A 144,179-nucleotide genomic window follows, 5' to 3' on the forward strand; every position below is an offset into this window, starting at 1 on the left:
ACCAGGTTCTACAACATCAGGGCTGGTTAACACCAGGTTTTAGAACGTCAGGGCTGGTTAACACCAGGTTTTAGAACATCAGGGCTGGTTAACACCAGGTTTTAGAACATCAGGGCTGGTTAACACCAGGTTTTAGAACATCAGGGCTGGTTAACACCAGGTTTTACAACATCAGGGCTGGTTAACACCAGGTTTTAGAACATCAGGGCTGGTTAACACCAAGTTTTACAACATCAGGGCAGGTTAACACCAGTTTGCCCACACCTACTGAACCAGGATATCACATCTCTGAAGTCTCTACTGAACCAGGATACCACATCTCTGAAGTCTCTACTGAACCAGGATACCACATCTCAGAAGTCTCTACTGAACAAGAATACTGCATCTCTGAAGTCTCTCCTGAACCAGGATACCACATCTCTGAATGTCAGAGTCGTGTGTGTAGGTGGCAGGGAAGTCAGGCGCAGGAGAGTCAAACGGAGTGTAGAATTGAGTTTTTTAATGAAAGTCCAAATACATGCTCCATAACACTAATAAGAAACGAACAAACAAATATGGGTACGAAGACCCATCGCGCACCTATACACATAAAAACAATACTAACAAGAAACAATCTCTGACAAAGACATGAGGGGAAACAAAGGGTTAAATACACAAGAGAATAATGGATGGGATTGAAAACAGGTGTGTGGGAAGACAAGACAAAACCAACGGAAAATGAAAAATGGATCGATGATGGCTATAAGACCGGTGACGTCGACTGCCGAACACCGCCCAGACAAGGAGAGGCAACGACTTCGGCAGAAGTCGTGACACTGAAGTCTCTCCTGAATCAGGATACCACATCTCTGAAGTTTCTACTGAATCAGGATACCACATCTCTGAAGTCTCTCCTGAACCAGGATACCACATCTCTGAAGTCTCTACTGAACCAGGATACCACATCTCTGAAGGATACCACATCTCTGAAGTCTCTACTGAATCAGGATACCACATCTCTGAAGTCTCTACTGAACCAGGATACCACATCTCTGAAGTCTCTACTGAACCAGGATACAACATCTCTGAAGTCTCTACTGAACAAGAATACTGCATCCCTGTGCCGGAGACCCGATCCAGGCTGACCATTTGTGATCTGTCTCCCCCTCTATATTCTACTGTCTGAATATAAAAATGAAAGATTTTTTAATCTTCTCTGCTATTCAACAACAGTCCTGTCCTAAAGTAGTATGGTTCAGAACACAAAGTGTTGCCTTCTCGTGATTAATGCTGGAACAGCTGCTTCATAGCCATCTCACCGCGTACGTACAGCACTTTACATTGAACCGATCAATAGATGTGATTGATGTCTTACTAATGAGACGCCATACTGTCCTCAGAGGATTCCTGCATCCCAAACGGCATACTATTGCCTCTATAGTGCACTACGTTTGACCAGAGCTGGTCTGAAGTAGTGCACTATACTGTATAGTGAATAGGGTGCATTTTGGGGTTGAAGACCTGGTCAGCAAACAGCTGATCTGTTGCTCTGGTCTGACGTCTATCAATCAATTAATCAAATGTGTTTATAAAGCCCTTTTTACATCAGCCGATGTCACAAAGTGCTTGTACAGAAACCCAGCCTAAAACCACAATACAACAAGCAATGCAGATGTAGGAAATAACTATGTAGAAAGGCAGGAACCTAGGAAGAAACCTAGAGAGGAACCAAGCTCTGAGGGGTGGCCAGTCCTCCTCTGGCTGTGCCGGGTGGAGATTATAACAGTACACGATCTTCAAACGTTCATAGATGACCAGCAGGGTCAAATAATAATAATCACAGTGGTTGTCGGGGGTGCAACAGGTAAGCACCTTAGGAGTAAATGTCAGTTGGCTTTTTATAGCCCAGCATTCAGAGTTAGAGACAGTAGGTGCGGTAGAGAGCGAGAGTTGAAAACAGCAGGTCAGGGACAAGGTAGCACGTCCGGTGAACAGGTCATGGTTCCATAGCCACAGTTAGAACAGTTGAAACTGGAGCAGCAGCATGCCCAGTTGGACTGGGGACAGCAAGGAGTCATCAGGCCAGGTAGTCCTGAGGCATGGTCCTAGGGCTCAGGTCCTCCGGGAGGGGAGGGAGACAGAATTAAAGGGAGCATACTTAAATTCACACAGGACACAGGATAAGACAGGATAAATACTCCAGATATAACAGAATGACCCTAGCCCCCCGACACATAAAATATTACAGCATAAATACTCAAGGCTGAGAATAGGAGGGGTTGGGAGACACTGTGGTCCCGTCCGACGATGCCCCCGGACAGGGGCCAACCAGGTAGGATACCACCCCAACCAAAGCACAGCACCCACACCACTAGAGGGATATCTTCAAGCTTACTACCCTGAGACAAGGCTGAGTATAGCCCACGAAGAAATCCCCCACGGCACGAACCCGAGGGGGGCGCCAACCCGGACAGGAAGATCACGTCAGTGACTCAACCCACTCAAGTGACGCACCCCTCCTAGGGACGGGATGGAAGAGCACCAGTAAGCCAGTGACTCAGCCGCCGTAATAGAGTTAGAGGCAGAGAATCCCAGTGGAGAGAGGGGAACCGGCCAGGCAGAGACAGCAAGGGCGGTTCGTTGCTCCAGTGCCTTTCCGTTCACCTTCACAGCCCTGGGCCAGACAACACTCAATCATAGGACCTACTGAAGAGATGAGTCTTCAATAACTTCTGATGGACACCTGCTTTAAATGTTCCTCAGTCAGTTTCAAGATGGCGGTGACTATATATAAATCTCTATCAGAGCATGTGTCCATTTGTCTGAATGGGTAGACAGTTAGAACCTCTTGCAGGGCATTGAGGAGTGTACACTCTAAACATGTGTGGTTCAACAAGGGTTAATCTATGATCCTCAGAGTTCTTCGAAGAACCTTAGGTTTTTGGCCCTGAACATGGCACCCAAAAGGTTCTTCTAAGAACCCCATAGGAGGTGGGGTTCATCGAGGTGCCTCCTTAGTTGGTGGGGGGTTCATCGAGGTGCCTCCTTAGTTGGTGGGGGGTTCATCGAGGTGCCTCCTTAGTTGGTGGGGGGTTCATCGAGGTGCCACCTCAGTTGGTGGGGGATCTTGCAGGAACCTCCTTAGTTGGTGGGGGATCTTGCAAGAACCTCCTTAGTTGGTGGGGGATCTTGCAGGAACCTCCTTAGTTGGTGGGGGATCTTGCAGGAACCTCCTTAGTTGGTGGGGGATCTTGCAGGAACCTCCTTAGTTGGTGGGGGATCTTGCAGGAACCTCCTTAGTTGGTGGGGGATCTTGCAGGAACCTCCTTAGTTGGTGGGGGATCTTGCAGGAACCTCCTTAGTTGGTGGGGGATCTTGCAGGAACCTCCTTAGTTGGTGGGGGATCTTGCAGGAACCTCCTTAGTTGGTGGGGGATCTTGCAGGAACCTCCTTAGTTGGTGGGGGATCTTGCAGGAACCTCCTTAGTTGGTGGGGGATCTTACAGGAACCTCCTTAGTTGGTGGGGGATCTTGCAGGAACCTCCTTAGTTGGTGGGGGATCTTGCAGGAACCTCCTTAGTTGGTGGGGGATCTTGCAGGAACCTCCTTAGTTGGTGGGGGATCTTGCAGGAACCTAAGTGCCCAACTGAAACATTGTTACTTGAAAGGACAGCAGGTGCGAGCACTTAACTGAAACATGTAAAGAACTCCATAATCTAAGGTAACGTTTGTCCATTAAAAGATTTAAATGTATATTGATTTTATGATGATACCATCTGTCATTTTATATTTGTACAAATGTTTCTAAAACAGAAAATGGACACAATTCAATAGATATCAATCAACAAAGAGGTAAGATTATGTAGTCTATTAGAATATGTAGTCTATTAGAATATGTAGAATATGTAGTCTATTAGAATATGTAGAATATATAGTCTATATGAATATGTAGAATATATAGTCTATATGAATATGTAGTCTATTAGAATATATAGTCTATTAGAATATGTAGAATGTGTAGTCTATTAGAATATAGTCTATTAGAATATGTAGAATATATAGTCTATTAGAATATATGAATATATAGTATATTAGAATATGTAGAATATGTAGTATATTAGAATATGTAGAATATGTAGTCTATATGAATATGTAGAATATATAGTATATTAGAATATGTAGAATATATAGTCTATTAGAATATGTAGAATATATAGTCTATTAGAATATGTAGAATATATAGTATATTAGAATATGTAGAATATATAGTCTATTAGAATATGTAGTCTATATGAATATATAGTCTATTAGAATATGTAGTCTATTAGAATATATAGTCTATTAGAATATGTAGTATATTAGAATATGTAGTCTATTAGAATATGTAGTCTATATGAATATATAGTCTATTAGAATATGTAGTCTATATGAATATGTAGAATATGTAGTCTATTAGAATATGTAGAATATATAGTCTATTAGAATATATAGTATATTAGAATATGTAGAATATATAGTCTATTAGAATATGTAGTCTATATGAATATATAGTCTATTAGAATATGTAGTCTATTAGAATATATAGTCTATTAGAATATGTAGTATATTAGAATATGTAGTCTATTAGAATATGTAGTCTATATGAATATATAGTCTATTAGAATATGTAGTCTATATGAATATGTAGAATATGTAGTCTATTTGAATATGTAGTCTATTAGAATATGTAGTCTATTAGAATATATAGTCTATTAGAATATGTAGTCTATATGAATATGTAGAATATATAGTCTATTAGAATATGTAGTCTATATGAATATATAGTCTATTAGAATATGTAGTCTATTAGAATATATAGTCTATTAGAATATTTAGTCTATATGAATATGTAGAATATATAGTCTATTAGAATATGTAGTCTATTAGATTATGTAGTCTATATGAATATGTAGAATATATAGTCTATTAGAATATGTAGAATATATGAATATATAGTCTATTAGAATATGTAGTCTATTAGAATATGTAGTCTATTAGAATATGTAGAATATATGAATATATAGTCTATTAGAATATATAGTCTATTAGAATATGTAGTCTATTAGAATATGTAGTCTATTAGAATATGTAGTCTATATGAATATGTAGAATATGTAGTCTATTAGAATATGTAGTCTATTAGATTATGTAGAATATATGAATATATAGTCTATTAGAATATGTAGTCTATTAGAATATGTAGTCTATTAGATTATGTAGTCTATATGAATATGTAGAATATATAGTCTATTAGAATATGTAGTCTATTAGAATATGTAGAATATATGAATATATAGGCTATTAGAATATGTAGTCTATTAGAATATGTAGAATATATGAATATATAGTCTATATGAATATATAGTCTATTAGAATATGTAGTCTATATGAATATGTAGTCTATTAGAATATGTACTCTATTAGATTATGTAGTCTATATGAATATATAGTCTATTAGAATATGTAGACTATATGAATATGTAGAATATATGAATATGTCGTCTATATGAATATGTATGAAATATGAAACTCAATAAGAAATCACTTTATTATGAAGCCAAGATCAATAATATAAAGAATGATGGAAAAAAACTTTGTAGTATTTTAAAAGAAATTACTTAACTGAAACATGTAAAGAACTCCATAATCTAAGGTAACGTTTGTCCATTAAAAGATTTAAATGTATATTGATTTTATGATGATACCATCTGTCTTTTTATATTTGTACAAATCTTTCTAAAACAGAAAATGGACACAATTCAATAGATATCAATCAACAAAGAGGTAAGATTATGTAGTCTATTAGAATATGTAGTCTATTAGAATATGTAGAATATGTAGTCTATTAGAATATGTAGAATATATAGTCTATATGAATATGTAGTCTATTAGAATATGTAGAATATGTAGTCTATATGAATATGTAGAATATATAGTCTATATGAATATGTAGTCTATTAGAATATGTAGACTATGTAGTCTATATGAATATGTAGAATATATAGTATATTAGAATATGTAGAATATATAGTCTATTAGAATATGTAGAATATATAGTCTATTAGAATATGTAGAATATATGAATATATAGTATATTAGAATATGTAGAATATATGAATATATAGTCTATTAGAATATGTAGAATATATAGTCTATTAGAATATGTAGTCTATTAGAATATTTAGTCTATAAGAATATGAAGTCTATTAGAATATGTAGTCTATTATATTATGTAGTCTATATGAATATGTAGAATATATAGTCTATTAGATTATGTAGTCTATATGAATATGTAGAATATATAGTCTATTAGAATATGTAGTCTATTAGATTATGTAGTCTATATGAATATGTAGAATATATAGTCTATTAGAATATGTAGTCAATTAGATTATGTAGTCTATATGAATATGTAGACTATATAGTCTATTAGAATTGGTAGTCTATATGAATATGTAGAATATGTAGTCTATTAGAATATATAGTCTATTAGATTATGTAGTCTATATGAATATGTAGTCTATTAGAATATATAGTCTATATGATTATGTAGTCTATATGAATATATAGTCTATTAGAATATGTAGAATATATGAATATATAGTCTATTAGAATATGTAGACTATATGAATATGTAGAATATATGAATAAGTCGTCTATATGAATATGTATGAAATATGAAACTCAAGAAGAAATCACTTTATTGTGAAGCCAAGATCAATGATATAAAGAATGATGGGAAAAAACTTTGTAGTATTTTAAAATAAATGATGGTCAGAAAGACACATTCAACTCCATCTTTCATCAAATTAGATGGCTTATTCATCACAAAACCATTTGATGTTACCAATTATTTTTATGATTATTTCACTGGCAAAGTGGGCAAACTTAGGCAGGAAATGCCCACGACAAACAGTGAGCAGTTATATTCATGTATAAAAAAACTAATAATGAAAGAAAAGCAGTGCACGTTTGAATTTTGTTAAGTTAGTGTGGGAGAGGTGGAAAAATGAGTGTTAACAATCAATAATGACAAACCTCCTGGCATTGACAACTTCGATGGAAAGCCACTGAGGATGGTAGCTGACTCTATAGCCACTCCTATCTGTCATATGTTTAACCTGAGCCGAGAGAGAAGTCTTTGTCCTCAGGCCTGGAGGGAAGCCAATGTCATTCCGCTACCCAAGAGTGGTAAAGCGGCCTTTACTGGTTCAAATAGCAGACTTATCAGCTTGCTGCCAGCTCTTAGCAAACTGTTGGAAAAAATTGTGTTTGACCAAATACAATGACACAAATGACTGATGACTGGTTGAAAGAAATTGATAATAAGATTGTGGGAGATATACTGTTAGATTTCAATGCAGCCTTTGATATTACTGACCATAACCTGGCATTTTCAACCTCGCGTCCCACCTGGCCAACATCCGGTGAAATTGCAGAGCGCGAAATTCAAAAATACCAAATTCAAACATTTAACATTCTTGAAAATATATGTGTTAAACATCCAAATAAAGCTTAACAAAGAGCTGGAGTCAGTTTTGGAATGAGTGGCCAGTAATAAACTGGTCCTGAACATCTCTAACACTAAGAGCATTGTATTTGGTACAAATCATTCCTTAAGTGCTAGACCTCAGCTGAATATGGTAATGAATGGCATGGCTGCTGAACAAGTTGAGGTGACTGAATTACTTGGCGTTACCTGAGATTGTAAACTGTCATGGTCAAAACATATAGATTTAATGGTTGCAAAGATGGGGAGAGGTCTAGCTGTAATAAAGAGATGCACTGCTTTTTTGACACCACACTCCAAAAAGCAAGTTCTGCAGTCTCTAGTTTTGTCTAATCTTGATTACTGTCCAGTTGTGTGGTCCAGTGCTGCAAGGAAAGACCTAGTTAACCTGCAGCTGGCCCAGAACAGAGCGACACGTTTTGCTCTTAATTGTAATCAGAGGGCTAATATTAATACTATGCACGCCAGTCTCTCTTGGCTAAGAGTTGAGGAGAGATGGACTGCATCACTTCTTTTTATAAGAAACATTAATGTGTTTAAAATCACAAATTTTTGCATAGTCAACTTACACACATTTCTGACACACACACTTATCCCACCAGACATGCCACCAGGGGTCTTTTCATAGTCCCCAGATCCAGAAACAAATTCAAGAAAGTGAACAGTATTATATTGAGCTATTATTGCATTGAACTCCATTCCATCTCATATTGCTCAAATAAACAGCAAACCTGGTTTCAAAAAACAGATAAAGCAACACCTCATGGCTCTACTCTATTTGACCTGGACAGTTTATGCACCTACCCACACCACAGTTTTTATTGCGTTACTGGGAATCTTAGCAGAGGTAGACATGCTCAGGTTATTTTTATTAGTTTAGGGTGAGCTGCACACAGTGGACTTCCTCCTAGGGCACATCGGCCTCAGTGCTAACAGTATAACTTTGGTTCATTGGCACATGACTACTGCATACAATAGCCGTAAGATCAGCAGAGGCATTCAGGGCAGGCCTCCGTCTACTCCACTACGAGATGAGGATGAGGATGAGGAGGAGAAGCAGATGGAGATGACTTCCTCGGTAGGTAAGTCCCAGGTAACACAGACCATTAAAATACAGACAGATGAAGAGTCCCAGGTAACACAGACCATTAAAATACAGACAGATGAAGAGTCCCAGGTAGCACAGACCATTAAAACACAGACAGACGAAGAGTCCCAGGTAACACAGACCATTAAAATACAGACAGATGAAGAGTCCCAGGTAACACAGACCATTAAAATACAGACAGATGAAGAGTCCCAGGTAACACAGACCATTAAAATACAGACAGATGAAGAGTCCCAGGTAACACAGACCATTAAAACACAGACAGATGAAGAGTCCCAGGTAACACAGACCATTAAAACACAGACAGATGAAGAGTCCCAGGTAGCACAGACCATTAAAATACAGACAGATGAAGAGTCCCAGGTAGCGCAGACCATTAAAATACAGACAGATGAAGAGTCCCAGGTAACACAGACCATTAAAATACAGACAGATGAAGAGTCCCAGGTAGCACAGACCATTAAAATACAGACAGATGAAGAGTCCCAGGTAACACAGACCATTAAAATACAGACAGATGAAGAGTCCCAGGTAACACAGACCATTAAAACACAGACAGACGAAGAGTCCCAGGTAACACAGACCATTAAAATACAGACAGATGAAGAGTCCCAGGTAGCACAGACCATTAAAATACAGACAGATGAAGAGTCCCAGGTAGCACAGACCATTAAAATACAGACAGATGAAGAGTCCCAGGTAGCACAGACCATTAAAATACAGACAGATGAAGAGTCCCAGGTAACACAGACCATTAAAATACAGACAGATGAAGAGTCCCAGGTAACACAGACCATTAAAACACAGACAGATGAAGAGTCCCAGGTAGCACAGACCATTAAAATACAGACAGATGAAGAGTCCCAGGTAACACAGACCATTAAAACACAGACAGATGAAGAGTCCCAGGTAACACAGACCATTAAAACACAGACAGATGAAGAGTCCCAGGTAACACAGACCATTAAAATACAGACAGATGAAGAGTCCCAGGTAGCACAGACCATTAAAACACAGACAGATGAAGAGTCCCAGGTAACACAGACCATTAAAACACAGACAGATGAAGAGTCCCAGGTAACACAGACCATTAAAATACAGACAGATGAAGAGTCCCAGGTAACACAGACCATTAAAATACAGACAGATGAAGAGTCCCAGGTAGCACAGACCATTAAAATACAGACAGATGAAGAGTCCCAGGTAGCACAGACCATTAAAACACAGACAGATGAAGAGTCCCAGGTAACACAGACCATTAAAATACAGACAGATGAAGAGTCCCAGGTAACACAGACAGATGAAGAGTCCCAGGTAGAACAGGCCATTCGATTATGGGATACATCCATCAGGCCCAAGCAGCGTCCGGCAACAGGATTTTCACCCTCAACAGTTCCCTGTGTGTATCAAGAATGGTCCACCACCCAAAGGAAATCCAGACAACTGGACACAACTGTGGGAAGCATTGGAGTCGACATGGGCCAGCATGCCTGTTGAATGCTCATACAGATAATTGTATATGTGTGGGGTACAGAGATGAGGTAGTCATTCAGAAAATCATTATTATTGCACACAGAGTGAGTCCCAATGCAACTTATGTGACTTGTTAAGCAAAAATGTTAGACCTCAACTTATTTAGGCGTGCTGATGATTCATATTGAGATGTGATGATTCATATTGAGATGATTCATATTGAGATGTGATGATTCATATTGAGATGTGATGATTCATATTGAGATGCTGATGATTCATATTGAGATGCTGATGATTCATATTGAGATGTGATGATTCATATTGAGATGATTCATATTGTGTTGCTGATTTTAACCTGTATTCTACTGGGGGATGTGATGATTCATATTGAGATGTGATGATTCATATTGAGATGATTCATATTGTGTTGCTGATTTTAACCTGTATTCTACTGGGGGATGTGATGATTCATATTGAGATGTGATGATTCATATTGAGATGATTCATATTGTGTTGCTGATTTTAACCTGTATTCTACTGGGGGATGTGATGATTCACATTGAGATGCTGATGATTCATATTGAGATGATTCATATTGTGTTGCTGATTTTAATCTGTATTCTACTGGGGGATGTGATGATTCACATTGAGATGCTGATGATTCATATTGAGATGATTCATATTGTGTTGCTGATTTTAACCTGTATTCTACTGGGGGATGTGATGATTCATATTGAGATGCTGATGATTCATATTGAGATGATTCATAGTGTTGCTGATTTTAACCCTTGTATTCTACTGGGGGATGTGATGATTCATATTGAGATGTGATGATTCATATTGAGATGATTCATAGTGTTGCTGATTTTAACCCTTGTATTCTACTGGGGGATGTGATGATTCAAAGGGGTTGAATACTTATTGACTCAAGACATTTCAGATTTTCATTTGGAATTAGTTTGTAGAAATAAAAAAAACATACATTGTGTGTAGTAGGCCTGTGTCAAAAAAAAATCTTTATTAAATCCAGGTTGTGACAAAATGTGGTAAAAGTCAAGGGGTGTGAACACTTTCTGAAGCCTCTGTATGTTAATTGTTAATGACAGAAATTGGACATTTGCTAATGACAACATAAAATGGCAACACTCAAGTAAAGTTTCAACTACACTTTTAAAATGTGATGCAAGATGTTTTTTGTATGGTCACAAGACATTGACAAATAATTCACTGCAACAAAACGTGCAGTTTCAAAGTAACGTATATAAAACGTAAACAGGTACGTTAAACAAAAACAAAAAAAGTGACATGAAGTATCAGATGCTAAACCTGAACAGGATTATGGGTAAACTAAAAACATTTTTTTTAAAGGCTTCCATCCATTCACTGCGCAATAATAAAAATGGAAAAGCTTGTAAAAACATCGGACCTGGATTAAGTGCATCATGTGGATATAATCAGATGCCTACATCCAGAACATGACAACATTTCCTGCACTGTATAATTAATTGTACAAAACAAAAATTGTATTTAATTCCCAATAGAACTAATTCCTTGTTTCTCTCGAACATGACTTCAAGAACTGATTACATGATTTCATTGAGAAAAGTAACTTGATTTTAGTTCCAGTTCCTTCTTGGAAAAGTACAGTTTGTGATGAGATGGCAGGTAGAATATATTTGTAACTAATTCAAAAATGTAACAGGGAGTGTTGACCAGGACATCAGATGTAACGGGGAGTGTTGACCAGGACATCCGATGTAACAGTTCAGTGTTGACCAGGACATCAGATGTAACGGGGAGTTTTTGACCAGGACATCAGGTGTAACGGGCAGTGTTGACCAGGACATCAGGTGTAATAGGCAGTGTTGACCAGGACATCAGATGTAACAGTTCAGTGTTGACCAGGACATCAGATGTAACGGGGAGTGTTGACCAGGACATCAGGTGTAACGGGGAGTGTTGACCAGGACATCAGATGTAACGGGGAGTGTTGACCAGGACATCAGGTGTAACGGGCAGTGTTGACCAGGACATCAGGTGTAATAGGCAGTGTTGACCAGGACATCAGATGTAACAGTTCAGTGTTGACCAGGACATCAGATGTAACAGGCAGTGTTGACCAGGACATCAGATGTAACAGTTCAGTGTTGACCAGGACATCAGATGTAACAGTTCAGTGTTGACCAGGACATCAGATGTAACAGGCAGTGTTGACCAGGACATCAGATGTAACAGTTCAGTGTTGACCAGGACATCAGATGTAACGGGGAGTGTTGACCAGGACATCAGATGTAACAGTTCAGTGTTGACCAGGACATCAGATGTAACAGTTCAGTGTTGACCAGGACATCAGATGTAACAGGCAGTGTTGACCAGGACATCAGATGTAACAGTTCAGTGTTGACCAGGACATCAGATGTAACAGTTCAGTGTTGACCAGGACATCAGACGTAACAGGCAGTGTTGACCAGGACATCAGATGTAACAGTTCAGTGTTGACCAGGACATCAGATGTAACAGTTCAGTGTTGACCAGGACATCAGATGTAACGGGGAGTGTTGACCAGGACATCAGATGTAACAGTTCAGTGTTGACCAGGACATCAGATGTAACAGGCAGTGTTGACCAGGACATCAGATGTAACGGGGAGTGTTGACCAGGACATCAGATGTAACAGGCAGTGTTGACCAGGTCATCAGATGTAACAGTTCAGTGTTGACCAGGACATCAGACAATATTGACACAGAACTCAATGAATTGCAGATGGTGGGATTCTGTATAGTACTTAGAGAAGTATATTTGATTAGGATGGACCAGCCTCTGCTGATGTGTCTGTTTGTTCTGACTTCATCATAGAACATGGAAAGGGGGATACCTAGTCAGTTGTACAACTGAATGCATTCAACTGAAATGTGCCTTCTGCATTTAACCCAACCCCCTCTGAATCAGAGAGGTGCGGGGGGCTGCCTTAATCGACATCCAAGTCTTCGGCGCCCGGGGAACAGTGGGTTAACTGTTTTGTTCAGAGGCGATTTTTACCTTGTCAACTTGGGGATTCGATCCAGCAACCTTTCGGTTACTGGCCCATCGATACAATATATTAAAACACATGTAGGTAACACTTTTCTGTTCTACCTTTTTACACTCCTTCTGACATCAAAATAATAGTTATTTTCCCAATATACAATCTGGCACAGAGATACACACTGTAGAAATGATTTACAGACACACACATATATATAAAAACGTGTTTTTGGCTGTAAAAGTAGACCCGGCAATATGACATCATCCACAGTGGGGAGACTTCCTGCTTACAGACGTCAACAGTAATTCAAGACTGCCACGGTTGGGGTCCCCCCCCCCCCCAATAATCACCCCTGTTCCCTAGAGCCACGCAAAGGGAGGTAAGAGATCGGTTGATGCAAAGTAATGACTGCCTATGGTGGTGTGCCACGTCACGGGACTGTGCAGTTGGGCATCAGACGGCTATATCATATGACGTGGTGAGCTGATAGTACCTATTTCAGGTGTTGTGAGATCGTCTGTCGTCGGGAGCAACGTGACTTTTATCATGGCAGTCTTGGCCAACTCTGCTGTTGTTTTCTGTGTCCCCAGCTGTGTGTGACGACATCACGGTTCAGACAAAGTGGGCCTCACCGGGAGCGCTGGGTTTGGGCCGGGGTCTCAGTCTTTGGTGCGGTGGTTTGGCCTCAGTGGGGCTGAGGTCCTCTGGGCTGCTGGGGGGAGGGGACCGGGGAGGTGGAAGGTCAGCGGAGGTCTCAACCTCAGGGTCAACACTAACAGAGCTGTCCACTGAGTCCCGTGGACAGTGTATGGCGAGGTTTGAGGTCTGAAGGGTGGCGGTGGTAACCACAGGGGTAGAGGAGAAAGTAATGGTGGAGGAACGGGAGGAAGCGAGGAGGAGGAGAGCAGTAGGAGAAGTTGAGGAAGAGGTTTTAACAGTAGGAGAGGTCGGGGAAGAGGTTTTAACAGTAGGAGATGTCGGGGAAGAGGTTTTAACAGTAGGAGAGGTCGGAAAAGAGGTTTTAACAGTAGGAGAGGTCGGAGAAGAAATTTTAACATTAGGAGAGGTCGGAGAAGAGGTTTTAACAGTAGGAGAGGTCGGAGAGGTCGGGGAAGAGGTTTTAACAGTAGGAGAGGTCGGAGAGGTTGGGGAAGAGGTTTTAACAGTAGGAGAAGTCTGGGAAGAGGTTTTAACAGTAGGAGAGGTCGGGGAAGAGGTTTTAACAGTAGGCGAGGTCGGGGAAAAGGTTTTAACAGTAGGAGAGGTCGGAGAAGAGGTTTTAACAGTAGGAGAGGTCGGAGAAGAGGTTTTAACAGTAGGAGAGGTCGGAGAGGTCGGGTAAGAGGTTTTAACAGTAGGAGAGGTCGGAGAGATCGGGAAAGAGGTTTTAACAGTAGCAGAGGTCGGAGAAGAAATTTTAACATTAGGAGAGGTCGGGGAAGAGGTTTTAACAGTAGGAGAGGTCGGAGAGGTCGGGGAAGAGGTTTTAACAGTAGGAGAAGTCGGGGAAGAGGTTTTAACAGTAGGAGAGGTCGGGGAAGAGGTTTTAACAGTAGGAGAGGTCGGGGAAGAGGTTTTAACAGTAGGAGAGGTCGGGGAAGAGGTTTTAACAGTAGGAGAGGTCGGAGAAGAGGTTTTAACAGTAGGAGAGGTCGGAGAGGTCGGGTAAGAGGTTTTAACAGTAGGAGAGGTCGGGGAAGAGGTTTTAACAGTAGGAGAGTTCGGGGAAGATGTTTTAACAGTAGGAGAGGTCGGGGAAGAGGTTTTAACAGTAGGAGAGGTCGGGCAAGAGGTTTTAACAGTAGGAGAGGTCGGAGAGGTCAGAGAAGAGGTTTTAACAGTAGGAAAAGTCGGGGAAGAGGTTTTAACAGTAGAAGTTGGGGACATATTGATGGGGCTAGTGGTCCCAGAGGTACTTGATGATGGCCAGCCTCTCGTGCCTGAAGAACCAGGAGGCTTGTAGAAGGTTCCGGGCGGAGGCTGCAGATTCCTTGGTTGTCTGAACGCTATGGGGGAGTTGGTAGATGTTCTTGTCTCCCCATCACCTCCAGCAGCAGAGTTCGGCCTGTCCTTAGTCTCCTCTCTGTCTCTTCTGGACGTCTGGCCAGCCTTCACCGACACCGGGCTGCTGGGTAATATGGTGCCGACACTACCACTGGATGGGAGAGCAGAGCTAGTCGGCCCAGATACGGAAAGTTGTGTCGGCATCGTCGGCTGCTTCCCTGTCGGCTGTGTTCCGGGGCCAGTACCGGCAGGCGGTAAATTAGCCATGATCATGGCGGTGCGTGGCGTGACATCGTAGTGTTTATACTTCCTATCCCAGGTCCTACGCTGCACGACCTGGGGATTGAAGGGTGTGATAAAATAGGTACTGACCCTTGACCCCTCACCAATCCGAGGCTTTTCCTTCTCCGGTTCGGCCGACTCCATGATGGAGTCAGCGGTGGGATCCAACATGGCGGCGTCGTTGCTGTTCCTCTCAACGACCTGAGAGATGAGATTGTACTTTATTAATCCTCATGACGGGAAATACTGTCGGTGTATCATACTTACAGCCACAGAAATGAAAAAGAGCAATACTACACCACATTAAAAACCATCAGAAGACAATTCCAGTATATTGTCCTAAAAAAAAAAACTATTAAAGTGATGAGTGTTGACCTGGGAGGGGGTGGGGAGGGGCAGGCGCTCCAAGGGCATGCTGATTGGTCGGAACAGTATTCTAGAGCGCTGGGTGCGAAGTTGGACCCGAGGGGCCGTAGAGGAGGTAGAGGAGGAGAGATTGATGCTGGGACGACCAAACACAAGGGTAGACCTCTGTACCTATGGGACAAGACAGACAGAAATGAGCTTCGTTGCTGATTCCATAACTCTGACACTTTAGCAATGACATTGAACCTGTTGATGTTGCAATGATGATTAATATGCACTGTCCCTGTGAAATACATTTCAGAACTAACTAACTCTCTCACTCAGAAACAAACCTTGGGAGAAGCAGCAGAGCCGACGTCGTTGAGTCTCTCCAGGGCTGTTAACTCTCTCCTGTCTGGTCCGGTCCTTCCTGTCTTCACCTCATCCAGGATATGAGAGGATGGGATGACCGACGAGTGTCTCTTGTAGACTTCGGTGCTCTGCTTGGAAACAAGCCAAAAGGTTTAGGAACGACAAAGACCCACAACAAAGCCAAACAGTCAATTGATTCTTACCGAGGTGGTCAATCTTTAAATACGACCCTGTCCCCCCCCCCATACAACCTCGTCCGCCCCCATACAACCTCGTCTCCCCCCCCCCATACAACCTCGTCCACCCCCCCCCCCATACAACCTCGTCCGCCCCCCCCCCCATACAACCTCGTCCGCCCCGTACAACCTCGTCCGCCCCCCCTCATACAACCTCGTCTCCCCCCCCCATACAACCCCGTCCGCCCCCCCCCCCATACAACCTCGTCCGCCCCGTACAACCTCGTCCGCCCCCCCTCATACAACCTCGTCCGCCCCGTACAACCTCGTTCGCCCCGTACAACCTCGTCCGCCCCGTACAACCTCGTCTCCCCCCCCCCCCCCATACAACCTCGTCCGCCCCCCCCCCATACAACCTCGTCCGCCCCGTACAACCTCATCCGCCCCCCCCCATACAACCTCGTCCGCCCCCCCCCCCCATACAACCTCGTCCGCCCCGTACAACCTCGTCCGCCCCGTACAACCTCGTCCCCCCCCCCATACAACCTCGTCCGCCCCCCCCCCCATACAACCTCGTCCGCCCCGTACAACCTCGTCCGCCCCCCCCCCCATACAACCTTGTCCGCCCCGTACAACCTCGTCCGCCCCGTACAACCTCGTCCGCCCCGTACAACCTCGTGTCCCCCCCCCCATACAACCTCGTCCGCCCCGTACAACCTCGTCCGCCCCCCCCCCATACAACCTCGTCCGCCCCGTACAACCTCGTCCGCCCCCCCCCCATACAACCTCGTCCGCCCCGTACAACCTCGTCCGCCCTACACAATTGCCACCTTTGATTGATATAATAAATAACCCCTAAAAATGTGGGTTTCCTCAGACTCCAGTTCATCTCCTCTGCAATGGGTCGGATTTGCAGAAATGATTGAATCATTCAAGACACTTGGACCTCCTCACCTCCTTGATGTCGAGCAGGGAGGCGGAGCGACGGTTGAGTCTCTGCTCCTCCTGAAGGGTGAGTCGGGTGGAGGTCTGGTCCGCCGTGGAGGTGGAGGTCTGGTCCGCCGTGGAGGTGGGTGAGGAGGAAGAGGAGACGGTGCTGGCCACGTCAAAGATCATCTGGAAGTGACGTACCAGCAACTCCACCATCAGTGCCTGGGAGGATACAAGTCATCAGTGAATAAAGGAGCAAAAACTAAGGTGACCATTTTGATTTGTAAAAGTCACAGGCAACACTTTTCATAACAATACATTTCATTTACACAGCGCTTTTCATTACAAGAGTTATTGATTGGTCATAGACTGTATAACGAGTCCCCAGGTACACACCTGGTAGGGTTAGTCCCCAGGTACACACCTGGTAGGGTTAGTCCCCAGGTACACACCTGGTAAGGGTTAGTCCCCAGGTACACACCTGGTAAGGGTTAGTCCCCAGGTACACACCTGGTAAGGGTTAGTCCCCAGGTACACACCTGGTAAGGGTTAGTCTACAGGTACACACCTGGTAAGGGTTAGTCCCCAGGTACACACCTGGTAGGGTTAGTCTACAGGTACACACCTGGTAAGGGTTAGTCCCCAGGTACACACCTGGTAGGGTTAGTCCCCAGGTACACACCTGGTAGGGTTAGTCCCCAGGTACACACCTGGTAGGGTTAGTCCCCAGGTACACACCTGGTAGGGTTAGTCCCCAGGTACACACCTGGTAGGGTTAGTCTACAGGTACACACCTGGTAGGGTTAGTCCCCAGGTACACACCTGGTAGGGTTAGTCCCCAGGTACACACCTGGTAGGGTTAGTCCCCAGGTACACACCTGGTAGGGTTAGTCCCCAGGTACACACCTGGTAGGGTTAGTCCCCAGGTACACACCTGGTAGGGTTAGTCCCCAGGTACACACCTGGTAGGGTTAGTCCCCAGGTACACACCTGGTAGGGTTAGTCCCCAGGTACACACCTGGTAGGGTTAGTCCCCAGGTACACACCTGGTAGGGTTAGTCCCCAGGTACACACCTGGTAGGGTTAGTCCCCAGGTACACACCTGGTAGGGTTAGTCTACAGGGTACTCACCTGGTAAGGGTTAGTCTACAGGGTACTCACCTGGTAAGGGTTAGTCTACAGGGTACTCACCTGGTAAGGGTTAGTCTACAGGGTACTCACCTGGTAAGGGTTAGTCTACAGGTACTCACCTGGTAGGGTTAGTCCCCAGGTACACACCTGGTAAGGGTTAGTCTACAGGTACTCACCTGGTAAGGGTTAGTCTACAGGTACTCACCTGGTAAGGGTTAGTCCCCAGGTACTCACCTGGTAAGGGTTAGTCTACAGGTACTCACCTGGTAAGGGTTAGTCTACAGGTACTCACCTGGTAAGGGTTAGTCCCCAGGTACTCACCTGGTAAGGGTTAGTCCCCAGGTACACACCTGGTAAGGGTTAGTCCCCAGGTACACACCTGGTAAGGGTTAGTCCCCAGGTACTCACCTGGTAAGGGTTAGTCTACAGGTACTCACCTGGTAAGGGTTAGTCCCCAGGTACTCACCTGGTAAGGGTTAGTCCCCAGGTACTCACCTGGTAAGGGTTAGTCCCCAGGTACTCACCTGGTAAGGGTTAGTCCCCAGGTACTCACCTGGTAAGGGTTAGTCCCCAGGTACTCACCTGGTAAGGGTTAGTCCCCAGGTACTCACCTGGTAAGGGTTAGTCCCCAGATACACACCTGGTAAGGGTACATTTACAGGAACTCACCTGGTAGGGGTAGTCTACAGGTACTCACCTGGTAAGGGTAATCAACCAGAGAAGACAGGGAAACCTCTGCATCAGTCTGTCGTGGTTTGACCAGCGTAGGGCCGAAAATAATGCCCAGGTTACTGGCTGTCATCTTGTTTTCCTCCGCCTGCTCTGTCACTCTGAGAGGTACATATTAACACAATATTAACCGATTAAGAATAATATTAATAATGTAATATTTACAGGTGGAGGATATGATTTCCTAATATCTGTCTCTGGGGGAGGGGAGAGATTGGTGTCGACAACATACAGTCAGAAAGGGATACTGCTTGATGTATTCCACGTTACAGCCTTTTCCCCCTCACCCATCTACATACAATACCCCATAATGAAAGTGAAAACATTCAGATTTTCCCCCTCACATTTATTAAAATGAAAATAGAAAAACAGATCTCTCATTTACTTAAGTATTCACACCCCTGAGTTAATACTTGTTAGAATGACCTTTGGCAGCAATTACAGCTGTGAGGCTTTCTGGGTAAGTCTTTAAGAGCTTTGCACACCTGGATTGTACAATATTTGCACATTATTCTTTATAAAATTCTTTAAGCTCTGTCAAGTTGTATTGTTGATCATTTCTTGACAGCCATTTTCAGGTCTTGCCATAGATTTTCAAGCCGTTTTAGGTCAAAACTGTATCTAAGCCACCCGAGAAACATTCAACATCGTCTTGGTAAGCAACTCCAGTGTATATTTGGCCTTGTGTTTCAGGTTGTTGTCCTGCTGAAAAGGTGAATTCATCTCCCAGTGTCTGGTGGAAAGCAGACTGAACCAGGTTTTCCTCTAGGATTGTGCCTGTGTGTTTGAGTAAATTATAGCTCTACAAATGTATTGTATAAAATTGTTAGATTTGGTCCTTCCTGATGACAAGCATACCCATAACATGATGCAGCCGCCACCATGCTTGAAAAAATGAAGAGTGGTACTCAGTGTTATGTTGGATTCACCCTCAACACTTTGTAAAGTTAATTTCTTTGACACATTTTTTTGCAATTTCACTTTAGTGCCCGATTGCAAACAGGATGCATGTTTTGAAATATTTTCATTCTGTACAGGCTTCCTTCTTTTCACTCTGTCGTTTAGGTTAGCATTGTGGAGTAACTACAATGTTGTTGATCCATCCTCAGTTTTCTCCTATCACAGCAATTAAACTCTAACTGTTTTAAAGTCACCATTGGCCTCATGGTGAAATCTCTGAGTGGTTTCCTTCCTCACCTGTGTTGAATCTGTGTTTGAAATTCACTGCTCGACTGAGGGACCTTACAGATAATTGTATGTGTGGAGGTACAGAGATGAGGTAGTCATTCAGACATCATGTTAAACACTATTATTGAACACAGAGTCCAAGCAACTTATTATGTGACTTGTTAAGCAAATGTTTACTCCTGAACTTATTTAGGCTTGTCATAACAAAGGGGTTGAACACTTATTGATTCAAAACATTTCAGATTTTCATTTTTATTTTAAATTTGTAAACATTTCTAAAAACATAATTCCACTTTGACATTAGGGGCTGTTGTGTGTAGATCAGTGACACAACGTCTCAATTTAATCAATTTTAAATTCAAGATGTAACACAACAAACTGTTGAAAAAGTCAAGGGGTGTGAATACTTTCTGAAGGCACTGTATCTAGTCCAGACAGACTGGCTGCCTTCCACAATGTTCCAGCCATAGAGATGTATAGAGATCACAATGTGACACTGTTCCAGCCATAGAGATGTATAGAGATCACAATGTAACACTGTTCCAGCCATAGAGATGTATAGAGATCACAATGTAACACTGTTCCAGCCATAGAGATGTATAGAGATCACAATGTAACACTGTTCCAGCCATAGAGATGTATAGAGATCACAATGTGACACTGTTCCAGCCATAGAGATGTATAGAGATCACAATGTAACACTGTTCCAGCCATAGAGATGTATAGAGATCACAATGTAACACTGTTCCAGCCATAGAGATGTATAGAGATCACAACGTGACACTGTTCCAGCCATAGAGATGTATAGAGATCACATGACACTGTTCCAGCCATAGAGATGTATAGAGATCACATGACACTGTTCCAGCCATAGAGATGTATAGAGATCACAACGTGACACTGTTCCAGCCATAGAGATGTATAGAGATCACATGACACTGTTCCAGCCATAGAGATGTATAGAGATCACATAACACTGTTCCAGCCATAGAGATGTATAGAGATCACAACGTGACACTGTTCCAGCCATAGAGATGTATAGAGATCACAATGTGACACTGTTCCAGCCATAGAGATGTATAGAGATCACAATGTAACACTGTTCCAGACGTAGAGATGTATAGAGATCACAATGTAACACTGTTCCAGACGTAGAGCCTGGTAACAGTGTGGGACTGTTTGGGACTTGGGGGGGGGGGGGGGGGGGGGGGGGGGTTACTGAGAAATGATAATCAATTCAAATTCTGAGCGAATCCCAGTAGTTTAGAGTTTCTAAACCACTGAGGTAGCAGGAACACCTGGCCCCAGAGTTACTAAACCACTGAGGTAGCAGGAACACCTGGCCCCAGAGTTACTAAACTACCGAGGTAGCAGGAACACCTGGCCCCAGAGTTACTAAACTACCGAGGTAGCAGGAACACCTGGCCCCAGAGTTACTAAACCACTGAGGTAGCAGTAACACCTGGCCCCAGAGTTACTAAACCACTGAGGTAGCAGTAACACCTGGCCGCAGAGTTTCTAAACTACTGAGGTAGCAGGAACACCTGGCCCCAGAGTTACTAAACCACTGAGGTAGTAGGAACACCTGGCCCCAGAGTTTCTAAACTACTGAGGTAGCAGGAACACCTGGCCCCAGAGTTACTAAACTACCGAGGTAGCAGGAACACCTGGCCCCAGAGTTTCTAAACTACTGAGGTAGCAGGAACACCTGGCCCCAGAGATTCTAAACTACTGAGGTAGCAGGAACACCTGGCCCCAGAGTTTCTAAACTACTGAGGTAGCAGGAACACCTGGCCCCAGAGTTTCTAAACCACTGAGGTAGCAGGAACACCTGGCCCCAGAGTTACTAAACCACTGAGGTAGCAGGAACACCTGGCCCCAGAGTTTCTAAACTACTGAGGTAGCAGGAACACCTGGCCCCAGAGTTTCTAAACTACTGAGGTAGCAGGAACACCTGGCCCCAGAGTTACTAAACTACCGAGGTAGCAGGAACACCTGGCCCCAGAGTTACTAAACTACTGAGGTAGCAGGAACACCTGGCCCCAGAGTTTCTAAACTACTGAGGTAGCAGGAACACCTGGCCCCAGAGTTTCTAAACTACTGAGGTAGCAGGAACACCTGGCCCCAGAGTTTCTAAACTACTGAGGTAGCAGGAACACCTGGCCCCAGAGTTACTAAACTACCGAGGTAGCAGGAACACCTGGCCCCAGAGTTTCTAAACTACTGAGGTAGCAGGAACACCTGGCCCCAGAGTTTCTAAACTACTGAGGTAGCAGGAACACCTGGCCCCAGAGTTTCTAAACTACTGAACCGTCTTCGATATCACCGTTCATACTAATAGTTAGTCAGCGTAACTCTGCTAGTCGTCCTGTAACACGATGTACACCGTCTTCAAATAGAAAAAGGTAAGACATGCCAGCAAAGGCAGAATGATGTCATGGCTGTGCAGAACACTAATCTCAGTAAAAAGTGCAACCACTGTCTTTTCAGCCTGCAGTGCTGGAGTACTAAACCAAGTCTTGTGTCATTAATTTATTGTAGCCACTAGATGGCGGTGATACAGCTTAAAGACATTTACAAACTTGGCAAACCAATTTGAAGAAGACAACGTTCTCTGATCATTGGCTGATCACTCTCAACCCATAGGAAACCCCCACCCAGTTGACTACTTTCAAATGGTGGAAGCCCTCAATAGCAATGTCCATGCATAAATGGGTTATTTCCATATAATGATCTCTTATACATCTCTATGGAACATGGAAGCGAGTCACTGCCTTATCAGCTTGCTACCCTGGCGTCAACATCCCCGACACAAAGTAGTAGCAAAGTAGTAGCTAGCTAGCTATATGGAGAACACAGAAGTTATTTTTAAAGGAGTGCATTTTGCAAATGACTAGTTTACATCATCTACCTTCACTAAAACCACTGCAAAGGTTTTGCATCGGGAAATGTCCGAGAGAATCCGACATCCTGCCCAAAACACATAACTTACTCCGAGGCTCCCATGCAGAAGCTACTTTCTGTCTCTAACACAACAACTGAAATTAAATTATAGAAAAAAAAGAAATAGGAATGTTTTTATTAAACTAAAACTGAATAAAACCTAGAAAATCAAGTCAGAAAACTGAAACATTTTTATAAACGATTAGAAATACAAAACAAATATAAAACAGAAAACTACAATAACCTTGGTTTGGTGCATTTCTACCCATCTCTTACCTGTGTAGGTGAGCTATGAGGAAAGGGTTCTGTAGTGTAGGTGTATATACCCATCTCTTACCTGTGTAGGTGTGCGACGAGGAAGCGTAGGGTCTTGTAGTTTGCAGCAGGTAGCTGTCGTAACAGGTCTCTAATCTTAAAGATGACTCGATTGAGTTTGATACTGGGCTGGTCTCCTCCAGGCTGGCTGGTTCTCAGGGGAGACTGCTCTCCCTCTACCCCAGGCTGGGTGCCTCCTGGTCGGGGTTGTTCTCCCCCTGGCCGCCCCTGGTCCTGGAGGGCCCTGGCTGCAGCCTTCTCTTCGATGATCACCCTCTGGCTCTCCTTGGCCAATCCGATGAAGTCATTATAGTAACGGTACAGGATCAGCGGCTCTGGTAACTACAGAAGATACAAATCAATCGAAAAATCAATCAATATCTTTGGGAAACGGGTTGTTCATTATTATATTAGAACGATCTAGTGGTGTAAAACAAGGATGTTCTTTATCCCCATTGGAATTTAAAACTGTCCCACCTGTCTCAGGTAGAGTTTGAGCACGTTGCCGATGTCGTGGGGTGAGAGGTCTGAGAGCTCAACCAGGTCCTTGCCGTTCTCAAACGCCTGACACAGCTTCTCCACACGAGACTTAGACCCGTTCACGCGGTAGATTCCCTGGACAAGAACACACAATATACCAGATCACCAACATCACATATACCCTGGCCAAATACCATCACATATACCCTGGCCAAATACCATCACATATACCCTGGCCAAATACCATCACACACAGATACCCTGGCCAAATACCATCACACACAGATACCCTGGCCAGATACCATCACACACAGATACCCTGGCCAAATACCATCACACACAGATACCCTGGCCAAATACCATCACACACAGATACCCTGGCCAAATACCATCACACACAGATACCCTGGCCAAATACCATCACACACAGATACCCTGGCCAGATACCATCACATATACCCTGGCCAAATACCATCACATATACCCTGGCCAAATACCATCACAGATACCCTGGCCAGATACCATCACACACAGATACCCTGGCCAGATACCGTCACATATATACCCTGGCCAGATACCATCACACATATATACCCTGGCCAGATACCATCACACACAGATACCCTGGCCAGATACGGTCATACACTGCTCAAAAAAATAAAGGGAACACTTAAACAACACAATGTAACTCCAAGTCAATCACACTTCTGTGAAATCAAACTGTCCACTTAGGAAGCAACACTGATTGACAATAAATTTCACATGCTGTTGTGCAAATGGAATAGACAAAAGGTGGAAATTATAGGCAATTAGTAAGACACCCCCAAAAAAGGAATGATTCTGCAGGTGGTGACCACAGACCACTTCTCAGTTCCTATGCTTCCTGGCTGATGTTTTGGTCACTTTTGAATGCTGGCGGTGCTTTCACTCTAGTGGTAGCATGAGACGGAGTCTACAACCCACACAAGTGGCTCAGGTAGTGCAGTTCATCCAGGATGGCACATCAATGCGAGCTGTGGCAAAAAGGTTTGCTGTGTCTGTCAGCGTAGTGTCCAGAGCATGGAGGCGCTACCAGGCCAGTACATCAGGAGACGTGGAGGAGGCCGTAGGAGGGCAACAACCCAGCAGCAGGACCGCTACCTCCGCCTTTGTGCAAGGAGGTGCACTGCCAGAGTCCTGCAAAATGACCTCCAGCAGGCCACAATACCCACAATACCGTCACAGATACCCTGGCCAGGTACCGTCACAGATACCCTGGCCAGGTACCGTCACAGATACCCTGGCCAGGTACCGTCACAGATACCCTGGCCAGGTACCGTCACAGATACCCTGGCCAGGTACCGTCACAGATACCCTGGCCAGGTACCGTCACAGATACCCTGGCCAGGTACCGTCACAGATACCCTGGCCAGGTACCGTCACAGATACCCTGGCCAGGTACCGTCACAGATACCCTGGCCAGGTACCGTCACAGATACCCTGGCCAGGTACCGTCACAGATACCCTGGCCAGGTACCGTCACAGATACCCTGGCCAGGTACCGTCACAGATACCCTGGCCAGGTACCGTCACAGATACCCTGGCCAGGTACCGTCACAGATACCCTGGCCAGGTACCGTCACAGATACCCTGGCCAGGTACCGTCACAGATACCCTGGCCAGATACCATCACAGATACCCTGGCCAGATCCAGGTTCAGTTAGTGCTCTAACATAGTGTTTCTTCATCCTGGGGACGTAAAGGGTTCCACATTTTAGTTGTTGACTGAGCGCTACACACACCCGATTCAAAATTAGCAAAAAAATGTCTGATGAGTTGATAAGTGGAATCGTCAGTGTATTTTCTAGGGCAACAACTAAAATATGACCCCCTTTTTATGGTCCCCGGCACCAGGATGAAGATACCGCTGCTATTGCAGGTGCCCATTATGAAGATGTCCTTAGCGCTGGCTAAGTTCCCGACATTATTTTACCTCACATTTAGAAATCAAAGTTAGACTGCAAGCTGTTCTCTCTCTCTCTCTCTCGTTTCTAACCTTGTTTTTACCTTGAGGTTGAGTGCTCTGTCCTCGATCTCAGAGGTACACTTCCTGATGATGAAGGGGATCCCGTCTGGGCTGTTCTTAGCTGCCTGGGTAAAGTCTATCCCAAACAGATGTAGTCTTCCCTGCAGCTTCTTATGACCACACTGGATGGCCAGAGTTTCCAGACACTTCTTATGACAGGCCAGGGAACACTGAGACAGGAGACGGGGAGAGACATGGGGCAGGTGACTGGTACAAACCACACTTTGGAGCATAGATGATTTATATCTTCTACTTTGAGCCCCAGTAGCCCCCCACCAGCAGCAGCCCCCCCCCCCCCCCAGCATCCCCAGCCACAGCCCCACCAGCAGCCACAGCCCCACCAACCACAGCCCCAGCCCCCCCGCAGCAGCCACAGCCCCCCCCCAACAGCTCCCCCAGCAGCCCCACCAGCAGCCACAGCCACCCCCAGCAGCCATAGCCCCCCCCTGCAGCCCCTGCCCCCCCCTGCAGCCCCTGCCCCCCCAGCCCCACTAGCAGCCCCCCCGGAGCTTGTGTGTGCTATGGGTTTGTTTCTACCTCTTCACACTCTGCTCCGTGGAACACCACCAGACTGTCACACTCCCTGCACTTAGACGGCGCTCGGAGTTTCCTCAGCTTGTGTGTCTGAGAGGCCTTGGACATCTGGGTGTTACGAAACGGACCTGGGGAACCGTCTGCTTCGGTCACCATCTCACCTAGACCTGAGGGAAGAGAGAGAGGGGACAAAGAGAGAGAGAGAGAGAGAGAGAGAAAGGGAAATGCTAATTAATTACTAAAAAAAATCATACAATGTGATTTTTGGGATTTTTGTTTTAGATTCCGTCTCTCACAGTTGAAGTGTACCTATGATAGAAATGACAGACCTCTACTTGCTTTGTAAGTAGGAAAACCTGCAAAATCAGCAGTGTATCAAATACTTCTTCTCCCCCGCTGTATACATTTATATACAGAATAATTGGTTGTGTAAATTACACAAGTATTACAACAACAATATAGGATTGGTCTAATCAGATCCGTTCCTTAAACCAGAATATCCACAATAATTAAGCACAGAATTAGAGTTTTATTGAGTTGGTTAAAACCCCTGATGCCTCGAACAACAAAGAGTTGATAAAAAATAACACATTCTCCTGTCGAGAGAGAGGTCAGGCTAAAGACAGGAACTAGCTAGCTGGGGAACGCAAGCCAAAACCAACACACCTCATCTCATTCACTACAGCTGAGCACAGAGTAAAAAACATTTTGGTCTGAGGGTTACATGTAGAGATACATGCAAGCAGACACACCAAAACAACTTCAGACCTCGTCTCTTTACAGACAGACAGACAGACTCTCTCTCTTACCGTTGTCTGAGGGTGGTTGTCTCTCGTCCAGGTCGTCTGCTGAGGACATGGTGCCAGTGGAGGGGGTTCTGGGTAGTCTGCGTTTAACGTCACCTGACAACAGGAAGTAAAAAAAATAAAAATTAAAAAAAACTTCCTCAAAACTCACATTAAACAATTAACAATGTAATTTAACTCACTGGAGAAAAGAAAAGTCATTGTATGTATCAGACCATTCTCTATTTCTGTAGAATTGTTTTTTAGTGAATTGATAAACATACACATTTGCTATAACATGACAGATAACCATCACGTTTTGTTTTACAGCGTATATACACATAGTGTATACATACACACTAGGCAACCATGTCCACATTGGCACGATTGTGGGCAAAAAATAGCCAAAGCCAAAAGGCTATTGGCCCCAAGGGCCTTCACTTCTCCTGAAATAAACCTCCGCGATCAGCTGCCTGTTACACTTCAAACGTTTCTCATATGTCACATGCACTTCTAAGTCATTTTTTGACTAACTTCCTTATGGGCAGTTATGGCTCAGATCAACTGTTTCAACTGTCCCAGTAGCGGTTAAACCAAAATAACTTGTGACCTCAGAACTACAGGGATTTCATCTGAAGAAATATATATATATTCTGAGATAATTGGCTTTAAAAAAGTTCCTCAACCCTCATCGGTTTAAATGGTGTCAGCAAATTTTTTATATTTTGCATTCTGTTTTTTAAACTTACGCCAAATCACGTTATAAAACCATGTCCCCAAAGATTCTAATGAGCCCCCGCCTCTACATTATGAAGTAGCTGGGCTTGGTATGGGCTGGCCAGTGTTGGGGGGCGCTGGTCCCGTGTTGGGGGGCGCTGGTCCCGTGTTCGGGGGCGCCGGCCCGTGTTGGGCTGGTGTGGGCTAGCCCCTGTCTACCCTGCCCACATGGGGCCAATGGGGTCTGTTGAGATAATGAGCCATGGGTAAACAATAATGAACCGTAGCACTGATGGGGCAACATGTTCCCATACCTGGGCTGGCAGTGGGCTGGCAGTGGGGGAGTCCATGGATCCAACATGTCCCAAGGTAGAGCTCCCATAATGCACTTCTTTTGATTTGTATTTAACTAGGCAAGTTATTTACAATGACGGGCCTACACCGGCCAAATCCGGACGACGCTGGGCCAATTGTGCGCCACCCTACGGGACTCCCAATCACAGCTGCATGTGATACAGCCTGGAATCGAACCAGGGACTGTAGTGACGCCTCTAGCACTGAGATGCAGTGCCTTTAGACCACTGCGCCACTCGGGAGCCTAATATGATCTTAGCGGATCTGAGAAGTGTCTGTCTCACTTGTCTTTTCCTACTAGCTCCGACTTTGCTGATAGCTACTTTAAAATGAGGAGAAATGTCACACCTAGCTATTTTAAGATTAATCCACTAACTATACCACTGGTGTACTGTCCTACAAAACTAGTATACTGTGCTGTACTATACTGGTGTACTCCACACAACCCTTTCCCACCTGGACAAAATGAACACTTATGTGAGAATGCTGTTCATTAACTACAGCTTAGTGGTCAACACCATAGTGCCCTCAAAGCTCATCAATAAGGTAAGGACCCTGGGACTAAACACCTCCCTCGGCAACTGGATCCTGGACTTCCTGACGGGCCGCCCCCCAGGTGGTAAGAGTAGGCAACAACACGTCTGCCACGCTGATCCTAAACACTGTCCTACTGTACCTTGTACGCATGTCTGACCGTGTACTTGAAATGTCTGTCTGACTCTACCTTGTATGTCTGTGGTGCTGTTGGACCTCTTCCCTGGTCGCGACCCCAGGGGACTGTCCACCTCGTCGCCACTCAGGACGTCATCGGAGGTCAGGGAGACCTGGGACAAGTTACCATGGGAACTGGTGCTGCCCAGCGAACGCTTGCTGAACAAAGCAAACCTGGACGGGGGAGACAGAGACACAGTCAATAGTTTTGAATACTAACTCAAGCTAAACTCACATTTTTGAGACAATCCCATGATTGAGGACTTCCCTGGTTTACATGCTGGCAGCAGTAACACGGGATGAGGACTTCCCTGGTTTACATGCTGGCAGCAGTAACACGGGATGAGGACTTCCCTGGTTTACATGCTGGCAGCAGTAACACGGGATGAGGACTACCCTGGTTTACATGCTGGCAGCAGTAACACGGGGATGAGGACTACCCTGGTTTACATGCTGGCAGCAGTAACACGGGATGAGGACTTCCCTGGTTTACATGCTGGCAGCAGTAACACGGGGATGAGGACTACCCTGGTTTACATGCTGGCAGCAGTAACACGGGATGAGGACTACCCTGGTTTACATGCTGACAGCAGTAACACGGGGATGAGGACTTCCCTGGTTTACATGCTGGCAGCAGTAACACGGGGATGAGGACTACCCTGGTTTACATGCTGGCAGCAGTAACACGGGATGAGGACTACCCTGGTTTACATGCTGGCAGCAGTAACAACACGGGGATGAGACTCGCCGCGCCTCACCCCGACTCGCCGCGCCTCACCGCGCCTCACCCCGACGCGCCTCACCCCGACTCGCCGCGCCTCACCCCGACTCGCCGCGCCTCACCCCGACTCGCCGCGCCTCACCCCGACTCGCCGCGCCTCACCCCGCCGCGCCTCACCCCGACTCGCCGCGCCCCGACTCGCCGCGCCCCGACTCGCTATCCTCTTTCTGAGCAGTCAGCAGATTTATAAAGTGGAGGTTACAGTACAGAAGATAGAAGTATACAAGCGAAAGCTCCACCGTCAAACTAAAAGCATGTTGGTTAGTCTCTAAAAAACACCTTAACATTATTACTTATTATCAAAACTGAAAACAAAACTAACAATGCTTTTGGTTGGTTGTTCCAAAATGGAGGCCAAATGACTGTTTGCTTGTATTATTCAACACTCCATGGACTGCCATCTTGCCGTGCAGGAGGAGCTTGTGAGTTCCAAAGATCCTGAGAGATATTAGTCTGTCTGACACCTACCTCATCCTTCCTGAGTGGTTTCTGCCAGGCTAGAGAGATATGAGACTATTCTAGATGGAAGTACGTAAGGATAGGCCTCTATAATATAGTGCACTACTATTGGCAGGGCGTGGCAGTGGGCGTGGCCAATGGCTCAGTCCCGACCAAACATTTTAGAGGCCCTCTGGGTCGCAGACACAAAATGTTGCTGTTTTAAAAGAAAAAGTTCTGAAATTCTACACCTTTTGCATTAGGGTTGAGAGAAAATGTGCCGTTTTAAAGCTAATTTCCTGGATTTCAACACCTTTTGCCACGGCTAACGCCATGTTCTTATGCTTTCTGAGTGACTCAAACATTGCCAAAAAAATCCCCACGCCATGACAAAAATATTCCTTAATTCATCATTTTTATTACATTTTTTAAATTTGAGATTCTCCCTGACGGTCTAGCTTTTATTTTGGTGATTGATATATTTATAAATTAGATCATATTTGAGATCTATCTCACCAGTATCTTCTCTACATACTTTATATCTGATTTTATGTTTACACTGAAAACCTTTTGCCATCCCAATAATTAGTCTTCGGCGGGCCGCACAATACTTTTCTACGCAGAAAAAAAATCCTGTATGGGCTCTGGTCTAAAGTAGTGCACTATATAGGGAATAGGGTGCCCACGGACTCTGGTCTAAAGTAGTGCACTATATAGGGAATAGGGTGCCCACGGACTCTGGTCTAAAGTAGTGCACTATATAGGGAATAGGGTGCCCACGGACTCTGGTCTAAAGTAGTGCACTATATAGGGAATAGGGTGCCATAGGACTCTGGTCTAAAGTAGTGCACTATATAGGGAATAGGGTGCCATAGGGCTCTGGTCAAAAGTAGTGCACTATATAGGGAATAGGGTGCCAGTTGGGTGACAGTCTATATAAGGAAGTGTTATTGACTTACCGTCCATCAATGGAGAAGGACTCCATGTGTATCTGATCTTTGGGTAGATTTCGGACAAACTCGGCGTATCTCTGTCCAGGCTCGTACATCTTAGCCTTCTCACATAGGGCCTGGTAGTGGACGGGGAGAGACACGGTCTGGGCCTGCTGCAGCTGGAACCAGTTGACTGTCACCTGGAGGGAGGGGGGGGGGGGGATATACAGTTAGAGAGAGCGAAGAGAAAGTCAATAAGTCACCCAAACTCTGGTGCTATACTCATGTTGTGTACGGTCCCCGATCCCTCAATAACTATATCCTGTGGCCAACTGTGTAACTCTGTGTTGTTGTTTGTGTCGCACTGCTTTGCTTTACCTTGGCCAGGTCTCAGTTGTAAATGAGAACTTGTTCTCAACTAGACTACCTGGTTAAATAAAGGTTAAAATAAATAAAAATAATTTAAAACTCACAGCTTTGAGTGTGAGGTCACACTGAGCCAGCAGTTCTCTGATCTGAGTGAGGATGTATGTCTTGGTGCTGGCCAGCTCTGCCCTCCTGACTTCTGCATCAGCTACACACGATCTGTACTGGTCCCTCGCATCCTCAGCCTGAGAGACAAGGAGAGAGGAATAACACGATCTGTACTGGTCCCTCACATCCTCAGCCTGAGAGACAAGGAGAGAGGAGAGGAATAACACGATCTGTACTGGTCCCTCGCATCCTCAGCCTGAGAGACAAGGAGAGAGGAATAACACGATCTGTACTGGTCCCTCACATCCTCAGCCTGAGAGACAAGGAGAGAGGAGAGGAATAACACGATCTGTACTGGTCCCTCGCTTCCTCAGCCTGAGAGACAAGGAGAGAGGAGAGGAATAACACGATCTGTACTGGTCCCTCGCATCCTCAGCCTGAGAGACAAGGAGAGAAGAGAGGAATAACACGATCTGTACTGGTCCCTCACATCCTCAGCCTGAGAGACAAGGAGAGAGGAATAACACGATCTGTACTGGTCCCTCGCATTCTCAGCCTGAGAGACAAGGAGAGAGGAGAGGAATAACACGATCTGTACTGGTCCCTCACATCCTCAGCCGGAGAGACAAGGAGAGAGGAGAGGAATAACACGATCTGTACTGGTCCCTCGCATCCTCCGCCTGAGAGACAAGGAGAGAGGAGAGGAATAACACGATCTGTACTGGTCCCTCGCATCCTCAGCCTGAGAGACAAGGAGAGAGGAGAGGAATAACACGATCTGTACTGGTCCCTCACATCCTCCGCCTGAGAGACAAGGAGAGAGGAGAGGAATAACACGATCTGTACTGGTCCCTCACATCCTCAGCCTGAGAGACAAGGAGAGAGGAGAGGAATAACACGATCTGTACTGGTCCCTCGCATCCTCAGCCTGAGAGACAAGGAGACAGGGAGAGGAATAACACGATATGTACTGGTCCCTCACATCCTCAGCCTGAGAGACAAGGAGACAGGGAGAGGAATAACACGATATGTACTGGTCCCTCGCATCCTCAGCCTGAGAGACAAGGAGAGAGGAGAGGAATAACACGATCTGTACTGGTCCCTCACATCCTCCGCCTGAGAGACAAGGAGACAGGAGAGGAATAACACGATCTGTACTGGCCCCTCGCATCCTCAGCCTGAGAGACAAGGAGAGAGGAGAGGAATAACACGATCTGTACTGGTCCCTCGCATCCTCAGCCTGAGAGACAAGGAGAGAGGAGAGGAATAACACGATCTGTACTGGTCCCTCGCATCCTCAGCCTGAGAGACAAGGAGAGGAATAACACGATCTGTACTGGTCCCTCGCATCCTCAGCCTGAGAGACAAGGAGAGAGGAGAGGAATAACACGATCTGTACTGGTCCCTCGCATCCTCAGCCTGAGAGACAAGGAGAGGAATAACACGATCTGTACTGGTCCCTCGCATCCTCCGCCTGAGAGACAGGGAGAGGAATAACACGATCTGTACTGGTCCCTCGCATCCTCCGCCTGAGAGACAAGGAGACAGGGAGAGGAATAACACGATCTGTACTGGTCCCTCGCATCCTCAGCCTGAGAGACAAGGAGACAGGGAGAGGAATAACACGATATGTACTGGTCCCTCGCTTCCTCAGCCTGAGAGACAAGGAGAGAGGAGAGGAATAACACGATCTGTACTGGTCCCTCACATCCTCAGCCTGAGAGACAAGGAGAGAGGAGAGGAATAACACGATCTGTACTGGTCCCTCACATCCTCCGCCTGAGAGACAAGGAGAGAGGAATAACACGATCTGTACTGGTCCCTCGCATCCTCAGCCTGAGGGACAAGGAGAGAGGAGAGGAATAACACGATCTGTACTGGTCCCTCGCATCCTCAGCCTGAGAGACAAGGAGAGGAATAACACGATCTGTACTGGTCCCTCACATCCTCAGCCTGAGAGACAAGGAGAGAGGAGAGGAATAACACGATCTGTACTGGTCCCTCGCATCCTCAGCCTGAGAGACAAGGAGAGAGGAGAGGAATAACACGATCTGTACTGGTCCCTCACATCCTCAGCCTGAGAGACAAGGAGAGAGGAATAACACGATCTGTACTGGTCCCTCGCATCCTCAGCCTGAGGGACAAGGAGACAGGGAGAGGAATAACACGATCTGTACTGGTCCCTCGCATCCTCCGCCTGAGAGACAAGGAGACAGGGAGAGGAATAACACGATCTGTACTGGTCCCTCGCATCCTCCGCCTGAGAGACAAGGAGACAGGGAGAGGAATAACACGATCTGTACTGGTCCCTCGCATCCTCAGCCTGAGAGACAAGGAGACAGGGAGAGGAATAACACGATATGTACTGGTCCCTCGCTTCCTCAGCCTGAGAGACAAGGAGAGAGGAGAGGAATAACACGATCTGTACTGGTCCCTCACATCCTCCGCCTGAGAGACAAGGAGAGAGGAATAACACGATCTGTACTGGTCCCTCGCATCCTCCGCCTGAGAGACAAGGATAGAGGAGAGGAATAACACGATCTGTACTGGTCCCTCGCATCCTCCGCCTGAGAGACAAGGAGAGAGGAGAGGAATAACACGATCTGTACTGGTCCCTCACATCCTCAGCCTGAGAGACAAGGAGAGGAATAACACGATCTGTACTGGTCCCTCGCATCCTCAGCCTGAGAGACAAGGAGAGAGGAGAGGAATAACACGATCTGTACTGGTCCCTCACATCCTCCGCCTGAGAGACAAGGAGAGAGGAATAACACGCTCTGTACTGGTCCCTCGCATCCTCAGCCTGAGAGACAAGGAGAGAGGAATAACACGATCTGTACTGGTCCCTCACATCCTCAGCCTGAGAGACAAGGAGAGAGGAGAGGAATAACACGATCTGTACTGGTCCCTCACATCCTCAGCCTGAGAGACAAGAAGAGAGGAATAACACGATCTGTACTGGTCCCTCGCATCCTCAGCCTGAGAGACAAGGAGAGAGGAATAACACGATCTGTACTGGTCCCTCGCATCCTCAGCCTGAGAGACAAGGAGAGAGGAGAGGAATAACACGATCTGTACTGGTCCCTCACATCCTCCGCCTGAGAGACAAGGAGAGAGGAGAGGAATAACACGATCTGTACTGGTCCCTCACATCCTCAGCCTGAGAGACAAGGAGAGAGGAATAACACGATCTGTACTGGTCCCTCGCATCCTCAGCCTGAGAGACAAGGAGAGAGGAATAACACGATCTGTACTGGTCCCTCACATCCTCAGCCTGAGAGACAAGGAGAGAGGAGAGGAATAACACGATCTGTACTGGTCCCTCGCATCCTCAGCCTGAGAGACAAGGAGAGAGGAGAGGAATAACACGATCTGTACTGGTCCCTCGCATCCTCAGCCTGAGAGACAAGGAGAGAGGAGAGGAATAACACGATCTGTACTGGTCCCTCACATCCTCAGCCTGAGAGACAAGGAGAGAGGAGAGGAATAACACGATCTGTACTGGTCCCTCACATCCTCAGCCTGAGAGACAAGGATAGAGGAGAGGAATAACACGATCTGTACTGGTCCCTCACATCCTCAGCCTGAGAGACAAGGAGAGAGGAATAACACGATCTGTACTGGTCCCTCACATCCTCAGCCTGAGAGACAAGGATAGAGGAGAGGAATAACACGATCTGTACTGGTCCCTCGCATCCTCAGCCTGAGAGACAAGGAGAGAGGAATAACACGATATGTACTGGTCCCTCGCATCCTCCGCCTGAGAGACGAGGAGAGGAATAACACGATCTGTACTGTTCCCTCACATCCTCAGCCTGAGAGACAAGGAGAGAGGAGAGGAATAACACGATCTGTACTGGTCCCTCACATCCTCAGCCTGAGAGACAAGGAGAGGAATAACACGATCTGTACTGTTCCCTCGCATCCTCAGCCTGAGAGACAAGGAGAGGAATAACACGATCTGTACTGTTCCCTCGCATCCTCAGCCTGAGAGACAAGGAGAGGAATAACACGATCTGTACTGTTCCCTCACATCCTCAGCCTGAGAGACAAGGAGAGGAATAACACGATCTGTACTGTTCCCTCACATCCTCAGCCTGAGAGACAAGGAGAGAGGAGAGGAATAACACGATCTGTACTGGTCCCTCACATCCTCAGCCTGAGAGACAAGGAGAGAGGAATAACACGATCTGTACTGGTCCCTCGCATCCTCAGCCTGAGAGACAAGGAGAGAGGAATAACACGATCTGTACTGGTCCCTCACATCCTCAGCCTGAGAGACAAGGAGAGAGGAGAGGAATAACACGATCTGTACTGGTCCCTCGCATCCTCCGCCTGAGAGACAAGGAGAGAGGAGAGGAATAACACGATCTGTACTGGTCCCTCGCATCCTCAGCCTGAGAGACAAGGAGAGAGGAATAACACGATCTGTACTGGTCCCTCGCATCCTCCGCCTGAGAGACAAGGAGAGAGGAGAGGAATAACACGATCTGTACTGGTCCCTCGCATCCTCAGCCTGAGAGACAAGGAGAGAGGAGAGGAATAACACGATCTGTACTGGTCCCTCACATCTTCCGCCTGAGAGACAAGGAGAGGAATAACACGATCTGTACTGGTCCCTCGCATCCTCAGCCTGAGAGACAAGGAGAGAGGAATAACACGATCTGTACTGGTCCCTCACATCCTCAGCCTGAGAGACGAGGAGAGAGGAGAGGAATAACACGATCTGTACTGGTCCCTCGCATCCTCAGCCTGAGAGACAAGGAGAGAGGAGAGGAATAACACGATCTGTACTGGTCCCTCGCTTCCTCAGCCTGAGAGACAAGGAGAGAGGAGAGGAATAACACGATCTGTACTGGTCCCTCACATCCTCAGCCTGAGAGACAAGGAGAGAGGAATAACACGATCTGTACTGGTCCCTCACATCTTCAGCCTGAGAGACAAGGAGAGAGGAGAGGAATAACACGATCTGTACTGGTCCCTCGCATCCTCAGCCTGAGAGACAAGGAGAGAGGAGAGGAATAACACGATCTGTACTGGTCCCTCGCATCCTCCGCCTGAGAGACAAGGAGAGAGGAATAACACGATCTGTACTGGTCCCTCACATCCTCAGCCTGAGAGACAAGGAGAGAGGAATAACACGATCTGTACTGGTCCCTCACATCTTCAGCCTGAGAGACAAGGAGAGAGGAGAGGAATAACACGATCTGTACTGGTCCCTCGCATCCTCAGCCTGAGAGACAAGGAGAGAGGAGAGGAATAACACGATCTGTACTGGTCCCTCGCATCCTCAGCCTGAGAGACAAGGAGAGAGGAGAGGAATAACACGATCTGTACTGGTCCCTCACATCCTCAGCCTGAGAGACAAGGAGAGAGGAATAACACGATCTGTACTGGTCCCTCACATCCTCAGCCTGAGAGACAAGGAGAGAGGAATAACACGATCTGTACTGGTCCCTCACATCCTCAGCCTGAGAGACAAGGAGAGAGGAGAGGAATAACACGATCTGTACTGGTCCCTCACATCCTCAGCCTGAGAGACAAGGAGAGAGGAATAACACGATCTGTACTGGTCCCTCGCATCCTCCGCCTGAGAGACAAGGAGAGAGGAGAGGAATAACACGATCTGTACTGGTCCCTCACATCCTCAGCCTGAGAGACAAGGAGAGAGGAATAACACGATCTGTACTGGTCCCTCACATCCTCAGCCTGAGAGACAGGGACGAGAGACAACACAGAAGGGGGTGGTGGGTCACCTCAAGGTTAGAGAAGCAGAAACTGGAGGGTTGTCGGTCCCAATCACAGGGCTGACTGGGGGGGGGGGTATAGCAGAAGTGACCTGACAAATGGGTCAGATTCACCTACTGTTGCTGGGCCCTTGATCAAGGAAGTTAACATAACAGATGTTCTAATTGGACAATAAAGCATAGCCTATTGACTACAGTTAAATGGAAATAATCAGACCTTCTGTAGAGCCTCTTCCTCCAGTTTCCTCCTCTTGTCCAGCTGTCTGGGCTGTTCCTCCTGGGAGCGGCTGGCTGACGACTGGGCCTTCTGGTACTCGTCTGTCTTCTGGGTCTGGGTCCACTGGGCCTTACGCAGCGCCGCCTCAGACTCTTGCTGCACGGGAGAGGGGAGATACACACAGGTGAGTGAAGTAACACACACACACACACAGGTGAGTAACACACACACACACACACACACACACACACACACACACACACACACACACACACACACAGGTGAGTAACAAACACACACACACACACACACAGGTGAGTAAAGTAACACACACACACAGGTGAGTAAAGTAACACACACACACACACAGGTGAGTAAAGTAACACACACACACACACAGGTGAGTAAAGTAACACACACACACAGGTGAGTAAAGTAACACACACACACACACAGACAGGTGAGTGAAGTAACACACACACACACACACACAGGTGAGTAAAGTAACACACACACACAGGTGAGTAAAGTAACACACACACACACACACACAGACAGGTGAGTGAAGTAACACACACACACACAGGTGAGTAAAGTAACACACACACACACACACACAGGTGAGTAAAGTAACACACACACACAGGTGAGTAAAGTAACACACACACACACACAGACAGGTGAGTGAAGTAACACACACACAGGTGAGTGAAGTAACACACACACACACACACACACACAGGTGAGTAAAGTAACACACACACACACACAGGTGAGTAAAGTAACACACACACACACACAGGTGAGTAAAGTAACACACACACACACAGGTGAGTGAAGTAACACACACACACCATTTTCTTCTGTTCTCTCTGCCACTGCTCGTTGAGGTCTTTCCTCAGTTTGTCCAGCTCAGTCTTTCTGGACAACAGCGGCTACAGGAAGCACAGAGGAACAAAATACAGGTTGGGTACATTGCACTTTTCCCCAAAATTATTTTAAACCCAAATTAAAAATGTTGTCTTGTCAGAGGTCAGATCACCGTTGATCGCTACAAGGTTTGTTCGCGTCAGTCCTACCTGTACTAGTGTGTTATAGAGCGTCAGTCCTACCTGTATTAGTGTGTTACAGAGCATCAGTCCTACCTGTACTAGTGTGTTACAGAGCGTCAGTCCTACCTGTACTAGTGTGTTACAGAGCATCAGTCCTACCTGTACTAGTGTGTTATAGAGCGTCAGTCCTACCTGTACTAGTGTGTTATAGAGCGTCAGTCCTACCTGTATTAGTGTGTTACAGAGCATCAGTCCTACCTGTACTAGTGTGTTATAGAGCGTCAGCCCTACCTGTACTAGTGTGTTATAGAGCGTCAGTCCTACCTGTATTAGTGTGTTATAGAGCGTCAGCCCTACCTGTACTAGTGTGTTATAGAGCGTCAGTCCTACCTGTATTAGTGTGTTATAGAGCGTCAGCCCTACCTGTACTAGTGTGTTATAGAGCGTCAGTCCTACCTGTACTAGTGTGTTATAGAGCGTCAGCCCTACCTGTACTAGTGTGTTATAGAGCGTCAGTCCTACCTGTATTAGTGTGTTATAGAGCGTCAGCCCTACCTGTACTAGTGTGTTATAGAGCGTCAGTCCTACCTGTACTAGTGTGTTACAGAGCATCAGTCCTACCTGTACTAGTGTGTTACAGAGCATCAGTCCTACCTGTATTAGTGTGTTACAGAGCATCAGTCCTACCTGTATTAGTGTGTTACAGAGCGTCAGTCCTACCTGTATTAGTGTGTTACAGAGCGTCAGTCCTACCTGTACTAGTGTGTTATAGAGCGTCAGTCCTACCTGTACTAGTGTGTTATAGAGCGTCAGTCCTACCTGTACTAGTGTGTTACAGAGCATCAGTCCTACCTGTACTAGTGTGTTACAGAGCGTCAGTCCTACCTGTACTAGTGTGTTACACAGCGTCCGTCCTACCCGTACTAGTGTGTTACAGAGCATCAGTCCTACCTGTACTAGTGTGTTATAGAGCGTCAGTCCTACCTGTACTAGTGTGTTATAGAGCGTCAGTCCAACCTGTACTAGTGTGTTACAGAGCATCAGTCCTACCTGTATTAGTGTGTTACAGAGCGTCAGTCCTACCTGTACTAGTGTGTTATAGAGCGTCAGTCCTACCTGTACTAGTGTGTTATAGAGCGTCAGTCCTACCTGTACTAGTGTGTTACACAGCGTCAGTCCTACCTGTACTAGTGTGTTACACAGCGTCAGTCCTACCTGTACTAGTGTGTTATAGCGTCCGTCCTACCTGTACTAGTGTGTTACAGAGCGTCAGTCCTACCCGTAATAGTGTGTTACAGAGCGTCAGTACTACCTGTACTAGTGTGTTATAGAGCGTCAGTCCTACCTGTACTAGTGTGTTATAGCGTCCGTCCTACCTGTATTAGTGTGTTATAGAGCGTCAGTCCTACCTGTACTAGTGTGTTATAGAGCGTCAGTCCTACCTGTATTAGTGTGTTACAGAGCGTCAGTCCAACCTGTACTAGTGTGTTACAGAGCGTCAGTCCTACCTGTACTAGTGTGTTACAGAGCGTCAGCCCTACCTGTACTAGTGTGTTACACAGCGTCAGTCCTACCTGTACTAGTGTGTTACAGAGCGTCAGTCCTACCTGTACCAGTGTGTTACAGAGCATCAGTCCTACCTGTATTAGTGTGTTACAGAGCGTCAGTCCTACCTGTACTAGTGTGTTATAGAGCGTCAGTCCTACCTGTACTAGTGTGTTATAGAGCGTCAGTCCTACCTGTACTAGTGTGTTACACAGCGTCAGTCCTACCTGTACTAGTGTGTTACAGAGCGTCAGTCCTACCTGTACTAGTGTGTTACAGAGCGTCAGTCCTACCTGTACTAGTGTGTTATAGAGCGTCAGTCCTACCTGTATTAGTGTGTTACAGAGCATCAGTCCTACCTGTACTAGTGTGTTATAGAGCGTCAGTCCTACCTGTACTAGTGTGTTACAGAGCGTCAGTCCTACCTGTACTAGTGTGTTACAGAGCGTCAGTCCTACCTGTATTAGTGTGTTACACAGCGTCAGTCCTACCTGTACTAGTGTGTTACAGAGCGTCAATCCTACCTGTATTAGTGTGTTACAGAGCGTCAGTCCTACCTGTATTAGTGTGTTATAGAGCGTCAGCCCTACCTGTACTAGTGTGTTATAGAGCGTCAGTCCTACCTGTACTAGTGTGTTACAGAGCGTCAGTCCTACCTGTACTAGTGTGTTATAGAGCGTCAGTCCTACCTGTACTAGTGTGTTATAGAGCGTCAGTCCTACCTGTATTAGTGTGTTATAGAGCGTCAGCCCTACCTGTACTAGTGTGTTATAGAGCGTCAGTCCTACCTGTACTAGTGTGTTACAGAGCGTCAGTCCTACCTGTACTAGTGTGTTACAGAGCGTCAGTCCTACCTGTATTAGTGTGTTACAGAGCATCAGTCCTACCTGTACTAGTGTGTTACAGAGCGTCAGTCCTACCTGTACTAGTGTGTTACAGAGCATCAGTCCTACCTGTACTAGTGTGTTATAGAGCGTCAGTCCTACCTGTACTAGTGTGTTACAGAGCGTCAGTCCTACCTGTACTAGTGTGTTATAGAGCGTCAGTCCTACCTGTACTAGTGTGTTATAGAGCGTCAGCCCTACCTGTACTAGTGTGTTATAGAGCGTCAGTCCTACCTGTATTAGTGTGTTATAGAGCGTCAGCCCTACCTGTACTAGTGTGTTATAGAGCGTCAGTCCTACCTGTATTAGTGTGTTATAGAGCGTCAGCCCTACCTGTACTAGTGTGTTATAGAGCGTCAGTCCTACCTGTACTAGTGTGTTATAGAGCGTCAGTCCTACCTGTATTAGTGTGTTATAGAGCGTCAGCCCTACCTGTACTAGTGTGTTATAGAGCGTCAGTCCTACCTGTACTAGTGTGTTACAGAGCGTCAGTCCTACCTGTATTAGTGTGTTACAGAGCGTCAGTCCTACCTGTACTAGTGTGTTATAGAGCGTCAGTCCTACCTGTACTAGTGTGTTATAGAGCGTCAGTCCTACCTGTACTAGTGTGTTATAGAGCGTCAGTCCTACCTGTACTAGTGTGTTACAGAGCATCAGTCCTACCTGTACTAGTGTGTTACAGAGCGTCAGTCCTACCTGTACTAGTGTGTTACACAGCGTCCGTCCTACCCGTACTAGTGTGTTACAGAGCATCAGTCCTACCTGTACTAGTGTGTTATAGAGCGTCAGTCCTACCTGTACTAGTGTGTTATAGAGCGTCAGTCCAACCTGTACTAGTGTGTTACAGAGCATCAGTCCTACCTGTATTAGTGTGTTACAGAGCGTCAGTCCTACCTGTACTAGTGTGTTATAGAGCGTCAGTCCTACCTGTACTAGTGTGTTATAGAGCGTCAGTCCTACCTGTACTAGTGTGTTACACAGCGTCAGTCCTACCTGTACTAGTGTGTTACACAGCGTCAGTCCTACCTGTACTAGTGTGTTACAGAGCGTCAGTCCTACCTGTACTAGTGTGTTACAGAGCGTCAGTCCTACCCGTAATAGTGTGTTACAGAGCGTCAGTACTACCTGTACTAGTGTGTTATAGAGCGTCAGTCCTACCTGTACTAGTGTGTTATAGCGTCCGTCCTACCTGTATTAGTGTGTTATAGAGCGTCAGTCCTACCTGTACTAGTGTGTTATAGAGCGTCAGTCCTACCTGTATTAGTGTGTTACAGAGCGTCAGTCCAACCTGTACTAGTGTGTTACAGAGCGTCAGTCCTACCTGTACTAGTGTGTTACAGAGCGTCAGCCCTACCTGTACTAGTGTGTTACACAGCGTCAGTCCTACCTGTACTAGTGTGTTACAGAGCGTCAGTCCTACCTGTACCAGTGTGTTACAGAGCATCAGTCCTACCTGTATTAGTGTGTTACAGAGCGTCAGTCCTACCTGTACTAGTGTGTTATAGAGCGTCAGTCCTACCTGTACTAGTGTGTTATAGAGCGTCAGTCCTACCTGTACTAGTGTGTTACACAGCGTCAGTCCTACCTGTACTAGTGTGTTACAGAGCGTCAGTCCTACCTGTACTAGTGTGTTACAGAGCGTCAGTCCTACCTGTACTAGTGTGTTATAGAGCGTCAGTCCTACCTGTATTAGTGTATTACAGAGCATCAGTCCTACCTGTACTAGTGTGTTATAGAGCGTCAGTCCTACCTGTACTAGTGTGTTACAGAGCGTCAGTCCTACCTGTACTAGTGTGTTACAGAGCGTCAGTCCTACCTGTATTAGTGTGTTACACAGCGTCAGTCCTACCTGTACTAGTGTGTTACAGAGCGTCAATCCTACCTGTATTAGTGTGTTACAGAGCGTCAGTCCTACCTGTATTAGTGTGTTATAGAGCGTCAGTCCTACCTGTACTAGTGTGTTACAGAGCGTCAGTCCTACCTGTACTAGTGTGTTACAGAGCGTCAGTCCTACCTGTACTAGTGTGTTATAGAGCGTCAGTCCTACCTGTACTAGTGTGTTACAGAGCGTCAGTCCTACCTGTACTAGTGTGTTACAGAGCGTCAGTCCTACCTGTACTAGTGTGTTACAGAGCGTCAGTCCTACCTGTACTAGTGTGTTACAGAGCGTCAGTCCTACCTGTACTAGTGTGTTACAGAGCGTCAGTCCTACCTGTACTAGTGTGTTACAGAGCGTCAGTCCTACCTGTACTAGTGTGTTACAGAGCATCAGTCCTACCTGTATTAGTGTGTTACAGAGCATCAGTCCTACCTGTACTAGTGTGTTATAGAGCGTCAGTCCTACCTGTACCAGTGTGTTACAGAGCATCAGTCCTACCTGTATTAGTGTGTTACAGAGCATCAGTCCTACCTGTACCAGTGTGTTACAGAGCGTCATTCCTACCTGAATGAATTTGTTGGTCTGCAGGGCAGTGGCCGTCTGCAGGAGGAGTTGGCTGTACTCCGTGTCATTCTTAAACGTAGAGATATAGGTATCCCTGAAAGGCATGTAGTCCTGTGGGCCAGACAAACAGACATTAAGGAAAAAATAATCATTAGTCACATTCTCGTCCTATGTGTGCACTTCAAAGAGAGACTGAACACACCGATTCCACGTTTCTCTGTTGCTCATTTAAGAAAAACGAGATTTCTGTTTTTTTTTGAGGATGTGGTTTTGATGAGGGAGATGCTTTTTTTTTCAAATTAGGAACCAAATGAAGATCACTTCCTCAAAATAGTCAGAATCTCTAAAGTAATGAAATCTCATGAAATCTTTCATTCGTTTTTGACAAGGTTTTAGCAGAGCAATTTTTTACATCTTGCTAAGGTGTTTTGGTGAAGTATGTCTCAAGACACAAAATCGACGCGACGTGTCGTCTTATTTAAACTATGTCCGATCCCCTGCGCTGCTGGGCCGGTCTGTCTCACTGTCTGGTTCTGCAGCGGGATTGGGGGGAGAGCAATGACTGCAGCTGTTTATCGCGTGTTAGTGGTCCATTGTCGCAAAAAAATATATATCAAAAACCCCAAAACCCTCAAGTCAGTCATAACGAACTCACTTACAAAACTCAGTTTTGGACGAGACTTGACTTTATGAACAAAATTATCTCATTTACACTTTGTAGTTAATTTTGACACTAGAATCAAATGTTGGACTAATATCGATGCACATAGGGCTGTTTTCTATCAGTCAAGTTGTTCACTGCCATCAGTTGCCCTTTAAGAGGGTAAGCTATGTTTTAATCTGTTGAGCTGCAGTTTTAAAGTAGACACCCACCGAGTGTACAAAACATTAGGAACACCTGCTCTTTCCATGACAGACCACACCAGGTGAATGTAGGTTAAATCCACTTCAAATCAGTGTAGACGAAGGGGAGGAGACTGGTTAAAAGAAGGCTTCTTAAGCTTTGAGACAATTGGCACATGGATTGTGTGTGTGTGTGTGTGCCATTCAGAGGGTGAATGGGCAAGACAAAAGATTGAAGTGCCTTTAAACAGGGTATGGTAGTAGGTGCCAGGTGCACCGGTTTGAGAAAAAAAAAAACAGCCAACTTGACACAACTGTGAGAAGCATTGGAGTCAACATGGACCAGCATCCCTTTGGGAACACTTTCGACACCTTGTAGAGTCCATGCCTTGACAAATTGAGGCTGTTCTGAGGGAAAAGGGGAGGGGGTGCAACTCAATATTAGGAAGGTGTTCCTAATGTTTTGTACACCCAGTGTATATCCGTGATCTGTGCTTGTGGTGAATTATTCTAAAACATATTACCTGTTGACTCGCCAGCATCTTTGCAGATTCTGCCATTTTGGCACAGCTCTTGGCACATTCGATGTCTGGGGGGGGGAGAGATAGCAGATAAGTCAGTGTGGATGTGTTGTTTGTTCACAAATTAGTAAGCACGTCCGTCCACTAACACGTAGCGTTAAGATTTCCCTTCACTGGAACTAAAGGGGCCGAGCCCAAAGCATGAAAAACAGCCCCAGACCATTATTCCTCCTCCACCAAACTTTACAGTTGGCACTTTGCATTCGGGCAGGCAGTGTTCTCCTGACATCCGCCAAACCAAGATTCTTCCGTCGGACTGCCAGATGGTGAAGCGTAATTCATCCCTCCAGAGAACACATTTCCACTGCTTCAGAGTCCAATGGCGGCGAGCTCTACACCACTCCAGCCGACGCTTGGCATTGCGCATTGGTGATCTTAGTCTTGTGTGCGGCTGCTCGGCCATGGAAACACATTTCATGAAGCTCCCGACGAACAGTTATTGTGCTGACGTTGCTTCCAGAGGACGTTTGTGCAACCTAGTACAGACGATATTTCAGCACTTGGTGATCCCGTTCTGTGAGCTTGTGTGGCCTACCACTTCACGGCTGAGCCGTTGTTGCTCCTAGACATTTCCACTTCACAATAACAGCACTTACAGTTGACCGATGATCAGCTCTAGCGGGGCATATATTTTACAAACTGACTTGTTGGAAAGGTGGCATCCTATAACCACGTGCCATGTTGAAAGTCACTGAGCTCGTCAGTAAGGCCATTCTACTGCAAATGTTTGTCTATGGAGATTGCATGGCTGTGTGCTCGATTTTATACACCAGTCAGCAACAGGTGTGGCTGAATTAGCCGAATCCACTCATTTGAAGGGGTGTCCACATACTTTTGTATTTATAGTGTATGTCCACTAACATGGACGTGGGCCAAAATTTCCTCCACAGCGACATGAGAGACTGATCAACATTTACAGGAAGTGTTTGGTTGGAGTCATTACAGCTAAACGTGGTACAACCACTTATTGAGTGTAAAAGGGAGCAATTACTTTTTTCACACAGAGGCATTTGGTGTTACACATAACTTGTTAATTAAATTAATGAAATGAGTATGAACATTTTGATTCCATTTATTTAAATTAGTCGGTTATGACTGAAGATCTGAGGTAAATACTTTTTCACTGAACTATATATGAGTTGGGCCTGAGGTATTTCTTAGCCAGGTGTGCGAGTCGTGTATGTATGAGTTGTGTATGTGTGTGTGTGTGTGTGTATAGGTCGTGAGTGTGTGCATGCTTGCAGGTGTCTAACTAACCCAGTCCCAGCCGCTTGTCGACCCAGGCCAGCAGATCTTTGGTGTACTTAGACCACGCCTTGGCATAGAGCAGAGCTGACTCCACCCCGCTGTCGTTCTTCTGCAGCGTCAGGTCAACATCCTCCTCCTCAGACAGCGCCACCTCTGGGCCTGGAGATGTAGTACAGGAGGAGCATCTATCAAATAGTTTCTACTGGTGTTATTACACGTCCTAACCACATGACCTAACAGGGCTCATAGGGGTAGTGCACTACTTTAGACCAGGGCCCATAGGGGACGCAGGCATGGGGTTTCTGTAGAACCAGATACCAAGCAGATGGATGGGAGGGGTGAATCAGAGGGAGAATTATTCACACAGTTAGAAAATGGGCAGTCAGCGATTGGTAAATTAATTTTACCTAATGAATTTTAGAGTGGTTAAATTTCCAGCCCCATTACCTCAGCTGTTTACCAAAACCGGGGCGGGGTGACGGCGCTTTGATAATTGAGGTTGCCCAGTTAAGCAGTCCCATAGACTCCATATGTATTCTTGTGAGTTGACTAGGACAGTCTTAAGACTGGCCTCTAGACTGGACGCCCACCCTACACTAAGCGATGAGAAATCAAGGACAGGTATGAATGACACATTCAGTACCCCTAGAAGCGTGACATATAGCAGCTTAAATTAACTTTTTTTTATTTTACCTTTATTTATTTAACTAGGGGAGTCAGTTAAGAACAAATTCTTATTTTCAATGACGGCCTAGGAACGGTGGGTTAGCTGCCTTTGTTCAGAAACAGAACGACAGATTTTTACCTTGTCAGCTCGGGGATTCGATCTTGCAACCTTTCGGTTACTAGTCCAAACGCTCTAACCACTAGGCTACCCTGCCGCCCCAGAATGCAGGTACGAATGACAAATCACTCCTACATAGTAAAAGCACAACATATAGCTAGCTGTATATGGCCTAGTTTTAAATTCTATGCTATGCATAGCGATGTCATAAAACCCTGTCATAACTTCTCTGACCTCACATCCCAGCTGCCTTCCATATGATTCAATACAGGCTTCAGCATTACAGAATTAACACAGTCACCCCTCCCATCCATCTGCTTGGTATCTGGTTCTACAGAAACTCCATGCTTGCGTCCCCTATGGGCCCTGGTCTAAAGTAGGGCACCACGCAGAGACCAGTGGCACTATGAAGAGACTAGGGTACCATTTGGGACTTGGTCCATGTGTTTTGCATAACACAGAAATACTTCTAAAACAGCCAAAGAATGTCAGCCATTTGGTGGTAAAAAGCCACAGCCCAGGCTGAACGCCATCTGTAGCCGAATTAACAGGGGTCTGTGCTAAGGGCTAAAGGCTACTAAAGGCTAAGGGCTAAAGGCTAAGGGCTAAAGGTTAAGGGCTACTAAATGCTAAGGGCTAAAGGCTAAGGGCTAAAGGCTAAAGGTTAAGGGCTACTAAAGGCTAAGGGCTAAAGGCTAAGGGCTAAAGGTTAAGGGCTACTAAAGGCTAAGGGCTAAAGGCTAAAGGCTAAGGGCTAAAGGTTAAGGGCTACTAAAGGCTAAGGGCTAAAGGCTAAAGGTAAATGGTGTTGCATATAGCCTAGGACAAAAAACACTTCCCATCCAATCTGACAGAACTTGAGAGGACCTGCAGAGAATAAATGGGAGAAACTCCCCAAATACATGTGTGCCAAGCTTGTAGCGTCATATCCAAGAAGACTCAAGGCTGTAATCGTTGCCAAGGGTGCTTCAACAAAGTACTGAGTAAAGGATCTGAATACTTATGTAAATGTGATTTTACCATTTTTTATTTGTAATACATTTGCACATTTTTTACATTTTGATTAAACTGTTTTTGCTGTGTCATTATGGGTTATTGACCATGGTTACTGATCAAAACCTCAAAATCAAAGCACAGCCTTGCCATTGAGTAGGGTAGACACAGGAAAGCCTGGCTCCCTGTAGAGGAAAGGCTATGTAACCACTGCACCACAACAGAACCTGAGACGGAGCTGCATTTCCTGACAAAATGTTAAAGATATAAAACAATTAGAGAGAGTGTCATTTCCCCAAATGTGAAACCCTCATTCAAGGTTTCAAAGACCTCTCTGATGACGATAGGCTACCCGTCCTGTTGGGGGAGGACGCAGAGAGCTGTGGGTTGGCAGCGCACTACATTGCTGCCTGCCATAAGATGAGGGACAGTGTCTGACAGAACAAACTACCTGCACATGGCCTATATGCTTATTGTTCAGTGTATGGCTATTTTGACCCTTGGTTATTGTTGTTACTGTTGACAATTTTGATTGTTAATATTATAAATCTCCAAAGAAAGCTTTGGCAATATGTACATTGTTACATCATTCCAATAAAGCAAACAGAGAGAGAGAGCGAGAGCGAAGGCTGAGCAACCACAGCAGAACCTGAGACAGAGCTGCATTTCATTACAAAATGTCAAAAGTATAAAACTAGAGTGTGTCATTTCCCCAAATTTGGGGAAATGACACTCAAGGTTCTGATGAGAGTAGGCTACCATCCTGTTGGGGGAGGACGCAGAGAGCTGTGGGTTGGCAGCGCACTACATTGTCCCTCATCTTATGGCAGGCAGCAGTGTCTGACAGACCAAACTACCTGCATGCTTATTGTTAATGTTAAATGTATGGTTACTTTGACAATTGGTTATTGTTGTTACTGTTGTCCCATTGACCATTTTGATTCTTATTATTTTAATATTGTAAATATCCAAAGTGGCAATATGTACATTGTTACGTCATGCCAATAATGCAAATGGGGGGAGATGCTCAACGTGAGTTCCTGATTTATTTATCTGTTTTTTGTTATTTTTAAAATGAGATGAATAAAGGAGAAGTGATGAATAACTCTATTCAATCAGAATAGAAAAAAAGGTAACTTTACACTTTACACAACAAATTAAGTTGACTCTCGCTAGCTAGCTACACAACAAAAACCTAGCCAGCAGGCTATCAAGCTAGCCAGAAAAATTGAGCTAGAACAAACCTAGCAAAGGGGAATAAAATACTACATCAAACAACCAAACTGAGTGAGTAAACCAAAAAGGAGCACGTACTCTAACTTTAGACATATCTTCTGGGTTTTTGTGTGTATTTTTGCTGGTTTTTGAGCTAAATTGGAGCTAGCTAGGTAGCAAGAGCAGAAGACAAACAAAACGGGTTGCCATTACAAACAGAGCAGCAGCAGTAGCAGAGCCCACAGGCACCGTGTCCCCACTCCCCCTCAGCGTCCATTCTCCACCTTCCAGAGGCCAAAAATGACACAACGAGGAAAGCTAGTAAAACAGAAACTACCAAAGTGGAGGCCAGAAACTCTTTTTTGCAGACCTACACAAAAAAAACTGTGATATGAGTCATCTCATCTTTCTCACTGCCCAGCCAAACGCATGGCGCTCAGCAGTCTGTAATGGGTGGAAGCACAACACCATGATAACAATCAACCTCTACAAGACTGGGACTGTCATGGTGCAAGGTAACATTAGGCTGTTTGAAACAGACTTTCAGACCGTTAAGGAGAGAGCGGAGAGAGAAGGACACCACCAGTGACATGCCCTCCTACCAGCACCACCCTCACCCCTACTCTCCCCACCCACAAAGGCACATCCAGCACCTCTCTTCCCACCCTAGCGGAGGACACGCCCCAGGAGGAGAGCGACCCCCCTCAGTGCAGAGCAGGCTCAGGCCCTCCTCACCACCATGGCTGCCATGAGGGATGAGTTCACCAAACTGGAGGGGGAGGTGGTCCTGCTCAGGGAGAGCGTGAGCAAACAGCAACCAGACAACCACACCTTAGAGGAGCTCCTAACCAAGGTGAGGACAGAGCAGGACAGCAGCCTTGCAACACAGCTGAAAGAGGTTCAGCAAGAGAGAGATGGATTCAAGAGAGACCTGGCTGATCTAACAAAGGAGCTGAGAGAGCTCCTAAAGGACAGGCAGAGCAGTAATAAGGAGCTGACCACACTAAGAGAGGAGCTGCAGGAGAGACAGAACAGAGGACAGGTTGCAGGAGAGACAGAGAACAGAGGACAGGCTGCAGGAGAGACAGAGAACAGAGGACAGGCTGCAGGAGAGACAGAGAACAGAGGACAGGCTGCAGGAGAGACAGAGAACAGAGGACAGACTGCAGGAGAGACAGAGAACAGAGGACAGGCTACAGGAGAGAAAGAGAACAGAGGACAGGCTGCAGGAGAGAATAGAGAACAGAGGACAGGCTGCAGGAGAGAATAGAGAACAGAGGACAGGCTGCAGGAGAGAAAGAGGACAAACTGCAGGAGAGAAAGAGAACAGAGGACAGGCTGCAGGAGAGACAGAGGACATGCTGCAGGAGAGAAAGAGAACAGACTGCAGGAGAGAAAGAGAACAGAGGACAGGCTGCAGGAGAGAAAGAGGACAAACTGCAGGAGAGAAAGAGAACAGAGGACAGGCTGCAGGAGAGACAGAGAACAGAGAACAGACTGCAGGAGAGACAGAGAACAGAGAACAGACTGCAGGAGAGACAGAGAACAGAGGACAGACTGCAGGAGAGACAGAGAACAGAGGACAGACTGCAGGAGAGACAGAGAACAGAGGACAGGCTACAGGAGAGAAAGAGAACAGAGGACAGGCTGCAGGAGAGAATAGAGAACAGAGGACAGGCTGCAGGAGAGAATAGAGAACAGAGGACAGACTGCAGGAGAGAAAGAGAACAGAGGACAGGCTGCAGGAGAGAAAGAGGACAAACTGCAGGAGAGAAAGAGAACAGAGGACAGGCTGCAGGAGAGAAAGAGGACAAACTGCAGGAGAGAAAGAGAACAGAGGACAGGCTGCAGGAGAGACAGAGAACAGAGAACAGACTGCAGGAGAGACAGAGAACAGAGAACAGACTGCAGGAGAGAAAGAGAACAGAGGACAGGCTGCAGGAGAGAAAGAGAACAGAGGACAGACTGCAGGAGAGAAAGAGAACAGATGACAGACTGCAGGAGAGAAAGAGAACAGAGGACAGACTGCAGGAGAGAAAGAGGACAGAGGACAGACTGCAGGAGAGACAGAGAACAGAGGACAGACTGCAGGAGAGAATAGAGAACAGACTGCAGGAGAGAAAGAGAACAGAGGACAGGCTGCAGGAGAGACAGAGAACAGAGGACAGGCTGCAGGAGAGAATAGAGAACAGACTGCAGGAGAGAAAGAGAACAGAGGACAGGCTGCAGGAGAGAATAGAGAACAGACTGCAGGAGAGAAAGAGAACAGAGGACAGGCTGCAGGAGAGAATAGAGAACAGAGGACAGGCTGCAGGAGAGAATAGAGAACAGACTGCAGGAGAGAAAGAGAACAGAGGACAGGCTGCAGGAGAGAATAGAGAACAGGACAGGCTGCAGGAGAGAAAGAGAACAGAGGACAGACTGCAGGAGAGAAAGAGAACAGAGAACAGGCTGCAGGAGAGACAGAGAACAGAGGACAGACTGCAGGAGAGAATAGAGAACAGAGGACAGGCTGCAGGAGAGACAGAGAACAGAGGACAGACTGCAGGAGAGAATAGAGAACAGAGGACAGACTGCAGGAGAGAAAGAGAACAGACTGCAGGAGAGAAAGAGAACAGAGGACAGGCTGCAGGAGAGAATAGAGAACAGACTGCAGGAGAGACAGAGAACAGAGGACAGGCTGCAGGAGAGAATAGAGAACAGAGGACAGGCTGCAGGAGAGACAGAGAACAGAGGACAGGCTGCAGGAGAGAAAGAGAACAGACTGCAGGAGAGAAAGAGAACAGAGGACAGGCTGCAGGAGAGAAAGAGAACAGAGGACAGACTGCAGGAGAGAAAGAGGACAGAGGACAGACTGCAGGAGAGACAGAGAACAGAGAACAGACTGCAGGAGAGACAGAGAACAGAGAACAGACTGCAGGAGAGAAAGAGAACAGAGGACAGGCTGCAGGAGAGAAAGAGAACAGAGGACAGGCTGCAGGAGAGAAAGAGGACAGAGGACAGGCTGCAGGAGAGAAAGAGAACAGAGGACAGACTGCAGGAGAGAAAGAGGACAGAGGACAGGCTGCAGGAGAGAAAGAGAACAGAGGACAGGCTGCAGGAGAGAAAGAGAACAGAGGACAGACTGCAGGAGAGAATAGAGAACAGAGGACAGACTGCAGGAGAGACAGAGAACAGAGGACAGACTGCAGGAGGGAAAGAGGACAGAGGACAGGCTGCAGGAGAGAAAGAGAACAGAGGACAGGCTGCAGGAGAGAATAGAGAACAGAGGACAGACTGCAGGAGAGAAAGAGGACAGAGGACAGGCTGCAGGAGAGAAAGAGAACAGAGGACAGACTGTAGGAGAGAAAGAGGACAGAGGACAGACTGCAGGAGAGACAGAGAACAGAGGACAGACTGCAGGAGAGAAAGAGAACAGAGGACAGACTGCAGGAGAGAAAGAGGACAGAGGACAGGCTGCAGGAGAGACAGAGAACAGAGGACAGACTGCAGGAGAGAAAGAGGACAGAGGACAGACTGCAGGAGAGAAAGAGAACAGACTACAGGAGAGAAAGAGAACAGAGGACAGACTGCAGGAGAGAAAGAGGACAGATGACAGGCTGCAGGAGAGAAAGAGAACAGAGGACAGGCTGCAGGAGAGAAAGAGAACAGAGGACAGACTGCAGGAGAGAATAGAGAACAGAGGACAGACTGCAGGAGAGAAAGAGAACAGAGGACAGACTGCAGGAGAGAACGAGGACAGGCTGCAGGAGAGAAAGAGGACAGAGGACAGGCTACAGGAGAGAAAGAGGACAGAGGACAGGCTACAGGAGAGAAAGAGAACAGAGGACAGGCTACAGGAGATAAAGAGAACAGAGGACAGACTGCAGGAGAGAAAGAGGACATGCTGCAGGAGAGAAAGAGGACAGAGGACAGGCTGCAGGAGAGAGAGAACAGAGGACAGACTGCAGGAGAGAAAGAGAACAGAGGACAGGCTGCAGGAGAGAAAGAGAACAGAGGACAGACTGTAGGAGAGAAAGAGGACAGAGGACAGACTGCAGGAGAGAAAGAGGACAGAGGACAGACTGCAGGAGAGAAAGAGGACAGAGGACAGACTGCAGGAGAGAAAGAGAGCAGAGGACAGACTGCAGGAGAGAAAGAGAGCAGAGGACAGACTGCAGGAGAGAAAGAGGACAGAGGACAGACTGCAGGAGAGAAAGAGAGCAGAGGACAGGCTACAGGAGCAGCTAGATCACCACTATGACCTGCCCTCACACAGCAGAGGGGCCCACGTCAACCAGCCAGGCCTCCCCAGCCCTGCCCTCACACAGCAGAGGGGCCCACGTCAACCAGCCAGGCCTCCCCAGCCCTGCCCTCACACAGCAGAGGGGCCCACCTCAACCAGCCAGGCCTCCCCAGCCCTGCCCTCACACAGCAGAGGGGCCCACGTCAACCAGCCAGGCCTCCCCAGCCCTGCCCTCACACAGCAGAGGGGCCCACCTCAACCAGCCAGGCCTCCCCAGCCCTGCCCTCACACAGCAGAGGAGCCCACCTCAACCAGCCAGGCCTCCCCAGCCCTGCCCTCACACAGCAGAGGAGCCCACCTCAACCAGCCAGGCCTCCCCAGCCCTGCCCTCACACAGCAGAGGGGCCCACGTCAACCAGCCAGGCCTCCCCAGCCCTGCCCTCACACAGCAGAGGGGCCCACCTCAACCAGCCAGGCCTCCCCAGCCCTGCCCTCACACAGCAGAGGGGCCCACGTCAACCAGCCAGGCCTCCCCAGCCCTGCCCTCACACAGCAGAGGGGCCCACCTCAACCAGCCAGGCCTCCCCAGCCCTGCCCTCACACAGCAGAGGGGCCCACCTCAACCAGCCAGGCCACCCCAGCCCTGCCCTCACACAGCAGAGGGGCCCACCTCAACCAGCCAGGCCTCCAAAGTAGATGTCCTAACCGACTTGCCAAAACAATGGTTTGTTAACAAGAAATTTGTGGAGTGGTTGAAAAACTAGTTTTAATAACTCCAACCTAAGATTTTTGTAAACTTCCGACTTCAACTGGGACGTTCCCCCCTCAGAGTCACCCTACTTTAATGAAGAGAGCTTCTCTATTCTAGAGGGGGAGATTAGTCACTTTCAGGCCCAAGGCAACGTACTGGTCTGTGGAGACCTGAATGCTAGAACAGCAGAAGAACAAGACACTTAACAGTCATGGGGATAAACACCTACCAGGAAGCAACAACCTTTCCCTCCCCAGAAACAACTATGACAAAGTGAAAAACTCAAACGGAGTACAGCTCCTGAGGCTCTGTCGAACACTGGGTCTGTACATAGTCAATGGCAGGCTGAGAGGAGACTCTTTTGGTAGGTACACCTACAGCTCATCCCTTGGCAGCAGCACTGTAGACTACTTCCTCACCGACCTAAACCCACAGTCTCTCAGAACCGTCACAGTCAGCCCACTAACACCTCTCTCAGACCACAGTAAAAGTCACAGTATCTGAGAAAAGCGGAACCCAACCCATGAAGCATCACGGACCAATAAATGACATGGTACTGAAACAGACCTACAGATACAGACATCTACCAAAAAACTATTAGTAGCGAAAACAATCTCTCCGGGACAACGTTTTAGTCGTAACATTCTGCTGCAACAATGAAGGTGTAAAAACCGTTCGGAACATAAACTTCATACTTGACAAATTAGCCTCGTTGGCTAATCTACAGAAACATAAGAGGAAACCGCCCCCCCAAAAAATACATCTAATCAAAAAACAAGAGAACCAGAGAAAGAAAATATACGCCTTCAATATGGGGGAAACACTGAAGCAATACAAACGCACCCTAAGAACAAAAAAGGAACAGCACATTAGAAATCAGCTGGATGGAATTGAGGAATCCATAGAATCAAACCACTTCTGGGAGAACTGGAATAAATTAAACAAACCTCATCAGGAGGAATTGGCTCTTCAAAATGGGGATATGTGGAGAAATCACTTTGCAAACCTCTACAGAAACATAACAAAGAGCCCAGAACAAAAATATACACCAGAAAAATTACAAACCCTTGAATCAGCAGTCAAAGACTATCAGAGTCCTGTGGATACCCCAATTACAGAAGAAGAATTATTGGAAATACTTTGCACTCTCCAACCCAAAAAGGCCTGTGGTGATGATGGTATTTTAAATGAAATGATCAAATATACACACACACACAAATTCGAATTGGCTATACTCAAACTCCTCAACATTATCCTCACCGCAGGTATTTTCCCTGATATTTGGAACCAAGGTTTGATCACACTAATCTATAAAAACGTAGACAATTTTGACCCAAATAATTACAGAGGAATTTGCATTAACAGCAACTTGGGGGAAATTATCTGCCGTATCATAAATAGCAGACTACATAATTTCCTCCATAATTTCCAACCTTCTGAGCAGAAGATTGGATAAAAAAAATATTATTGTACAACTGACCACATTTCCACCCTCCAATTGACAAGAAGTTCACCAAAACAAAAAGGCACAATCTACTCGTGTTTTGTAAACTTCAAGAAATAATTTGATTCAATTTGGCACAAAGGTCTTTTTAATAGACTCATAGAAAGTGGTACGGACACAAGTCCACAACTATTATTATTATTGCTGTTGGTCCCACCATTTTTGTTAACTGTATACCTAGTCATTTAAACTTGCCATATCAATAAAGTCTATTGAATTGAGAGACAAGAAAATGGAGGGAGCGAGAGAGAGAGCGAAACGAGAGAGAGAGAGGGGGGGGGGGGTAGAAACAAAGAGAGAAACTTCACTTGCTTTGGCAATGTTAACATATGTTTCCCATGCCAATAAAGCCCTTGAATTGAAACAAGAGAGAGAGAGGGAGAGTGAGAGAGGAAACAGAGGAAGAAAAAAAAACAGACGAAAAAGGAGAGAGTAGAAAAATCTAAATGAGACTCTTACCCACTAGGTCATTCTTCCACCCAGAATCCTTCTCTGGAACACATCCCCCAGAATCCACAGAGAGATTCTCAGAAGACTAGAAATAACACAACATGCAGACATTTCATCAATATAGTCATCTGCATTTGTCGTTTTGGAACTGTTTGGCCCCCCCCAAAAAATTACATTTGATCACAAACAAAAAAAACTAAAATATGAAGAAAAAGAATTCCACTTGTATCTACTTTACTGAAAACGTTCTGTAAAGCGAACATTCAACTCAATTCAACAGGGTTTAGACTACATTTCGGATCGTTCAGAGAGTCCGTGTCTGATGGCATACCCTGCTTCTCCTGGTCGGTGGGATCCCCCACCCTGATTGGCTGTCCACATCTCCCATAAGAAAGTCAGACACTCTGAGGAGGAAGTCAGAAAAGAAGACGAGTCAGCATTATCGAGTGAGCAAGACTAGCAAAGCTAAGTATCCGAGACTAGAGGTTTAAACATAGTTGATTTCAATAAATAGGCCTAACAGAGACACGTGAGCAATACTGAGAAAACAAAGTGTTCCAAGAATAGGAAGTTAAAACATTTATTCAATCAAATAACAAAGAGTCCAAGGCTAGAGGTTAAAGATAAGTGTCCAAGTTTTTTTTTTTTTTTAAAGGGTAGTTACATATTTATGTAGACATTACCTAACAATGCTCAGTGTGGTTTAAGTGAAACGTTCATGTGGACATGAGCCTATTCATCCTTTGTACTATTACAATTAAGACTTGATTGTTTTCTGTTAACAGTCAAAAAGAACGAGTACTGTCTACACCACCATCTCTGACAAGAGGTTACTAAAAAGTCAACAGTGTTGAAAAAAGGCCAACCCCCCCCCCCCCCCAAAAAGTCATACTCACACATTGCCAAATGTGAATGCCAAAGTGTCAATGGACGCGTATATCTCGCCAAATATAGCGGTTTTGTTTTCTTGGTTTCCCTCCTTGATGTTAATGCCTGTTGGAAAGTGATTAAAACCCACATGAGTACTTCAACCAGAGACCAAATCGCAATCTTCAGCCAGCCAGCAAAACAGGCAACAAAAGCAGTCAGAGTTAGCCTGGTCATAAAGCTAAATAATGGACTTGTATGTTGACAGTGTAACGGATGTGAAATGGCTAGCTAGTTAGCGGGTGCGCGCTAGTAGCATTTCAATCAGTTACGTCACTTGCTCTGAGACTTAAGTAGTGTTGCCCCTTGCTTTGCAAGGGCCGTGGCCTTTGTGGAGCGATGGGTAACGACCGTGCTTCGTGGGCAACCGTTGTTGATGTGTGCAGAGGGTCCCTGGTTCGCGCCCGTGTCGGGGCAAGGGGACGGTTTAAAGTTATACTGTTACATTGATGCTGTTGACCCGGATCACTGGTTGCTGCGGAAAAGGAGGAGGTTGAAAGAGGGGTGAGTGTAACGGATGTGAAATGGCTAGCTAGTTAGCGGGTGCGCGCTAGTAGCATTTCAATCAGTTACGTCACTTGCTCTGAGACTTAAGAATTCAATTAACAGTCCTTTCATTCATTCATTATTTCATTCATTCATTATTTCATTCATTAGATCCTACAGTAAATGAAGCATGTAAGAAATAAGCTACATTTATTAACTTGCTAGTTTCTGTAGATGCAGATAGTAAATGTGCATTTGGATATTATTATTATTATTTTGGTATTCATGGACTTTAGAAAAGTTGTTGAACACTCCACATGCCAATCACTGTGACACATGTCAATCACATGCCAATCACATGCCAATCGCTGTGACAACGCCATTCAGTCATGGCCCTTTCAGAACCCTTAACTCACAGAATATGACCACAACATGTTGAAAGCATCGAGCCGTCTGTTCAAACGACTAGCACACAGCTCAGACAGCCATGTAGACCCCACAAGACATGCCACCAGAGGTCTCTTCACAGTCCCCAAGTCCAGAACAGACTCTGGGAAACACACAGTACAACACAGAGTCATGACTACATGGAACTCACTCCCACATCAGGTAAAGCAGTCAAAATAGATAAATAAAATACACCTTATGGAACAACGGGGACTGTGGACACACACACACACACACACACAGACACACACACACACACACAAATATTGTTGTATTATACATGTTGTATTGTAGATACGTAGTGGTGTAATGATGTTATATGATGTACTGTTTTATTTTTTGTTTTATATGTAATGTAAGTGCCTTAATGTGTTTTGGACCCCAGGAAGAGTAGCTGCTTCCTTGGCAGGAACTAAATGGGGATCCATAATAAACCCCAGGAAGAGTAGCTGCTGCCTTGGCAGGAACTAAATGGGGATCCATAATAAACCCCAGGAAGAGTAGCTGCTGCCTTGGCAGGAACTAATGGGGATCCATAATAAACCCCAGGAAGAGTAGCTGCTGCCTTGGCAGGAACTAAATGGGGATCCATAATAAACCCCAGGAAGAGTAGCTGCTGCCTTGGCAGGAACTAACGGGGATCCATAATAAACCCCAGGAAGAGTAACTGCTGCCTTGGCAGGAACTAATGGGGATCCATAATAAACCTCAGGAAGAGTAGCTGCTGCCTTGGCAGGAACTAATGGGGATCCATAATAAACCCCAGGAAGAGTAGCTGCTGCCTTGGCAGGTACTAATGGGGATCCATAATAAACCCCAGGAAGAGTAGCTGCTGCCTTGGCAGGAACTAATGGGGATCCATAATAAACCCCAGGAAGAGTAGCTGCTGCCTTGGCAGGAACTAATGGGGATCCATAATAAATACAAAACAGCAACAACAACCTGGGAAAAATTGTCACAAATATAGACATACTGTAGATGGATACTAACAGGAACACAGTCAGGGTTGTCCCTTTGGACCGGGAACAGTCAGGGTTGTCCCTTTGGACCGGGAACAGTCAGGGTTGTCCCTTTGGACCCGGGAACAGTCAGGGTTGTCCCTTTGGACCCGGGAACAGTCAGGGTTGTCCCTTTGGACCCGGGAACAGTCAGGGTTGTCCCTTTGGACCCGGGAACAGTCAGGGTTGTCCCTTTGGACCCGGGAACAGTCAGGGTTGTCCCTTTGGACCCGGGACAGTCAGGGTTGTCCCTTTGGACCCGGGACAGTCAGGGATGTCCCTTTGGACCCGGGACAGTCAGGGTTGTCCCTTTGGACCCGGGACAGTCAGGGTTGTCCCTTTGGACCCGGGACAGTCAGGGTTGTCCCTTTGGACCCGGGACAGTCAGGGTTGTCCCTTTGGACCCGGAACAGTCAGGGTTGTCCCTTTGGACCCGGAACAGTCAGGGTTGTCCCTTTGGACCCGGAACAGTCAGGGTTGTCCCTTTGGACCCGGAACAGTCAGGGTTGTCCCTTTGGACCCGGAACAGTCAGGGTTGTCCCTTTGGACCCGGAACAGTCAGGGTTGTCCCTTTGGACCCGGAACAGTCAGGGTTGTCCCTTTGGACCCGGAACAGTCAGGGTTGTCCCTTTGGACCCGGAACAGTCAGGGTTGTCCCTTTGGACCCGGAACAGTCAGGGTTGTCCCTTTGGACCCGGAACAGTCAGGGTTGTCCCTTTGGACCCGGAACAGTCAGGGTTGTCCCTTTGGACCCGGAACAGTCAGGGTTGTCCCTTTGGACCCGGAACAGTCAGGGTTGTCCCTTTGGACCCGGAACAGTCAGGGTTGTCCCTTTGGACCCGGAACAGTCAGGGTTGTCCCTTTGGACCCGGAACAGTCAGGGTTGTCCCTTTGGACCCGGAACAGTCAGGGTTGTCCCTTTGGACCCGGAACAGTCAGGGTTGTCCCTTTGGACCCGGAACAGTCAGGGTTGTCCCTTTGGACCCGGAACAGTCAGGGTTGTCCCTTTGGACCCGGAACAGTCAGGGTTGTCCCTTTGGACCCGGAACAGTCAGGGTTGTCCCTTTGGACCCGGAACAGTCAGGGTTGTCCCTTTGGACCCGGAACAGTCAGGGTTGTCCCTTTGGACCCGGAACAGTCAGGGTTGTCCCTTTGGACCCGGAACAGTCAGGGTTGTCCCTTTGGACCCGGAACAGTCAGGGTTGTCCCTTTGGACCCGGAACAGTCAGGGTTGTCCCTTTGGACCCGGAACAGTCAGGGTTGTCCCTTTGGACCCGGAACAGTCAGGGTTGTCCCTTTGGACCCGGAACAGTCAGGGTTGTCCCTTTGGACCCGGAACAGTCAGGGTTGTCCCTTTGGACCCGGAACAGTCAGGGTTGTCCCTTTGGACCCGGAACAGTCAGGGTTGTCCCTTTGGACCCGGAACAGTCAGGGTTGTCCCTTTGGACCCGGAACAGTCAGGGTTGTCCCTTTGGACCCGGAACAGTCAGGGTTGTCCCTTTGGACCCGGAACAGTCAGGGTTGTCCCTTTGGACCCGGAACAGTCAGGGTTGTCCCTTTGGACCCGGAACAGTCAGGGTTGTCCCTTTGGACCCGGAACAGTCAGGGTTGTCCCTTTGGACCCGGAACAGTCAGGGTTGTCCCTTTGGACCCGGAACAGTCAGGGTTGTCCCTTTGGACCCGGAACAGTCAGGGTTGTCCCTTTGGACCCGGAACAGTCAGGGTTGTCCCTTTGGACCCGGAACAGTCAGGGTTGTCCCTTTGGACCCGGAACAGTCAGGGTTGTCCCTTTGGACCCGGAACAGTCAGGGTTGTCCCTTTGGACCCGGAACAGTCAGGGTTGTCCCTTTGGACCCGGAACAGTCAGGGTTGTCCCTTTGGACCCGGAACAGTCAGGGTTGTCCCTTTGGACCCGGAACAGTCAGGGTTGTCCCTTTGGACCCGGAACAGTCAGGGTTGTCCCTTTGGACCCGGAACAGTCAGGGTTGTCCCTTTGGACCCGGAACAGTCAGGGTTGTCCCTTTGGACCCGGAACAGTCAGGGTTGTCCCTTTGGACCCGGAACAGTCAGGGTTGTCCCTTTGGACCCGGAACAGTCAGGGTTGTCCCTTTGGACCCGGAACAGTCAGGGTTGTCCCTTTGGACCCGGAACAGTCAGGGTTGTCCCTTTGGACCCGGAACAGTCAGGGTTGTCCCTTTGGACCCGGAACAGTCAGGGTTGTCCCTTTGGACCCGGAACAGTCAGGGTTGTCCCTTTGGACCCGGAACAGTCAGGGTTGTCCCTTTGGACCCGGAACAGTCAGGGTTGTCCCTTTGGACCCGGAACAGTCAGGGTTGTCCCTTTGGACCCGGAACAGTCAGGGTTGTCCCTTTGGACCCGGAACAGTCAGGGTTGTCCCTTTGGACCCGGAACAGTCAGGGTTGTCCCTTTGGACCCGGAACAGTCAGGGTTGTCCCTTTGGACCCGGAACAGTCAGGGTTGTCCCTTTGGACCCGGAACAGTCAGGGTTGTCCCTTTGGACCCGGAACAGTCAGGGTTGTCCCTTTGGACCCGGAACAGTCAGGGTTGTCCCTTTGGACCCGGAACAGTCAGGGTTGTCCCTTTGGACCCGGAACAGTCAGGGTTGTCCCTTTGGACCCGGAACAGTCAGGGTTGTCCCTTTGGACCCGGAACAGTCAGGGTTGTCCCTTTGGACCCGGAACAGTCAGGGTTGTCCCTTTGGACCCGGAACAGTCAGGGTTGTCCCTTTGGACCCGGAACAGTCAGGGTTGTCCCTTTGGACCCGGAACAGTCAGGGTTGTCCCTTTGGACCCGGAACAGTCAGGGTTGTCCCTTTGGACCCGGAACAGTCAGGGTTGTCCCTTTGGACCCGGAACAGTCAGGGTTGTCCCTTTGGACCCGGAACAGTCAGGGTTGTCCCTTTGGACCCGGAACAGTCAGGGTTGTCCCTTTGGACCCGGAACAGTCAGGGTTGTCCCTTTGGACCCGGAACAGTCAGGGTTGTCCCTTTGGACCCGGAACAGTCAGGGTTGTCCCTTTGGACCCGGAACAGTCAGGGTTGTCCCTTTGGACCCGGAACAGTCAGGGTTGTCCCTTTGGACCCGGAACAGTCAGGGTTGTCCCTTTGGACCCGGAACAGTCAGGGTTGTCCCTTTGGACCCGGAACAGTCAGGGTTGTCCCTTTGGACCCGGAACAGTCAGGGTTGTCCCTTTGGACCCGGAACAGTCAGGGTTGTCCCTTTGGACCCGGAACAGTCAGGGTTGTCCCTTTGGACCCGGAACAGTCAGGGTTGTCCCTTTGGACCCGGAACAGTCAGGGTTGTCCCTTTGGACCCGGAACAGTCAGGGTTGTCCCTTTGGACCCGGAACAGTCAGGGTTGTCCCTTTGGACCCGGAACAGTCAGGGTTGTCCCTTTGGACCCGGAACAGTCAGGGTTGTCCCTTTGGACCCGGAACAGTCAGGGTTGTCCCTTTGGACCCGGAACAGTCAGGGTTGTCCCTTTGGACCCGGAACAGTCAGGGTTGTCCCTTTGGACCCGGAACAGTCAGGGTTGTCCCTTTGGACCCGGAACAGTCAGGGTTGTCCCTTTGGACCCGGAACAGTCAGGGTTGTCCCTTTGGACCCGGAACAGTCAGGGTTGTCCCTTTGGACCCGGAACAGTCAGGGTTGTCCCTTTGGACCCGGAACAGTCAGGGTTGTCCCTTTGGACCCGGAACAGTCAGGGTTGTCCCTTTGGACCCGGAACAGTCAGGGTTGTCCCTTTGGACCCGGAACAGTCAGGGTTGTCCCTTTGGACCCGGAACAGTCAGGGTTGTCCCTTTGGACCCGGAACAGTCAGGGTTGTCCCTTTGGACCCGGAACAGTCAGGGTTGTCCCTTTGGACCCGGAACAGTCAGGGTTGTCCCTTTGGACCCGGAACAGTCAGGGTTGTCCCTTTGGACCCGGAACAGTCAGGGTTGTCCCTTTGGACCCGGAACAGTCAGGGTTGTCCCTTTGGACCCGGAACAGTCAGGGTTGTCCCTTTGGACCCGGAACAGTCAGGGTTGTCCCTTTGGACCCGGAACAGTCAGGGTTGTCCCTTTGGACCCGGAACAGTCAGGGTTGTCCCTTTGGACCCGGAACAGTCAGGGTTGTCCCTTTGGACCCGGAACAGTCAGGGTTGTCCCTTTGGACCCGGAACAGTCAGGGTTGTCCCTTTGGACCCGGAACAGTCAGGGTTGTCCCTTTGGACCCGGAACAGTCAGGGTTGTCCCTTTGGACCCGGAACAGTCAGGGTTGTCCCTTTGGACCCGGAACAGTCAGGGTTGTCCCTTTGGACCCGGAACAGTCAGGGTTGTCCCTTTGGACCCGGAACAGTCAGGGTTGTCCCTTTGGACCCGGAACAGTCAGGGTTGTCCCTTTGGACCCGGAACAGTCAGGGTTGTCCCTTTGGACCCGGAACAGTCAGGGTTGTCCCTTTGGACCCGGAACAGTCAGGGTTGTCCCTTTGGACCCGGAACAGTCAGGGTTGTCCCTTTGGACCCGGAACAGTCAGGGTTGTCCCTTTGGACCCGGAACAGTCAGGGTTGTCCCTTTGGACCCGGAACAGTCAGGGTTGTCCCTTTGGACCCGGAACAGTCAGGGTTGTCCCTTTGGACCCGGAACAGTCAGGGTTGTCCCTTTGGACCCGGAACAGTCAGGGTTGTCCCTTTGGACCCGGAACAGTCAGGGTTGTCCCTTTGGACCCGGAACAGTCAGGGTTGTCCCTTTGGACCGGGAACAGTCAGGGTTGTCCCTTTGGACCGGGAACAGTCAGGGTTGTCCCTTTGGACCGGGAACAGTCAGGGTTGTCCCTTTGGACCGGGAACAGTCAGGGTTGTCCCTTTGGACCGGGAACAGTCAGGGTTGTCCCTTTGGACCCGGAACAGTCAGGGTTGTCCCTTTGGACCCGGAACAGTCAGGGTTGTCCCTTTGGACCCGGAACAGTCAGGGTTGTCCCTTTGGACCCGGAACAGTCAGGGTTGTCCCTTTGGACCCGGAACAGTCAGGGTTGTCCCTTTGGACCCGGAACAGTCAGGGTTGTCCCTTTGGACCCGGAACAGTCAGGGTTGTCCCTTTGGACCCGGAACAGTCAGGGTTGTCCCTTTGGAAGAAGAGAATGGTGCTAACCAAAACATCAGATTATTATCACGTGGTTTTCATTCACGTTAATATTTACGTTTCCAATTCATATGTACTAACAGGTCACAGACTCAGTGAGCCGGTCAAGACTACAGCCATATTTCCTTTCCTGTGAGCAGAGCCCGAAAATACACTGTCCAAATGCTTCGAAGGAATATTGAGGCCACAGAAATTGGACGATTCTTCGAGAAGACGGCGTCGCACACGTTAGCTTTCTTACACAGGAAACAGTTCAGATCAGTAAGCGAGAGACAGAAGCCAGGCTGAGGAAGCCCAATAACACATGCAGAGAGAGAGAGAGAGAGAGAGAGTAGAGGAATCAGACTTCACATAGTAGCTTCCTGTCTCTCCGCCACAGGAAACGACTCAGTGTTGTCTAAGATTTCAAACTGCCTAAGAAAAGCTTTAAAAAAAAAACAAAACAACCACTGCAAAAAAATACTTACCCACTCCGTCTCTCTGTCTAGTCAACGGTCTGTCCGGTCAATCGGAGAGCACACTCCTGGCTCTATTGTCTATGCTCTCCTCTGCCCTCCCTGTACAGAAGAGCAGTCTTCTCTTCATTACACTTTCTAGACACTTCCACCATTTTCCTGATGATGCAGCAGAGCCGACAAAACAAAAAAAGACACAAAACTGAAACAAAAAGTCAAATTGCTGGCCAGAAGACGGGGGGGGGGGTTGGAGAAGACGGGATCTCCAGAGCCCACGTTCCCAGGCCAGGGCAGCACCTCAGGAGGCCGAAGGGGTTGATAGGAGGTGTAGAGCGTGCCTCCCTGCCGCGAACGCTAGACAGCTGCTGTGCTGCACTCTGCTGCTGTGTTGTACTGGCCCCTGTAGAGGCAAGAGTGTGGAGCGTCTTCCTCAGGACATCCTGCAGTCCTACAACAATGATACCACCGCTGGCTGCCACCAATCACAACCCGCTAAATATGGGAACTGCATCATTCACGCCCAGGCCAGGACGCATTGTGTATTTCCGTTCTTTAAGAGCATGACATCGCTCTCTGTGATCACAGTGAGCCTGTTTGCAGAGAGTTTCTCTTCGTGTGGTAGATCTGCTGTCATTCTGTCTGTGATCACAGTGAGCCTGTTACAGAGAGTTTCTCTTCGTGTGGTAGTAGATCTGCTGTCATTCTGTCTGTGATCACAGTGAGCCTGTTACAGAGAGTTTCTCTTCGTGTGGTAGTAGATCTGCTGTCATTCTGTCTGTGATCACAATGACACACTATATTTTTCTTGACAGAGGACGGCAATTTATGGGCTCATTGGTGTATGATAAAAAGGTATCCATTAAACGGCAAAAGTGTATTTCTTTATCTATTGAGTGAAGAAAGATGGCCAGAATCTATCTATCGAGAGAGAGAGAGACAGCAGAGAGAGAGAGAGAGACATCAGAAAGAGAGAGAGAGACAGCAGAGAGAGAGACAGCAGAGAGAGAGACAGCAGAGAGAGAGAGAGACAGCAGAGAGAGAGAGAGACAGCAGAGAGAGAGAGAGACAGCAGAGAGAGAGACACAGCAGAGAGAGAGAGACAGCAGAGAGAGAAAGACAGCAGAGAGAGAGACACAGCAGAGACAGCAGAGAAGACAGCAGAGAGAGAGAGACAGCAGAGAGAGAGACAGCAGAGAGAGAGACAGCAGAGAGAGAGACAGCAGAGAGAGAGAGAGCAAAGACAGCAGAGAGAGAGAGCAGAGAGAGAGACAGACAGCAGAGAGACAGCAGAGAGACAGCAGACAGCAGAGAGACAGCAGAGACAGCAGAGAGACAGCAGAGACAGCAGAGAGACAGCAGAGACAGCAGAGAGAGAGAGACAGCAGAGAGAGAGAGACAGCAGAGAGAGAGAGACAGCAGAGAGAGAGAGACAGCAGAGAGAGAGAGACAGCAGAGAGAGAGAGACAGCAGAGAGAGAGACAGCAGAGACAGCAGAGAGACAGCAGAGAGAGAGACAGCAGAGAGAGACAGCAGACAGAGAGAGACAGCAGACAGAGAGAGACAGCAGAGAGAGACAGCAGACAGAGAGAGACAGCAGAGAGAGAGAGATAGCAGAGAGAGAGAGATAGCAGAGAGACAGCACAGAGAGAGAGAGAGAGAGAGAGACAGCTGAGAAAGAGAGACAGCAGAGAGAGAGAGAGCAGAGAGATGACAACTGTTTTAGAAAACAATTAAACTGTGAAACTTTAAAACTCAGAACCCAGAGAGCACAGTACAACAGCAAGCAGCTGACACTAATCGAAGAGTCCATAAACACAACTTCTGGCAAAATTGAGGAAGAGGAATTAGCGATACAAAAATGGCGACATTCTACAACATTAAATTGATGCAAACACAGAACAATAACAAAAAAATAATGATAAATTGAATGGATTAGAAAACGCTATAAAAAAAGACAATCCAAATCCATTGGACTCCAATTACTGACCAGGAGCTCTGTAAGAAACTACAGGCCCTGAAATTTAAAAAAATCAAGCAGTCCTGATGGCATCCTAAATGAGCTGCTCAAACTCACTAGTGCAAAAACATTTCTATTGGCTATATTAAAACTGTTCAATTTGATCCTGAGTGAAGGTTATTTCCCTGACATCTGGAATCAAGGACTCATAACCCCAATCTTTAAGAACGGAGACAAATTTGACCCTAACAATTACAGAGGAATGTGTGTGAACAGTAACCTGAGGGAGGTTTTCTGTAGTATTATAAAATGGAAGAGTTCTAAACTTCCTTAATAAGCACAATGTCTTGAGTAAAAGACAAATTGGATTTATATCAAAACAACGCATTACTGATCATATTTATCCCCCACACACCCTGATAGATAAACATGTCCATCAGCATTTGATTCTATTTGACAGGACTGTTCTACAAAAGTTACTGAAAGTGGTGTATTTTTATTTTTAAAAAATTCACCTTTATTTACCAGGTAGGCCAGTTGAGAACAAGTTCACATTTACAACTGTGACCTGGCCAAGAGAGACACAGCAGAGAGAGATCAATCAATGTATACTGGCAATACGTGAAGCATCAAAATTGGCAAGAAAATAACAGAATTCTTAAGTCAGAGGCGGGGCCTTCGCCACGGTTGCAATCTGAGCCCTGCACTCTTCAATATTTACATCAACGAATTGGCCACTATTCTAGAAAATGCCTGCGTGTGTTAGTCTCCACAATTCAGAGGTTCAATGCCTGCTCTTCACAGATGACCTGTGCCTGCTGTCACCCACAGCACATGGCCTACAGCAGAGCCTGGACCTGCTAGAGCAGTACTGCCAGACCTGGGCCCTGGCAGTAAACCCCAAAAAGACTAAAATAATGATTTTCCAGAGAAGATCCAGATCTCAGGGAATTAGACCAAAGTTCTCAATTGGTACGAAATATATAGAGTACTGAACACACTACAATTACTGAGGTTTAAAAATAAGCTCAACTGGACACCTTAATGAGGCAGTGAATGAACTGAGAGAGAAAGCATGCAGGGCATTCTACACCCTAAAGAAATTATAATTGTAATTGAAAATACCTATTAAAATTTGTCTAAAACTAATTGAATGTGTCATTGAACCAATTGCACTTTATGGCAGCGAGGTGTGGGTTCCACTTGCAAAACAAGATTCCACCCAATGGGATTTCACCCCATTGAAACCCTGCATGCAGAGTTCTGTAAGATTCTCCTACATGTCCAGAGGAAAACTACAAACAATGCATGCAGGGCAGAATTAGGTCAATATCCACTAATAATAAAAAGAGCAATTAAGTTTCAGAAACATCTAAAATACAGTGACCCCCTCTCATATCACTACCAAGCCCTGCAATGCCAAGAGCTGAGCAAAGAAAAGAGTCCCCTCATCCAGCTGGTCCTGGGGCTGAGTTCACAAACCTGTTCTACTAACACACTGAAGCCTCAGGACCAGAACATCCAATCAATCAGGATAAACCAAATTACAACACAAACAAAACAAAACTATATTGCCTATTGGGAAACACAAACACAAAGCAGTGCAATCTGGCCCTAAATCGACAGTACACCGTGGCTAAATATTTGACCATGGTTACTGATCAAAACCTTAGTAAAACCTTGACAAAAGTACAGGCTCAGTGAGCACAGCCTTGCCATTGAGAAGGGTAGACACAGGAAAACCTGGCTCCCTGTAGAGGAAAGGCTGTGTAACCACTGCACAACAGCAGAACCTGAGACAGAGCTGCATTTCCTGACAAAATGCCAAAAATTATTAAACACTGAGTTTTATTTCCCCAAATGTGAAACCTTTATTCAAGGTTTCAAAGACCTCTCTGATGAGAGTAGGCTACCCGTCCTGTTGGGGGAGGACGCAGAGAGCTGTGGGTTGGCAGCGCACTACATTGCTGCCTGCCATAAGATGAGGGACAGTGTCTGACAGACCAATCAACCTCCACATGTCCTCTATGGTTATTGTTAAATGTATGGTTACTTTGACCCTTGGTTCTTGTTACTGCTGTCCCATTGACCATTTTGATTTTTATTATTATTATATTAATATTGTAAACCTCCAAAGAAAGCCTTGGCTTTTTTTTGTACATTGTCATGTCATGCCAATAAAGCAAATTGCATTTTGAGAGCGAGATTCATCGATAGAGTTTCTTTATGTCTCAACTATCCTCACAGTGTGATGCTATAAAAGCACGGAATGGCAGGAGCTTTAGAGAAGACAGAGGAAAGGTTCCTGTATAGACAATGTTTCTAATGAACTAACTTCTCACTATGGCTGAACATTGTGATGGTTGTAAACAAATGTAGTTAAATTCTTATTTTCAATGACGGCATAGGAACAGGGGCAGAACGACATATTTTTTACCTTGTCAGCCCCGGGGATTTGATCTTGCAACCTTTTGGTTACTAGTCCAACGCTCTAACCACTAGGCTACTACCTGCCAAACCACTAACTGTCGCCCCATATAGTTCCAGGTCAGGATCTTCTCTGGTTTTAATTGGTCGATAAGAGTGTCACGGACAACCCTGACTGTGTTCCTGTTAGTATCCATCTACAGTATGTCTATATTTGTGACAATTTTTCCCAGGTTGTTGTTGCTGTTTTGCTTAATATGTCCCCCCCCCCCCCCCCGTAACTTCTGGCAAACACCCAAAGCCCCCAGGTGTCACAACCGCAACACACACACACACACAAAGGATGTTTGGTTAGCAGGAGACATGAATGACGCAGGATATACAAAGCTTCACCGGGGGACTTATCAACAACCCTTTGACTCTTCATCTCCTCCGTTCTACTAATTCATCCCTCTCTCTCCTCGCTGGTTTCTTTCATTCTGTACTGTATCATGTTACCCAGGGAGACAGAGGTGGTGTCCAAGCAGAACTCGCCACCTAGTGGCCAGCATTAGGAACTGTATGACACAGTTTTGTTTTGTTTTTTTAAATCGAAGGCTGATTTAAAAAAGGTGATGGAACAATAAAGTTGATTCAATTTCAAATACCCCTCTCCTCTCACATTCGATATTTCCACTAGAGTGACATTCACCACAAGAGGGTCTAGTGAATGAACTGAAGAACTTGACAGGATCAATGGTTTCCATGGTGATGACACTTCTTGGTCTCCTCCTGAATTTTAAGCATATTTAATTATTTTAAAAGCACCTCTCACAGCGTAAATATGAAGAAGATTAAAAATTTAAAAGTGCCAAAATGCTGTTCGGAACATATCAATAGATAAGCTGGAGTCTGCTAGACAAAAAAAAGAGAGGAATAAATCAAATAAATTGATGCTTATTTTAACAATGAAAGGGCTTTCTCTGAATTACACTGAACAAAAAAATAAAAACACAACATGCAAAAAATGTCAAAGATTTCTCTGAGTTAAAGTTCATATCAGGAAATCGGTCAAATTAAAATAAATTCATTCGGACCTAATCTATGGGATTTCACATGACTGGGAATCCAGATATGCATCAGTTGGTCACAAAGTTAGGGGGCGTGGATCAGAAAACCAGTCGGTGTATCTGGTGTGTATAACATGCACCGCGACACATCTCCTTTGCACACAGTTGATCAAGCTGTTGATTGTGGCCTGTGGAATGTTGCTTGCGGGAACTGGAACACGGTATCGTACAGATCCAGAACATTCTAAACATGCTCAATGGGTGAGCAGCTTCCAGGAATTTAAATGGCATGACAATGGGCCTCAGGATCGCTTCACGGTATCTCTGTGCATTCACATTTCTAAAAATCGACAAAAAATGCAATTGTGTTTGTTGTCCGCGTTTGTTGTCCATAGCATATGCCGTCCCAGATCATGTCTACCCATCTGCCCGGTACAGTTGAAAGAAAAGAAACTGGGATTCATCCGTGAAGAGAACATTTCTCCAGCGTGCCAGTGGCCTATCAAAAGGTGAGAATTTGCCCATTGAAGTCGGTTACGACACCCAACTGCAGTCAGGTCAAGACCCTGGTGAAGACAACGAGCACGAAGATGAGCTTCCACGACACGGTTTCTGACAGTGAGCTGGATGTGGAGGTCCTGGGCTCACGTGGTTTCACGTCAGTGACGGTCGGTGCCATTTAAGATGAGGGAAGACGTACATTTATTTTCATGAACACGCCCTTATTTCTATTACAGCATATTGGATGACTCTCATTCATATTCCATTCACCCAGCTCAATGTAACATCGACAGGTTTAGGCTACTACATGATACTAGAATGTTCCCTATAGCCATCGTGAGGTTGCTACAACCTAGCTTATGAATGAAAGTTTACAATGTACAGTACCAGTCAAAAGTTTGGACACACCTACCCTTCCAAGGGTTTTTCTATATTTCAACATTGTAGAATAATAGTGAAGACATCAAAACTAGGAAATAACACATATGGAATCACGGAGTAATCAAAAACAGTGTTAAACGAATCAATATGTATTTTATATTTGAGATTCTTCAAAGTAGCCACCCTTTTCCTTGATGACAGCTTTGCACACTCTTGGCATTCTCTCAACCAGCTTCATGAGGTGATCACCTGGAATGCATTTCAATTAACAGTTGGGCCTTGTTAAAAGTTAATTTGTGGAATTTCTTTCCTTCTTAATGCGTTTGAGCCAATCAGTTGTGCTGAGTTCAATTATAATCCACATTTCCTGTCGCCGCAGGATTATTTTCATGCTTTCGCTAACAGGCTCAAATGAAAGTTCTGTAAGTAGCCTAGCCGATATTTATAATATGGAAAATGTAATTAAAATGACATAATGAAGTCACCTAAATGAGAAGGACTGGACAGCAACGAACAACAGACCGGCTGTTTAATCTGAATGAAGAAGACAAAGAAAGACAGCAAAATAGCCTCCATTAGCCGTGCTAGCTAGTCGACTAACTTAGCTGGCTAGCGTAGCCATCTTCTTCACATGGATGTGACGCAGTCAAGACAGGCACTACCAGCTGGAATGATAGAGAACCTACGGCAGCAACTAGTTTGTCTAACTAGCATGAGTATACCTACTCCCTCCCTCCACAGACGCCAGCCCTTCCCCGCCCTGTTGCACAGCATAGCAGCACCGTCTACTCCCTCCCTCCACACACGCCAGCCCTTCCCCGCCCTGTTGCACAGCATAGCAGCACCGTCTACTCCCTCCCTCCACACACGCCAGCCCTTCCCCCTGTTGCACAGCATAGCAGCACCGTCTACTCCCTCCTACTCCCTCCCTCCACACACGCCAGCCCTTCCCCACCCTGTTGCTCAGCATAGCAGCACCGTCTACTCCCTCCCTCCACACACACCAGCCCTTCCCCGCCCTGTTGCACAGCATAGCAGCACCGTCTACTCCCTCCCTCCACACACGCCAGCCCTTCCCCGCCCTGTTGCGCAGCATAGCAGCACCGTCTACTCCCTCCACACACGCCAGCCCTTCCCCGCCCTGTTGCGCAGCATAGCAGCACCGTCTACTCCCTCCCTCCACACACGCCAGCCCTTCCCCGCCCTGTTGCACAGCATAGCAGCACCGTCTACTCCCTCCCTCCACACACGCCAGCCCTTCCCCGCCCTGTTGCACAGCATAGCAGCACCGTCTACTCCCTCCCTCCACACACACCAGCCCTTCCCCGCCCTGTTGCCAGGCATAGCAGCACCGTCTACTCCCTCCCTCCACACACACCAGCCCTTCCGCGCCCTGTTGCACAGCAGCACCGTCTACTCCCTCCCTCCACACACGCCAGCCCTTCCGCGCCCTGTTGCTCAGCATAGCTACACCGTCTACTCCCTCCCTCCACACACGCCAGCCCTTCCCCGCCCTGTTGCACAGCATAGCAGCACCGTCTACTCCCTCCCTCCACACACGCCAGCCCTTCTCCGCCCTGTTGCACAGCATAGCAGCACCGTCTACTCCCTCCCTCCACACACGCCAGCCCTTCCCCGCCCTGTTGCACAGCATAGCAGCACCGTCTACTCCCTCCCTCCACACACGCCAGCCCTTCCGCGCCCTGTTGCTCAGCATAGCTACACCGTCTACTCCCTCCCTCCACACACGCCAGCCCTTCCCCGCCCTGTTGCACAGCATAGCAGCACCGTCTACTCCCTCCCTCCACACACGCCAGCCCTTCCCCGCCCTGTTGCACAGCATAGCAGCACCGTCTACTCCCTCCCTCCACACACGCCAGCCCTTCCCCCTGTTGCACAGCATAGCAGCACCGTCTACTCCCTCCCTCCACGCCAGCCCTTCCCCGCCCTGTTGCTCAGCATAGCAGCACCGTCTACTCCCTCCCTCCACACACGCCAGCCCTTCCCCCTGTTGCTCAGCATAGCAGCACCGTCTACTCCCTCCCTCCACACACGCCAGCCCTTCCCCGCCCTGTTGCACAGCATAGCAGCACCGTCTACTCCCTCCCTCTACACACGCCAGCCCTTCCCCGCCCTGTTGCACAGCATAGCAGCACCGTCTACTCCCTCCCTCCCTCCACAGACGCCAGCCCTTCCCCGCCATGTTGCACAGCATAGCAGCACCGTCTACTCCCTCCCTCCATACACGCCAGCCCTTCCCCGCCCTGTTACACAGCATAGCAGCACCGTCTACTCCCTCCCTCCACACACGCCAGCCCTTCCCCCTGTTGCACAGCATAGCAGCACCGTCTACTCCCTCCCTCCACACACGCCAGCCCTTCCCCGCCATGTTGCACAGCAGCACCGTCTACTCCCTCCCTCCACACACGCCAGCCCTTCCCCGCCCTGTTGCACAGCATAGCAGCACCGTCTACTCCCTCCCTCCCTCCACACACGCCAGCCCTTCTCCGCCCTGTTGCTCAGCATAGCAGCACCGTCTACTCCCTCACTCCACACACGCCAGCCCTTCCCCGCCCTGTTACACAGCATAGCAGCACCGTCTACTCCCTCCCTCCACACACGCCAGCCCTTCTCCGCCCTGTTGCTCAGCATAGCAGCACCGTCTACTCCCTCACTCCACACACGCCAGCCCTTCCCCGCCCTGTTACACAGCATAGCAGCACCGTCTACTCCCTCACTCCACACACGCCAGCCCTTCCCCGCCCTGTTGCACAGCATAGCAGCACCGTCTACTCCCTCCCTCCCTCCCTCCCTCCACACACGCCAGCCCTTCCCCCTGTTGCCAGGCATAGTAGCACCGTCTACTCCCTCCCTCCACACACGCCAGCCCTTCCCCGCCCTGTTGCACAGCATAGCAGCACCGTCTACTCCCTCCCTCCACACACGCCAGCCCTTCTCCACCCTGTTACACAGCATAGCCGCACCGTCTACTCCCTCCCTCCCTCCACACACGCCAGCCCTTCCCCCTGTTACACAGCATAGCAGCACCGTCTACTCCCTCCCTCCACACACGCCAGGCCTTCCCCGCCCTGTTGCACAGCATAGCAGCACCGTCTACTCCCTCCCTCCACGCCAGCCCTTCACCGCCCTGTTGCGCAGCATAGCCGCACCGTCTACTCCCTCCCTCCCTCCACACACGCCAGCCCTTCCCCCTGTTACACAGCATAGCAGCACCGTCTACTCCCTCCCTCCCTCCACACACGCCAGCCCTTCCCCCTGTTACACAGCATAGCAGCACCGTCTACTCCCTCCCTCCACGCCAGCCCTTCCCCGCCCTGTTGCACAGCATAGCAGCACCGTCTACTCCCTCCCTCCACACACGCCAGCCCTTCCCCACCCTGTTGCACAGCATAGCAGCACCGTCTACTCCCTCCCTCCACACACGCCAGCCCTTCCCTGCCCTGTTGCACAGCATAGCAGCACCGTCTACTCCCTCCCTCCACGCCAGCCCTTCACCGCCCTGTTGCGCAGCATAGCAGCACCGTCTACTCCCTCCCTCCACACACGCCAGCCCTTCCCCGCTCTGTTGCACAGCATAGCAGCACCGTCTACTCCCTCCCTCCACACACGCCAGCCCTTCCCCGCCCTGTTGCGCAGCATAGCAGCACCGTCTACTCCCTCCTACTCCCTCCCTCCACACACGCCAGCCCTTCCCCCTGTTGCACAGCATAGCAGCACCGTCTACTCCCTCCCTCCCTCCACACACGCCAGCCCTTCTCCTCCCTGTTGCACAGCATAGCAGCACCGTCTACTCCCTCCCTCCACACACGCCAGCCCTTCTCCTCCCTGTTGCACAGCATAGCAGCACCGTCTACTCCCTCCCTCCACACACGCCAGCCCTTCCCCCTGTTGCACAGCATAGCAGCACCGTCTACTCCCTCCCTCCACACACGCCAGCCCTTCCCCGCCATGTTGCACAGCAGCACCGTCTACTCCCTCCCTCCACACACGCCAGCCCTTCCCCGCCCTGTTGCTCAGCATAGCAGCACCGTCTACTCCCTCCCTCCCTCCACACACGCCAGCCCTTCCCCGCCCTGTTGCACAGCATAGCAGCACCGTCTACTCCCTCCCTCCCTCCACACACGCCAGCCCTTCTCCGCCCTGTTGCTCAGCATAGCAGCACCGTCTACTCCCTCACTCCACACACGCCAGCCCTTCCCCGCCCTGTTACACAGCATAGCAGCACCGTCTACTCCCTCACTCCACACACGCCAGCCCTTCCCCGCCCTGTTACACAGCATAGCAGCACCGTCTACTCCCTCCCTCCCTCCCTCCACACACGCCAGCCCTTCCCCCTGTTGCCAGGCATAGTAGCACCGTCTACTCCCTCCCTCCACACACGCCAGCCCTTCCCCGCCCTGTTGCACAGCATAGCAGCACCGTCTACTCCCTCCCTCCACACACGCCAGCCCTTCTCCACCCTGTTACACAGCATAGCCGCACCGTCTACTCCCTCCCTCCCTCCACACACGCCAGCCCTTCCCCCTGTTACACAGCATAGCAGCACCGTCTACTCCCTCCCTCCACACACGCCAGGCCTTCCCCGCCCTGTTGCACAGCATAGCAGCACCGTCTACTCCCTCCCTCCACGCCAGCCCTTCACCGCCCTGTTGCGCAGCATAGCCGCACCGTCTACTCCCTCCCTCCCTCCACACACGCCAGCCCTTCCCCCTGTTACACAGCATAGCAGCACCGTCTACTCCCTCCCTCCACGCCAGCCCTTCCCCGCCCTGTTGCACAGCATAGCAGCACCGTCTACTCCCTCCCTCCACACACGCCAGCCCTTCCCCACCCTGTTGCACAGCATAGCAGCACCGTCTACTCCCTCCCTCCACACACGCCAGCCCTTCCCTGCCCTGTTGCACAGCATAGCAGCACCGTCTACTCCCTCCCTCCACGCCAGCCCTTCACCGCCCTGTTGCGCAGCATAGCAGCACCGTCTACTCCCTCCCTCCACACACGCCAGCCCTTCCCCGCCCTGTTGCACAGCATAGCAGCACCGTCTACTCCCTCCCTCCACACACGCCAGCCCTTCCCCGCCCTGTTGCGCAGCATAGCAGCACCGTCTACTCCCTCCTACTCCCTCCCTCCACACACGCCAGCCCTTCCCCCTGTTGCACAGCATAGCAGCACCGTCTACTCCCTCCCTCCACACACGCCAGCCCTTCTCCTCCCTGTTGCACAGCATAGCAGCACCGTCTACTCCCTCCCTCCCTCCACACACGCCAGCCCTTCTCCACCCTGTTACACAGCATAGCCGCACCGTCTACTCCCTCCCTCCCTCCACACACGCCAGCCCTTCCCCCTGTTACACAGCATAGCAGCACCGTCTACTCCCTCCCTCCCTCCACACACGCCAGCCCTTCTCCTCCCTGTTACACAGCATAGCAGCACCGTCTACTCCCTCCCTCCACACACGCCAGCCCTTCCCCGCCCTGTTGCACAGCATAGCAGCACCGTCTACTCCCTCCCTCCACACACGCCAGCCCTTCTCCTCCCTGTTGCACAGCATAGCAGCACCGTCTACTCCCTCCCTCCCTCCACACACGCCAGCCCTTCTCCGCCCTGTTGCACAGCATAGCAGCACCGTCTCTGCCAATTCGCAGCAGAAAACAAGATTATTCCCTCCCCCCCCACACAAAACAATATTATTCAAATAGTGAAATTAAATGGTTTTAAAAATGCCCATCCATATTGTGTGTGATGCGCAGGTTGACTCATAACCCACAGTCTCCGTGGTGATATCCGCAGGGTAGGTGGGTTCAGGGGTCATTAAATAGTCTGGAAGAAGGGCGGGCGGGTTGAATAAAGAGAAAAAACAATTCCTTAACAAATCCATTAAAATGTATCATTCTTGGTTAAATTTATATCTATAAAGCTACGTTCAGGTTTTTCTCCATTATTTAACGCTATCTGACATTATTGCGTAAGCCTAAGACATTATTGCGTAAGCCTAAGACATTATTGCGTAAGCCTAAGACATTATTGCGTAAGCCTAAGACGTTATTGCGTAAGCCTAAGACGTTATTGCGTAAGCCTAAGACGTTATTGCGTAAGCCTAAGACATTATTGCGTAAGCCTAAGACATTATTGCGTAAGCCTAAGACATTATTGCGTAAGCCTAAGCTTTAGGGCCTAACTGTACGTGGACCAAATAGCCTACACACCAATTGCCAAATGCTTTTGGGAACGGGCAGGAAAAGTTAAGATCGATCCACTGAGACAATATCAGAGTTTAAATTCAATAAGAGAAAAGCTGTGAAATGGAGAGATGAAAATAAAGAGAAAGGAGGGACAGAAAAGTAATGTTTGGAAAACATTAGGCGAGGTTGTAAAAGTGTATGAGAGAGTCGCTCCGGCTGTGTTGTGATGATTGTGAGGCGCAGTACAAATTAAGACCGTCACAAGACACGGGAACGTCAAATAGGACTATGGCACATCAAAAGAGAACTGTAGCATACTGTTCAGATGGGTTAAATGGAAACTGAAACCTGGACACTGACTGTAGGTCTGGAACCTCTCACATGCATCCAAGCCGAACTGATATCTGATCAGAAACATTTTGGGTCATTTTTTGCCCCCCACAGCTTTCCATTACAACCGATCGAACTGATGTCATATGGACATTTTGCACAGAAAGTATTTTCAAAATGTATCTCCACGAGTCCCTAAACATCTTTGCAGATATGACCGAGAATAATTTAGTTGACATGGGTAAAGTTACACATTCGTTCTATTAGTTATGACATTGTGGTGAACCAAACTTTATTCAGTCTTCTAGGGCAACATACGACAAAACGGAAAGTTGCCTGTATCTAATTATAGACAAGTTGACTATCAAACAGCCAATCAAAATGTCAGAAATTATTTTTAAAAAAAAGAAAAATATCAAAATGAGACAACAAAAATGTCATCTCAAATCTGTTCTCTGTTCTGTTCTATGTTCTGTTCTATGCAACAGGAACTACTTTCAGCACAGGCATCACCAACAGTTTCTGGTAGGAGCACCTCCTGAGCGCGTATTAATCCTGCTGTAGAATTAATTGCGGCCAGGTCGAACGACTAGTCAAAAACGAATCATGCTTTCGAGTCGTCCAAAAAGAAAGAATGGTTGGCAAACTGCACCTCACTAGGACCCGGCTCAGCAAGCAATGAGCTGACTCCCCCCCCCCCCTCCCCCTCCCCGCACCTCACAAGGACCCGGCTCAGCAAGCAATGAGCTGACCCCCCCCCCCCCCTGCACCTCACTAGGACCCGGCTCAGCAAGCAATGAGCTGACTCCCCCCCCCCCCCCCCCCGCACCTCACTAGGACCCGGCTCAGCAAGCAATGAGCTGACTCCACCAACCCCCCCCCCCCCTGCACCTCACTAGGACCCGGCTCAGCAAGCAATGAGCTGACCCTCCCCCCGCACCTCACTAGGACCCGGCTCAGCAAGCAATGAGCTGACTCCCCCCTCCCCCGCACCTCACTAGGACCCGGCTCAGCAAGCAATGAGCTGACTCCCCCCCCCCCCCCCCCCCTGCACCTCACTAGGACCCGGCTCAGCAAGCAATGAGCTGACTCCACCCCCCCCCCCGCACCTCACTAGGACCCGGCTCAGCAAGCGATGAGCTGACTCCCCCCCCCCCCCCGCACCTCACTAGGACCCGGCTCAGCAAGCAATGAGCTGACTCCCCCCCCCCCCCCCCTGCACCTCACTAGGACCCGGCTCAGCAAGCAATGAGCTGACCCCCCCCCCCCCCCCCGTTTCTGAAAGCTGTTGATGTGACAATAAATTATTATTGTCAACACAGTGGCACGCTGACAAAAGGAATTCTTAGTTTCTAGAAACCAAGATGTGCTCATTCCGCCGAGGGAGAGATTCTTCTCTTAGCTTCAGCACAACAATGTTCCAGAAGTTTGTAGATCTGCATACCAAATGGCACCCTATTCCCTAAATAGTGCACTACTTTTGACCAGGGCGTATAGGGGTAGTAGTGCACTACTTTTGACCAGGGCCCATAGGGGTAGTAGTGCACTACTTTTGACCAGGGCCCATAGGGGTAGTAGTGCACTACTTTTGACCAGGGCCCATAGGGGTAGTAGTGCACTACTTTTGACCAGGGCGTATAGGGGTAGTAGTGCACTACTTTTGACCAGGGCCCATAGGGGTAGTAGTGCACTACTTTTGACCAGGGCCCATCGGGGTACTTTTGACCAGGGCCCATAGGGGTAGTAGTGCACTACTTTTGACCAGGGCCCATAGGGGTAGTAGTGCACTACTTTTGACCAGGGCCCATAGGGGTACTTTTGACCAGGGCCCATCGGGGTAGTAGTGCACTACTTTTGACCAGGGCCCATAGGGGTACTTTTGACCAGGGCCCATAGGGGTAGTAGTGCACTACTTTTGACCAGGGCCCATCGGGGTAGTAGTGCACTACTTTTGACCAGGGCCCATAGGGGTACTTTTGACCAGGGCCCATCGGGGTAGTAGTGCACTACTTTTGACCAGGGCCCATAGGGGTACTTTTGACCAGGGCCCATCGGGGTAGTTGTGCACTACTTTTGACCAGGACCCATAGGGGTACTATTGACCAGGGCCCATAGGGGTACTGGTACACTACCTAAAGATCTTATTTTCTGAACGATCAACAGTACAGAGTCGGAGAAAACCAAGTCATATCTTCCAAGACCTAATCAGACGTGTGGATGAGGTGGCCTGTATGGTCTGACGGTAAGAGCCGCAGACCACGGCATATACACCAGGGGAGACTGCTCAGGGGAGGACGGCTCAGGGGAGGACGGCTCAGGGGAGGACGGCTCATAACAATGGCTGGAACAGAGCGAATGGAAAGATTGTGTTTGATACCATTCCACTATATTCCGCTCCAGCCATAAGCACGAGTGTGTCCTCCCAAATTAAGGCAGAACCAACCCCCTGTGATATGTAACAGTTGGAATCCGACCCAGTGCCCTTTGACTTGAACTCTCTCCTATCTAACTCAAATAAATAAATAAATAAATATATATAAAATGAAAATATGAGGATACTAACCTTTGACCTTAGCGATGACGGTGCCAGCGGCCCTGAGGATGTCTACAGAGTTGAGGGTCTGGTGTTTGCCGATGACAGACTTGAGCACACGCAGCAGCTCTGCCAGCCTCTCCTGTAGCCGCTGAGGGAGATCATCACGGGACTCTGGAGGAGGAGGACAAAGAGACCTGTCAAGTAAAAGCTTTTAACAGAATAGAGACGATAACTTTTCATTTACGTAGTTGTCGTAGCCGTCCTAGCTTTCGGGGGGGATAGATGAGAAAGAGAAACAGAGTAGAGTATTGACATCAATTAAAACATAGGAACGAGGTTTGAATTTGAAACATTAATAATCCCACCACTAACACTGGCAGCTGCATCATTCAAGGCCATAGAAGAAGCCATTGTTCCCCACTGAGATCCCTATAGGACGTGATCACCATCAGCCTGCTAGGGCTAGTGCCGTGTTCACGTGTCCGGGAGGGGGAGGGGGCTTGTTTACTTCTGAGAAACGACTTCCCGAGCGTTCACGTGCTCGGAGCTCGGTAAGAAACACAAGAACCATTCTCACCTTTGACAGTTGAAATCGCGGCCACGTTTGTTGCTATTTTTCAGTGGTTACGTGACGTCAAGAGCGCAGCATGTGGGAAAGATCGGGGTCCAGAGATCGTACCAGAGTTTCCGAGATGAGAGTGTCGTCCGCACGCATTTTTCTCCCAGTAACAAGTTCATGTTTACGAGTTCCAGACATGACGTGAAAGCGGCATAAGTGCTTTAGAGCGAATTACAGTTTGAATTTTTGACAAGACTAGAAAAAGGTGTTAAGCTTGGAATTTTGGCAGCTTGGAATTTTACCACAATAGACTCTAGGCTACATAGCAACCATATACAATCTGATGTATAATCTGCAAGTTAAATCAGAACTATGACGGGTTACATTGTGACTCTCATTGTGTTAAGTGTTTACCGACACCCACATACGAGACAGCATTAACGTAGTTAGTATGTCATTAGATGCAGGCATCTGTCATGTTCCTGTCTCTGTACTGGGGTTGTGTAATACAGGAAACTACAACAGTCGTGGTCAAGAGAAGCCGCAAGGTCCGTTTGTGATGCAACTGTCCTGTTCCACTTTAGTCGCCAAGTTAAAAAACTGGCTTTGTTTTACATTTCTTTCATTTAAAACAAAACAATCTCGCTGACAGAGCAACAAGTGACGATTAAGTTCAATAATGATTGGCCTCATTTGTGCCAATCAGGTGATAGGCTAGTACTTATACAAACAAAGGGTAGGCTATTCCATCTTTCACTATGAACAATATGACAGATCTCCCCTGAGTTATCCTTTCACTATGAACAGTATTAAGGATCACCCTTGAATTTTAACAGGGTTGTTGACAGCTACCCAGTGGGCAGAAACAACTGAAAGGGGATGTTTCCTTGTCTCTGTGTGGAGTAGATCAGCAGTGGGTCTTGATCCCGCGTGCCAAATAGCACCCTATACCCTATATAGCGCACTAGTTTTGCCCAGACTCCATTGGGATCTGTTCAAAACCACTATGGAGAGAATAGGGTTCTATTTGGGACAAGCCCTATAGCTTGGTAAAGAGGAGTAACGAGTAGTAGCCTAGTTCTATAGTAATCTGTTGTGGGTCTAGGGATTAGCACCAGACAGTAGGTGAGTTCATGTCTGAGAGTATCGCCCACTGTTTAGGACTGACTGACGATATGATACAGTGCCTTGCAAAAGTATTCACCCCCCCCCCCCCCCGCCTTGGTGTTTTTCTTATTTTTTTTGCATTACAACCTGTCATTTAAATAGATTTTTATTTGGATTTCATGTAATGGACATACACAATCTAAATGGCACATGATCTCAGTATATATAATATATATATATATATTGGTTCTGAAAAGCCCCAGAGTCTACAACACCACTAAGCAAGGGGAACCACCAAGCAAGCGGCACCATGAAGACCAAGGAACTCTCCAAACAGGTCAGGAACAAAGTTGTGGAGAAGTACAGATCAGGGTTTTATTATTATTTTTAAATATCCAAAACTTTGAACATCCTACAGAGCACCATTAAATCCATTATTAAAGAATAGAAAGAATATGGCACCACAACAAACCTGCCAAGAGAGGGCCGCCAACCAAAACTCACAGACCAGGCAAGGCATTAATCAGAGGCAACAAAGAGACCAAAGATAACCCTGAAGGAGCTGCAAAGCTCCCCAGTGGAGATTGGAGTATCTGTCCATAGGACCACTTTAAGTCGTACACTCCACAGAGCTGGGCTTTACGGAAGAGGGGCCAGAAAAAGTCATTGCTTAAAGAAAAATAATAATAAGCAAACACATTTAGTGTTAACCAATAGGAATGTGGGAGACTCCCTCAACATACGGAAGGTACTCTGGTCAGATGAAACTAAAATTGAGCATTTTGGACATCAGTCAGTTAAGAACAAATTCTTATTTACAATGACGGCCTACACCGGCAAAACCGGACGACACTGGGCCAATTGTGCACCGCCCTATGGGACTCCCAATCACATCCGGTTGTGATACAGCCTGGAATCAAACCAGGGTCTATAGTGAAGCCTCTAGCACTGAGATGCAGTGTCTTAGACCGCTGCGCCACTCTGGAGCCCTGTACTAAGCCTATTGTAGCTAGAGGTAGGCCTATCAATTCTTACAACATGATACAGAAGGAGCCCCGCCCCCTCTCACACCAAGCCCCGCCCCCCTGTCACTCAAGGAGAGAGCAGTTTCTCGACCACGTGAGTCAAGAGAACTTTCTTGCCGTTCCCTCTGCATGGTCAGATGGATGCAGAGAGATGTTGGTGACAAGGCTTTCCACAAGCCTTCTAGGGTTACACTATTAGTATGTATCCTACTGTCTGCTAGTTTGTCTTTTCTTAGCAAGTTGTTGTTAGAAATAAATTGTGTTAACCGCTAATGCTAATCAATCGTTAGTTAGCTACAAACGTAGCTAGCTAGCGAATACAGCCTGGTACCAGTGCTGGTGTAGACCTAGATAAGCACGTTGGTTTGTGCAACGGTATCTTCTAAATCAGAGAGGAATAGGTGAAGAATGAATATGTTAGCAAGCTATATGGAGGTAAGAAAACATAATGTAACATCTAAATTAGGTTCACCTGGAAACATGACCAACACTTTGGTTCCTACCCTGTCAATAACTCCTCCTCCGTTGTCATGTCAAACAACAATGTATTCAAGGTGCTGCACACGATATTCCAACTCTAGAATTAAAATATTAATTATATTTCCATAATTCCAACAATTCACCAAATAACTAGGCATAGATTTTTGCCCATATTATGCAGCTCTGAGGTGCACAGTGTGGAAATTATGATAAGTGCAGAAATGTATAAATCATTTTTGTTTGGAGTTGGATTGAAACAGTATAAAATATTGAGAATGGAAAAAGCCCCATTGAAATCACTTATACTTTATGTGTTGCCTCTAGATCATCAAGCATATTTATAACTTTTATTATTAAAAAACAAAATACCATTAAATACCGTCAAAAATATAGTGATATGATATTTTGGCCATATCGCCTAGCCCTAAATTGCACGAAAAAAATGATTTTCAAAGCAACTACTGTTATTCCTGCAACATAGAGGAGAGTCACAGCTTTCTGGGAGTATATCGTTTATTTATCACCTCCTCAATATTGAGTTCACGGCACCACTTTACAACCGGAGTAGGCTATGTAGTATTGTTTTGATGCGACCGCGGAGCAGAGCGTGACAATTTGTGCAAAGTTTTTGTGGGACATTACATTTACTGATAGAATAATCAATTAACCTACATGGCTATATAGCAACAAATATTATATTTAAAGTGAATCTAGATAAGTGTTCTGTAGTTCCCACTTCCTCAGGTGGTGAATAATATAGCCTAGGCAAATATGCAAATATGTTGGCACATTAATCTCTGAAGAGCAAAAATGTATCTGATCATTCTGGATCATATTTTGACAGGTTGCACATCAAAATATGAATCATTCCCTGGATATTAAATGAAATAGCTTGTCTAGAGCCCTGCACTAATGAAAAGTAATAACATGTATTGTTGTATTTAATCATTATCGTGCAAAATTGTTATATTTATCGCAATGTGACGTTTTGGACCTGAGTCTGTGGAATCACTGACCCAGCGGACAGGACAAGGGGATAGATGAGAGAGCTAAGCTAACGTTGTACCAGCACAGAGGTTGTCGACCCTCTTCAAGAGCTGACATTCAACTGGTTAGCTAGCCTGACTGGAACAAGCTTTTGTTATAACTTTTGTTATACAGACAGACAGAAAACACAAACATTAATTATTCTGTGAAACCTTGGCACGAGGTAGGTTACTGTAGTTAGCCTAAAAACCATGATAACCAACCAATCACCCACCCTGCCACACACTAAGTACTAGTACTGAGTACTGTAACCTTTCTGGTCTCACCATATAGGTTGCTATTTGGTTCAAAGTAGTGCACTAAGTAGAGAATAGGGTGGCCATTTGGCACTGACTCACCTTTAGAGTGGCAGGTTTCTTTAAGGCTGAGCAGTACGTCTGCGAACCTCCGCACGTCGTTCAACAGCTGCATGACGTAGTCCGGCTCTACCCCAGGCGCTCCTGCCACGGTGAACCCCAGCCCCATACTACCCAGAGGGTTAGTAGTCCTGGAGCTCCGGCCCATGTCCCAGGTCTTTGTTGACCCAGCCGACGGTGACCCTGTGTGGGGGTTGGAGAGGCGAGACAGGCCCTGGGTGGAGCTGGAGCGATGCTGTTTGTTCTGTTTAGTATTATTCTCTCCTCCTCCACCAGTGTCACTACTCTTTCGTAACATCCCAATGGGTCACTGCCACTGGTTCTAGCCCAGTGAAACTACCTAGAATATGTTACAGGCCACTGGGCTGTGTTACACCTCATGTGGGTGGTCCAGACCGGTCCGGGATTGGGGCCCTGAAAAAAACAGGCTGTGTCCTTTTATTTGTTTGTTTAACTACATTTCAAATGTTATTTGACTTTCTTTTCCTTTTCTATCATATCACATGTTTGTTTTGTGTGTAAATACATTTATAGATAACTTCTAATTGGAGAAGATTGAGCTTGTATTAATAACATTAAGATAAATACCTAGCCAATTTACCAGGGTTGGGTAGGTTACTTTCTAAACGTAATCTGTTAGTTACTAGTAACTTGTCCAAAATTGTAATCAGTAACGTAACCTTTGTATTACCCAAACTCAGTAAATGCAATCTGATTATTTTCAGTTACTTTCCCCTTAAGAGACATTAGAAGACAAAAAGAATGATCCATCAATCGCATTTTATGTGTCATCATAGTAGTCTTTCGGTCACATTCGCTCAGGTGGAACAAACTTAAAACATGCCTCTTTTTTCAATGCTGAATTGAAGGTCATTATGAAAACTTAAGGTGTCATAATGTATTTTTTTTTCTTCCAGCAAGCATCCTTTCTGAATTTAAAAGTCATCCAAAGAGTAATTATCTAGTTTTTCCAAACGTATCTGTAATCTGATTACAATGATTTTTGCTAGTAACGTAACTTGGTTACATGTAATCGGTTACTCTCCAACCCTGGTAATTACAGTGCAGTTCCTAAACATGTCACATTGTTCTTACAGCTGTTAACGTTACACCTGTAGCGTTAAATGCATTTGTTTTTAAGGCGACTGTAAAACAAACGACACCCGACAAAATAGACTACATTTTACATTTTAAAAAAAGAAACAGCTGCTCCTAACGTCAGCAGCCACTCAACGTCAATTTCTTTGTGGAATTAAAAGTAAATGAAACCTCTAAACCAAATTACATGATCCAAAATGCAATTCATAATTGTGGCTAACGTTAGCTAGTTAACTTGAGGTTTGAACAAATCTTGACGTAGGCTAACGGGCATCACAAACACTAAGCTAGCTCGAATCGTGCGCTAGCCAGTAACGTTAGCCTTTCTTCTTGCTATCAAAAACAACATAAACTCACCTGACTTGTACTTCAATGGCATTGCAACCTAAATTCTCAAGAAACGTTTTTCTTCATAAAATCCGCCCTCCCCCCCAAAAAAATGAGAAAATTCACATCTTTCGGGGAGAAGAATAGCTTCGGTTGTGTGTGTTTAGCAATGGGTTTTGAGCTACGCTACGTGTGAATCTCTGCGTTCACAACTCTCCGTTTACAAGTCCAGCTTCAATCATGTGACTTTGAAAACTACTTTTTCACTGGCAGACGACAAACGCTTCTTCAACCAACGCTTATATCTACTGTGCTTCTAGTCTTCAACTCTGAAATGTTTTACACCGTGAACCGCCAGGTGATGTTATTTAAGTAACTTTTTTAACTAGTTAAGAACAAATTCTTATTTTCAATGACGGCATATGAACAGTGCCTTGTTCAGGGGCAGAATGACAGATGTGTATCTTGTCAGGTCGGGGATTCGAACCTGCAACCTTTCGGTTACTAGTCCAACGCTCTGACCACTAGGCCACCCCAAATGCCTTTATTTTACACTTTAATGCCCTGTAAATAAAGTGTGATGTAGAATATTCAGTAATCATTACTGAATTACATAGCGTAACATAACTGCGGGAAGTAGGGGGTGCTGAGAGTGAAGTCTGAAATTTAAAAAAAAATCTGAAATTAAAAAATATATTATTAATTCAATAAAAATAATTCACAAAAGTACTGGGCCTTTACTAGTCCTGTATTAGCTTACCACCCTATTTTATAATAACGGCTTTGTGAGTGTGTAAGTCACTTTAGTAACACTGTCTGTAATCAAATAACGCATTTTAGTGAACCACACAAATAGTATACTGTAGCCTAGTACATGACTGTTAATGTGCCCTTTGTGTCAAATGCGTCATGTAGGCCTATGCAGCTATAATGTACAAACGAAGTATGTCTGTATTTTGTTGCTATGGTAACTACACTGAACAAAAATATAAACGCAACTTAAAGTGTTGGTCCCATGTTTCATGAGCTGAAATAAAAGATCACAGAAATGTTCCATATGCACAAAAAGCTTATTTCTCTCAACTGTTGTGCACACATTTGTATTTCATCCCTGTTAGTGAGCATTTCTCCTTTGTCAAGATAATACATCCACCTGACAGGTGTGGCATTTCAAGAAGCTGATTAAACAGCATGATCATTACACAGGTGCACCTTGTCCTGAGGACAAGAAAAGACCACTCTAAAATGTGCAGTTTTGTCACACAATACAATGCCACAGATTTCTGTGTTGAAGGAGAGTGTAATTCAAATCAAATGTTATTTGTCACATGCGCCGAATACAACAGGTGTAGTAGCCCTCACAGTGAAATGCTGAATACAACAGGTGTAGTAGACCTCACAGTGAAATGCTGAATACAACAGGTGTAGTAGACCTCACAGTGAAATGCTGAATACATGAATACAACAGGTGTAGTAGACCTCACAGTGAAATGCTGAATACAACAGGTGTAGTGGACCTCACAGTGAAATGCTGAATACAACAGGTGTAGTAGACCTTACAGTGAAATGCTAAATACAACAGGTGTAGTAGACCTCACAGTGAAATGCTGAATACAACAGGTGTAGTAGACCTTACAGTGAAATGCTGAATACAACAGGTGTAGTAGACCTTAGTGAAATGCTGAATACAACAGGTGTAGTAGACCTCACTGTGAAATGCTGAATACAACAGGTGTAGTAGACCTTACAGTGAAATGCTGAATACAACAGGTGTAGTAGACCTTACAGTTAAATGCTGAATACAACAGGTGTAGTAGACCTTACAGTGAAATGCTGAATACAACAGGTGTAGTAGACCTTACAGTGAAATGCTGAATACAACAGGTGTAGTAGACCTTACAGTTAAATGCTGAATACAACAGGTGTAGTAGACCTTAGTGAAATGCTTAGTTACAAGCCCTTAACCGTTTTAAGAAAATAGAGTTAAGAAAATAAAGTTACTAAAGTTTAAAACTTCAGTTTAAAAAAAGGAACAATAAAATAACAATAACGAGGCTATAAACAGGGGGTACTGGTACCGAGTCAATGTGTGGGGGTACAAGTTAGTCACGGTAATTGAGGTAAGTTGGACCGCAGAGTGAAGGGAAAGCAGCCAACAAGTGCTCAGCATATGTGGGAACTCCTTCAATACTGTTGGAAAAGCATTCCAGGTGAAAAGCATTCCAGGTGAAGCTGGTTGAGAGAATGCCAAGAATGTGCAAAGCTGTCATCAAGGCAAAGGGTGGCTACTTTGAAGAATCTCAAAAATAAAATATATTTTGATTTGTTTAACACTTTAACACTTTGGTTACCACATGATTCCATATGTGTTATTTCATAGCTTTGATGTTTTCACTATTATTCTACAACTTATAAAATAGTAAAAATGAAGAAAAACCCTTGAATCAGTAGGTTTGTCCAAACTTTTGACCAAACTTTTCATATATATATGTAAAGAACGATGTGTAAAGACAGAATGGACAGAAAATGAATAGAAAAGGTGTATACAGCAGTAGTTATATAGGATTTGCCATGACTAGAATACAGTATATACAAATAAAGTGGGTAAAACATTATGTAAACATTATTAAAGTGACCAGTGTTTAATAAGGCTAGGGGGCAGTGTTCGGAAGTTCGGATGAATGACATGCCCAATGTAAACTGCCTGTTACTCAGGCCCAGAAGCTAGGATATGCATATGATTGGTAGCATTGGATAGAAAACACCCTGGAGTTTCTAAAACTGTTAAACTAATGTCTGTGAGTATAACAGAACTGATATGGCAGGCAAAACCCCGAGGAGAATCCATCCGGAATACTTTTTTAAGGTCACAGACCATTTCCATGCTACCCTATTGGAAAAACAAATAGATAGGACGCAGATTGCAGTTCCTATGGCTTCCACTAGATGTCAACAGTCTTCAAACAGGGTTTCAGGCTTGTTTCTTGAAAAACTAACAAGTACTTGTAGTTTATCCAAGGTGTCCCTCATTAGAAAAGTAGTCTTGGTGTGCGCTCTTCGTTATTTATCTTCCCTATTGAACATACTATTCTCTGTCTTAAATATTATAATTTATTTAGATATTAGAGTACCTGAGGATTAATTAGTAACATCGTTTGACTTGTTTGGACGAACTTTACCGGTAACTTTTTGGATTCGTTTGTATGCATGTTGAACGAGTAGATTACTGAAATCAATGGCGCCAACTAAACTAGACTTTTTTTATATAAAGAGGGACTTTTTCGAACAAAACGACCATTCATTGTGTCGCTGGGACCCTTGGGATTGCAAACAGAGGAAGATCTTCAAAGGTAAGTGATTTATTCTATTTATTCTATCGCTATTTGTGATTTTGTGACGCCTGTGCTGGTTTGAAAAAGTATTTTGATGTGGGGCACTGTCCTCAGATAATTGCATGGTATGCTTTCGCCGTAAAGCCTTTTTGAAATCTGACAACGCGGTTGGATTAACAAGAAGTTAAGCTTTTAAATGATGTAAGACACTTGTATTTTCATGAATGTTAAATATTACTATTTTTCGATTTTGAATTTCTCGCTCTGCAATTGGATGTTGTCGTAGTGGCACGCTAGCGGGACACCGATCCCAAAGGTTAATGACTTTAAGTACAGTACATAAGGCAGCTCTAAGGTGCTGTCTTTTCCTTTATAATCCGTGATTGTCTGGAATCCCTGCCACATATGTCTCGTGTCTGAGCCGTTTAATTGCAACTCCACCTTTTCCCTGTACTGTTGTTTTGCCTCTTTGATTGCCTTACGGAGGTCTGTTTGTACACGTCCATGTTCCCACTCACCTTGCCATGGTTAAATGTGGTGGTTTGCAATTTCAATTTTGCGCGAATGCTGCCATCTATCCACGGTTTTTGGATAAATTACAATCATCACAGCGGGAATAACATCCTCTATGCACTTCCTGATGAACCCAGTCACAGAGTCAGTGTATATGTCGATACTATTCTCAGAGGCGACCCGAAACATTTCTCAGTCCGCGTGATCAAAATGTGATCAAAACAATCTTGAAGCATAGATTCCGATTGGTCAGACCATTGTGGAACAGTCCTTATGTTTCACTATATTGGATCACTCCAATATATTGGTATCGCTCCGCAGGCGGAGAGATACATTCGTGGTTAGGATTTACAGATTTCCTCCCGTTTACACCTGTGTCACGGCTGGGGTCCGCCCCCATATATAGACCCCATGGCCGTGACACACGTTCACTTTCGTTTTCTCAGCGGACGTCCTGGTTTGAGGTACAAACTTTCTGAAGTTCGCTTGGTAAGTCACCGGTAAGTGTAATATCTTGTATGGAAGTATAATCACTGGCTGTTTGCAGCCTGGAGCAGCTGGCCACATGGCCAGCCCCTCCTCTTGAGTGCTCCACTCGCCGTGCGTGGTTGATCTGTATCTTCCGTCCGTGGTTTTGTCATACTTGTGTTTCATTAGCGTTACACTACGACTTTGTGTGCATCCGTTAGTATGGTGGCTCTTGCTGCCACAAACTGTATTTACTTTACACAACTTGCTTGTTCTGCGTGTGTTGTGAGTTACTCTGCTAATTACAAGGTTTCTTTCTTGTTCTTTCCCTTGCAGAATGTAAGAGTATCGTGGTTGGCTTCCACTACGTTGAGACATTAACTCTGGAGTTCCTTAACGGAGTTACTCCATCATATGGTGTTGTTTTTACTGCTTGGACATTTTAAACCGGCTAGGTAATATTGCAGCCGGGACCCCCCAGACTCTTTGATGCGGACTTGAAAGCCACATCTGGGTCCCTCTGCTCTCTTAGCCGCCTTACTAACGCGGCCATGGTGCTGCAGGCCTACCCGCAGACTCTGTTGCCCCAGCTACAGGGGGGCACAGAGGCGCTCCTCCGGGACGCGACGGAGGTGTCTTGCTTGCTTTCCCTGCTCCAGAGGGATGTGGCCCGCTCCAACGGACAGGCCATGGCGCAGGTAGTTACCCCCAATCCCGTCTGCTAGCTGCTCTCCAGAGCACATTTGCCACTCTCCCCATCACCCCAGGGCTGACTTTTGGCACAGGGGTTAACAACATTCTAGAGCAGACCAATAAGGTTCGTAGGGACCGGGAGATACTGGGACGGTTCAAGGCAGACGGACCGTCGCCACCCACCTGCACTCAAATGACGGTGGGGTCCCTCTCCTGCCCCATCGCCTCGTGCTGAGGAACGACAGCGGGAAGGGGCACAGCATGCGGTTGAACAACAACCTGTCAACCGTCACCGCCATAGCGGCGTGACTGGGGGACCCTGGCGCTCAGGGCACCAAAGGAAAGTCGGGCCCCAGCAGGACCCCTGACACACCCTTCCCCGGCCTCGGCCACTTCTCCTGGTCCTAAAGGGTAAAGTGGGAGGAGTGTGTGGAGTCCCCATGGGTGTTGATCACAATGCTCGATGCGTACCGACTCCAATTCCGGTGCCGTCCCCTGTCCTTCAGGGGCCTTCGTGTCATCACGGTGGCCGACCACCTGAAGGAAACCCTGTGGCTGGAGATCTCATCTGGACATCCGCAACCTCAATGGGTACTTAAAGGTACTGAGGTTCCACATGCTGTCCCCAGCCCGCATGTTGCAGGCCGTGTCCAGGGACCAGTGGTTTGTGACGATGTACCTGTAAGATGAGTATTTCCATGTTCCTGTTCTCCCAGCTCATTGGCAGTTCCTCTGATTCCCTTTCGAAGGGAGGGCTTACGATTTCATGGTTTTTCCCTTCGGCCTCTCCTTGGCACTGCGCACTTTCATAAAGTGCATGGATGCTGTCCTGGCACCTCTCACATCCCAAGCGTTGTTGATCCTCAATTACCTGTACAATTGGCTGATTTGTGCACCAACCAGGACTCAGGTCCTGTCATACAGAGAGATGCTCCTGACCCACATCAGCAGGGTTGTAAACGACAAGAAGAGCCGTCTGACGCCAACCCAGAGGGTGGCCGTCATTGGCATGGAACTGGACTCAGTCCTCATGAGAGCACGCCTGCCCACCAAAAGGGTTTAGGCGATCTTATCTTGCCTCGACCACTTTCGTCAGGGGCGGATGGTATCCGTCCTAACCTGCCACCGCCTGTTGGGCTTGCTGACGGCAGCCTCCTTGTTGATTCCCCTGGGCCAGCTCCATCTCCAGCCTCTTCAACTCCCACCGGCTGCACCTGAAGCGCCACCGTCACAGCCAGCTGCGGGTGACCGCACAGTGCCTCAGGGCATTGAAAGGCGCTGTCACTCCTTTCTCTCAGGTTGTGTGGAGATGCTGATGATGTGCCGCTGGGAGCTGGTCAGCACAGACACCTCCCAGTTCTGCTGGGGGGGGGGGGGGGGGTGGTGACCAATGGCAGGTCAGCCAGCGGCTGTTGGCTACCCCCTTAGAGCAGCAGGCACATCAATACACTAGAGCTCCGAGCTGTACTGCTGGCCCTGCATCTGAAGGGAAGACATGTCCTGGTGAAAACAGACAGCACCACAGTGGTGGCTTACATCAACCATCAGGGTGGACTGAGGTCGCACCGCCTCCATCTTATGGCACGGGAGCTCCTTCTCTGGGCTCAGCGATGTGTAGCGTCTCTACGCGCAGCGCACGTACCTAGCATCCTGAATGTGGCAGCGGATAAGCTCTCGAGGGAGGGCCCGCCACCTTTGGACTGGAGCCTATATCCCCAGGTGGTGCAGCACCTGTGGGACAAGTTCAGGAGGGCGCAGGTGGACCTGTTTACCTCCCTGGACAATGCGCACTGCCCCCTGTGGTACTCCATGCCGGAGCCACCAGGGCCTCTTGGCTTGGATGCTCTGGCTCACGATTGGACGGGGCTGGAGCTTAACGCATTCAACCCTTTTCCCCTGATCCAGGCTGGACAGGACCAGGTTGGCAGAGCATCGTATGCTTCTGGTGGCCCCATACTGGCCCAGACGACCCTGGTTCAGCCTTCTCCTGTCGCTGTTGTCTGGGACACCTTGGCAACTTCCCCATGAGACGGGACCTGCTGTCTCAGGCCAGGGGGAACTCTTGTGGCATCCGAGGCCGTATCGCCTCAGTTTGTGCTTGGCCACCGAACAGCACCAATGGTCCATGTTCGGACTACAGGAGGGTGTAATGAACACCATGCAGAACGCAAGGGCGCCGGCTACAACCGTGGCATACCAGTTGCGCTAGCGGTTGTTCTGCTCTTGGTGCTCTGGTATTGAGGTTGTGTCCGAGTCATGTGGGGTTCAGTATGTCCTCCAATACCTGCAGTCTCGCTTGGATGAGGGCATGGCAGCCTCTACACTGAGAGGGTATTTGGTCGCTATATCTGCCTGCCATGTGGGGTGGATAGACAGGCCAGTGGGGCGCCATCCCTTGGTCTCCAGGTTTATGAAGGGGGTTCGTCGCCTGCGTACAGCTAGGACCCGCTCAATGGCGAGCTGGGATCTGGATGTGGTCTTGGCAGCTTTGGCAAAGCTGCCTTTTCGAACCGTTGGCGTCTGCCTCCCTCAAACACCTCTCTATGAAGGTGGTTTTCTCGGTAGCGATTACTTCCATGTAGAGGGTGGGTGAGCTCCATGAAGAGGGTGGGTGAGCTCCATGAAGAGAGGGTGGGTGAGCTCCATGAAGAGGGTGGGTGAGCTCCATCTACATCTCTCCGCCCCAACCCTTCATTCCTCCTGAAGGTTCTGTCAGACAGGCATGTGAACATCCATTTTATCCTGTCTGCTCTTTGTCTGCTATTGTGAGAGAGTCCTGGGGGCTGGGCTATCAAAGCAGAGGCTCTCTCACTGGATCGTGGAAACGATTACAACAGCATACCGCCTGGCTGGCAGGCCAGTGCTGGGATCTGTGGTGGCACATTCAACACGAGGTGTGGCTGCGTCCTGGGCTCTACTGAGAAGACTGCCCCTTGCTGATATCTGTGCTGCGGCCAGCTGGGCTTCCTCTTGCACCTTTGCTAGGTACTATCGGGTAAATGTGGCACCTCCCTCTGCGGTCCTTAAGTCCCCAGCTACAATAAATGCAGCCTTAGAATATGCGATTTCCAATTTGCACAAAGTCCGGTGTAGTTCCTTGAGAGACGTTGTGGTGTCGGCTTTTTTATTATTTTTTTTATTTTATTTCACCTTTATTTAACCAGGTAGGCAAGTTGAGAACAAGTTCTCATTTACAATTGTGACCTGGCCAAGATGAAGCAAAGCAGTTCGACACATACAACAACACATAGTTACACATGGAGTAAAACAAACATACAGTCAATAATACAGTAGAAAAATAAGTCTAAATATAATGTGAGTAAATGAGGTGAGATAGGGGAGGTAAAGGCAAAAAAAGGCCATGGTGGAGAAGTAAATACAATATAGCAAGTAAAACACTGGAATTGTAGATTTGCAGTGGAAGAATGTGCAAAGTAGAGATAGAAATAATGGGGTGCAAAGGAGCAAAATAAATAAATAAGTACAGTAGGGGGAGAGGTAGTTGTTTGGGCTAAATTATAGATAAGCTATGTACAGGTGCAGTAATCTGTGAGCTGCTCTGACAGCTGGTGCTTAAAGCTAGTGAGGGAGATAAGTGTTTCCAGTTTCAGAGATTTTTGTAGTTCACTCCAGTCATTGGCAGCAGAGAACTGGAAGGAGAGGCGGCCAAAGGAAGAATTGGTTTTGGGGGTGACCAGAGAGATATACCTGCTGGAGCGCGTGCTACAGGTGGGTGCTGCTATGGTGACCAGCGAGCTGAGATAAGGGGGGACTTTACCTAGCAGGGTCTTGTAGATGACCTGGAGCCAGTGGGTTTGGCGACGAGTATGAAGCAAGGGCCAACCAACGAGAACGTACAGGTCGCAGTGGTGGGTAGTATATGGGGCTTTGGTGACAAAACGGATGGCACTGTGATAGACTGCATCCAATTTATTGAGTAGGGTATTGGAGGCTATTTTGTAAATGACATCGCCGAAGTCGAGGATCGGTAGGATGGTCAATTTTACGAGGGTATGTTTGGCAGCATGAGTGAAGGATGCTTTGTTGCGAAATAGGAAGCCAATTCTAGATTTAACTTTGGATTGGAGATGTTTGATGTGAGTCTGGAAGTAGAGTTTACAGTCTAACCAGACAACTAGGTATTTGTAGTTGTCCACATATTCTAAGTCAGAACCGTCCAGAGTAGTGATGTAGGACGGGCGGGCAGGTGCAGGCTGCGATCGGGTTGAAGAGCATGCATTTAGTTTTACTTGTATTTAAGAGCAATTGGAGGCCACGGAAGGAGAGTTGTATGGCATTGAAGCTCGTCTGAAGGGTTGTTTTAACACAGTGTCCAAAGAAGGGCCAGAAGTATACAGAATGGTGTCGTCTGCGTAGAGGTGGATCAGAGACTCACCAGCAGCAAGAGCGACATCATTGATGTATACAGAGAAGAGAGTCGGTCCAAGAATTGAACCCTGTGGCACCCCCATAGAGACTGCCAGTGGCCCGGACAACAGGCCCTCCGATTTGACACACTGAACTCTATCAGAGAAGTAGTTGGTGAACCAGGTGAGGCAATCATTTGAGAAACCAAGGCTATCGAGTCTGCCGATGAGGATGTGGTGATTGACAGAGTCGAAAGCCTTGGCCAGGTCAATGAATACGGCTGCACAGTATTGTTTCTTATCGATGGCGGTTAGGATATCGTTTAGGACCTTGAGCGTGGCTGAGGTGCACCCATGACCAGCTCTGAAACCAGATTGCATAGCGGAGAAGGTATGGTGGGATTCGAAATGGTCGGTAATCTGTTTGTTGACTTGGCTTTCGAAGACCTTAGAAAGGCAGGGTAGGATAGATATAGGTCTGTAGCAGTTTAGGTCAAGAGTGCCCCCCCCTTTGAAGAGGGGGATGACCGCAGCTGCTTTCCAATCTTTGGGGATCTCAGACGACACGAAAGAGAGGTTGAACAGGCTAGTAATAGGGGTTGCAACAATTTCGGCAGATAATTTTAGAAAGAAAGGGTCCAGATTGTCTAGTCCGGCTGATTTGTAGGGGTCCAGATTTTGCAGCTCTTTCAGAACATCAGCTGACTGGATTTGGGAGAAGGAGAAATGGGGAAGGCTTGGGCGAGTTGCTGTGGGGGGTGCAGTGCTGTTGACCGGTGTAGGGGTAGCCAGGTGGAAAGCATGGCCAGCCGTAGAAAAATGCTTATTGAAATTCTCAATTATAGTGGATTTATCGGTGGTGACAGTGTTTCCTGTCCTCAGTGCAGTGGGCAGCTGGGAGGAGGTGTTCTTATTCTCCATGGACTTTACACTGTCCCAGAACTTTTTTGAGTTTGTGCTGCAGGAAGCAAATTTCTGCTTGAAAAAGCTAGCCTTAGGGCTTCCCGGGTGGCGCAGTGGTCTAGGGCACTGCATCGCAGCGCTAGCTGTGCCACCAGAGACTCTGGGTTCGCGCCCAGGCTCTGTCGCAGCCGGGCCGCGACCGGGAGGTCCGTGGGGCGACGCACAATTGGCCTAGCGTCGTCCGGGTTAGGGAGGATTTGGCCGGTAGGGATATCCTTGTCTCATCGCGCACCAGCGACTCCTGTGGCGGGCCGGGTGCAGTGCACGCTAACCAAGGTCGCCAGGTGCACGGTGTTTCCTCCGACACATTGGTGCAGCTGGCTTCCGGGTTGGATGCGCGCTGTGTTAAGAAGCAGTGCGGCTTGGTTGGGTTGTGTTTCGGAGGACGCATGGCTTTCGACATTCGTCTCTCCCGAGCCCGTACGGGAGTTGTACCGATGAGACAAGATAGTAATTACTAGCGATTGGATACCATGAAATTGGGGTAAAAAAAAAAAATTAAGAAAAAAGAAAAAGCTAGCCTTGGCTTTTCTAACTGCCTGTGTATATTGGTTTCTCGCTTCCCTGTTCGATGCTAATGCAGAATGCCATAGGATGGGGGGGGGGATATACATGGCAGTGACGATGACTCGAAGTAATGCGGTCGGAATTTGATGGGGAGGTATTCCAGATCTGGAGAACAAAAGTAAGACATGAGTTAACTAGTACAACCATAGCTGCATCCTACATGTATTTGTGCCATAGACATCGGTTGCATATTCCGGAAATAAGATGACATTACTGTCAGGCCTGCTACCGCTCCCCCTCCCTGGCACCTGAAGGCGCCAGGTTCCCCAGCATTACGCACTCCTGCCACCATCATTACACACCTGCCTTCCCCCGTCACCCGCATTAGCAATTATTGGACTCACCTGGACTCAATCACCTGTGTCATTACCTCCCCTATATCTGTCTGTTCCCAAGTTCTGTTCCCCGCTTCAGGATTAATTGTCGTATGTCGTTGTGTTACCGGTGTGCTGACACTGTTCCTGTCTTGTTCCATGTCTGTTCCTTATTAAATGTTGACTCCCCGTACCTGCTTCTCTACTCCAGCGTCGGTCCTTACAATTACCTAAGTAGGCAAATAATTAGTAAGAAACAACTTTGACATATTATCATGTTGTTAAATTTACATTAGAAAGATGGTAATATTGCCATTACTGTTACTAGCTCGCAAAGTTTGTTTAAAAAATAACTAGGAATGCTAACTTAGTTAGACGGCTTAAGTTATACTGCATCTAAAACCAATCTGGCGACATCACAATCAAAAGATTTTCCTACTAATTATTTGCCTTCTTTTGAAATGTTATGTTTCCAAGCCAAATCCGAATTGTATTAAGGTAGGCTAACATTAGCCATCTAGCTAGTTGGTAACTAGTTTGCTAACGTCCGCTATGCTAGCTATGGGCAGTCTCTCTTTAACCACTCATAATTAATGCCTAAACTGTTAACTTTTGAGTTGTTTCTGTTTTAACTCTGTAACCATGGAGAATTAACCCTGTAACCATGGAGAATTAACCCTGTAACCATGGAGAATTAACCCCCTAACCATGTGGAATTAACCCTGTAACCACACATAATTAACCCCCTAACCATGTGGAATTAACCCTGTAACCATTGTCACGACCCCTCCTCTGCATTGCAGGGGCGGTTCCTCCTGCAGGCAGAGGAGGGTCCTTAGTGATTGGAGCCACCTGGGCTCAATGTATTTAAACTGTTTCACTAATCACTTCTCTCTCTGCTCCTCCAGGTATGATCCTGTTCTGTTTGTTCCTTTGTAGTTTGGCATAGTTTTCACTCAGTCATGTTCACACACACACATATTCACGCATCCATGCACTTTACATACACCTTACATTATGATACATCCACACCTCATTCCTGTTTCTTAGTTTAAGTTAATAGTTTTGTTTAATAATAAAGAACCTTTTTAATTGGCCTATACTTGTTGTTCGTGTCCCCTTATTTTTGTCATGGGCTATGAGCCGGCCTGTGACAAGTGGGGGCTCGTCCGGGCTGATAAAACTCACCCTGGTGCTCAGAAGCTGTAACAGAAGCTGCCATCACAGCAGGTTTAACTTGACCTGACTGTTTTGATTTAAGCAGAGGACAATCTTTCTTCCAATGTCCTTCAACTAAACAGTAGCGACAGGTATTAGCATTAACCGGTGCTTTAAGTCCTCCAGACCCAAACTTCTGCTGAGGCCTTTGGAAAGAAGCTCCAAAAAAAAGGTGACCTACTATTCCTAGGAGTAAAGTTATTTTTATGGTACATGTCACTGTTTGTGTAGACCTTACAGTGAAATGCTTACTTACAAGCCCTTAACCAACAATGCAGTTTTAAGAATGCCCCCCCCCCCCCCCCCAAAAGTAAGAGATAAGAAAAACAAATAATTAAAGAGCAGCAGTAAATAACGATAGCGGTGCAATATACAGGGGGGTACCGGTACAGAGACAATGTTTTCCTTATCTCTTTTTTGAAGGTATTTTCTTAAAATGTTCTCTCATCTGAGTCTTCCTCTCTTCTTCCTCCCTCAGTGTAGTTATCCTGGCCTCCTCTTCCTCCCTCAGTGAAGTTATCCAAGCCTCCTCTTCCTCAGTATAGTTATCCTGGCCTCCTCTTCCTCCCTCAGTGCAGCTAGCCTGGCCTCCTCTTCCTCAGTATAGTTATCCTGGCCTCCTCTTCCTCCTTCAGTATAGTTATCCTGGCCTCCTCTTCCTCCTTCAGTATAGTTATCCTGGCCTCCTCTTCCTCCTTCAGTATAGTTATCCTGGCCTCCTCTTCCTCCCTCAGTGTAGTTATCCTGGCCTCCTCTTCCTCCCTCAGTGTAGTTATCCTAGCTGCCTCTTCCTCAGTGTAGTTATTGTGGCCTCCTCTTCCTCCCTCAGTGTAGTTATCCTAGCCGCCTCTTCCTCAGTGTAGTTATTGTGGCCTCCTCTTCCTCCCTCAGTGTAGTTATCCTAGCCGCCTCTTCCTCAGTGTAGTTATTGTGGCCTCTTCCTCCTTCAGTATAGTTATCCTAGCCTCCTCTTCCTCCCTCAGTGTAGTTATCCTGGCCTCCTCTTCCTCCCTCAGTGCAGCTAGCCTGGCCTCCTCTTCCTCCCTCAGTGTAGTTATCCTAGCCTCCTCTTCCTCAGTGCAGCTAGCCTGGCCTCCTCTTCCTCCCTCAGTGCAGCTAGCCTGACCTCCTCTTCCTCCCTCAGTGCAGCTAGCCTGACCTCCTCTTCCTCCCTCAGTGCAGCTAGCCTGACCTCCTCTTCCTCCCTCAGTGCAGCTAGCCTGACCTCCTCTTCCTCCCTCAGTGCAGCTAGCCTGACCTCCTCTTCCTCCCTCAGTGCAGCTAGCCTGACCTCCTCTTCCTCCCTCAGTGTAGTTATCCTGGCCTCCTCTTCCTCCCTCAGTGTAGTTATCCTAGCCTCCTCTTCCTCCATCAGTGCAGCTAGCCTGACCTCCTCTTCCTCAGTGTAGTTATCCTGGCCTCCTCTTCCTCCATCAGTGCAGCTAGCCTGGCCTCCTCTTCCTCCCTCAGTGCAGCTAGCCTGACCTCCTCTTCCTCCATCAGTGCAGCTAGCCTGACCTCCTCTTCCTCCATCAGTGCAGCTAGCCTGACCTCCTCTTCCTCCCTCAGTGCAGCTAGCCTGACCTCCTCTTCCTCCATCAGTGCAGCTAGCCTGGCCTCCTCTTCCTCCCTCAGTGTAGTTATCCTGGCCTCCTCTTCCTCCCTCAGTGCAGCTAGCCTGACCTCCTCTTCCTCCATCAGTGCAGCTAGCCTGGCCTCCTCTTCCTCCCTCAGTGTAGTTATCCTGGCCTCCTCTTCCTCCATCAGTGCAGCTAGCCTGACCTCCTCTTCCTCCCTCAGTGCAGCTAGCCTGGCCTCCTCTTCCTCCATCAGTGCAGCTAGCCTGGCCTCCTCTTCCTCAGTGTAGTTATCCTGGCCTCCTCTTCCTCCATCAGTGCAGCTAGCCTGGCCTCCTCTTCCTCCCTCAGTGCAGCTATCCTGGCCTCCTCTTCCTCAGTGTAGTTGTCCTAGCCTCCTCTTCCTCCATCAGTACAGCTAGCCTGGCCTCCTCTTCCTCCATCAGTGCAGCTAGCCTGGCCTCCTCTTCCTCCATCAGTGCAGCTAGCCTGGCCTCCTCTTCCTCCCTCAGTGCAGCTAGCCTGGCCTCCTCTTCCTCAGTGTAGTTATCCTGGCCTCCTCTTCCTCCCTCAGTGCAGCTAGCCTGGCCTCCTCTTCCTCCCTCAGTGCAGCTAGCCTGACCTCCTCTTCCTCCCTCAGTGCAGCTAGCCTGGCCTCCTCTTCCTCCATCAGTGCAGCTAGCCTGGCCTCCTCTTCCTCCCTCAGTGCAGCTAGCCTGACCTCCTCTTCCTCCCTCAGTGTAGTTATCCTGGCCTCCTCTTCCTCCATCAGTGCAGCTAGCCTGGCCTCCTCTTCCTCCATCAGTGCAGCTAGCCTGGCCTCCTCTTCCTCCCTCAGTGCAGCTAGCCTGACCTCCTCTTCCTCCATCAGTGTAGTTGTCCTGACCTCCTCTTCCTCCCTCAGTGCAGCTAGCCTGGCCTCCTCTTCCTCCATCAGTGCAGCTAGCCTGACCTCCTCTTCCTCCATCAGTGCAGCTAGCCTGACCTCCTCTTCCTCCCTCAGTGCAGCTAGCCTGGCCTCCTCTTCCTCCCTCAGTGCAGCTAGCCTGACCTCCTCTTCCTCAGTGCAGCTAGCCTGGCCTCCTCTTCCTCCATCAGTGCAGCTAGCCTGGCCTCCTCTTCCTCCATCAGTGCAGCTAGCCTGGCCTCCTCTTCCTCCCTCAGTGCAGCTAGCCTGACCTCCTCTTCCTCCATCAGTGCAGCTAGCCTGGCCTCCTCTTCCTCCCTCAGTGCAGCTAGCCTGGCCTCCTCTTCCTCCATCAGTGCAGCTAGCCTGACCTCCTCTTCCTCCCTCAGTGCAGCTAGCCTGACCTCCTCTTCCTCCATCAGTGCAGCTAGCCTGACCTCCTCTTCCTCCCTCAGTGCAGCTAGCCTGGCCTCCTCTTCCTCCATCAGTGCAGCTAGCCTGACCTCCTCTTCCTCCATCAGTGCAGCTAGCCTGACCTCCTCTTCCTCCATCAGTGCAGCTAGCCTGGCCTCCTCTTCCTCCCTCAGTGTAGTTATCCTGACCTCCTCTTCCTCCCTCAGTGCAGCTAGCCTGACCTCCTCTTCCTCCATCAGTGCAGCTAGCCTGGCCTCCTCTTCCTCCCTCAGTGCAGCTAGCCTGGCCTCCTCTTCCTCCATCAGTGCAGCTAGCCTGGCCTCCTCTTCCTCCCTCAGTGCAGCTAGCCTGGCCTCCTCTTCCTCCATCAGTGCAGCTAGCCTGGCCTCCTCTTCCTCCCTCAGTGCAGCTAGCCTGACCTCCTCTTCCTCAGTGTAGTTGTCCTGGCCTCCTCTTCCTCCATCAGTGCAGCTAGCCTGACCTCCTCTTCCTCAGTGTAGTTGTCCTGGCCTCCTCTTCCTCCATCAGTGCAGCTAGCCTGGCCTCCTCTTCCTCCCTCAGTGCAGCTAGCCTGACCTCCTCTTCCTCAGTGTAGTTGTCCTGGCCTCCTCTTCCTCCATCAGTGCAGCTAGCCTGGCCTCCTCTTCCTCCCTCAGTGCAGCTAGCCTGGCCTCCTCTTCCTCCCTCAGTGCAGCTAGCCTGACCTCCTCTTCCTCCATCAGTGCAGCTAGCCTGACCTCCTCTTCCTCAGTGTAGTTGTCCTGGCCTCCTCTTCCTCCCTCAGTGCAGCTAGCCTGGCCTCCTCTTCCTCCCTCAGTGCAGCTAGCCTGACCTCCTCTTCCTCCCTCAGTGCAGCTAGCCTGGCCTCCTCTTCCTCCCTCAGTGCAGCTAGCCTGGCCTCCTCTTCCTCCCTCAGTGCAGCTAGCCTGGCCTCCTCTTCCTCCCTCAGTGCAGCTAGCCTGGCCTCCTCTTCCTCCCTCAGTGCAGCTAGCCTGACCTCCTCTTCCTCCATCAGTGCAGCTAGCCTGGCCTCCTCTTCCTCCCTCAGTGCAGCTAGCCTGACCTCCTCTTCCTCCATCAGTGCAGCTAGCCTGGCCTCCTCTTCCTCCATCAGTGCAGCTAGCCTGACCTCCTCTTCCTCAGTGCAGCTAGCCTGGCCTCCTCTTCCTCCATCAGTGCAGCTAGCCTGGCCTCCTCTTCCTCCCTCAGTGCAGCTAGCCTGGCCCTCTCCTCATCTTGTAGAAACTGGTGAAGCTTCTCAAACTCCTCCTTAATCTGCCTCTGTGTGTGTGTCTGGGCCGGGCTCTGGAGACAGTGAGAGGAATATATGATGATAGAACATCATTCTGATGTTAATTTAATATGCTCTGCTCCTTTATCAACGGGCTTTCTAACTGCATCAGAGAACTTCAATCTAATGTTAATGTTAAGACAGATTCTCTCTGATAGCCTACATCACCATCTCGTTGTATTTTCATATTCCATTGTAACATTACACCTCATTTTTACCTTCATATGTTCAGCTGTTTGATCACAGGTTAGTTTAACTTCGTTAAAGACTTCCAGCTTCTACTGGAAGGGCTTCAGGACAGTCTGAAGGTCTTCCTACAGGGGCGGCAGGTAGCCTAGTGGTTAGAGTGTTGGGCCAGTAACTGAACGGTTGCTAGATCAAATCCAAGCTGACAAGGTAAAAAAAATCTGTCATTCTGCCCCTGAACAAGACAGTTAACCCACGGTTCCTAGGCCGTCATTGAAAATAAGAATATGTTCTTAACTGACTTGCCTAGTTAAATAAAATAAAAAAATACAGTTCTTCCTACAATGCAACATGAACCCTTTAATATAGAGAGTCTCTGTATTTTCTTTCAATAGCATCGTATCTGTGACTGTGAGAAGGTCTCTTTAGAGAAAAGTTAGGAGGAAAACTATCTTTGGAACATTTCGTGGTGCACACTGGACATTACTGAGATTCCCTTTGTTTCCAGTATTCCTGCAGACATGTTTTACAGAAGCTGGGGCCACATGACAGGATGACAGGATCATTGTAGATGATCACAGCACAAAAGGACAGGAGAAATCCTCTTGGAAAGACGAACCAGAAGCCATTTTGTAAAGAAATCACTGTAACATATCTGTGAGAGCCTCTGAAGGAAGCAGATAGTGACTTCAGTCCTTTTAAAGTGTTGAGTCTCCCACCAAAGCTCGGTAGCTGCTCTGGTCTTGAAGCTGCTCTGATCAGGTAAAACAAAAACCTGTGTGTGTGTGTGTGTGTGTGTGTGTGTGTGTGTGTGTGTGTGTGTGTGTGTGTGTGTGTGTGTGTGTGTGTGTGTGTGTGTGTGTGTGTGTGTGTGTGTGTGTGTGTGTGTGAGAAAGAGAGAGCGAGAAAGGGGGAGAGAGAGGAAACAAATCCAGTGAGTTCCCCTTTCTACTATGATAGGTAGATCTAGTATGGTAGATATATGATAGGTAGATCTAATATGGTGGTACTAACATGTCATATTATATCTGTTTGTTATATGTTTTCTGTAGATCCATGATCAGCAAAGGATCACGGACGGTTTCCCGAACACAGATTAAGACTGAGTCTAGTCCAGGACTTTTTAACACCATAGAAGTGTCTTTTAGTCCACGACTAGAAGGCATCTTTGTCTGGGAAAATGGCCCAGTAAGAATGGAGTGTGTTGATTAAATATAAAGATATATATAATAGATAATATATAATATATAATATATAATTTATAATAGATAATATATAATAGATAATATATAATAGATAATAGATAGTAGAAAATAGATAATTTATAATAGATAATTTATAATAGATAATTTATAATAGATAATAGATAGTAGAAAATAGATAATTTATAATAGATAATTTATAATAGATAATATATAATAGATAATAGATAGTAGAACATAGAAAATAAGGATCTTTGTATCGTCATACAACAAATGGAAATAACACTGAAGATGGTGATAGTGGTTTCTGTTGAGAAATAAACACAAGAATGTGATTAAAATACTTTTTGGTTCTGTCTTTTTATTATTTTACAACTCGATTAGGAGATAAAAGAAACAGTTCCGTGCCCTGTGATGTAAACGTTGTTGACTATACCTCGCCAAGCTCCGTCGTGTAATCCATGTATGTATGCATGTATGTATGTATGTATGTATGTATGTATGTATGTATGTGTGCATGTATGTATTTTCTACCCAGTGATGTATTCACAATCAGTGAGGTGACACTTTCAGAATGTTACAGATACAAATGTCATGAATAGAACTGACTATGTCATCTGAACATTTTCCGTAAAGTTGTGCCCCTTACTGGTTGACATCCCAGGTTTGACCTCTCGGACTAAGGTCAGAGGTCAGGGGTCGTAGTTTAAAAGTAGTTGACAACCCTGCGGATGGACTGGATGTTGGGGTTCTGGGCCTGCCACTCCACGTGACTACAGTAGTCTCCTCTCTCCACAATATACATACGGCCACGGAAGTTAGGTTCCTCATAAAGCACCCAGCTATGGAGGGAGAGGAAGAAGAGGGGGAGAGTGGAGGAGGACGGGGAGGGAAGGGGAGAAGAGGGGGGGGGAAGAGGAGGGGGGAGGAAGAGGGGGAGACAGGAGGAGAAGGGGGAGGGAGGGGGAGAGAGAAGGGGGGGAGGGGAGGAGAGAGGGGGAGAGAGGAGGAGGAGGAGAGGTGAGAAGAGGGGGTGGTGAGGAGAGAATGAAAGCAGGATGGAGAAGATGAGAGGGAGGAGAGAAGAGAATATACAGTATATAAGTCTTTACAATTTCTAGTCACACTGTATGTTAGGGATTACTGTATGAAGTGTTTACCGTAGCTAATTAACTGTATACAGTGTTTACCGTAACTAATTTACTGTATAAAGTGTTTACCATAGCTAATTTATTGTATAAAGTGTTTATCGTAGCTAATTAACTGTATAAAGTGTTTACTATAGCTAATTTATTGTATAAAGTGTTTACCGTAGCTAATTTACTGTATACAGTGTTTACTGTAGCTAATTTACTGTATAAAGTTTTTACCGTAGCCAATTTATTGTATAAAGTGTTTACCGTAGCTAATTTACTGTATAAAGTGTTTACCGTAGCTAATGAACTGTATAAAGTGTTTACCGTAGCTAATTTATTGTATAAAGTGTTTATCGTAGCTAATTAACTGTATAAAGTGTTTACTATAGCTAATTTATTGTATAAAGTGTTTACCGTAGCTAATTTACTGTATACAGTGTTTACTGTAGCTAATTTACTGTATAAAGTTTTTACCGTAGCCAATTTATTGTATAAAGTGTTTACCATAGCTAATGAACTGTATAAAGTGTTTACCGTAGCTAATTAACTGTATAAAGTGTTTACCGTAGCTAATTAACTGTATAAAGTGTTTACCGTAGCGAATTAACTGTATATAGTGTTTACCGTAGCTAATTAACTGTATAAAGTGTTTACCGTAGCTAATTTATTGTATAAAGTGTTTATCGTAGCTAATTAACTGTATAAAGTGTTTACCGTAGCTAATTAACTGTATATAGTGTTTACTGTAGCTAATTTACTGTATAACATTTTTACCGTAGCTAATTTACTGTATAACGTTTTAACCGTAGCTAATTTACTGTATAACGTTTTTACCGTTGCTAATTTACTGTATAAAGTCTTTACCGTAGCTAATTAACTGTATAAAGTGTTTACCGTAGCTAATTTACTGTATACAGTGTTTACTGTAGCTAATTTACTGTATAAAGTGTTTACCGTAGCTAATTAACTGTATAAAGTGTTTACCGTAGCTAATTTACTGTATACAGTGTTTACTGTAGCTAATTTACTGTATAAAGTGTTTACCGTAGCTAATTAACTGTATAAAGTGTTTACTATAGCTAATTTATTGTATACAGTGTTTACCGTAGCTAATTAACTGTATAAAGTGTTTACCGTAGCTAATTAACTGTATAAAGTGTTTACTGTAGCTAATTTATTGTATAAAGTGTTTACCGTAGCTAATTTACTGTATAAAGTGTTTACCGTAGCTAATTTACTGTATAAAGTGTTTACCGTAGCTAATTTGTTGTATAAAGTGTTTCCCTAGCTATTTTACTGTATAAAGTGTTTACTGTAGCTAATTTACTGTATAAAGTGTTTACCGTAGCTAATTTACTGTATAAAGTGTTTACTGTAGCTAATTTACTGTATAAAGTGTTTACTGTAGCTAATTTACTGTATGCTTACAAAATGTTTATTAATGTGCTTATAAACAGCTAGCAACAAATCCCAGGAGCTCTAGAGATGCATTGATGAAATGAATTGAATGGAGTGGAATTGAATGGAATGGAATTGAATTGAATGGAATGGAATTGAACTGTCAGCAGCAGTTGATTCAGTAGATACGTACGCTCCGTCTCCGTAGACCTTCAGAGAGTTGATGCAGTTCTTGGTCAGACCGCGTCCCTGCAGGAAGGGCACGTCATCACACACCTCAACACACTGGTCAGCAAAGTCAGCTCCCTCAAACAACTCCATCCTGTAGTGTTCTCCATGCTGGAAGAGGAGAGGAGGAGGAGCAGGAAGAGGAGGAGGAGTAAGAGGAGGAGGAGGAGGAGGAGGAGGAGGAGAAGGAGAAGGAGGAGGAGGAGGAGGAGGAGGAGGAGGAGGATGATGATGAAGAGGAGGAGGAGGAGGAGGATGAGGAGGAGGAGGAGGATGAAGAGGAGGAGGATGAAGAGGAGAAGGAGGAAGTGGAGGAGGAGGAGGATGAGAAAGAGGAAGAGGAGGAGCAAGAGGAGGAGGAGGAGAAGGAAGATAATGACGGAGAGGAGGAGGATGAGGAGGAGGAGGATGAAGAGGAGAAGGAGGAAGTGGAGGAGGAGAGGGGGAGGAGGAGAGGGGGAGGAGGGAGAAGAAATTACATCACTGTGACTTTAAGTTTAGATGAAGTTCCAACAACCCTTAACTCAACTCAACTCAACTTCTCTATCTCACATAGTAATGTACCAGTCTGTCTTCTCTATCTCACATTGTAATGTCCCAGTCTGTCTTCTCTATCTCACATTGTAATGTCCCAGTCAGTCTGTCTGTCTTCTCTATCTCACATTGTAATGTCCCAGTCAGTCTGTCTTTCTTCTCTATCTCACATTGTAATGTACCAGTCAGTCTGTCTTCTCTATCTCACATTGTAATGTACCAGTCAGTCAGTCTGTCTGTCTTCTCTATCTCACATTGTAATGTCCCAGTCAGTCTGTCTGTCTTCTCTATCTCACATTGTAATGTACCAGTCAGTCTGTCTTCTCTATCTCACATTGTAATGTACCAGTCAGTCTGTCTGTCTTCTCTATCTCAGATAGTAATGTACCAGTCAGTCTGTCTGTCTTCTCTATCTCACATTGTAATGTCCCAGTCAGTCTGTCTGTCTTCTCTATCTCAGATAGTAATGTCCCAGTCAGTCTGTCTGTCTTCTCTATCTCAGATAGTAATGTCCCAGTCAGTCTGTCTGTCTTCTCTATCTCAGATAGTAATGTACCAGTCAGTCTGTCTGTCTTCTCTATCTCAGATAGTAATGTCCCAGTCAGTCTGTCTGTCTTCTCTATCTCAGATAGTAATGTACCAGTCAGTCTGTCTGTCTTCTCTATCTCAGATAGTAATGTACCAGTCAGTCTGTCTGTCTTCTCTATCTCACATTGTAATGTCCCAGTCAGTCAGTCTGTCTTCTTTATCTCAGATAGTCTGCCGTGTGGCCAATTCACCTGAATATTCTGTGATGCCTTGACTATTTATCTTTACACAACACACTTTCCAGCTGGTCTTGGACCGGGTATGCATAACGTATCTAGTGCCAGTCCATTTTAAGCGGGTTGAGGGGCGTAAACTCTCCTACTGCCTTTTGTCCTCATCTGACTTTACCACTTTACGTCAAGTAGCTCTTATAACGCTGTTAGTGTGTAAATACTACAGTAACAGCATTGTTATGAAGTAACCACCTAACTCTGTTACTATGTAATTACAAAGCTTATTACAAAGTTACTATATGAGCAGCCCGTAAACATAAAGTAATTCCCAAACCACAGGTCACCGTGGTGGCATGCGGCGTCCGTTACCGCGGCATCAGTTGCCGTGAGTGTTAGCGTTTAAACCTCACCATCCTGATAGGTCTGCAGGAGCCCATGTGATCGTTGTGGGCGTTCCATCTCTGGAACTCGGGGTACTCTCCGTGCTCCAGCATGTACTGTTGGCCCTTGAAGTCGGGGTGGTCGAAGCAAACGAAGGCACCGCTCTCCACGCGGATGGAGTTGACGCGGTTCATGAACCCACGGTCCTGGAAGTTATCACAGTCACCGCAGATCTCCAGCTTCCTGCCCGTGAAGCATTTCCCCTCATAGAAACAGATCTGGGTAGAACACGGACACAGAGGACAGACACAGAGGACAGACACAGAGGACAGACACAGAGGACAGACACAGAGGACAGATACAGACGACAGATACAGAGGACAGACACAGAAGACAGACACAGAGGACAGACACACAGAGGACAGACACACAGAGGACAGACACAGAGGACAGACACAGAGGACAGACACAGAAGACAGACACAGAGGACAGACACACAGAGGACAGACACACAGAGGACAGACACACAGGACAGACACAGAGGACAGACACAGAGGACAGACACAGAGGACAGACACAGAGGACAGAGACAGAGGACAGACACACAGAGGACAGACACAGAGGACAGACACACAGAGGACAGAACACAGAGGACAGAACACAGAGGACAGACACAGAGGACAGACACAGAGGACAGACACACAGAGGACAGAACACAGAGGACAGACACAGAGGACAGACACAGAGGACAGACACAGAGGACAGACACAGATGACAGACACAGAGGACAGACACAGAGGACAGACACACAGAGGACAGACATAGAGGACAGTTAGGTGAGGTAGAAATAGAGTCTGACCTACAGGATATGGTCTGAAGATAGACACAGCAACAGACAGTAGCTGTAAATGTTGATACATTTGATCTGTCACAATAAAGAGGGTTAAATTAAGTTATTGCATTATACATCATCATGGTGGTGGTGAGGCCGGTGACACGTTGCTTCTTGAAAGTCCAATATCTTTAAAACTTGGACTGCTGCCATGCAGAACATTTTGGGACTGTATCAACAGTGGACTAATGAAGAAATACATGTGTTTTGGAGTGGATTTTCCCTTTGTCTTAAGTTACTTAAGTTGAGTTAAGTTAAGTAAGTTAAGTTGAGTTAAGTTAAGTTTTAAAGATGCACTATGCAGAAATCACTCTGCCATTTCCTGGTTGCAAAAATTCTAATAATTTCATTTTATTTCTTGGATTACTTTTAAATTCAGAAAAGACGTTTACGAATGTTTTTCTCCATTTTGACTGTTTTCTCAAGGACATTTAATTAAGCATTGAAAAAAGGCACGAGTTTAAGTTTGTTCCGCCTGAGCAAGTCTGACCACCAATCAGAGACCAATATGATGACACACCAACTGATGCCCACCAATCAGAGATCACTATGATGACACACCAACCGATGACCATTATGGAAAGTAATCAGATTACATTACTGAGTTTGGGTAATCCAAAAGTTACTGATAATATTTTTGGACAGGTAATTAGTAGGTAATTAGTAACTGTAACATAATACATTTTGAATGTAACCTACCCAAACCTGACAGTATGTGCAGTGAAAGTATTCAGACCCCTTGACTTTTTCCACATTTTGTTATGTTACAGCGTTATTCTAAAATAGATTAAAAAAAAAAAAAATAGTCCGTAGAGCTCCGAGACAGGATTGTGTCGAGGCACAGATCTGGGGAAAGGTACCAAAAAATGTCTGCAGCATTGAAGGTACCCAAGAACACAGTGGCCTTCATCATTCTGAAATGGAAGAAGTTTGGAACCCCCAAGACTCTTCCTAGAGCTGACCGCCCGGCCAAACTGAGCAATCGGGGGAGAAGGGCCTTGGTCAGGAGGTTGACCAAGAACCTGATGGTCGCTCTGACAGAGCTTCAGAGTTCCTCTGTGGATATGGGAGAAACTTCCAGAATGACAACCATCTCTGCAGCACTCAAGCAATCAGGCCTCTATGGTAGAGTGGCCAGACGGAAGCCACTCCTCAGTAAAAGGCACATGACAGCCCGCTTGGAGTTTGCCAAAAGGCACCTAAAGGACTCTCAGACCATGAGAAACAAGATTCTGTGGTCTGAAGAAACCAAGATTGAACTCTTTGGCTGTATGTATAGCTGTATGTATAGATGTATGTATAGCTGTATACTGTATGTATAGCTGTATACTGTATGTATAGCTGTATACTGCATGTATAGCTGTATACTGTATGTATAGCTGTATACTGTATGTATAGCTGCATGTATAGCTGTATACTGTATGTATAGATGTATAGCTGTATGTATAGCTGTATACTGTATGTATAGCTGTATACTGTATGTATAGCTGTATACTGCATGTATAGCTGTATACTGTATGTATAGATGTATAGCTGTATGTATAGCTGTATACTGTATGTATAGCTGTATACTGTATGTATAGCTGTATACTGTATGTATAGCTGTATACTGTATGTATAGATGTATAGCTGTATGTATAGATGTATACTGTATGTATAGCTGTATGTATAGCTGTATACTCTATGTATAGCTGTATACTGTATGTATAGCTGTATACTGTATGTATAGATGTATAGCTGTATGTATAGCTGTATACTGTATGTATAGCTGTATACTGTATGTATAGCTGTATACTGCATGTATAGCTGTATACTGTATGTATAGCTGTATACTGTATGTATAGCTGCATGTATAGCTGTATACTGTATGTATAGCTGCATGTATAGCTGTATACTGTATGTATAGCTGTATGTATAGCTGTATACTGCATGTACAGCTGTATACTGTATGTATAGCTGCATGTATAGCTGTATACTGTATGTATAGCTGTATACTGTATGTATAGCTGTATACTGTATGTATAGCTGTATACTGTATGTATAGCTGCATGTATAGCTGCATGTATAGCTGTATACTGTATGTATAGCTGTATACTGTATGTATAGCTGTATACTGTATGTATAGCTGTATACTGTATGTATAGCTGTATACTGTATGTTTAGCTGCATGTATAGCTGTATACTGTATGTATAGCTGTATACTGTATGTATAGCTGTATAGCTGTATATATAGCTGCATGTATAGCTGTATACTGTATGTATAGCTGTATACTGTATGTATAGCTGTATAGCTGTATGTATAGCTGTATAGCTGTATGTATAGCTGTATACTGTATGTATAGCTGTATACTGTATGTATAGCTGTATACTGTATGTATAGCTGCATGTATAGCTGTATACTGTATGTATAGCTGTATACTGTATGTATAGCTGTATACTGTATGTATAGCTGTGTACTGTATGTATAGCTGCATGTATAGCTGTATACTGTATGTATAGCTGTATACTGTATGTATAGCTGCATGTATAGCTGTATACTGTATGTATAGCTGTATACTGTATGTATAGCTGCATGTATAGCTGTATACTGTATGTATAGCTGTATACTGTATGTATAGCTGTATACTGTATGTATAGCTGTGTACTGTATGTATAGCTGTATACTGTATGTATAGCTGCATGTATAGCTGTATACTGTATGTATAGCTGTATGTATAGTTGTATACTGTATGTATAGCTGTATACTGTATGTATAGCTGTATACTGTATGTATAGCTGTATGTATAGTTGTATACTGTATGTATAGCTGTATGTATAGCTGTATACTGTATGTGTAGCTGTATACCTAATGTATACTGTATGTATAGCTGTATGTATAGATGTATACTGTATGTATAGATGCATACCTAATGTATACTGCATGTATAGCTCTTTACCTACTGTATACTGTATGTATAGCTATATGTATAGCTGTATACTGTATGTAAACTGTATGTATAGCTGTATACCTAATGTATACTGTATGTATAGATGTATACTGTATGTATAGCTGTATACTGTATGTATAGCTGTATACTGTATGTATAGCTGTATACTGTATGTATAGCTGTATAGCTATATGTATAGCTGTATACTGTATGTATAGATGTATACTGTATGTATAGATGTATACTGTATGTATAGATGTATACTGTATGTATAGATGTATACTCTATGTATAGCTGTATACTGTATGTATAGATGTATACTGTATGTATAGCTGTATACTGTATGTATAGCTGTATAGCTATATGTATAGATGTATACTGTATGTATAGATGTATACTGTATGTATAGCTGTATACTGTATGTATAGATGTATACTGTATGTATAGATGTATACTGTATGTATAGCTGTATGTATAGCTGTATACTGTATGTATAGCTGTATACTCTATGTATAGATGTATACTGTATGTATAGCTGTATGTATAGCTGTAAACTGTATGTATAGATGTATACTGTATGTATACTGTATGTATAGCTGTATGTATACTGTATGTATACTGTATGTATACTGTATGTATAGCTGTATGTATACTGTATGTATAGCTGTATGTATACTGTATGTATACTGTATGTATAGCTGTATGTATAGCTGTATGTATAGCTGTATACTGTATGTATAGCTGTATACTCTATGTATAGATGTATACTGTATGTATAGCTGTATGTATAGCTGTAAACTGTATGTATAGATGTATACTGTATGTATACTGTATGTATAGATGTATACTGTATGTATAGATGTATACTGTATGTATAGCTGTATACTGTATGTATAGCTGTATAGCTATATGTATAGCTGTATACTGTATGTATAGCTATATGTATAGCTGTATACTGTATGTAAACTGTATGTATAGCTGTATACTGTATGTAAACTGTATGTATAGATGTATACCTAATGTATACTGTATGTATAGATGTATACTGTATGTATAGATGTATACCTAATGTATACTGTATGTATAGATGTATACTGTATGTATAGCTGTATGTATAGATGTATACTGTATGTACAGATGTATACTGTATGTATACTGTATGTATAGATGTATACTGTATGTATAGCTGTATACTGTATGTAAAGATGTATACTGTATGTATAGCTGTATACTGTATGTATAGATGTATACTGTATGTATAGATGTATACTGTATGTATAGCTGTATACTGTATGTATAGCTGTATGTATAGCTGTATACTGTATGTATAGATGTATAGCTGTATGTATAGCTGTATGTATAGCTGTATACTGTATGTATAGCTGTATGTATAGCTGTATGTATAGCTGTATTGTGTATGTATACTGTATGTATAGCTGTATACTGTATGTAAAGCTGTATACTATATGTGTAGCTGTATGTATAGCTGTATGTATAGCTGTATTGTGTATGTATACTGTATGTATAGCTGTATACTGTATGTAAAGCTGTTTAGCTGTATGTATAGCTGTATACTATATGTGTAGCTTTATACTGTATGTGTAGCTGTATGTATAGCTGTATACTGTATGTAAAGCTGTTTAGCTGTATGTATAGCTGTATAGCTGTATGTATAGCTGTGTACTGTATGTATAGCTCTATGTATAGCTGTGTACTGTATGTATAGCTGTATACTGTATGTATAGCTGCATGTATAGCTGTATACTGTATGTATAGCTGTATACTGTATGTATAGATGTATGTATAGCTGTATACTGTATGTATAGCTGAATGTATAGCTGTATACTGTATGTATAGCTGTATGTATAGCTGTATACTGTATGTATAGCTGAATGTATAGCTGTATACTGTATGTATAGCTGTATACTGTATGTATATTGTATGTATAGCTGTATAGCTGTATGTATAGCTGTATACTGTATGTATAGCTGCATGTATAGCTGTATACTGTATGTATAGCTGTATACTGTATGTATAGATGTATGTATATTGTATGTATAGCTGTATACTGTATGTACAGCTGTATACTGTATGTTTAGCTGTATAGCTGTATGTATAGCTGTATACTGCATGTATAGCTGTATACTGTATGTATAGCTGTATGTATATTGTATGTATAGCTGTATACTGTATGTACAGCTGTATACTGTATGTTTAGCTGTATACTGTATGTATAGCTGCATGTATAGCTGTATACTGTATGTATAGCTGTATACTGTATGTATAGCTGTATGTATAGCTGTATACTGTATGTATAGCTGTATACTCTATGTATAGCTGTATACTGTATGTATAGCTGTATGTATAGCTGTATACTGCATGTATAGATGTATACTGTATGTATAGCTGTATGTATAGCTGTATACTGCATGTATAGATGTATACTGTATGTATAGCTGTATACTGTATGTATAGATGTATACTGTATGTATAGCTGTATACTGCATGTATAGCTGTATGTATAGCTGTATACTGTATGTATAGATGTATACTGTATGTATAGCTGTATGTATAGCTGTATACTGCATGTATAGATGTATACTGCATGTATAGCTGCATGTATAGCTGTATAGCTGCATGTATAGCTGTATACTGTATGTATAGCTGCATGTATAGATGTATACTGTATGTATAGCTGTATGTATAGCTGTATACTGCATGTATAGATGTATACTGTATGTATAGCTGTATACTGTATGTATAGCTGTATACTGTATGTATAGCTGTATGTATAGCTGTATAGCTGTATGTATAGCTGTATGTATAGCTGTATAGCTGTATGTATAGCTGTATACTGTATGTATAGCTGTATACTGTATGTATAGCTGTATGTATAGCTGTATAGCTGTATGTATAGCTGTATAGCTGTATGTATAGCTGTATACTGTATGTATAGCTGTATGTATAGCTGTATAGCTGTATGTATAGCTGTATACTGTATGTATAGCTGTATGTATAGCTGTATACTGCATGTATAGCTGTATACTGTATGTATAGCTGTATGTATAGCTGTATAGCTTTATGTATAGCTGTATAGCTGTATGTATAGCTGTATACTGTATGTATAGCTGTATGTATAGCTGTATAGCTGTATGTATAGCTGTATACTGTATGTATAGCTGTATGTATAGCTGTATGTATAGCTGTATGTATAGCTGTATGTATAGCTGTATACTGTATGTATAGCTGTATGTATAGCTGTATACTGTATGTATAGCTGTATACTGTATGTATAGCTGTATGTATAGCTGTATGTATAGATGTATACTGTATGTATAGCTGTATGTATAGCTGTATGTATAGATGTATACTGTATGTATAGCTGTATGTATAGCTGTATGTATAGATGTATAGCTGTATGTATAGCTGTATGTATAGCTGTATGTATAGCTGTATGTATAGCTGTATACTGTATGTATAGCTGTATGTATAGCTGTATACTGTATGTATAGCTGTATGTATAGCTGTATACTGTATGTATAGCTGTATACTGTATGTATAGCTGTATAGCTGTATGTATAGCTGTATACTGCATGTATAGCTGTGTAGCTGTATGTATAGCTGTATGTATAGCTGTATGTATAGCTGTATACTGTATGTATAGCTGTATGTATAGCTGTATACTGTATGTATAGCTGTATGTATAGCTGTATACTGTATGTATAGCTGTATGTATAGCTGTATGTATAGCTGTATACTGTATGTATAGCTGTATAGCTGTATGTATAGCTGTATACTGTATGTATAGCTGTATACTGTATGTATAGCTGTATGTATAGCTGTATGTATAGCTGTATACTGTATGTATAGCTGTATGTATAGCTGTATGTATAGCTGTATACTGTATGTATAGCTGTATAGCTGCATGTATAGCTGTATGTATAGCTGTATAGCTGCATGTATAGCTGTATACTGTATGTATAGCTGTATACTGTATGTATAGCTGTATGTATAGCTGTATACTGTATGTATAGCTGTATGTATAGCTGTATACTGTATGTATAGCTGTATAGCTGCATGTATAGCTGTATACTGTATGTATAGCTGTATACTGTATGTATAGCTGTATACTGTATGTATAGCTGTATGTATAGCTGTATGTATAGCTGTATAGCTGTATGTATAGCTGTATACTGTATGTATAGCTGTATACTGTATGTATAGCTGAATGTATAGCTGTATACTGTATGTATAGCTGTATGTATAGCTGTATGTATAGCTGTATGTATAGCTGTATACTGTATGTTTAGCTGTATAGCTGTATGTATAGCTGTATACTGTATGTATAGCTGTATAGCTGTATGTATAGCTGTATGTATAGCTGTATGTATAGCTGTATACTGTATGTATAGCTGTATACTGCATGTATAGCTGTATACTGTATGTATAGCTGTATGTATAGCTGTATACTGTATGTATAGCTGAATGTATAGCTGTATACTGTATGTATAGCTGCATGTATAGCTGTATACTGTATGTATAGCTGCATGTATAGCTGTATACTGTATGTATAGCTGCATGTATAGCTGTATACTGTATGTATACTGTATGTATAGCTGTATACTGTATGTATAGCTGTATGTATAGCTGTATACTGTATGTATAGCTGTATACTGTATGTATAGCTGTATGTATAGCTGTATACTGTATGTATAGCTGTATACTCTATGTATAGCTGTATACTGTATGTATAGCTGTATGTATAGCTGTATACTGCATGTATAGCTGTATACTGTATGTATAGCTGCATGTATAGCTGTATACTGTATGTATAGCTGTATGTATAGCTGTATACTGTATGTATAGTTGTATACTGTATGTATAGCTGTATACTGTATGTATAGCTGTATGTATAGCTGTATACTGTATGTATAGCTGTATGTATAGCTGTATACTGTATGTATAGCTGTATACTGCATGTATAGCTGCATGTATAGCTGTATAGCTGCATGTATAGCTGTATACTGTATGTATAGCTGTATGTATAGCTGTATACTGTATGTATAGCTGTATACTGTATGTATAGCTGTATGTATAGCTGTATACTGTATGTATAGCTGTATACTGTATGTATAGCTGTATACTGTATGTATAGCTGTATACTCTATGTATAGCTGTATACTGTATGTATAGCTGCATGTATAGCTGTATACTGTATGTATAGCTGTATACTGTATGTATAGCTGTATACTCTATGTATAGCTGTATACTGTATGTATAGCTGTATACTGTATGTATAGCTGTATACTGTATGTATAGCTGTATGTATAGCTGTATACTGTATGTATAGCTGTATAGCTGTATATATAGCTGCATGTATAGCTGTATACTGTATGTATAGCTGTATACTGTATGTATAGCTGTATACTGTATGTATAGCTGTATACTGTATGTATAGCTGTATACTGTATGTATAGCTGTATACTGTATGTATAGCTGTATACTGTATGTATAGTTGCATGTATAGCTGTATGTATATCTGAATGGTAGCTTCCAGGTTCGATAGCGAACTACTCACCTTGCCTGAGTACTGCGACATTTTGTCCACCGTTTGTTGTCCACGTTTGTCCCTTCAGTGTGAGAGAGTGGAAAGACGTGGACTGCCTGATATATATGGCCAATAGGGAGAGGAGAGGTTGACCACCTGATACATATGGCCAATAGGAAGAGGAGAGGTATCACGAGGTCAACATAACAATGGCCCCACAATAAAGGGGGTTTAAAGTATTCTGCACCATGGACACTTTCCCTTACATGTCACACTGCTGATAGTGGACTTTGGCTTAGTGGGGGTCCAGGACAATGGCAAGGGTGGGAGATTCTGCTTTGAGTGGGATTTGAGGGGTGTAGTGTGTGTTGTGGTGTCTGTTGATGGTATGGTGTGTGTGTTGATGGTGTGGAGAGTGTTGATGGTGTGTGTGTGTGTGTGTGTGTGTGGGTGTGTGTGTGTGGTGTGGTGTGTGTTTGGTGTGGTGTGTGTTTATGGTGTGTATTGTGGTGTGTGTTGTGGTGTGTGTGTGTGTGTGTGTGTGTGTGTGTGTGTGTGTGTGTGTGTGTGTGTGTGTGTGTGTGTGTGTGTGTGTGTGTGTGTGTGTTTGTTGTGGTGTGTGTTTATGGTGTGTATTGTGGTGTGTGTGTGTGTGTGTGTGTGTGTAAATGTGTGTTTGTTGTGGTGTGTGTTTATGGTGTGTATTGTGGTGTGTGTTGTGGTGTGTGTGTGTGTGTGTGTGTGTGTGTGTGTGTGTGTGTGTGTGTGTGTGTGTGTGTGTGTGTGTGTGTGTGTGTGTGTGTGTGTGTGTGTGTGTGTGTGTGTGTGTGTGTGTTTGTTGTGGTGTGTGTTTATGGTGTGTATTGTGGTGTGTGTGTGTGTGTGTGCGTAAATGTGTGTGTGTTTGTTGTAGTGTGTGTTAATGGTGTGTATTGTGGTGTGTGTTGTGGTGTGTGTGTGTGCGTGTGTGTGTGTAAGGGCTGTCGTTCTCCTCTTCCTCAGATGAGGAGAGGAGAGAAGGATCAGTGGACCAATACGCAGCATTAGGGAAATAAGCCATCTCTTTATTTGTAACGACGACGGCAACACGAAAAACAAAACACTTTCAAAATTACAAAACAAGAAAACGACGTAGACGAAAAAACCTGAACATGAACTTACATAACTAACGTAAAACTCACGGACAGGAACAGACTACATCAAAACGAAACGAACAACCAAACAGTCCCGTATGGTACATACATCGACGACACAGGAGACAATCACCCACAAACAAACAGTGAGAACACCCTACCTAAATATGACTCTCAATTAGAGGAAAACGCAAAACACCTGCCTCTAATTAAGAGCCATACCAGGCAACCAAAACCAACATAGAAACAGAAAACATAGACTGCCCACCCAAAACACACGCCCTGACCATAAACACATACAAAAACAACATAAAACAGGTCAGGACCGTTACAGAACCCCCCCCTCAAGGTGCGAACGCCGGGCGCACCAGCACAAAGTCCAGGGGAGGGTCTGGGTGGGCAGTTGACCACGGTGGTGGCTCAGGCTCAGGACGCTGTCCCCACACCACCATAGTCACTCCCCGCTTCTGTCTTCCCCTCCCAATGACCACCCTCAAACTAACATCCCCTAAATGAACGGCCAGCACCGGGATAATGACCAGCACCGGGATAAGGGGCAGCACCGGGACAAGGGGCAGCACCGGGACAAGGGGCAGCACCGGGACAAGGGGCAGCACCGGGACAAGGGGCAGCACCGGGACAAGGGGCAGCACCGGGACAAGGGGCAGCACCGGGAATAGGGGCAGCACCGGGACAAGGGGCAGCACCGGGACAAGGGGCAGCACCGGGATAAGGGGCGGCAGGTCCCGGCCGAGGGACTCTGGCAGGTCCCGGCCGAGAGACTCTGGCAGGTCCCGGCCGAGGGACTCTGGCAGGTCCCGGCCGAGGGACTCTGGCAGGTCCCGGCCGAGGGACTCTGGCAGGTCCCGGCCGAGGGACTCTGGCAGGTCCCGGCCGAGGGACTCTGGCAGGTCCTGGCTGGACGGGCTCTGGCAGGTCCTGGCTGGACGGCTCTGGCAGGTCCTGGCTGGACGGCTCTGGCAGGTCCTGGCTGGACGGCTCTGGCAGGTCCTGGCTGGACGGCTCTGGCAGGTCATAGCAGGACGGCTCTGGCAGGTCATAGCAGGACGGCTCTGGCAGGTCATGGCAGGACGGCTCTGGCAGGTCATGGCAGGACGGCTCTGGCTGGTCATGGCAGGACGGCTCTGGCTGGTCATGGCAGGACGGCTCTGGCTGGTCATGGCAGGACGGCTCTGGCTGGTCATGGCAGGACGGCTCTGGCTGGTCATTGCAGGACGGCTCTGGCTGGTCATTGCAGGACGGCTCTGTAGGGAGGAGAAGGAGAGACAGCCTGGTGCGTGGTCTAGGCACTGGCTGCGCTGGAGAGGAGGAAACAGCTGGAGAGAGAACCCGGAGAGACAGCCTGGTACGGGGGGCTGCCACCGGAGGACTGGTACATGGAGGTACCGGCCTAAGGATAAGCACCTTCCTACTAGTGCGGGGAGCAGGGACAGGGCACACTGTACTCTCAAAGCCCACTCTATAACTGATGCGAGGTACCGGCACTGGTGACACCGGGCTGAGGACAAGCACATCAGGATTAGTAGGGGGAGAAGATACAGTGTGTACAGGGCTCTGGAGACGCACAGGAGGCTTAGTGCGTGGTGCCGGAACTGGAGGCACCGAACTGGATACACGCACTACAGAGAGAGTGCGTGGAGGAGGAACAGGGCTCAGGAGACGCACTGGTAGCCTAGTGCGTAGTGTAGGCACTGTAGGTACTAGGCTGGGGCGGGGAGGTGGCGCCGGAAATACCGGACCGTGGAGGCGTACTGGCACTCTTGAGCATTGAGCCTGCCCAACCTTACCTGGTTGAATGCTCCCGGTCGCCCGACCAGTGCGGGGAGGTGGAATAACCCGCACCGGCCTATGTAGACGAACCGGGGAAACCATGCGTAAGGCAGGTGCCATGTATGCCGGCCCGAGGAGACGCACTGGAGACCAGACACGTTGAGCCGGCCTCATGACACCTGGCTCAATACCCAATCTAGCCCTGCCAGTGCGGGGAGGTGGAATAACCCGCACTGGCCTATGCACTCGTACAGGAGACACCGTGCGCTCTACTGCGTAACACGGCGCCTGCCCGTACTCCCGCTCTCCACGGTAAGCCTGGGAAATGGGCGCAGGTCTCCTACCTGCCCTTGGCCCACTACCTCTTAGCCCCCCCCCCAAGAAATTTTTGGGTGTTACTTACGGGCTTTTTGGGCTTCCGTGCCAGACGCGTTCCCTCATAACTCCGGTTCCTCTCTCCGGTAGCCTCTGCTCTCCTCAGTACCTCCAGCTGCTCCCATGGGAGGCGATCCCTACCAGCCAGGATCTCCTCCCATGTGTAGCAACCTTTTCCGTCCAAGATATCGTCCCAAGTCCATTCCTCCTTCTTCTTCTGTCCCTTACTCCGTTGAGTTTTCCCTTGCCGCTTGGTCCTAGCGTGGTGGGTGATTCTGTAAGGGCTGTCGTTCTCCTCTTCCTCAGATGAGGAAACCCCTCCCAACCACTCTCTAACCCCTCCATACTCCCTAACCCCTCCCTACTCCCTAACCCCTCCCTACTCCCTAACCCCTCCCTACTCCCTAACCCCTCCCTACTCTCTAACCCCTCCCTACTCTCTAACCTCTCCCTAACCCCTCCCTACTCCCTAACCCCTCCCTACTCTCTAACCTCTCCCTAACCTCTCCCTACTCTCTAACCTCTCCCTACTCCCTAACCCCTTCCCTACTCCCTAACCCCTCCCTACTCCATAACCCCTCCCTACTCCCTAACCCTCCCTACTCCCTAACCCCTCCCTACTCCCTAACCCCTCCCTACTCCCTAACCTCTCCCTACTCCCTAACCTCTCCCTACTCCCTAACCCCTCCCTACTCCCTAACCTCTCCCTACTCCCTAACCTCTCCCTACTCCCTAACCTCTCCCTACTCCCTAACCTGTCCCTACTCTCTAACCTCTCCCTCCTCCCTAACCCCTCCCTACTCCCTAACCCCTCCCTACTCCCTAACCTCTCCCTACTCTCTAAACTCTCCCTAAACACTCCCTACTCCCTAACCCCTCCCTACTCCCTAACCCATCCCTACTCCCTCACCCCTCCCTAACCCCTCCATACTCCCTAACCCCTCCCTAACCCCTCCCTACTCCCTAACCCCTCCCTACTCCCTAACCCCTCCCTACCCACTAACCCCTCCCTAACCCCTCCCTACTCCCTAACCACTCCCTACTCCATAACCACTCCCTACTCCCCACTCCCTAACCCCTCCCTACTCCCTAACCTCTCCCTACTCCCTAAACCCTCCCTACTCTCTAACCCCTCCCTACTCCCTAACCCCTCCCTACTCCCTAACCCCTCCATACTCCCTAACCCCTCCCTACTCCCTAACCCCTCCCTACTCCCTAACCCCTCCCTACTCTCTAACCCCTCCCTACTCCCTAACCCCTCCCTAACCCCTCCCTACTCCCTAACCCCTCCCTACTCCCTAACCCCTCCCTACTCCCCAACCCCTCCCTACTCCCTAACCCCTCCCTACTCCCTAACCTCTCCCTACTCCCCAACCCCTCCCTACTCCCTAACCCCTCCCTACTCCCTAACCTCTCCCTACTCCCCAACCCCTCCCTACTCCCTAACCCCTAACCTCTCCCTACTCCCCAACCCCTCCCTACTCCCCAATCCCTCCCTACTCCCTAACCTCTCCCTACTCCCCAACCCCTCCCTACTCCCTAACCCCTAATAGCCTCTCCCTACTCCCCAACCCCTCCCTACTCCCCAACCCCTCCCTACTCCCCAACCCCTCCCTACTCCCCAACCCCTCCCTACTCCCTAACCCCTCCCTACTCCCCAACCCTTCCCTACTCCCTAACCTCTCCCTACTCCCCAACCCCTCCCTACTCCCTAACCCCTAACCTCTCCCTACTCCCTAACCCCTCCCTACTCCCTAACCCCTCCCTACTCCCCAACCCCTCCCTACTCCCCAACCCCTCCCTACTCCCCAACCCCTCCCTAACCCCTCCCTACTCCCCAACCCTTCCCTACTCCCCAACCCCTCGCTAACCCCTCCCTACTCCCCAACCCCTCCCTACTCCCCAACCCCTCCCTAACCCCTCCCTACTCCCCAACCCTTCCCTACTCCCCAACCCTTCCCTACTCCCCAACCCCTCCCTACTCTCTAACCTCTCCCTAACCCCTCCCTACTCCCTACTCCCTAACCCCTCCCTACTCCCTAACCCCTCCCTACTCCCTAACCCCTCCCTACTCCCCAACCCTTCCCTACTCCCAAACCCTTCCCTACTCCCCAACCCCTCCCTACTCTCTAACCTCTCCCTAACCCCTCCCTACTCCCTACTCCCTAACCCCTCCCTACTCCCTAACCCCTCCCTAACCCCTCCCTACTCCCTAACCTCTCCCTACTCCCTAACCCCTCCCTACTCCCTAACCCCTCCCTACTCCCTAACCCCTCCCTACTCCCCAACCCCTCCCTACTCCATAACCTCTCCCAACTCCCTACTCCCTAACCCCTAACCCCACCCTACTCCCCAACCCCTCCCTACTCCATAATCTCTCCCAACTCCCTACTCCCTAACCCCTAACCTCTCCCTACTCCATAACCTCTCCCTACTCCCTACTCCCTAACCCCTCCCTACTCCCTAATCCCTCCGTACTCTCTAACCTCTCCCTACCCCCTAACGCCCTCCGTACTCCCTAACCTATCTAAGCTCATCACTTAGCTAAGGACCCTGGGACTGAACACCTCCCTCTGCAACTGGATCCTGGACTTCCTGACAGGCTTCCCCCAGGTGGTAAGGTTAGGTAACAACACATCCGCCATGCTGATCCTCAACATGGGGGCGCCTCAGGGGTGTGTACTTAGTCCCCTCCTGTACTCCCTGTTCACCCATGGCTGCGGGGCCAAACACGACTCCAACACCATCATTAAGATTGCTGACGACACAACAGTGGTAGGCCAGATCACCGACAACGACGAGACAGCCTCTAGGGTGGAGGTCAGAGACCTGGCAGTGTGGTGCTAGGACAACGACCTCTCCCTCAATGTCAGCAAGACAAACGAACAGATGGTGCACTACAGAAGGCTGTTGCGGAGCAGGTCAGGAGCTTCAAGTTCCTCGGTGTCCACATTACTAAGGATCTATCATGGTCCACACACACCAAGACAGTTTCGAACGAGGACACGACAACAGCTTTTCCTTCTCAGGAGGCTGAAAAGATTTTGCATGGATCCCCAGATCCTCAAAAAGTAGTCACTTTACAAATTACCTTGACTTAGCTGTACCTCCGCACATTGACTCGGTACCGGTACCCCCTGTATATAGCCTCCACATTGACTCTGTACCGGTACCCCCTGTATATAGCCTCCACATTGACTCTGTATGGGTACCCCCTGTATATAGCCTCCACATTGACTCTGTACCGGTACCCCCTGTATATAGCCTCCACATTGACTCTGTACCGTAACACCCTGTATATAGCCTCCACATTGACTCTGTACCGGTACCCCCCGTATATAGCCTCCACATTGACTCTGTACCGGTACCCCCTGTATATAGCCTCCACATTGACTCTGTACCGGTACCCCCTGTGTCAGGTTTTGGCCAGAACTGTTCAGGTTTTGGTCACTAGATGTCCCCATTGCACCTTTTTTGTACCTTTTGTTTTTCCTTGCTCTAATTATTGTTTGCACCTGTATCGTTCCCTTGTTAGTATTTAAACCCTGTGTGTTCCTCAGTTCCTTGCTCAGTGTTTGTATGTTAGCACCCAGCCCCAGCCCAAGCCTTGTTCTGAACATATGATTCTCTTATTGGATTTTCCAGAGGTTCTCTGGTTTAGTTCTTGTGTATTTTTGAGTAGTCTTTTGAGGTTTGTTTTCCCCTGCTGTTTTTACCACTTTGTGGAGTTTCTTTGTATTTTGGAGGATATCCATTTTGTGCCTCTTGGCTTTATGTTTGGACATTGTGGATTTAGATTCTTTGCCTGAAGATTTTGTTCTTTAATTAAACCACCATCTCTAGTACTGCTGTGTCTGCCTCATCTTCTGGGTTCTGACGATTATTAGTGACTGTTTCTCGCACCGGGTCCTGACACCCTGTATATAGTCTCCACATTGACTCTGTACCGGTACCCCCCTGTATATAGCCTCCACATTGACTCTGTACCGGTACCCCCTGTATATAGCCTCCACATTGACTCTGTACCGGTACCCCCTGTATATAGCCTCCACATTGACTCTGTACCGTAACACCCTGTATATAGCCTCCACATTGACTCTGTACCGGTACCACCTGTATATAGCCTCCACATTGACTCTGTACCGGTACCCCCTGTATATAGCCTCCACATTGACTCTGTACCGGTACCCCCTGTATATAGCCTCCACATTGACTCTGTACCGGTACCCCCTGTATATAGCCTCCACATTAACTCGGTACCGGTACCCCCTGTATATAGCCTCCACATTGACTCTGTACCGGTACCCCCTGTATATAGCCTCCACATTGACTCTGTACCGGTACCCCCTGTATGTAGCCTCCACATTGACTCTGTACCGTAATACCCTGTATATAGCCTCCACATTGACTCTGTACCGGTACCCCCTGTATATAGCCTCCACATTAACTCTGTACCGTAATACCCTGTATATAGTCTCCACATTGACTCTGTACCGTAACACCCTGTATATAGTCTACACATTGACTCTGTACCGTAATACCCTGTATATAGCCCCGCTATTGTTATGTACATTTTCTTGTGTTACTTTTTGATTTGTTTAGAATTTTGTACTTTTTTTTGGTAAATATTTTCTTAACTCTATTTCTTGATCTGCGTTGTAGGTTTAAGGGTTTGTAAGTAATTATCTCACGGTAAAGTCTATACGTGTTGTATTCGGGCACATGTGACAAATACAATTTGATCTAATAAGTCGTAGAGGAGTTGGCATGAACTGATAGCATACAGTACATGTACATGATTCTACTATAACACACCTCTGTAGTCTTGGGTTACATCCTGAGTAGAGACCAAAGGTAGGCTATAAAAGGAGGAGGCTTGATGTTTCGCAACACATTTAGCAGTGCAGCGTTGGAGAGGTAAGTTATACCTGAACCTACATTTACCTTTTCTGTTAAAACATTCCCACCTGTAATTTGTTTTCATGATATCAGTGTTCACGGAGTCGACGAGCGTAGTTCTTTTATTTTTTATGTCATTTATTCAGCTTTATTGACGTTTTTGTTCATAAGATTCATATCTTGTTTGTTTATAGTTCTCTTTTTTTAAATCAATAATTTGATATCGATCTTGTATTCATTTCACTTCACGGTCTAACGTTAGAATAAAAATAAAGCCGGTTGGCTTCTCTGATCAGTATTGTTTCCGTTTTTTTTTTTTCATACGCTATTCCGTTTCTTAACTACTCAGCATTTTACTGCTGTCGCTTCGTTCTGTTTGTGAGAATTCATCATAAGATCCAAATGTCGATGTTGGAGCTTTATTCAAATCCGTATTCTTAGGAATCAAAAAAACTGACTGTAATTTAAAGATATTAAATGAGTTCCACTTTTATTTTTTATTTAACCTTTATTTAACTAGGCAAGTCAGTTAAGATCAAATTCTTATGTACAATGACAGCCTACACCAGCCAAACCCGGACGACGCTGGGCCTACTTTACTACAGGCTCCACAATAAGCTTTATATGAATTTATACCTCGTGGGTTTACCTCAGATTAAATAGTTCATTCAAGTCGATTGCAATGTTTAAAGATCACCGGCTGTTCTCTCTTCTCAGGTGGACACATCGTCTAGCGAGATGAAGATAGTGATATTGGCTGTGGCTCTAGCCCTGGTGTTGGCTAGTGGTGGGTCCGTCTGTCTGTCACTAATTAACTATTGAGTAAACACTGTGTTTTAACCCCTCCTGTCCTGTGGTGCTGGTGAGGCTCTGGAACTGTCCCGTATGTTGCATTCATGACATGTCGGAACTACATTTACATTTAAGTCATTTAGCAGACGCTCTTATCCAGAGCGACTTACAAATTGGTGCATTCACCTTATGACATCCAGTGGAACAGCCACTTTACAACAGTGCATCTAAATCTTTTAAGGGGGGGGGGGGTCAGAAGGATTACTTTATCCTATCCTAGGTATTCCACTTGGAAAGTATCAGCATAGAAAACTAGAAAACTCTACGCAAAAAAACATTTGAACTCAGAGGTTCAGACTTTCCCCTCCCTGCTTTTTACCTTCTGATTCCAGGAATCCACCAACTGCAATGTCTGAAAAAGAGAAATTGGCAATTCCTAATCTTTTACCAATGACTCCTTGACCAATATGGCCGACCCATGGCCAATGTACGTTCCAGTGTTCCTGTAACGTTGCTATAGTTCTATGGTTCTCCTAACCCGGTGATACGGTTTCGGTTGTCCCCTAGGCGAAGCACTGGACTGTCTGCGCTGTGTGCCAGCTAAGGCAGGAGCGGACTGTGAGGTGACAGTAGAAACATGTCCACCAGAGAAGGACGGCTGTGCGGCCGCCAAGTTTTTCAGCGCACCATGTAAGTACTGGGACTGACCGTGTTCGAAACTGAGGTCGTCTGTGTGCCACTAGATGTTAGCCTGCTGAGCTAAACGCCTAAATATTGAAAGCGGACTTGACAAAGAGTATCGTTGTGCTTATGCTACGTTACTTGAAAAGCAGCATTGGACGTCATGTGACACACACAGTTCTGTGCCCGTGTTCACAAACGGAATAGGAGGTGCAGTTTTATATCATAATAAATTATATGGACTGATCCTAGATCAGCACTACTACTCTTGAGATGCTTTATGAATACAGGCCCAGAGCTGTGGATAATGAAGACCTGATCCTAGATCAGCCCAGAGCTCTGGATAATGAAGACCTGATCCTAGATCAGCCCAGAGCTGTGGATAATGCAGACCTGATCCTAGATCAGCCCAGAGCTGTGGATAATGAAGACCTGATCCTAGATCAGCCCAGAGCTGTGGATAATGAAGACCTGATCCTAGATCAGCCCAGAGCTCTGGATAATGAAGACCTGATCCTAGATCAGCCCAGAGCTGTGGATAATGCAGACCTGATCCTAGATCAGCCCAGAGCTGTGGATAATGAAGACCTGATCCTAGATCAGCTCAGAGCTGTGGATAATGAAGACCTGATCCTAGATCAGCCCAGAGCTGTGGATAATGAAGACCTGATCCTAGATCAGCCCAGAGCTGTGGATAATGAAGACCTGATCCTAGATCAGCCCAGAGCTGTGGATAATGAAGACCTGATCCTAGATCAGCCCAGAGCAGTGGATAATGAAGACCTGATCCTAGATCAGCCCAGAGCTGTGGATAATGAAGACCTGATCCTAGATCAGCCCAGAGCTGTGGATAATGAAGACCTGATCCTAGATCAGCCCAGAGCTGTGGATAATGAAGACCTGATCCTAGATCAGCCCAGAGCTGTGGATAATGAAGACCTGATCCTAGATCAGAACTACTACTCTGAGATGCCCTGGTCAGAATAATCAATAATAAAAAGTAGATAATACAGGTTACAGACAACAGTAACATAGTCATTTCTTTTCTCCCTCAGTTAGCCATTTCCAGAGATGTATGGACATGACGGGCTGTAAGCAGTTCCAAACCAACACTTACATCAACATGAAGTGTTGTGACACTGACAAGTGCAACACATTCTAGACTTTCTGCGGTGTTGTCGGCATTGGTTGAACCAACGTGGAAGGAACATTAAATTGATGTATGTGCCCAGTGGGTTCCTACCCCTCACATCTACATTCTCATTTATCAACAATTATTTGACTTAAAATAAAATAAACTTTGAAACGCTTTTGTTGCTTTGAGCTTAAATTCTGGGTAGGCTAAATCTATTTTGCAAAATTATTGGATATGAGCAAAGATTTTCAATCGTCATTATTGGAATGATACAACGTACACCTGAAATACATCATAACTTTACACTTTAATGACTACAATCAAAAAACATTTGTACACCATTTTTAACATTAGAAAATGGGATGTCAGTTTTTTGGGGGGCTGATGACAATAACAGCTAGGAAGAAATAACATCCGCCTGACGACGAGAGAGGGGGGGGTGAGGTCGAAAAATAAAGAGCTGTGCATTAGAGACAGAGAAACAGCTCTAATGCATCAGAAGACGTGTCTAAAGAGTAAATCCTAACTTCCACTTAAGTTGAATTTCCACTTAGTCATGCATTGATGTCGATGGGAGACTAAGGCCTAGATTCAATCAGACCAATCGTTAACAGGCGACAGACGACTCCAGCATAGCTGATGTTTTGGAGATATCGGAGGTGGAACTGAGTTGGAACTGTCAAATCGGTTGAGCAGCTGCTCTTGCGATCATTGTCACGAAGCCACATCCATCCCCCCTTGCGTTAGAAGTTCAGAAGGAGAAAGTGTAGGTTATAATAGAAATAATGATGCTTAAATTAAAAATCGTTAAAAACAGAATAATGAGGATTTCTATTCTCCTAATGGAGGTGTAGTTTACATCTCACATTCCAGTGTTCCAACTTGTCAACAAGGCTGCGTTGGGATTTCTCTTAATGCGACTACATGCAGCCAATTGCAATGTCCGCTTTACAGAGCCTCTTCAGAGGATTTATATTACAAGTGGCACTGGCCTAGCCACCAAGCTCACGTGGGTGCTAATAAGCACGCTAGGTAATGCTAGGTATCAACCAGTGGAGGCTGGTGGGAGGAGCTACAGCAAGACAGGCTTATTGTAATGGCTGGAGTGGTATCAATGGATCAGGAGTCAAACATGGTTTCCATGGTTTCCATATCTCTGATCTGTTTGATACCGTTCCATTGATTCCACTCCAGCCATTCCAATGAGCCTGTCCTCCTATAGCTCCTTCCACCAGCCTCCACTGGTATCAACAGCCGCTGTCAGCCAACCCATTAGGGGTTTGGAAGCTATGGTGAGCTTCGATTGGTCACGCACATCATGATATCGTGGAGGATTTGAATAAAGTTCATCTTTCCCCAACTTTAGTCCCGCCTTGTTCGTCTCCCTTCCCCATGCTCGGTCCCTCTCCGCTTCTCTTGCTTTCCTTCCATTGAAAGTGAATTGCTTCTGAATGTTTCAGCGTGCGATTCCGCTTCCTAGTGTAACAGTACAACTTTTAGTCCGCCCCCCTCGCCCCGAACCAGGCGCGAACCAGGGACCCTCTGCACACATCAACAACACCCACGAAGCATCGTTACCCATCGCTCCACAAAAGCCGCGGCCCTTGCAGAGCAAGGGGAACCAGCGCGCACCACCGCTAACTAACTAGCCATTTCACATCGGTTACACTAGTATAAACAGGCCATTCAATGAAGACGATATGAGCGATGAAACTACGGAAAACCATTCATTTCCAATGGAAGATAGGCAAAGTGGACGGGGGGACCGTTGGGTGATGCGAGCATGGGCGAGGGACATGAACAGGACCGGACCAAAGTTGTGGAAAGCTGAACTTTATGCAAATACTCTGCGACATCGCTGGACGCTTGACCAATCGAAGGTCACTATAGCTTCCGGACTCTACTCGATTGGCTGTTGATACCTAGCACTACCTAGCTTGCTAGCACCCACACGAGGATGAAGCTAGCCTGGCGAGGCGTCCTAGTTCAAACGCACAGCTAGGTGTAATGACGGAAGGCGCTTGTGAATTTGACAGCTCTAACGCAGTTTCACCAACAACGTCTAAACATCAGGTATGCGGATCAGATTGAGTCGGGCTCGAAGTGAAAGTTTGACTTAAGGAAGTTGGGATTTTCCACCAAGTTAATTGAACAATTTCCTGTAAGAATCAGTGGTGTGACAATGACAATAACAATGGAAGAAAGCGGTGTAAGAAAACAATCACTGATGAAATAAACAAAAATACAATTAAATAAAAATATATTTCAATACAAGGACATGTTTGTCTTCATGTCATGTCTCATATGAGGAGGTTCAATGTGAAAACAAATCATATTAAAATATCTCAGAACTCAAGTCACCTTCCACCATGAGGCCAGAATGGACACCTGTGCAGCAGCTACCTCCAGTAAGTTTTAATGCTAACCCTCCTGTAGGTTTTAATGCTAACCCTCCTGTAGGTTTTAATGCTAACCCTCCTGTAGGTTTTAATGCTAACCCTCCTGTAGGTTTTAATGCTAACCCTCCTGTAGGTTTTAATGCTAACCCTCCTGTAGGTTTTAATGCTAACCCTCCTGTAGGTTTTAATGCCAACCCTCCTGTAGGTTTTAATGCCAACCCTCCTGTAGGTTTTAATGCCAACCCTCCCGTAGGTTTTAATGCTAACCCTCCTGTAGGTTTTAATGCTAACCCTCCTGTAGGTTTTAATGCTAACCCTCCTGTAGGTTTTAATGCTAACCCTCCCGTAGGTTTTAATGCTAACCCTCCTGTAGGTTTTAATGCTAACCCTACTGTAGGTTTTAATGCTAACCCCAGTTGTAGCTAACCTGATTCAGCTCATCAACCAACTAATTATTGGAATCAGGAACAGGGTTGGAGTTAAAACCTACAGGATGGTAGTTCTCCAGGAACATGGTTGGATTTCAAACCTACAGGAGGGTAGCTCTCCAGGAACAGGGTTTGGGTTAAAACCTACAGGAGGGTAGCTCTCCAGGAACAGGGTTGGAGTTAAAACGTACAGGATGGTATCTCTCCAGGAACAGGGTTTGAGTTAACCTACAGGAGGGTAGCTCTCCAGGAACAGGGTTGGAGTTAACCTACAGGATGGTATCTCTCCAGGAAAAGGGTTGGAGTTAAAACCTACTGGAGGGTAGCTCTCCGGGAACAGGGTTGGAGTTAAAACCTACAGGAGGGTATCTCTCCAGGAACAGGGTTGGAGTGTAAACCTACAGGAGGGTATCTCTCCAGGAACAGGGTTGGAGTGTAAACCTACAGGAGGGTAGCTCTCCAGGAACAGGGTTGGAGTGTAAACCTACAGGAGGGTAGCTCTCCAGGAACAGGGTTGGAGTTAAAACCTATAGGAGGGTAGCTCTCCAGGAACAGGGCTGGAGTGTAAACCTACAGGAGGGTATCTCTCCAGGAACAGGGTTGGAGAGCCTGTTCTTGGAACTAGGGGTCATTTCTTGCCGGGGCCTCAGTTTTGCATCAGGGCTGAGGTCAGAACAGTTGAGAGGTGGATTGTGGGAAATGTACAGTATGACAGAAAACAGTCACTCAACCTTTCATAACAAATGGGAAAACAATAGACATACAGAAACAGAAACACTGGTAAATAAACAGTTGAAGACAGTTGATGACAGTTGAGAAGTAGTAGTTGGAACTGGCAGGAAGCCTTCAAGTAACGGGATATCCCAGTGCAGTGTCCTATTCTGTGTTTGATTGGTTGGCAGCTCTACATGAGGGTGCAGGAAGACTTCCCTGGTTGGACGCCGCCTTCCAGCTTCTCCGCCTCCAGGATCATGGTCCTGAACACCTCGACCGCCGTCTGAGGCAGGGAAACAGAATAGAGTCAGAGTAGAATCCACTAGAACCCAGAATAGAATGGAATAGAAGACTGGTGTTATTATCTTTCAAAACGCAACTGCCATCTGAGACAGGAGAAATACAATAAAGTTAGTCCGGTAGAATATATTAGACCAGATTACTTTGTTATCTATCGAAACACCACTGTCTGAGACAGGAAACGTATAATAGAGTAAGAATAGAATAAAACGGAACAGATATTTTAATACTTGAATACATATTATAAACTGGGTGGTTTTGAGCCCTGAATGCTGATTGGTTGACAGCCGTGGTATATCAGATCGTATAACCACGGGTATGACAAAACGTTTATTTTTACTGCTCTAATTACATTGGTAACCAGTTTATAATAGCAATAAGGAACCTCAGGGGTTTGTGATATATGGCCAATATACCACGGCTAAGGGGCTGTGTTCAGTCACTCCACGTCGCATCATGCATAAGAACAGCCCTTAGCCGTGGTATATTGGCCATATATCACAACCCCCTGATGTTTCTTATTGCTATTATAAACTGATGATTTTGGGGACGCAAAGTTACAGAAAAGAGGACAAAATGGACTGATGATCTTGCAGTAAGAGCTGGGGAGGTATGAACAGGTGGTAGCAGAGAGAACAGTCTATGACTAGTGTGGTTGAGGTCTGAGGACCAATGCCAAATCTTTTCAACCTCCTAGACGTGCTGTCGAGTGTGAGAGGACCGTGTTAAGTTCTTGGTGATGTAGACACCGAGGAATTCAAAGCTCTCGAACCGCTCCACCTACAACCCTGTCTATGTGAATGGGGGCGTGCTCGGCCCTCCGTTTCTTGTAGTCCACAATCAGCTCCTTTGACTTGTGTGTGTGTGTGTGTGTACGTGTGTGTGTGTGTGTTTGTGTGTACGTGTGTACGTGTGTGTGTACGTGTGTACGTGTGTGTGTGTGTGTGTGTGTGTGTGTGTGTGTGTGTGTGTGTGTGTGTGTGTGTGTGAGAGAGAGAGAGAATGATGAACTTGTGAGGTAGTTGAAGAGAACCTTTATAGATCTGAGTAGCTGATTGGCTGATGGTGGGACATGCCTGGCATCTACTCTGAGCACTGCTAACCCCTAGAGATAATGGCCGATTTGAAGCGAATATATTCAACATGTTTGAAAAGGATCAGGACTCCTCCGTAAGTGCACTGGAACAGCCATCAACCACAAATGTGGTATGTGCTTACACTACACCTTACTCTGGGTTTGATCCGATTAGTGTCTAAGAGCTGATCTGGGGCCTGTAGATGGGGTAGTGTCTAAGAGCTGATCTGGGGCCTGTAGATGGGGTAGTGTCTAAGAGCTGATCTGGGGCCTGTAGATGGGGTAGTGTCTAAGAGCTGATCTGGGGCCTGTAGATGGGGTAGTGTCGAAGAGCTGATCGGGGGACTGTAGATGGGGTAGTGTCTAAGAGCTGATCTGGGGACTGTAGATGGGGTAGTGTCTAAGAGCTGATCTGGGGACTGTAGATGGGGTAGTGTCTAAGAGCTGATCTGGGGCCTGTAGATGGGGTAGTGTCTAAGAGCTGATCTGGGGACTGTAGATGGGGTAGTGTCTAAGAGCTGATCTGGGGCCTGTAGATGGGGTAGTGTCTAAGAGTTGATCTGGGGCCTGTAGATGGGGTAGTGTCTAAGAGCTGATCTGGGGCCTGTAGATGGGGTAGTGTCTAAGAGCTGATCTGGGGCCTGTAGATGGGGTAGTGTCTAAGAGCTGATCTGGGGCCTGTAGATGGGGTAATGTCGAAGAGCTGATCGGGGGACTGTAGATGGGGTAGTGTCTAAGAGCTGATCTGGGGACTGTAGATGGGGTAGTGTCTAAGAGCTGATCTGGGGACTGTAGATGGGGTAGTGTCTAAGAGCTGATCTGGGGCCTGTAGATGGGGTAGTGTCTAAGAGCTGATCTGGGGACTGTAGATGGGGTAGTGTCTAAGAGCTGATCTGGGGCCTGTAGATGGGGTAGTGTCTAAGAGTTGATCTGGGGCCTGTAGATGGGGTAGTGTCTAAGAGCTGATCTGGGGACTGTAGATGGGGTAGTGTCTAAGAGCTGATCTGGGGCCTGTAGATGGGGTAGTGTCTAAGAGCTTATCTAGGGCCTGTAGATGGGGTAGTGTCTAAGAGCTGATATGGGGCCTGTAGATGAGGTAGTGTCTAAGAGCTGATCTGGGGACTGTAGATGGGGTAGTGTCTAAGAGCTGATCTGGGGCCTGTAGATGGGGTAGTGTCTAAGAGCTGATCTGGGGACTGTAGATGGGGTAGTGTCTAAGAGCTGATCTGGGGCCTGTAGACGGGGTAGTGTCTGTAGATGGGGTAGTGTCTAAGAGCTGATCTGGGGACTGTAGATGGGGTAGTGTCTAAGAGCTGATATGGGGCCTGTAGATGGGGTAGTGTCTAAGAGCTGATCTGGGGCCTGTAGATGGGGTAGTGTCTGTAGATGGGGTAGTGTCTAAGAGCTGATCTGGGGACTGTAGATGGGGTAGTGTCTAAGAGCTGATATGGGGCCTGTAGATGGGGTAGTGTCTAAGAGCTGATCTGGGGACTGTAGATGGGGTAGTGTCTAAGAGCTGATCTGGGGACTGTAGGTCGGGTAGTGTCTAAGAGCTGATCTGGGGCCTGTAGATGGGGTAGTGTCCACCTGGCTTTAACTTCTTAGCGCTAGGGGTCAGAATAAAAAAATAAAAATAAATAAATAACGTGCCCAACGTAAAACGGACATTTTCTCTGGCCCAGATCGTAGAATATGCATATAATTTACAGATTAGGATAAAAAACACTCCAAAGTTTCCAAAACTTTGACATGTTTCTACGACCATTACGGATACTTTTTGGATTTTGTCGAACGGAACACGGCTTTGATTTTCTGAGCATAATGCGCAACCCAAATGGCGTTTTTTTGTGATAAAAGTAATATTTATCGAACAAAAATAACATTTGTTGTGTAACTGGGAGTCTCGTGAGTTGAAAAATCCGAAGATTATCAAAGGTAAGCGATTCATTTCATTGCTTTTCTGACTTTCGTGACCAAGCTAACCAAGCTAATATAAGGCTAGCTTGTTGTAGCATTGAAAGCTACACTCACAAAAGCTTGGATTTCTTTCGCTGTACAGTATATTTTCAAAATTTGACACGATAGGTGGATTAACAACAAGCTAAACTGTGTTTTGGTATATTTCACGTGTGATTGCATGATTATAAATATTTTTAGTAATATTTTTGCATTTGGCGCCCTGCAATTCTAGCGGTTGTTTTGGAAAGTGATCCCGTAAAAGGGATCCGTAGCTGAGAGAAGTTAAATGCCTTCACCTGGTTCTCCTTAGCTGAGGACTCCATGAAGGCAGCGTTCCAGGAGTCTGCTAGGGCCTTCCCTTCCTCATAGCTGATCACCCTGGGACACAAAAAAATAGCACACCAATCTGACATCACAGTGTTTCTGTGTGTGTGTGTGTGTGTGTGTGTGTGTGTGTGTGTGTGTGTGTGTGTGTGTGTGTGTGTGTGTGTGTGTGTGTGTGTGTCATACCGTTCCATGTGCAGGTCATTCTTATTCCCCACCAATATAATAGGTACTCTGTAGAGAAACACATGTTGTATTAAATGTATCCCACATTCCAAAAATGACACAGTCAGGTTACAGTAGAGGAGGGTTAATATACAGTCAGGTTACAGTAGAGGAGGGTTAATATACAGTCAGGTTACAGTAGAGGGTTAATATACAGTCAGGTTACAGTAGAGGGTTAATATACAGCCAGGTTACAGTAGAGGAGGGTTAATATACAGTCAGGTTACAGTAGAGGAGGGTTACTATACAGTCAGGTTACAGTAGAGGAGGGTTACTATACAGTCAGGTTACAGTAGAGGGTTAATATACAGCCAGGTTACAGTAGAGGGTTAATATACAGTCAGGTTACAGTAGAGGGTTAATATACAGTCAGGTTACAGTAGAGGAGGGTTACTATACAGTCAGGTTACAGTAGAGGAGGGTTAATATACAGTCAGGTTACAGTAGAGGAGGGTTAATATACAGTCAGGTTACAGTAGAAGGTTAATATACAGTCAGGTTACAGTAGAGGGTTAATATACAGTCAGGTTACAGTAGAGGGTTAATATACAGTCAGGTTACAGTAGAGGAGGGTTAATATACAGTCAGGTTACAGTAGAGGAGGGTTAATATACAGTCAGGTTACAGTAGAGGGTTAATATACAGTCAGGTTACAGTAGAGGGTTAATATACAGTCAGGTTACAGTAGAGGGTTAATATACAGTCAGGTTACAGTAGAGGGTTAATATACAGTCAGGTTAGAGTAGAGGGTTAATATACAGTCAGGTTACAGTAGAGGGTTACTTTACAGTCAGGTTACAGTAGAGGGTTAATATACAGTCAGGTTACAGTAGAGGGTTAATATACAGTCAGGTTACAGTAGCGGGTTAATATACAGTCAGGTTACAGTAGAGGAGGATTAATATACAGTCAGGTTACAGTAGAGGGTTAATATACAGTCAGGTTACAGTAGAGGGTTAATATACAGTCAGGTTACAGTAGAGGGTTAATATACAGTCAGGTTACAGTAGAGGGTTAATATACAGTCAGGTTACAGTAGAGGGTTAATATACAGTCAGGTTACAGTAGAGGAGGGTTAATATACAGTCAGGTTACAGTAGAGGGTTAATATACAGTCAGGTTACAGTAGAGGGTTAATATACAGTCAGGTTACAGTAGAGGGTTAATATACAGTCAGGTTACAGTAGAGGGTTAATATACAGTCAGGTTACAGTAGAGGGTTAATACGGGGCGGCAGGTAGCCTAGTGGTTAGAGCGTTGGACTAGTAACCGAAAGGTTGCTAGATCGAATCCCCGAGCTGACAAGGTAAAAATCTGTCGTTCTGCCCCTGAACAAGGCAGTTAACCGGCCGTCATTGAAAATAAGAATTTGTTCTTAACTGACAGATATATATATATATATATATACACGTCAGGTTACAGTAGATACTCACTGAGCTTTCCCCACCATATCCAGAAGTTTCTCATGGATAACCTGAACTACTTCAAAACTGGAAGAGAAGAAAAACAGCAGATGACATACTGTACTACATACTGTACTACATACTGTACTACATACTGTACTACATACTGTACTACATACTGTACTACATACTGTACTACATACTGTCATACTGTACTACATACTGTACTACATACTGTCATACATACTGTACTACATACTGTACTACATACTGTCATCCTGTACTACATACTGTCATACTGTACTACATCCTGTACCACATACTGTACTACATACTGTCATACTGTACTACATCCTGTACCACATACTGTACTACATACTGTACTACATACTGTCATCCTGTACTACATACTGTCATACTGTACTACATCCTGTACCACATACTGTACTACATACTGTCATACTGTACTACATCCTGTACCACATACTGTACTACATACTGTACCACATACTGTCATCCTGTACCACATACTGTACTACATACTGTCATACATACTGTACCACATACTGTACTACATACGGTACTACATACTGTCATCCTGTACTACATACTGTACTACATACTGTCATACTGTACTACATACTGTACTACATATTGTCATCCTGTACTACATACGGTACTACATACTGTCATCCTGTACTACATACTGTACTACATACTGTACTACATACTGTCATCCTGTACTACATACTGTACTACATACGGTACTACATACTGTCATCCTGTACTACATACTGTACTACATACTGTCATCCTCTACTACATCCTGTACTACATACTGTACTACATCCTGTACTACATACTGTCATCCTGTACTACATCCTGTACTACATACTGTACTACATACTGTCATACATCCTGTACTACATACTGTCATCCTGTACTACATACTGTACTACATACTGTACTACATATTGTCATCCTGTACTACATACGGTACTACATACTGTCATCCTGTACTACATACTGTACTACATACGGTACTACATACTGTCATCCTGTACTACATACTGTACTACATACTGTCATCCTCTACTACATCCTGTACTACATACTGTACTACATCCTGTACTACATACTGTCATCCTGTACTACATACTGTCATACTGTACTACATCCTGTACCACATACTGTACTACATACTGTCATACATACTGTACCACATACTGTACTACATACGGTACTACATACTGTCATCCTGAACTACATACTGTACTACATACTGTCATACTGTACTACATACTGTACTACATATTGTCATCCTGTACTACATACGGTACTACATACTGTCATCCTGTACTACATACTGTACTACATACTGTACTACATACTGTCATCCTGTACTACATACTGTACTACATACGGTACTACATACTGTCATCCTGTACTACATACTGTACTACATACTGTCATCCTCTACTACATCCTGTACTACATACTGTACTACATCCTGAACTACATACTGTCATCCTGTACTACATCCTGTACTACATCCTGTACTACATACTTTCATCCTGTACTACATACTGTACTACATACTGTACTACATATTGTCATCCTGTACTACATACGGTACTACATACTGTCATCCTGTACTACATACTGTACTACATACGGTACTACATACTGTCATCCTGTACTACATACTGTACTACATACTGACATCCTCTACTACATCCTGTACTACATACTGTACTACATCCTGTACTACATACTGTCATCCTGTACTACATCCTGTACTACATACTGTCATACTGTACTACATCCTGTACTACATACTGTCATCCTGTACTACATACTGTCATCCTGTACTACATCCTGTACTACATACTGTCATCCTCTACTACATCCTGTACTACATACTGTCATCCTCTACTACATCCTGTACTACATACGGTACTACATACGGTACTACATACTGTCATCCTGTACTACATACTGTACTACATACTGTCATACTGTACTACATACGGTACTACATACTGTCATCCTGTACTACATACTGTACTACATCCTGTACTACATACTGTCATACATACTGTATTACATACTGTCATACATCCTGTACTACATACTGTCATACATCCTGTACTACATCCTGTACTACATACTGTACTACATACTGTACTACATACTGTACTACATACTGTACTACATACTGTACTACATATTGTCATCCTGTACTACATACTGTACTACATACTGTACTACATATTGTCATCCTGTACTACATACGGTACTACATACTGTCATCCTGTACTACATACTGTACTACATACTGTACTACATACTGTCATCCTGTACTACATACTGTACTACACACTGTCATACTGTACTACATACTGTCATACTGTACTACATACTGTACTACATACTGTCATACTGTACTACATACTGTACTACATCCTGTACTACATCCTGTACTACATCCTGTACTACATCCTGTACTACATACTGTACTACATACTGTACTACATACTGTCATCCTGTACTACATACTGTCATCCTGTACTACATACTGTACCACATACTGTACCACATACTGTACTACATACTGTCATACTGTACTACATACTGTACTACATACTGTACTACATACTGTACTACATACTGTACTACATACTGTCATACATACTGTACTACATACTGTACTACATACTGTACTACATACTGTCATACATACTGTCATACATACGGTACTACATACGGTACTACATACTGTCATCCTGTACTACATACTGTACTACATACTGTCATACATATTGTACCACATACGGTACTACATACGGTACTACATACTGTCATCCTGTACTACATACTGTACTACATACTGTCATACTGTACTACATACTGTACTACATACTGTACTACATACTGTCATCCTGTACTACATACGGTACTACATACTGTCATCCTGTACTACATACTGTACTACATACTGTACTACATACTGTACTACATACTGTCATCCTGTACTACATCCTGTACCACATACTGTCATCCTGTACTACATACTGTCATCCTGTACTACATCCTGTACTACATACTGTACCACATACTGTCATACTGTACCACATACTGTCATCCTGTACTACATACTGTCATACTGTACTACATACTGTACTACATACTGTACTACATACTGTACTACATACTGTCATCCTGTACTACATACTGTACTACATACTGTCATACTGTACCACATACTGTACCACATACTGTCATCCTGTACTACATACTGTCATACTGTACTACATCCTGTACTACATACTGTACTACATACTGTCATCCTGTACTACATACTGTACTACATACTGTCATACTGTACCACATACTGTACCACATACTGTCATACTGTACCACATACTGTACTACATACTGTACTACATACTGTCATATATACTGTACTACATACTGTCATATATACTGTACTACATACTGTACTACATACTGTACTACATACTGTCATATACTGTACTACATACTGTCATATATACTGTACTACATACTGTACTACATACTGTACTACATACTGTACTACATACTGTCATATATACTGTACTACATACTGTACTACATACTGTCATATATACTGTACTACATACTGTCATATATACTGTACTACATACTGTCATATATACTGTACTACATACTGTCATATATACTGTACTACATACTGTCATATATACTGTACTACATACTGTCATATACTGTACTACATACTGTCATATACTGTACTACATACTGTACTACATACTGTCATATATACTGTACTACATACTGTACTACATACTGTCATATATACTGTACTACATACTGTACTACATACTGTACTACATACTGTACTACATACTGTCATATATACTGTACTACATACTGTCATATATACTGTACTACATACTGTCATATATACTGTACTACATACTGTCATATATACTGTACTACATACTGTCATATATACTGTACTACATACTGTCATATACTGTACTACATACTGTCATATACTGTACTACATACTGTCATATACTGTACTACATACTGTACTACATACTGTCATATATACTGTACTACATACTGTACTACATACTGTACTACATACTGTCAAAATCAAATCAAACTTTATTTGTCACATGCTCCGAATACAACAAGTAGTAGACAATACAGTACAATACAGAAATGCTGACTGACAAGCCCTTAAACAACAGTGCAGTTCAAGAAGAGTTAAGAAAATATTTACCAAATAAACTAAAGTAAAAAATAATAAAAACTAACACAATAACATAACAATAACGAGGTTATATACAGGGGGTACCGGTACAGAGTCAATGTGGAGGCTATATACAGGGGGTACCGGTACAGAGTCAATGTGGAGGCTATATACAGGGGGTACCGGTACTGAGTCAATGTGGAGGCTATATACAGGGGGTACCGGTACTGAGTCAATGTGGAGGCTATATACAGGGGGTACCGGTACAGAGTCAATGTGGAGGCTATATACAGGGGGTACCGGTACTGAGTCAATGTGGAGGCTATATACAGGGGGAACCGGTACTGAGTCAATGTGGAGGCTATATACAGGGGGTACTGGTACAGAGTCAATGTGGAGGCTATATACAGGGGGTACCGGTACAGAGTCAATGGGGAGACTATATACAGGGGGTACCGATACAGAGTCAATGTGGAGGCTATATACAGGGTGTTACGGTACAGAGTCAATGTGGAGGCTATATACAGGGTGTTACGGTACAGAGTCAATGTGGAGGCTATATACAGGGGGTACCGGTACAGAGTCAATGTGGAGGCTATATACAGGGTGTTACGGTACAGAGTCAATGTGGAGGCTATATACAGGGTGTTACGGTACAGAGTCAATGTGGAGGCTATATACAGGGTGTTACGGTACAGAGTCAATGTGGAGGCTATATACAGGGTGTTACGGTACAGAGTCAATGTGGAGGCTATATACAGGGGGTACCGGTACAGAGTCAATGTGAAGGCTATATACAGGGTGTTACGGTACAGAGTCAATGTGGAGGCTATATACAGGGGGTACTGGTACAGGGTCAATGTGGAGGCTATATACAGGTGGCACTGGTACAGAGTTTATGTGGAGGCTATATACAGGGGGTACCGGTACAGAGTCAATGTGGAGGCTATATACAGGGTGTTACGGTACAGAGTCAATGTGGAGGCTATATACAGGGGGTACTGGTACAGAGTCAATGTGGAGGCTATATACAGGGGTTACCGGTACAGAGTCAATGTGGAGGCTATATACAGGGTGTTACGGTACAGAGTCAATGTGGAGGCTATATACAGGGTGTTACGGTACAGAGTCAATGTGGTGGCTATATACAGGGGGTACCGGTACAGAGTCAGTGTGGAGGCTATATACAGGGGGTACCGGTACAGAGTCAATGTGGTGGCTATATACAGGGGGTACCGGTACAGAGTCAATGTGGAGGCTATATACAGGGGGATACTGGTACAGAGTCAATGTGGAGGCTATATACAGGGGGTACCGGTACTGAGTCAATGTGGAGGCTATATACAGGGGGTACCGGTACTGAGTCAATGTGGAGGCTATATACAGGGGGTACCGGTACAGAGTCAATGTGGAGGCTATATACAGGGGGTACCGGTACTGAGTCAATGTGGAGGCTATATACAGGGGGTACCGGTACTGAGTCAATGTGGAGGCTATATACAGGGGGTACTGGTACAGAGTCAATGTGGAGGCTATATACAGGGGGTACCGGTACAGAGTCAATGGGGAGACTATATACAGGGGGTACCGATACAGAGTCAATGTGGAGGCTATATACAGGGTGTTACGGTACAGAGTCAATGTGGAGGCTATATACAGGGTGTTACGGTACAGAGTCAATGTGGAGGCTATATACAGGGGGTACCGGTACAGAGTCAATGTGGAGGCTATATACAGGGTGTTACGGTACAGAGTCAATGTGGAGGCTATATACAGGGTGTTACGGTACAGAGTCAATGTGGAGGCTATATACAGGGGGTACCGGTACAGAGTCAATGTGGAGGCTATATACAGGGTGTTACGGTACAGAGTCAATGTGGAGGCTATATACAGGGTGTTACGGTACAGAGTCAATGTGGAGGCTATATACAGGGTGTTACGGTACAGAGTCAATGTGGAGGCTATATACAGGGTGTTACGGTACAGAGTCAATGTGGAGGCTATATACAGGGGGGTACCGGTACAGAGTCAATGTGGAGGCTATATACAGGGTGTTACGGTACAGAGTCAATGTGAAGGCTATATACAGGGGGTACTGGTACAGGGTCAATGTGGAGGCTATATACAGGTGGCACTGGTACAGAGTTTATGTGGAGGCTATATACAGGGGGTACCGGTACAGAGTCAATGTGGAGGCTATATACAGGGTGTTACGGTACAGAGTCAATGGGGAGGCTATATACAGGGGGTACTGGTACAGAGTCAATGTGGAGGCTATATACAGGGGTTACCGGTACAGAGTCAATGTGGAGGCTATATACAGGG

General features: G+C 46.2%; 3 protein-coding genes across 6 annotated transcripts in view; all 3 read right to left on the reverse strand.

Moving 5' to 3' along the window:
- Positions 1 to 11,091: 11,091 nt before the first annotated feature.
- On the reverse strand, positions 11,092 to 86,392 carry LOC129823542 (rho GTPase-activating protein 29-like). Of its 4 annotated transcripts, none has more exons than XM_055882341.1 (24): positions 86,168 to 86,392; positions 84,695 to 84,895; positions 80,166 to 80,309; positions 57,198 to 57,294; positions 56,633 to 56,705; positions 56,311 to 56,386; positions 46,389 to 46,538; positions 45,075 to 45,139; positions 43,708 to 43,818; positions 38,638 to 38,718; positions 37,784 to 37,939; positions 31,819 to 31,956; positions 31,373 to 31,545; positions 29,208 to 29,368; positions 27,437 to 27,529; positions 26,631 to 26,794; positions 26,075 to 26,263; positions 24,026 to 24,163; positions 23,571 to 23,890; positions 19,071 to 19,203; positions 17,267 to 17,464; positions 16,118 to 16,264; positions 15,795 to 15,956; positions 11,092 to 15,620 (listed from the first exon to the last, which is right to left on the reverse strand). In XM_055882341.1, the coding sequence occupies exons 1-24, from the start codon at positions 86,187 to 86,189 to the stop codon at positions 13,746 to 13,748; spliced, it is 5,067 nt and encodes a 1,688-aa protein (XP_055738316.1). In that variant the 5' UTR covers positions 86,190 to 86,392; the 3' UTR covers positions 11,092 to 13,745. The 4 variants fall into 4 exon arrangements, with proteins under 4 accessions (XP_055738316.1, XP_055738315.1, XP_055738319.1 ...); XM_055882340.1 differs by having other exon boundaries at positions 84,695 to 85,126; XM_055882344.1 differs by lacking the exons at positions 84,695 to 84,895; positions 86,168 to 86,392 and adding an exon at positions 64,767 to 64,856 and having other exon boundaries at positions 80,166 to 80,243.
- Positions 86,393 to 104,492: 18,100 nt separating this feature from the next.
- On the reverse strand, positions 104,493 to 118,453 carry LOC129824516 (gamma-crystallin N-B-like). Its single transcript, XM_055884209.1, has 4 exons — positions 117,985 to 118,453; positions 108,617 to 108,865; positions 106,877 to 107,022; positions 104,493 to 104,991 (listed from the first exon to the last, which is right to left on the reverse strand). Exons 1-4 carry the CDS (start codon positions 118,003 to 118,005, stop codon positions 104,856 to 104,858), a joined length of 552 nt encoding a protein of 183 aa, XP_055740184.1. The 5' UTR covers positions 118,006 to 118,453; the 3' UTR covers positions 104,493 to 104,855.
- A 10,595-nt stretch (positions 118,454 to 129,048) lies between these two features.
- Positions 129,049 to 144,179, reverse strand: part of LOC129823543 (GTP-binding protein Rheb-like) — a 24,020-nt gene continuing 8,889 nt past the window's right edge. The window contains exons 5-8 of the mRNA XM_055882345.1: positions 137,618 to 137,674; positions 136,146 to 136,193; positions 135,932 to 136,013; positions 129,049 to 132,584 (exon numbers count right to left, since the gene is read on the reverse strand). Of these exons, the coding sequence (XP_055738320.1) occupies positions 132,492 to 132,584; positions 135,932 to 136,013; positions 136,146 to 136,193; positions 137,618 to 137,674 (280 nt within the window). The 3' untranslated portion in view covers positions 129,049 to 132,491. The remainder of the gene's footprint in view (positions 132,585 to 135,931; positions 136,014 to 136,145; positions 136,194 to 137,617; positions 137,675 to 144,179) is intronic.

The sequence above is a fragment of the Salvelinus fontinalis genome, chromosome 26 (genome assembly GCF_029448725.1).
Source record: "Salvelinus fontinalis isolate EN_2023a chromosome 26, ASM2944872v1, whole genome shotgun sequence".
In the NCBI taxonomy this organism is placed as follows: Eukaryota; Metazoa; Chordata; class Actinopteri; order Salmoniformes; family Salmonidae; genus Salvelinus; species Salvelinus fontinalis.

Excerpts from the sequence above, each read along its gene's own strand:
- LOC129823542 (XM_055882340.1), bottom strand. The coding sequence starts at position 85,010 with ATGTTACGAAAGAGTAGTGACACTGGTGGAGGAGGAGAGAATAATACT. Across the intron at positions 37,940-38,637 it reads AGAGAGAACAGAAGAAAATG|CAAGAGTCTGAGGCGGCGCT; the intron begins GTGTGTGTGTGT and ends TCTCCCGTGCAG. Across the intron at positions 26,795-27,436 it reads ACAACCACCCTCAGACAACG|GTCTAGGTGAGATGGTGACC; the intron begins GTAAGAGAGAGA and ends CTCTTCCCTCAG.
- LOC129824516 (XM_055884209.1), bottom strand. The coding sequence starts at position 118,005 with ATGTCGCAGTACTCAGGCAAG. Across the intron at positions 108,866-117,984 it reads TGTCGCAGTACTCAGGCAAG|ATCTGTTTCTATGAGGGGAA; the intron begins GTGAGTAGTTCG and ends TGTTCTACCCAG. Across the intron at positions 104,992-106,876 it reads AAGGTCTACGGAGACGGAGC|CTGGGTGCTTTATGAGGAAC; the intron begins GTACGTATCTAC and ends CTCCCTCCATAG.